General features: G+C 46.0%; 4 protein-coding genes across 5 annotated transcripts; 3 read left to right on the top strand and 1 right to left on the bottom strand.

Moving 5' to 3' along the window:
- The first annotated feature begins 1,812 nt into the window (after positions 1-1,812).
- GMCL1 (germ cell-less 1, spermatogenesis associated) lies at positions 1,813-33,335 on the top strand. The gene is made up of 14 exons (XM_040993275.1): positions 1,813-2,309; positions 7,282-7,405; positions 9,411-9,507; positions 10,719-10,816; positions 12,774-12,886; positions 13,494-13,559; positions 14,907-14,991; positions 16,964-17,054; positions 18,508-18,645; positions 22,182-22,251; positions 23,765-23,840; positions 25,175-25,320; positions 27,607-27,694; positions 31,313-33,335. The coding sequence occupies exons 1-14, from the start codon at positions 2,053-2,055 to the stop codon at positions 31,439-31,441; spliced, it is 1,578 nt and encodes a 525-aa protein (XP_040849209.1). The 5' UTR covers positions 1,813-2,052; the 3' UTR covers positions 31,442-33,335.
- A 4,112-nt stretch (positions 33,336-37,447) lies between these two features.
- Positions 37,448-50,331, top strand: SNRNP27 (small nuclear ribonucleoprotein U4/U6.U5 subunit 27). Its single transcript, XM_040993274.1, has 6 exons — positions 37,448-37,545; positions 38,290-38,410; positions 39,996-40,108; positions 41,383-41,462; positions 48,849-48,913; positions 49,926-50,331. The coding sequence occupies exons 1-6, from the start codon at positions 37,512-37,514 to the stop codon at positions 49,978-49,980; spliced, it is 468 nt and encodes a 155-aa protein (XP_040849208.1). The 5' UTR covers positions 37,448-37,511; the 3' UTR covers positions 49,981-50,331.
- A 9,622-nt stretch (positions 50,332-59,953) lies between these two features.
- Positions 59,954-85,582, top strand: MXD1 (MAX dimerization protein 1). 2 transcript variants are annotated; one of them, XM_040993272.1, is made up of 6 exons: positions 59,954-60,231; positions 60,955-61,054; positions 66,022-66,051; positions 80,386-80,500; positions 82,067-82,226; positions 82,495-85,582. In XM_040993272.1, exons 1-6 carry the CDS (start codon positions 60,159-60,161, stop codon positions 82,680-82,682), a joined length of 666 nt encoding a protein of 221 aa, XP_040849206.1. In that variant the 5' UTR covers positions 59,954-60,158; the 3' UTR covers positions 82,683-85,582. The 2 variants fall into 2 exon arrangements, with proteins under 2 accessions (XP_040849206.1, XP_040849207.1); XM_040993273.1 differs by lacking the exon at positions 66,022-66,051.
- A 17,292-nt stretch (positions 85,583-102,874) lies between these two features.
- Positions 102,875-104,514, bottom strand: ASPRV1 (aspartic peptidase retroviral like 1). Its single transcript, XM_040994029.1, has one exon. It carries the CDS (start codon positions 104,223-104,225, stop codon positions 103,455-103,457), a length of 771 nt encoding a protein of 256 aa, XP_040849963.1. The 5' UTR covers positions 104,226-104,514; the 3' UTR covers positions 102,875-103,454.
- Positions 104,515-123,189: the final 18,675 nt, after the last annotated feature.

The following is a 123,189-nucleotide window of genomic DNA, read 5'->3' as shown; positions in this document are numbered from 1 at the left end:
CTGTCTACTATACATGGTGGAAATATTGGTGAATCTATGTATGTGAGTGCTTGGTTGTTGAAGTTAATTATAGAAGATAACACTACCACTGTGCTATCTACACAGAACACCATGAAGCCTCCAAATCAGCCTTGTCCTTGGAAGTACGATGAATTTTTTGGAAGGAGTTTTACTTTTAAATGACGTATGTCTTAGCCAAATTTTAAATGTTTTAATTATTATTACTATTATTTTATTATACAGTTTCATAGGCTCTGGGATTTCCCCCACCCCATGGCCAAAGTCCCCTCCTCCCCCACTGATTTCCTGTCTAGTATTACAATGAGTAGTCCTTCATAAACAGCCGTAAGTCCATCATTCTGCTTTTGAAGTGTTTCCTGACATTGTATTAACCAAACTTTCTTTTTAAAAGATGAATGTGTTGGCCAGAAGCTTTATAAAAAGTGGAATGAACACACCCTGAAAGAATGTTGGTTTTACTGAATAAGCATGTGAAGCTGATTGCTGAGGACATTCCCCTGGGTTCCTCTGCCAACCCATCACCAGGGAACAGGGACAGTCACTTAGCAGGGTTCCCTCAGCAAGGTAAACTCAATTCTTTCTCCACCCTAGAAATCAAACTGGTGATGCCTGCAGGTTCTCACTGCTGGCCCGTTTGCCCCTTCCACCCAAAGCTCTGCATCGAAGCTTAGATAATCTCATGCCAGTTATCAAATCACACATGGGAAACACCTACATATCCTTGGTGCTGATGAGCTGTGTGTGTGTGCACGCTGATCCCTGCGTAATTCTCCATCCCTGCTTCCCACCTCCACTCCAAGCTGATCCAACCAGCCTTTTTCAGGACAGATTTTGCAAGCATGAATCAGGCACTCATCCACTGGGATCCCCAAATTCCGTATATTGCCAAGGACAGCATAAATCGACACATTGATGTAATCAACTCGGGGAGGATTCAGCAATAGCAGATTAAGTTAAAAACTTTTGGGGATTTGGTGAGATCCTTAGGCATGATGTTCCCCTTTTCTTTATTCTTTGAAGGAACATTAAAGTAGAAACTTGCGGGTCAAAGAATGAGCAGCAAAAACGAGCAAGCGCTTTATCTCCAAAGGATAATTTTGAGAGGAGAATGGAGTAATTTGATAGATTTGGTATGATTCTATCTTGTAGGTCTAAATATGTGAAGGGAAATCTGTGGGTGTGCAGGTAAGGACGTGTGCAGTAATAACAATACACACACTGCTGGGGACGGTGACACAGCGGACGGAAGATCTTTGTATCTTCTTTTCTCTGTAAATCTGTCTTTCCAACAAATGCGTCGGGTAGTGAAAACTGGCGCTCTGGAGGATCTAGGGCGGCCCTCTACGTATACAGCTGTCAGCTAGGCTAAGTCCTTCTCAATGCAGTGAGCAGATGGTTCGGTTCCAGGCCCTATCCAGAGCGAGCACTGGAGCGGGGAGGGGAAAGGGCTGAGTTCCGGGAACAGGCGCGGTAACTCGCGGGTTCTTTTCACGTGCACAGCGTTGGTGTTGGATTAACCTGGGCGTCCCTCACACCTGCGCCTTCCAGGTCCTCCCCAGCGCGCTCCAACCCCGCAGGGCAGGTGGGGCCTCATCAGTCGCTCGGTAGGAGTCCAAGAAGCTTTGTGAACGAACGACTTGGAGTCTCGAGAATTGCCAACGCCAAGGCGTGTGTGAACTTCCCCTAAAAGCGACGTTCACCCCAAGCCTGTGGTTAGCCATCCGCCGGCCGCAGAAAAAGCGCCACCCCTGCGCACTCTGCCCGCCCCTTCCGGAGGCTCGCCGCGCGCACGCGCCGCCAGGCCCGCGCTTTGTTGAGAAGGCGAGGGGGCGAGGCCCTACGGTCCCGGCGCACCGCGCGAGGCGGGGATGGAGGTAGGAGCGTCCGCTGCAACGGTTGGGGCTGCGCGTGAGAAGGTGGCTGTGTAGGCACCGGAGCTGCGGGGAAGCCGGCGGCGGCCGGCCATGGCGGGAGACCCTCTCCTCCGGGATCCCTGAGTGCGCTCCCTCCAGTCCCGGGGAGCCGTGGCTCATGGGCTCGCTGAGCAGCCGAGTTCTGCGCCACCCGGTACGAGCCCGAGCTCAGCAGGAGCCGGGGCCCGGGGCCGGGGGCTCAGCCCGAAGGCCGGAGCCTGGAGGCGATGCGTCCGGCCACGGCTTCTTTTACTACCCGGTCAGCCGCAAGCGCAAGCAGAGCAGCGGGGCCTTCTACTATAGCCCCGACTCTGAGACCGACGAGGATGAGGAAGAAGGAGACGAGCAGCAGCGGCTCCTCAACACCCCTCGGAGGTGAGTGACAGGGCAGAGGGGCGAAGGGGAACGTCCGTGCCCGGCTGACCCGCACCTGCACCTGTTGGGCCTGGGGACGAGAGGGCGCCCCGGCCTGGGCAAAGCAGATGTGCCCTTGACACACAGAGGAGGTGGCAGCTGGCGTTGGAACGGATCGGTTTGGGGAGCGCCCTGGGAGGCGCCGGAGACTGTGCGTTTGCAAACCACAGACGCGCAGTTGGGGTACTGATGGAGCTCCACAATGAAGCAGAAATGCCAAGCCGAGGCCTGCGTCGCTGTTACCGCAGAGACCGCCGGCTGCCCGCTCTGAGCGAGTAGCCGCAGGCTGAGTTGCTTTGCGTCCGGTTGCCGTAAATAGTACAAAGAGGTGTAGTTGTCTCTGAGTTGGGCACTCCTGTTGTCGCCCACGCGGGTCGGGGGTGGGGGGTGGTGATCATTGTACACAGATGTGTTCCTTAACTGTGAAAGGTCGCCAGCAGTGTACTTCTGTAGCTACTTGGGAGCAAACTTTCAGAGCCTCTGGGAGTTGAGTTTTCCTGGAAAAGTTGAAAAGCAAAGTCATCACTTGTAAACTAGAATGTAGTGAATAAGGAGGTTATATTGTCTTATAAACAATGTGGCTGCCTTTCCTGTTTTTATTGATTTTTGCGTCTTGGGAAGGCAGAAAGATACAGATTCCCCATCTGTTGGTCAGCTACCCAAAGGCTCACGGCACCACCTTGGAGCCTTGAGCCTACAACTCATTCTAGCCTTCCCATGTGAGTGGCAGTGAACCAAGGACTTGGGCCGTCACCTGCAGGCTGTCCTGCACTAGCAAGGAGGCTGGATTGCAAGCAGAGGAGCCAGGCATCCCAGTATGGGATGTGTATGTCCACTATACCAAATGCCCACCTCTTTTGTTTTTGTTTTTTAGAGAGTCACAGGTGTGGGCCAGCATAGTTCAAAGTGAGTCAAGCCAGGGCCTACAACACTGGCAGTCCAGATGGTCACAGGCTTGGGTGCTGGCTGCTCCACTTGACGCCCAGCTCCCTGATATTGAGCCTGGAAAACCAGAAGGTGGCCCAAGTGCTTGCCCCACGTGGGAGACCAGCGGGCAGCTCCTGCTTTCATATAGGCTCAGCTCTGAGTAGCCACTTGGTGGAGTGCACCAGCAGATGGAAGGTCTCTCTGTCTCTTTTCTCTCAGTTGTAATTCTTTCACAAAAAATAAAAAATTTTTAAAAGGGTCATTCATGAGATTACATAAATGTAGTTATTTGTTTACTTAAAAATCTTGTTTCTTGTGAAATGCAGAGAGAAAGATGGTCTAGTTTCTGCTTCACTCCCAAATATTCCCAATGAGCTAGCACTTCAGCACTTTAATTAATAGTCTTATTTCCCTCCTCAGTAAAATAGACACATTCACACCTCCTTTGGTAAGGTTTGACCAATAGGAGAGTGAATATATAACACATAGTACTTGGCTTGTGAGCGCCCAGTAAGTATTGTATTTTCTTGATGATTGAGGCCCCTTCCTCATTACAAAATGTGTGTTCCACTATATCACTGAAAATACAGCCAATACCACTGTCTTTTGAGATTGTTTGGACGGTATTTTTCTTCTATTTGTTCCTGTTTTACACATCTGTATTCATCTTTAAAAGTATTATGTAGACAGCAGATCTCCTATATTTTTTAATTTAGTGGGATGAGCTCTACCTTTAATTAGCATTTAGGTTACTTATATTTAGTGTAATTATTTAGTATAAATATATGTCAGGCTCCATTTGATAAAGATACAACACAATAATTTGAACAGGAAATTACCATTTAAACATTGAAAGGTACATAGAACTAACTGGCAGAATACTAGGTAAAGTCTGAAAAACATAGGAATAGAAAATACAGGGAATGGTCACTGTTTCTCAGGCTGAAGCAAAATACCCAAGCAAGGAACAAATCTGGGACCACTATTCCCAAGCTAAGATTAAGGAGGTATGATTGTAACTGACCAGGTCGTGGAAAAGTTTGCTGAAGTGTGGTAAACTTAAACTGGCAAGCAGGAAAGTCTCCACTGAGTTTCCATCAAAACTGTGTGGAGGCTATGTGGCTCACGAAGTACGTGAGGAGACCAGAATGGAAAGCTTTACAGAAAAGTTTCTTCTGAAAATGCATATCAGAATTTAGTGTGTGCCTGTGCGTGGGAGAGGCCTGGTCACTCAGACCAGCATGAATAGAGTTTAAGGAAAGATGTCCTCAGATTTTATGTGTTGGCACTAATAGACCTCCTGAGGTTGCCTGGTATACTCTCCCATCATCTCAGTGAAGTGCTGCATGAAGCATCAGCTCCCGGAGCAGGTGTGTTCAGTGTGCAGTGATGAAGACACCTGTGGTACCCTTGTATCGTGGGTTTGCAGCTTTCTGCCGTGGGCACCCTGAGAGGCAGGGGGATGCCTCAGCCTGGCCCAGCGCCTAAGCAGAGGATGAGCAACAGATGGAAGATCTCTTCCTACCTCCCCCTACCTTTCAAAGAAAAAGTGAAAGAAAAAAAATCACCTACTAGAAGATGTTAGCTTCTAGACTTATCTTCCACCTCAGACCATTTGTCAACTCATGTTTTATTTTTATATTAACAAGACTATTAAAACACAGCAGTCTGTTTCGTAACCAGATCTTGAGTATTTCACCCATTTTAAAAATAATATTTGTTTTATTTTTATTGGAAAGTCAGATATTCAGAGAGGAGGACAGAGAGGAAGATCTTCCATCTGTTGATTTACTCACTCCCCAGGTGACTGCAATGGCCGGTGCTGCACCAATCTGAAACCGGGAGCCAGGAACTTCCTCCAGGTCTCCCATGTGGGTGCAGGGTCCCAAGGCTTTGGGCCGTCCTCAGACTGCTTTCCCAGGCCACAAGCAGGGAGCTGGATGGGAAGTGGAGCTTCCGGGATTAGAACCGGTGTCCATATGGGATCCTGGCTCATTCAAGGCGAGGACTTTAGCCGCTAGGCCACGCCGCCATGCCCCATAATAGCATTATTACAACAGCTAATTGGCTTCTGCTGGGGTGGTAATTTTTTCTTTTTTCTTTTTATACTGATAGGATGATCTTGAGCAGTAAATTGCAAGCTTTGCTTTTTTTCTGCAATAATTTGTTTAAGTTTTATGGTGACATTTAACCAAGAGGTTGACTCTAGTTAAGATGTCCAGATGCCCCCAACCAAATCCTTTTTTTTTTTTTAAATAATAAATCTATTTGATTTTTGATGATGTTAACATAGTTGAGAGGGAAGTATACCTGTTGGACCACCAATTAGTGTGGGGCAAACTCTTTCAATTAAAAGAAAAATTGGTGGTGAGGGGGCAGCTGGGCAACATTAATTAGCAGGCTGATTCTCCGCAAGTGGGGCCTGCATTGTAGGTAGACACTATGTGGTATCCTGGCTGTTCTACTGTTTCTTCTTCTACTTTTTTTTTTTTTAAGTTTTGTTTGTTTTTTAGTCAGATATACAGAGAGGAGGAGAGACAGAGAGGAAGATCTTCCTTCTGATGATTCACTCCCCAAGTGACAGCAATGGTCGGAGCTGAGCTGATTGAAAGCCAGGAGCCAGGAACTTTCTCCAGGTCTCCCATGTGGGTGCAGGGTCCCAAGGCCTTGGGCCGTCCCCGACTGCTTTCCCAGGCCACAAGCAGGGAGCTGGATGGAAAACGGGGCCGCCGGGATTAGAACTGGCACCCAAATGGAATCTGAGTGCATTCAAGGTGAGGATTTCATCCAATAGGCTACCGTGCCGGGCCCCTGCTGTTCGCTTCTGATCAGCTCTCTGCAGATGGCCTGGGAGGGCAGCAGAGGATGGCCTGGGGTCTCGGGCTCCTGCACCCACCTGGAAGATGCAGATAAAACCCCTAACTTCAAACCAGCCCAGCTCTTGCTTTTGTAGCCATCTGGGGAATGAACTAGCAGTGGAAGGTCTCTGTCTCTTCTCTCTGTAACTCAAGTAAAATAAATAAATCTTTTTATAAAATGTTACACAGATTGAAGCTAGGTGGGATGTTCAGCATTCCTTGGTGCTCCCTAAGGTGGTGCTCCTTGGAACATAGTTTTGAAACCTTCCACCGTAGACCATGTCTTTAGTGTTTAGTGAGGGCTGGTGGAGGATTTTGATTTGCTGAAAAACAGTCTTAGTTAGTTAATTATAGTACCTAGATAAGATTAAATGCAAGTTATTTTAAAATTATCTGGGTAGGTAAAATTTTTACTCATGTCTATTTTCTAGTTGCATTGAAAATTAATTGTTATACAGAGAATCTCCATAGTACTATTTTCTAAATAAGCACAACAAATCTCATGCTGACGGAACTTCTTAATCTGTTGAAATGTAACTAAATGCAAAAAACAACAAAACGTGGGCCTGGTGGACAGTCTAGTGGTTAAATCCTCAAACTCTCACCTACCCTGTATCCACAGGGATCCTAGGTAGGGGCCGCTTCATATCCCAACTGCTCCACTTCCATTCAGCTCCCTATTTGTGGCCTTGGAAAGCCGTTTAGGATGACCCAAAGCCTTGGGACCCTCACCTACTCAGGAGACCCCGGGGAGGCTCCTGGTTTCGGATCAGCTCAGCTCCAGCTGAGCCACCTGGGGAGTGAACCAGCAGATGGAAAATCTTTCTGTTTATCCTCTCTGTATATCTGCCTTTCCAATTAAAAAAATATATAGATTTTATTTATTTATTCTTTAAAAATAACAATAACAAAAGACTGAAAGGTGAGAGATCTGCCTCCCGTGCTGCCCCATCTGTCGACTTGGTACTACAGGAAACATTAGCTCTGGTAATAAACTCTTTAGTACTTTCAGATCTAAGCGAATTTGAGTTTATATTGTTCTTTTTCATTAAAGTCTCTTTAACAGAAATTGAACAAAAGAATTTTGAAATATGCAAAATCAGTAAAACATTCCATAATATGGGTAACTTTTACATTTCTTTCAACAGGAAAAAATTAAAGAGTACGTCCAAATATATTTATCAAACTTTATTTTTGAATGGTGAAAATAGTGATATTAAGATTTGTGCTCTAGGAGAAGAATGGAGCTTGCATAAAATATATTTATGTCAAGTAAGTATTTTATTTTTCTGGTTAAATAACTGGTGGTAACAAAAATGCAACCTCTGAATTCATAGTCTTATTGCATTCTACAGCAATCTACATGGACAATTGTTGTATAAATTATCTAATAAAAAGACTGTTTTATTAGAGAAATGCTTATCAGTGCAGTGAAAACTTAGGTTTGCTTAGAAACATTTTGAAATTTCTTTTCATATGAGCTCACATTACTACTTTGCCATTACTTCAAAGAGATGCTTATTTTGATACCTTTTGTTGCTGAAGTAGAAAAAGTGAAGAGAAAATGTTTAACATTACAGCGAAGACTGGTGAGTTCCTTTGTATAGGACAGATTCAGATAAAATGTTGGCTTTCCAGTTTAGGTTGAATGTGAATGGAAAGTTCTTGACACTTTTCCTTCCCTGTTATGTTCACAACAAGATCAGAAAAAGTCTGTAGACTATGACCATTATCCAATATTGCTGTTTCGTTTTATTTAGTTAGTTAATATTTGCCACTTCATTTTAAAGATTCAGTGCATTTCAGAGTAGAATAAAATGTTCTGATGGCTCAGCTATTTCATATAGATGAATATTTTTAATCGCATTTATGTGTTAGGCCTTGGGAATACTGCAAGAAGCTGTTCTTGTGGAGGCTATGTTTCTCCTCGCTGCTTTACCAGTTGAAGATAATGATGCTACTAAGGTGCCCTAGTATAGCATTTTCCATTAAAAGCATTAGATCAGCAGTTTTTTCTCATGTGTAATAATCGCTTTTTTTTTTTAGTTTAGCAAATTTACTTTGATTTAATTGAATTATGTGGCCCATATGATACATTAGGTTATCAAGCTTACCTTAAGGATATGATCCATGTCTTTCTAATATAAAAGCAAATTTCTTTTGTGAGCATGGAGATTTCCTCTGTTAAAACCTTCTCTCTTGTGAAAGCTGGATTGGTACTCGAGCCACAAGCTCAAATATTAACTCTTTTGGGGACAAAAATGCCTGTCTTGTTTGCTGCTCCGTTCACAGTGCCTGCTTCATTCAGCTGCGCCTCTCTAGAGGCAGATTTGGAGCGGGTGGATTCAGCCAACCACAGATCACAAATATTCAGAGAATTTGTGTCTCTAACCTTGCACACACTTTTTCTTGCCACTATGCCATGAACAATACGATATAACAACTGTTTGTATAGCATTTATGTTGTATTAAATATTATAATCACCTAGAGGTGATGGAAAGAGTATAGGAAATTATATGTTGATTATATGTAAGTAATGTGAACATCCATGGTGTTAGTACCTGTAGTGGGTCCTGGAACCAATAGCGCTCAGTAAAATTTTGAAATACTGAATATTTGATCCATCCCAAAATACAGATTCTAATTATGAAGGGTACTTCATATGTCTGGAAGGCATATAAAGACTATATCTTTTCTAGTACTTTTTCAAGGCTCCACGTTTGCCCTGGAATTTTCCAATGAGATGTTCCCTATTTCCTTTGGGGATCATCCAGTTGGTGCTGACTTTGGCCTGGTCTGGGCCTTCCTCCAGCTAGAGAAGCAGACTAAACTCAAGCCTTGGAGAAGTTTGGTTTAGGTTTCATCACATTAGTATGTCTTCACTTGACATGATTGTGAGAGCCACTTAAATCTATCATAGTTTCTGATGTTGAATTTTTAATCTGATTGTGAAGGAAAATATGTATTGATGAACTCAGAAATTGATATAATCGGCTAACCAGGTTCAAATAATAGCATAAATTCAGTTCAGATAGTAATGTAAGAATTTGGTTTGGTTTTTGTTAAATTAGCAGTAAGCAAGATATGCTTTGATATACCTTTTTTTGGTATAATGTCCTTGATTTCTTATTTAGATGTATTTAGCAGTTTTTTGTTTTAACTGAAATAGTATAATGGGTCAATTTTGATAGAATATTTACTTGGAGGTAGAATGGGAGCGTAATTTGGAAAACAAAGTGTTGGATAATCATTGTTATTTTTTGTTTGTTTTTTAAGTCTGGCTACTTCTCTAGTATGTTCAGTGGTTCTTGGAAAGAATCCAGCATGAGTATTATTGAATTGGAGATTCCTGACCAGAATATTGATATAGAAGGTAACCACTACTGTAATTGTGATTATGCAAAGATCATAAACTCATAACCCTTTATTACTTTTTCTGTCTTTTTCTATTTTATATTTTTCTGTTAAGAAAACATTTTCCTTTAACCTTGTAGACCAGAACTCTGCTTAAAACCAAAGGCAATCGTTCGTATTGATTTTAATCCATAGTTTCTCAGTTCTGCTCTTCCTCTCGTAATCTGTTTCGTCACAACGACCTTGGCAGTCTGTTTATTATCCGTGGGAATATACCTGCCTGGCTTATGGAGGATGTAGGGAGAGGAAGGAAAAATGACTTTAAAAATGCATAGAAAATCTGGTAAATAAAGCTCATTGATTGTTACTTGTATGAATGATGGATGTCTTTCCGGGGAGCAATAACGATATGAATCATATAGTCAACTTTAAATTTTTAGTAATTGCAGAAGAAGAGTGACAGTTCTTCAGTCTTCTGGTTTACCTTCCTTCCTTCTCTTCACCATGCTCCCCCCCATGCCTTCAACAGCCAGTGCTGGACCTAGGCCAAAACCACAAGCCCAGGACTCAGTGGAAGTGTCAGAGACACTTGGATACTGTTCCTCCCAGGGTCTGCACTAGCAGGATCTGAAGTCAGCAGTGGAACAAGGACTCACAAGTACTCTGACGCAGACTGCAGTCATCCCAGCTAGAATCCACCTGCCTCATCAATGGTGTTTTAGAACTGTCCATAGCAGGGCCTGGTGCCACAGCCTAGTGGCTAAATTCTTGCTTCGCATCTGCCGGAATCCCTTATGGGTGCCACTTTGTGTCCTAGCTGCTCTGCTTCCCACCCAGATCCCTCTTTGTGGCCTTGAAAAGCAGTTGAGGACGGCCCAAAGACTTGGGACCTTGTACAGGCATGGGAGACCCAGAGGAAACTTCTGGCTCCTAGCATCTGATCAGCTCAGCTCTGGCCTTTGTGGCTACTTGGGGAGTAAATCAGTGGATAGAAGATCTTTCTCTCCAATAAAAATTTAAATAAATAAATAAAGCCTGTCCTTAGCTAAGAAAACTAAGGTACAGGGAATAAGTAGAAATTTACATCATTTCTAAATTCAACACTAGCCTTTTACGTATGTATGTACCATTTTGGACAAATGTCTTTGTGAAGACAGTCATTATGCTTGTAATTCTGTTAATTGCCCTAATTACTGTTATTTCATTCCACATGTGAACTTTTGCTTTCAGCACTGCAGGTTGCTTTCGGGTCCCTGTATCGAGATGACGTCTTAATAAAGCCCAGTCGAGTTATTGCCATTTTGGCAGCAGCTTGTATGCTGCAGCTGGTAAGTGTGCACCTTGTTTAAAGGAAGGGTCATAGCAATAGCTCTGTATCTATTCCAAAAACCAAATAAAACATAGCTTTTCATAATTGTCAATTAGATGAACAAGTGTGCCTTTGTTAGAAATTATTTGAAAACACTGAACCATAAACAGTCTGTCACAGCTGAGGTCAAGATGTGTGTGTAAAATGAACGCACGCTGCTTCTGTGCAGATTCTTGCTATGACTGCCACGGGGGAAGCTCTCACTTAATTGTAGATTTCTAGTCATTAGTAATCTGTCTTGAACTCAAAAACAGATGGCTTATGAGTACTAATTGGTTCATGGGTTCAAAGTTATTGAGTACCACTCTTAGACTTTTTTCTTCATTAAGAAGGAAATCTTAATCGCATATATATTTTAGTGCATCGGTAGAATGGCAGATTCTTTCCTTCCACAGAAGTATGTTGAACAGTGTGTCAGACGAGGCATAGAGGTGCACAAATAAGAGGTGGACTCTGCTTGCAGGGAACTCACAGTACAGGTGTGTGTTGCGCAGGAGGGAAGGTTGAAAACATAAGCCAGAATATAAAGTAAGAGCTGTCCACTCTTTGAGATATAAAAATAAATATCCAGCCGGATGTAATGGGAGCATAAAGAGGGGAATGGTCAGTTCTCCTGGCAGAGGTCATAGATGAAAGTTACATCTTCAGATTGAGTCTTCAAAACAGAAAATCTGTATTTTAGAAAATAAGAAGAAAAAAGGAAGAACATTTCAGAATCTTGGGGGAGGGGTTGGAAAGGAGAGACAATGGCTCTAGCATAAATGCGAGAAGGATTAGAGCCACATCTCAAAGACCCCTTGTACGTTGCTAAGGACATTTCGAGTACTGGACAGTTTTAATTAGAAGACAAAGTTGTATTTTATGAAGACTACTTCAGAAACAATATAAAGACTGTATTGAAGGAAAGATAAATACATTAGAGACAAAACCCTATCGCAGTAGTCCAGGTGGGGATCTGAATTAGGGAAATGGTGGGAGGCATGGCGTGAAACCGTGGATAGCGAAGATGTTAAGCAGGAGAGAGCCACTGGGCTTAGTGATAGATGAGATGCTAAGAGGAAGGGAGGAATCTGGAATGATTTTCAAGTAAGTATACAATCCTCATAGTCAACATTTTAATCCATTTTTAAAGTTTCCTTTAGTATGGCATTGTTTACTGATTTATTTGAGCTAACAGCTTGAGAAGTATCATTTGTTGAAATTGTTTGAGTTCTAAAATGTTTTGAAACTTTCAGTACTTATTTCCAATAAGTATGCTTATCTTCTAACTTGGTCCTTTTGGTTTTGTTCTAAATCCACTTTATGCATTGTTTTTATGACTTACTAACTTTAATATACTTGCATGACGAATGCATTTCAGCAGTTTGTATGAAAAGTGACAGTCTTACTGTCTGCTGAAGTTCAAGTGTGTTCATTTAAAGCCTCTAAAAGCATTTTAGATTAAAATTTTAATTTAACTTCAAAGCAGTTGCATTTGTTTTAGGTGCAACTCTTAGATTTGACAAGTGTTTTAAACTTTAATAAATATTTTCTGATCATTTATACTGTTTACTGATCTAGCCCATCACATGGTTACCTAAGTAGAGTTCTTAATTTAAAGAGAACAAGTGAAACAGACTGGTGCCAGACAAGAGGGAAAAATAAAACAAAGAGAATAGCAATGTTCATTTCTATTTTACTGCTTTCCTCCTTACCATTTTTCAATTCCAAGTATTTAGTTAAATACTTGCTGGATTTTTTTTCAGTGTTTTTATTGGACTTAAAAAAACTTAGGCTTGCTGCACTTAATGAGTTTTCTTTCTTTTCTTTCTTTCTTCCTTTTTTTTTTTTTTTACTTTTTAATATGTAAAAGCACATGTCAGAGCTAATATTTCCCATGTGAAATGGGCCTTTCCAGTGCTTATTTATATTTACAGGATGGTTTAATACAGCAGTGTGGTGAGACAATGAAGGAAACAATTAATGTGAAAACTGTGTGTGGCTATTACACATCAGCAGGGACCTATGGATTAGATTCTGTAAAGAAAAAGTGAGTGACCTTTTCTTGTTTCTCCCAGCCCACTTTTGGGGATTTGGTTGCTTTTGTTTCTTAAGAGAATGCATCAAGGGAAAAAAGGGGTAGTGGCATAAAATTTTGTTGTAATTTTAAAACATACTCTTTTTGCTTTTCAACTGTTAGTAAATGCCTCAGGTGTTGTATTTGTTACTGGCCATGCGCAGATAAAGACTGTGGTCACTCTTTACAGTGCATTTTTCTCATGAGCTTATTTAAGGAGCAAGCATAGTAGACATCACATCTTGTATCGATCCAATTGCAGGCAGTCTTTTTAACTCTAAATCATGATAGCCATGTCCAGATGTTAAAGAAGTTTATAGAACTAAGCAAGCTCGTTTGTAAACCACTTAACAAAAACTGCAATTATCTGGGTTAGAAATGCCCTTGTTAATATCAAGAGAATGCTCTCCTAATAACTAATGGCCAAAACAATACTAAATTTGCAAGTATTAAGCCAAAAAGTTTGAGCTGATTCCAGCAAGATTAACACTCTGTTTTTGTCCTAATTGTAAGTTCTACTCAGTAGGTGACAAATATGTAATAAATGCATAAATATAATAATTACATGCTTTAATTTCAGGTGCCTTGAATGGCTTTTAAATAACTTAATGACTCATCAGAATGTTGAACTTTTTAAAGAACTAAGGTATTTACATTTTAAATCACTTTATACTTACTCATTGTAAAATAATGTTTTTCTTCTTTTGTAAGATTCATTTATTTTAAAAGCGGTCTGTCAGAGAGGAGAGACAGAGAGATCGATCTTCTGTCTGCTGGCTCACTTCCTAGATGGCCATAACAGCCAGGGCTGGGCCAGACTGAAGCCAGGATCTAGAAACTCCATCCTGGTCTCCCACATGGGTAGCAGGGGTTCCAGTACTTAGGCCAACCTCTGTCTTCGTAGGCCCATTAGCAGTAAGCTGGAGTGGAAGCACAATAGCCGGAGTTCAAACCAGCACTCCAATGTGGGGTGGGTGTTTTTTTGTTTGTTTGTTTTGATTGTTGTTGTTTACGAGCAGTGACATGTTGTGTCAGCTAGAAGTTGCATGTATGTATGTACCCATAAATATCTATATCTATATGTGTGTGTGTATTTAAGTTTACTGAAAGAGTGACACGGAGGGAAGGAACTGGACCAGACCTAAGTCAGGGACTCAGAAGTTCATCTAGATGTCGCATTTGGTTGGAAAGGACCCAAGAACTTAAGCCATTATCTGCTGCCTTCCCAGGTACATCAGCAGGAAGCTGGATTTGAAGGGAAGGATCTGGGATTTAAATTTGTAATCCAATATGGGATGGAGATATGCTAAGTAGCAAAAAGAAAGGCTGCCGTTTTTAACATAGTGTATTAAAAATTACCTTGGGACCTGTCTTTGACTTGATCATTCAGATCTCAGGTCTTTGTTTCTGGATCACTCTGAAAGCAGAACAACCCCCCGACACCCCGCACTGTCTGAGTTCAAAGTCTAAGGGTAGGTGTTTGGCAAAGAGTGAAGACATTCTTCCTCATCCCCCATTGGAGTGCTTGGGTTCAGTACCCTCTAGCTCCATACCACTGCAGAGGCTATGGTGCAGCAGTCACAGTTCGCATAGTTGGGTTCTTGCCATCCACATAGAAGACCTGCATTGAGGGCCCAGCTCCTGACTTCAGTCCCTGGGCAGCCACAGCCACTGCAGGCGTTTGAGGAGTGAACCAGTAGATGGCAGCTCTTTTCTCTCTGTCCCCCACCCCCCTCTCTCTGGCTTTCTTACTCTCAGATGCTTCAAGATAAAAATAATCATTGTATTCAAATAGGTTGTTTTCTAAGATTTTTTTTTTTTTGTCTTGGGCAAAAAAAGAAAACCAGTATTTAATTCCACTTTTATTTATTTATTTAATTCCACTTTTATTTATTTATTTATTTAATGAAAACTTAAAAGTGATAAGTTTTATCAGGTCTTTCATTACCTGTGTGTGAAAATAAGCTCACTATCTTTATTTTATCTTTCCCAGTATAAATGTCATGAAACAGCTCATTAGTTCATCTAACTTATTTGTGATGCAAGTGGAGATGGATGTATATACAGCTCTAAAAAAGGTATTGATGTATATAAGATATTGCCTCAGTATTGCTTATAATGATGAGAAATTGCACACAAAGCTAGTGTCTAGTGATAAAAGGATAGATACAAACTAAGGGAAAGGAAATACAAATGCACCATAAGCCACAGTGGGCTTACATGTCAGTAAACACATACGTTGAAATTGTTTAAGTCAGAAATGCACGTACCACAGGCAGGGAGCTGGATGGGAAGCAGGGCTGCCAGAATTGGAACCGGCGCCCATATGGAATCCTGGGCGTGCAAGGCGAGAACCTTAACCACTGCGCCATCGCGCCGGGCCCTGTCTTACAGTTTTAATGTTTCATCAAAGTTTAACTTGATGCAAGTTAAAAATGATTTCATGATGAAATTTTCACACACCCATCTTCTAGAAAATGCTGAAAATTCTTTTAAAGGCCTGTTTGTACTGTTGGTCATTTGTTTTGCTTCTTTTTAAAATATTTCAACATAATTTATTACTATGTTCTTCCAAAGCAAACACTCAACACAGCACATCCTAATATAGTTTTATCTTCTCAACTCTCTGAATAGATAAATAGTTCCTAAAGCCACTAAATCTTTAGATAGAGTCTCAACATTATGAGTCCTGATCCATTGCTCTCTTTCCCACTATCTAAATTTGCTTTTAGCCTTTTATCTCCAACAAGAAATATGGTCTTGCCCGGCAGTGATACACCATTGGGATTGTTGGTTTAAATGGGAGACATGACATTTAATATTTGGGTTTTTCAACCTTGAAAGGAATGAGTGTTAGTGTGTCTCTGAGCCACTGTATCATTCACTCGTTCCCATTGTTATAACTGCTTTGATGCAAGTAATGATAAATGCTAATACTTGCATGATGTCTACCATGTGCCACACACCATTTTAAATATGTTAGATAATAATTCTTTACATTTTGTCATGCTCATTTTATAAATAAATTAGTCCCAGAGGAAGTAGATTTACTTGCCCAACTATTAAGTGGTAGAACCAGATATCTTTTTTTCATAGGCACAGTGATAGAGAAGGACAATCAGAGAGAGGTCTTCTATTTTTGGTTCATTCCTTGGATGGCTGCAACAGCTCTAGATGGGCCAGGCTGAAGCCACATGGGAGGCAGGGACCCAAATACTTGCGCCTCTTCCACAGTTTTCCTAGGCACATCAACAGGGATCAGAAGTGGAGTACCTGGGATTTGAGCCAGCATACTTAATGCCAGAATGGGGGCTAAGCATGATAGCGGCTAATGTCCTCGCCTTGAACACGCCAGGATCCCATATGGGTGCCGGCTCTAATCCCAGCAGCTCCACTTCCCATCAAGCTCCCTACTTGTGGCCCGGGAAAGCATTTGAGGATGGCCCAAAGCTTTGGGACCCTGCACTCGCATGGGAGACCCAGAAGAGGATCCTGGCTTTGGATTGGCTCAGCTCCAGCCATTGCAGCCACTTGGGGAATGAACCATTGGACGGAAGATCTTTCTCTCTGTCTCTCCTCCTCTCTGTGTATCTGCCTTTCCAAAAAAAAAAGCCAGAATGCAGCAGCTCTTTAGCTTGTGGTGCCACAGTGCTGTCCCCTCTCCCACCCCAATCCAGAATTTAAACCTTTGTTTTAACTCTTCTATATATAGAGCCAATAGCAATAAGACAAATTCCATTTTCCATTATTATAATTTTTATAATCTCACAGAGTAATGGAACTTTAATTAGTAAGTAGAATAAAATAATATAAAATTACTCGATAATAGATACTTGCTTTTCCTTTTACACAGTTATTTAAGATAGACTTGTGACCTAAGCACTTTTCATGAATCAGCTTGCTTCTTCCCAGACATGGGTAACCTGGCTTCTATCAACAAACCATAGTGCTGTGATGAGTTTAAAGCTTCCATTGGAAGCAGTTTGAAAATGTAATCCTAAAATGATCAAGTTTTATGATTTTGGGTTTTTTTGTGTGTTTTTATCTTAGTGGATGTTTCTTCAACTTGTGCCTTCATGGAATGGGACTCTAAAACAACTTTTAACTGAAACAGATGTCTGGTTTTCTAAGCGAAAAAAAGGTACCCTGAAATTTTATTGACGTCTTGCCTTTATTTTTTAATGTAGTCCCCTTGCTCATTATATTTTTGTGTATTTCTCTTAAGTTTCCTTTATCTTTTTCAGATATATATGGATCAAGACACTAAAAAATAGTAGAAAATTTTACACAGTCATAATTAGGCATTACAGTTGATTTTGGCTGATACAATTATTATTGCCTAGTTAGCCTGTAAGACATTTGAAATATTTTTTTGGATTCCATGAATTCTGAGGGAAAGAAAATGAGCCAGTGTGTTCCTCAGCCCTGAATAAAAGGTTTCATGGGTAATTTTCAGATTTCCAAAAGACATTCAAGAATTCGATTTTAATTTTGCTTGTATGACAGAAACCTGCAGGAACAAAATGGTATCCCCAGTACACTTCATGAACTCGGCACATTTAATTCAGCCTGTGAACCGAAGCTAGTATTGTCATTGTTAAATGGCAAGATATAAATGTCTAGAGTCAAAGCAAAGTTAACTATTAATTTTTAAACTCACTTTACTTGTTTGCTTTGGCAGGCATCAACTGTATGAGTTAAAAATTTGAAAATTCTTTCTATTAATTTGCCTATTTTTTCACAATTTGCAAGAAAAAGTTATGTTATTGAGGATCCCTTCTCTAGTTTATCAAAACTCTTTCCTCTGTGTGAAGCGTGGTGTGAGCCTTAACGGGCTTCTGTAATGCACCACTGACACTCTTCCTTTTCCTTAATGACTAGACTAGGTGTACTCCTCGGAGCGTGCCTTGGACCTGTGCTCATGCATGAGCTTGATGCTAGTAGCCGGACATTGCCCTCCCACTCATGAGAGCACATCGGAGTATAGTCGAGAATTTCCTTTAGGAGTAACCTGAAATCCTTCTTAAAAGGTGGACATTACCCAGACACTTCATAAACTTGAATTATTTGATATCCATATTTTGCAAATCTGTATCTACAATGTTTTTCTGATTCTGTATTTTAATACAGAATTAACATATTAACTGGTGTTTCCACCTGTAGCTGAAGCATGAGTTTGAGGCATCCCGAGATGTTCCACGTGCTGTATGCCTTGGGAGGACTCTGGAGCGAGAGACCTGAGGTCTTGAGCTGCTCAGTCCTTGGAGAGAAAGCCCATTTGGATCTCACCCCAGGCTTTCTTCTCCACCTTGCTGCACCATACGCACTCCATACCAGAAAGCTTACGTAGAGCTGAATTCCCAGCCCAAGAAACTCATTAGGACCGAAATTAGTTTCCTGAGGCTTTTTTCTAAATCTGAGTTTTTATCTATACAACTTTAGGTTTATAAAGTCAAAACATTTCTAAGTGGTCTTCTGTGTATTCTAATGGGGTGTGTGTGTTATATGTATTTCTCCCCACCCTAAAAACATTCAGGAATTAAATGAAGCAATAGGTTTGAAAATAATCGCTATTTCCACTTTTCTTTTAATAGATTTTGAAGGCATGACCTTCCTTGAAACTGAGCAAGGAAAACCATTTGTGTCAGTGTTCAGACATTTAAGGTTACAGTATATTATTAGTGATCTGGCATCTGCAAAAATTATTGAACAAGATTCTCTAGTACCTTCAGGTAAGAGAGTATGAATTTATTATTTTTAAGTAACACTTTTCTGATTATAACAGTAGCATGCATCATAGTAATGTTGGGAGCGAGCATGAAGTACAGTGGTTAGGATGTTCCTTGGGAAGTCTGCATACTGTGTCAGAGTGCCTGGGTTTGAGTCCTGGCTCCCCTCCTGATTCTAGCTTCCTGCTTACTCACACCAAGGGGAAGCAGCAGGTGATGGCTCAAGTGCTTGGATTCCTGCCACCCATGTAAGAAACACACTGAGATCCTGATTGGTACAGGCACTAGGGGATTGAACCAAGAAAGGGCAGCACTCTCTCCCTGGCTCCTGGCTCCCTGGCTCCCCGGCTCTCAGCTTAAATGATTGAAAAAAAAAGTTTTTAAAATATAATGAAGGGGCAGGTGTTGTGCAGGAGAAGGCTAAGTCTCCACTTGGGATGTCCACATCACACATCGAAGTGCTGTTTCAAGTCCCAGCTGTTCTGCTTCCAGTCCGGCTTCCTGCCGATGAAATCTGGGAAACCCCAGCCACCCACATGGAAGACTCGGATGAAGTGAGGGGCTCCTGGCTTGGAACTGGTCCTGGCCCTTACGAGCATTTGGGAAATGAACCAGTGTGTGGAGGATGGCTTTCCCTTGCTGTGTTTCTTTCATTTCTCTGTTGCTGTGCCTTTCAAATAGATGAGAATAAGCAAATAAACGTTAACCGCATGTGAACTACCTTATGTTTTTTAAAAAAAGATAATAAAAATGAAAATTATCCTAATCCCAAAAAGGTAATTTTCTGTGCTCATATTATATAGTGTGTGTATTTTTTACATATCCCATTAAATATTCTCCAGAATGTTATATTCTTTAATTTGAATTTTTTTTTCAAGATTTATTTATTTGACAGGCTGAGTGACTGAGCCTCCTTTTGCTAGTTCGCTCCTCACATGTCCACAACATCCCAGGAGTGACTCAGGCCAGAGCTGTGAGCCAGAAATGCCACCCAGGGCTTCCGGGTGAGCGGCAGGGTCTCGGCTTGGACCAGTATCTGCTGCCTGCCCAGAAACAGAGGAGTTTCATGTCCCCTGGGATGCAGGTGTCCCCTGGCAAATGGCTTAACCCACTGGTACAACATTGCTGCCCCATGTTTTTAGTTGTAAAAATTATACAAAAGTTGTTGGGATTTAAAATTTAAAACAGGTCCACTGCTGTGGCACAGTGGTTAAGCCTCCACTTGCGATTCCAGACCAAGTCCTGGCTGCTCCACTTCTGATTCAGCTCCCTGCTGATGTGCCTGCAAAAAGCAGCAGAGAATGGTTCAAATGCTTCGACCCTTGTCAACTAGGTGGGAGACCTGGGTGAAGTTCCTGGCTTCTGGCTCCGCCCTGACTACTGTAGCCAACTGGGGAGTGAACCAGCAGATAAAAGATCTTTTCTTATTTATCTTTCAAATTAATCTTTAAAAAGTAAATTTTAAAACATTTCATAGAATCATGAAAATCTGTATCAATGAATTTGGAAATCCAGGCATAACTTACTAGTGGGTTGAAAAACCACTTTATCCGTAGGGATTAGCTTTTTAAATTTTTACTATAGTATGTAGAACAAAATTTTTAGAAGTTCAGCTGCACTCCAAATAAGATACAAAAGCATATATGCAATATTGACTTATGTAAAATTTACTACAGGTTTACCTGTGAAGACAAATTATCTGTGATTTAGACATTTAGTAGCTATTCCTATAATGCCAAAAATGTAATTTAGAGGTTTCTGAAAGAAACATTCAAAAGTGTATTTAATAGGGTGTTTTAAGCATTGGAGGCCATCTGATGTCTTCATGAAGTAGAGGCTGCAGAGTGAACTATCAGCAGTTAAGATGCCACTCGGGGTGTTTATCAACCCTTGGCTTTGCTCCATCTTACAGCTTCCTGCTAATGTGCACCCTGAGGGGCAGCAGGTTAGGTCCCACGTGTTCCGGTCCCTGCCATCCGTGGGAGAGACCAAGATTGAGTTTTCAGCTTCTGGTTCAGCCTGGCCTCGTCCCAGCTGTTGAGGGCATTTGAGGAGCGAACCTGTAGATAGAAGATCTCTCTCATTCTGCGTCTCTTTCAAATAAATTTTCAACAAGGCAATTCATACTTTAATCACAGTTTTATCTTACCCCCCTTCTTTATTTAGAGGTTAAGAACTCATTTAACAACAGAAAAGCCATCCTTTCTGGTTGGGAATACAGTAGAGCACAAGGATAAATACGGTGCTAAGTAAGCTGCTACCATTTATTTTTATTAAATAAAAAATTAATAATTTTTTATTTTTTGTTATTTTTGTTTTGCTTATTGTTTGTTTTAAATTTTTAAAAATTTGAACAGCAGAGTTACATAGAGAGGGAGAGAGAAGAGATCTTCCGTCCACTGGTTCACTCCCCAGATAACTGCAATGGCTGGGCTAACGGCAGGAGCCATGTGGGTACAGGGGCCCAGGGCACATACAGCGTCCTCTGCTGCCCTTTTGGGCACAATAGCAGGGAACTGTGTCAGGCGAAGAGCAGCTGGGACCCAAGCCATGTGCTCAAACAGGAAATGCGCTGCAAACAGCAATTTAATTATTAACTGCACCACAACACCAGCTCCTATAAATATGTTTTAGTAAAAAATAAAATTGCATCTTGTACAAACTCATAAAGTAGGTAAATATGTAATTATTGAAAGGAAAATATCTTATTCTGTTTAGTGTTATTTAAATCTTTTTCATGATTATTTAATATTGCACAATTTTGGGGGGTTTTGGTTTTAAAAATTTTTACTTACTTGAATAGCAAAGACAGATCTTCCATTCGCTAGTTTACCCTTCAGATGTCCTGATCAGCCAGGTCTGAGCCAAGCCAAAGCCAGAAGCCTGAAACACTCCCAGGTGTCACGAGTGACCAGGACCCAACCACCTGCAGCCATCCCTCGGCTGCCTCCCAGAACACGTCCTAGTCGAAAAGCAGAGCAAGGAATTGAACCAAGGCCCTCTGATATGGGTGCAGGTTTCCTAGATGGCATCTTAACCACGCCCTAGTGCTAATCCCTGAGTGTACATGCCTCATCTGCTGATTTAGACAAGACTTATCTCCCCCAGAGTAAGTTCAATGCTACCTTTAGAAAAATCAATGAAGGAAAACCCACTATTCAGTTTTCTGGAAGAATGTTTGTAAAAATTATGTATATTGTGAAGAAAAAAATTAGTGCTTAGGTATGATTTTCACAAAAGAAAATTAACATGAGCTGTGAAAAGGAAACAATTAATACGTGAGTATATTTTTAACTAAGGATTTAGACCCTAAGTTTATGTAATCTAAGTAGATTCTATCCTAAGACAAAGCTAGATACCACTTTGAAGATCAGTAAACATACTGTCACAGCATGTTTGCAAAATATAAGCTGTCTGCTTTTTTAGTTGCTATTAAACTTTTGAGTTTAGAAGTGGTAGCAATTTTACCAATTGCTTGGAATGTTTAAATTCTTTGTTTTTCCGTTTTAATTAGAAGTTAATAAACGTTCACATTTCAGAATGGCTGTCTTGTGTATATAAACAGCAGTGGCTTGCTATGCTCCGAGCAGAACAAGACAGTGAAGTGGGGTAGGTATATATCACATCATTGTTCATTTAAAAAGTAAGTTTTGATAGGTTTTTAAATACATTCATTATAATGAATAATCAGTAATTGTTGAAAATGCAAGCTGTTGAAAGAGGAAAAAAATGCACAGTCAACTTTTATTATATTTTATGAGATCTATTTTGCAAACATTTTTCTGGTCAGATAGTATAATGTAGAGTGAAGTATAGAGGAGGACAGGGCAGTCCCTGGGCACTGGGTTACAGTCTAGTGAGGGTACCTCCAGTGTTCCCATCACCCAAACACTCCTGCACATCACCCCTTTCCAAAACAGAAATCAGTGACACTTGCTGTGACGGTTAAAAGATATTACTAACAATGATTATTGAAGCTGAATAAAAATTTTAGCTCCTTAATGCTTTTTACTGTAATATATTTGTAATTTTTCAAAATAAAAAGTTTAAAAGTAACGGAACGAGTGTCTGGCAGCCCTCTATTACCTATAGAAACAAACATTTTAAGCATGGCCTGTGGGGGATCTTGAGTTGTATATGTCCTCAGATGCTTTTGGTTCCTTGCCTCTCTTGTTTGTCTTAGGCCCCAGCTGTGTGGAATTCTTCATGCATTTCATACTCTCACCATTCACTTATCCCTGTTCAGCTACGGTTCCTTCTCAGCGAATACTCTTCCTCCTGCCCACAATTCCCCACCTAGCTGCACTCTGGCAAGCTCCTGTGGCAACATAAATTAACACTTGCTTGGGAGTGCTACCCAGTTGCACCACAGGCTACAAATTTGTGCCTTCTTCAGGTTTTTAACATCACAGCCACGTCCTCATTAGCATAGTCATTAATGCATCCAGTTCCCTGCTGGACAGAGCTCTGGACTGTTCTGTTGCTTTCACTCACACTGACCATTTGTTTCATTGTTTATTATTTTCTTCAGTTTTTAGGCACTTCCTATTGTAAATAAATGATTATATTTTATCATCTGGGATTATTGGGAAGCTAGTGTCATTAATTGTTTTAAGTTGAAATACGTTTTTCTTAGTTGATTAAGCCTTTTAAAATAAGGAATCAAGCAGGCTAATGAAATTCTGTAATTGTTTTTATCAAATATTAATTTAAGAGTTATACTTCATAAAAATGGTTTGCATGTGAAATTAGTAATACCAAGTGATGGGAGTTATCAAGTAACATCTTAGAGAAATAATAGATTTTAATTACTTTTACATAGTAGGTTTGTAAATATAGCACTGTCCTGATACACAGGATTTCCCATTTTTCCTACCCCTTCTCTAGTTTGAGCCTTAAAGCTAACTAGAAGTCATGATGATAAAATGAAACCTTGAAGATTTAAAATCATTTTTATTTAGCAAAGGTAGTGAGATAGGTTTAGCCAATACAGTGATTTTTTTTTTTATCTATACCTAAATGTATTTCTAGATCTAGTAGCAAAATTTTCTATTCTTTTTAACTCAGTTCTCTCGCCATTGTAAGTTGCCTATTTGAGAGTCTGTCTTATGTATACGTTTAGGCCTCAAGAAATCAATAAAGAAGAACTTGAGGGAAACAGCATGAGATGCGGTAGAAAGCTTGCCAAAGATGGTGAAGTAAGTATGGGCTGCAGTTGTTAATATGTGAGTTGTTGTAGGAGTATTGTCAATGATAACGCACTTGAATAACAATCATGATGCCTGCGATGCCTCTGGAGAGTTTGTTTGCTATTCTGTATCTGTGACGTGATCTCCTGGGTAGGGAATTGGTCACCAAAACGCAGTGGCAATGGATTACTTGGCCTTGCATGAGACTATTGAACTTAAGATATTTTTATCCACTGATTCACTCCAAGATGGCTGCAATGTCCTAAGCTGAGCTGATCCAAAGTCAGGAACAAGGAGCCTCCTCTGGGTTTTCCACATGGATGGAGGGGTCCAAGGACTTGAGCCATACTCCACTGCTTTCCCAGGCAATGAGCAGGCAACTGGATTGGAAGTGGAATGATCAGGGCTACAACGGGCACCCATGTGGGATGCTGGTACTGCAAGTGGAGGACTAGCCTGACACACCACTATGCTAACCCCAAAAGTGATTATCTTTTACACACACCCTAAGACATTAAACCTTTGATTGCTACCCACATTAAGAGCCACTTTTTTTGTTAGCACTCAATCCAAATGTATGTAAGTGGAAGAAAAATATTTAAAATAATTCTGCAGCCGTGTCCCAAAAGCTTACTTTCTATTTTATTTTTTTATGTTTATTATGACCCATTACATTGATTTTTACAACCCATTAATGGGACATTAATTACATTTACAGTTACTCCACCCTAACATTTTCATTAAAAATTTTTTCAGTCTATTTTAAATAGTTACTTTTATCCAAATTTTCCTTCATTTTATTTTGATTTTTAAAAATTATTAACTGTATGTTTATATTCATAATTGTAGTGGGTATTCAGAGTATGAAAGAGAAAACCTCCTTGTTCCCCATTCCTTATTGCTACTTCCAGATCTTGGTCTGCCTTAGTCCCTCAATGCACATAACTCCTTAGAAGCATCTGCTATACCACCTAGCACGGGCATCATGCACTCATGAGCTCACTTCATTGTCACTCTGGTCAGCAGTCTTGGTGACTCCAGAATCCCGTTCCGCCCATGACCTTGTGTTCCACTCTACGTCAGTCATCCACAAGAGGGCTGGGCCAGGTTGCAGGCAGCAGCTTCTTCAGGGTTTCTCTGTGGGCCCAGGAGATAGGCTGCTTTCCCAGACGTATTGGCAAGGAGCTGGATCAGAAATGGAACAGCCTGGGACTGGCACTACGGCTCAATACCTAAATCCTCACATTGCCCACACCAGGATCCCATATAGGCACCATTTCATGACTTCCTTTCTGTGACTTGTGATACTAAACTGGAGTGAGTCTCTCTCTCTTATTTCTTAGTACTGCTGGCGGTGGACAGGTTTTAACTTTGGCTTTGACTTGCTTGTGACGTATACCAATCGATACATCATTTTCAAACGCAACACGCTGAACCAACCATGCAGTGGATCTGTCAGTTTACAGCCTCGAAGGAGCATTGCATTTAGGTAGGATGAAATCTCTCCACCCCATTTCTCGCTCCACAGGAAATGTAAGAAATAAAGCTGCTCATTTATACCACCAGGTGGTGTCTGTGAAAGTGTTAGGAACTGATAAGGCTGCATTCCTATAAGATGTATTGTTAACATAAATCATAAGATCTGGTATGTCAGAATGAATAGAATATAAATGATATTGGATTGTTAACTGGGCTTGATGTTGTCAACTTATTATAAAAAGTCCAAATTAGAATATGGCAAGGTGTTTTTCTAGGAAAATATGTCTGATATCATGCTTAACTGTCTATAGGATTTGACATGTCCAACTTTGCCAAGCAACTGAACAGCCAATTTTTTTTTTTCTGGAGAGGATGCTAGAGGCTTGCAAATTCAACAATAACCGAATAAACAGATTATGTACAAATCACGTAGTTTTGTTATGCCACATACAAAAACTATCTCAATGTGTACAAAAGATCCAAGCCTGAGAGCTGACGCTGTGGGGCACTCACTGGAAGACAGAAGAGCTGCATCCCATTTGTCAGTGTTTGCTTTGCTGGGCTCTGGAGGCACAGGCCACCAAAGGAAACACAGAGCAATGGGAGTTCATCAGGGCTGAAGACACCAGTCATCGAAGGATACTGTCAGGCAGTCCAAAGGCAAGCCATGGAACAGGAGGACATACAAACTGTGCATCTGCTGAGGAGCTGACATCCACAACGTACACAGAGCTTCCAAAACTCCGTAATTTAAATAAATGATTGAAAATGGGCATAAGGTTTACACAAACATATTCCCGTATGTAAACAGCTAAAAAGCACATGAAAAGCCACTTAATATCACTAAGTGTTAGGGAAATGGAAACAAAACCTACAACAAAATACAACTTAATATTTACTGAAATGGCAATTATTAAAAACAATGTGGAAAACTGTTTGTGAGGATGTGGAATAATTGTGTAGCCATGCCAAGTGGAATAGTCATTGTTGAAAATGGTAAGGGTTATTTACTGTGGGGGAAAAAATGAGCCATATGTTACCTATGAATCAGTGGTTCTTCTGAGTCTTTACTCAAAAGAAGTGAACGCGCGGACTGTGTTTACAGCTTCATTATTGTCAGTAGCCAGAAGAAAGAAGCAACTTGTACATGAATTAGAAAAATACATAAAACCAAGACATCGTTCAGTCTTTAAAAAGGAAGAAAATTTTGAAAACAATATGCAGAGTAAAATAAGATAGTCACACATTTCAGTCATGTGATATAACTCAAGCAAACAAATTCATAACAACAGAAATTGGACTGGTGGTTGCCAGGGCCGGGGAAAGGGGAGTTGGTGTTTAATGCTTAGAATTTCATTTGAAGAAGATGAAGATGCTCTGGAGAAAGGGTGCTGGTGATTGTTGCAGAGCAGTGTGAATGTATTTAGTGCTACAGAACTCTGAACTTAAAAATGATTGGAGGCACACAGTTGGTCTAATGGTTAGGATACCAGTGTTTCCTGTTAGGGTCTCTAGGATCAGTTCTGAGCTGTGACTCCTCTGACTCCAGGTTCCTGCTAATGTGCGCCCTGGAAAACAACAGTGATGGCTCAAGTAATTGGGTCCCTCCCACTCATGTGAAGATATAGATTGGGTTCCCAGTTCCCAGCCTTGACCCAGCACAACCCCAGGAGTTGTAGACATGTGGACTGTGAACCTGCGGGTGGCAGCTCTCCTGCAAATATTGCTTTCTCTTTCAGCCTCTCAAGTTTTTTGAACAATTATAGTAGCAAATTTTATTTATGTACATTTTACCGTAATAAAAAAGGCATTTATAATTTTTTTACATTTATTGCATATATTTATTTGAAAAGTCAGGGAGGGAGAGAGAAAGAGATAAACATCTTGCAAATGGCCACAGTTTTACCCAGAGCTGGGCCAGGATCCAAGAGCTCCTCCAAATCTCCCATATGAGTGCAGGGACCCAAGGACTTAGGGCCATCCTCTGCTGCTTTCCCAGGCACATTTGTAGGGAGCTGGATCAGAAGTGGAGCAGCCAGAACTCAAATTGGCTCCCATATGGGATGCTCGCACCACAAGCAGTGGTTTTAGATGCTGTGTCACAGTGCCAGCCCCTTGTAAGTTATTTTTATATCAGTTAAGTATAATATGACAGGTCTGTAAATGTAAGTGGAATCAGTTTAAAAGGCTTATCAAGTAATACAAAAGAATACACAAGAGAAAAAATATTAAAGGAGAGCATGTCTTAAATTTCATGTGTGATTTAATTAGTGTTTATTTTTTTATTAAATCCTAGATTACGTTTGGCTTCTTTTGACAGTAGTGGAAAATTAGTATGTAGTAGAACGACTGGCTATCAAATACTTACTCTTGAAAAGGATCAGGTATGTTTGCTTACTGTTGTATCATTTTTTCTTTTCGTCTTTTGAATACTCCTGAAAATTCTTAAGAGATGCTATTTGAATTGAAAGATTTTTGCAGATAAAGCTAAAACCACTGACCCTGCCCACACATATGCCTGTGGGTGCTGCAGCCCTGCCTGGTCTGGCCTGGCTTGGCCTGCCCTATCCGTAGCCCCAACTTTTGTGTTCCCCAGCGGGTACTGCACCCTAATAGGGAAGTTCCTCAAGATCCCCCCACCAGGCCTGCTCCAAACCCCAGATCCCTCTCATGCTAGCAAGGGCAGTAGCCCTGCTTGGCATGATCTGCCCTCAGTCCCAGCTTTTGCATGTGCCGGCGTGTGCTGCAGCTTGGCCCCACCTGGCCTCTCAGCCCCACTCCCAGGGTGTCAGGTAGATTCCTGTTAGGTGAGTTCTGAGGTTCAGGCTGGCTCGGACTGTCACTTTCCCCAGTTTTCCATGTAAACTGGTGGATGCTGCAGTCCCACAGAAGTGACTCCACAATTCCCCTACAGAATCTGTCCACAGATCTGGTTCTTTTGCATTCTGGTGGGTGCTGTGGCCCAGCCTGATGTGGCCTACCCCTGCTGCAGCATTCTTGGGCCAGTACTACAGCCTAGCCCATCAGGGGTGCTCTCAGCCTAGGTCTCCCACATGGGTGGGTGCCTTGGTCTTACCCATACACATGCCCTCCAGTTTCCTTCCTCTAAACCACTCCATCTCAGCTCCCTCACCACCTGCAAGTGCAGCAGTCCAATCTGTAGGCGATCCTAAAAGTCTTTTTTTTTTTTAAAGATTTATTTTATTTTTATTGGAAAGGCAGATATACAGAGAGGAGAGACAGAGAGGAAGATCTTCCGTCCGATGATTCACTCCCTAAGTGAGCGCAATGGCCGATGCTATGCTGATCCGAAGCCAGGAGCCTCTTCTGGGTCTCCCACGTGGGTCCAGGGTCCCAAAGCTTTGGGGCATCCTCAGCTGCTTTCCTGGGCCACAGGCAGGGAGCTGGATGGGAAGCGGGGCTGCCAGAATTAGAACCGGTGTGCAAGGCGAGGACCTTAACCACTGTGCCATCGCGCCGGGTCCAGGAAAATTTTTTTTTAAGTTTTTTTTTTTTTTTTTTGGAAAGGCAGATATACATAGAGAAAGATCTTGCTTCCACTGGTTCACTCCCCATAGAAGTTCAATAGTCAGAGCTGAACAGATCCAAAGCCAGGAGCCTCCTCTAGGTCTCTCATGCAGTGCAGGGTCCCGAGGCCTTGGACCATCCTCAACTGCTTTTCCAGGCCACAAGCAGGGAACTGGAAGGGAAGTGGAGCAGCTGGGACACAAACTGGCACCCATATGGGATCCTGGAGGATGTAAGATGAAGATTTAGCCACTAGGCTATCATGCCAGGTCCTAGAAGTCATTCTACCTTTGACATTTTCTGTTGCTCCTGCAGTGATATGTCCCCAGACTCCCTTCATGGGCAATTTGCAGCAACACCCCCTGCCCCTGCTACCTGGGGGAGGGGGGCTGGAGTGGCGTGTTCCCGCCCAGCATTCCCTGCCTCCCTTACATAGCCTTAAAAAAATAAATAAATGAATAAGCAGCTTTGCTGACATACAGGTATAGTTAACACAAATTTAGCATTAACCAGACCCAGACTGTCTACCAGCTACTGGCTGCTCTTCTCTCAGCAGGGTAACACTTACTTATGTACAAGATGAGGACCAAGTCTGTGGCAAATTAACTGGGCTTGTCTGGGCCACAGCACCTGTTCATTCACATGAGGTTTAGGGCTGAGGCAGAACTGACCAGGGAGCTTCATCTACCAGTATATGCATCGGCTGGTACAGCTAACAAAATCGGACTTTGCACAGGCTGGCACACGTAAAAGTCAAGTCTGAGGTCACCCCAGGCAGAGTTTCTTAGGGGACTACCCAACTGATGGCTGGACTTAGACCCCAGCCATAGGAGAAAAAGAAATCACAAAACGTGTGGTCTGACCTTGGAGTACATGTGTTGGGACTGAGCCTCCTCATTTACTGATGCATGTGCAGTGGACAGCATACCCGGATGCACACAGAGGACATGATGGCCAGCTCATCCAGGGCAGCAGGGGATGTCAAGTACCTTGTCAGAGGATGGAAAGCAGAACAGATTGTACAGTTCTTCTGGCCAAGCTTTGCAGCATGTTCCTGTTCTGTGGATGCACTAAGGTGGACTTTATCAACCCTAGAAAATATTTTCTCAGTGCTGGAGCAATGAAACCAACAACATCTCAGAACTATCAAATCCACTCAAGTAACACCCTTGGAATACTCTTCCCCTCATCAGGATCTCAATAAGGTGTCATCAAATGGCCGTCCCCAATGCCCCATGCTGACATAGTTTGACAGCAAGGAGTGCTCTCCCCTCCCGGATTCGGACACAGGAGAAATTCAAACATTTGTCCCATCCACTTTACTCTGTACCTAACCCTCCCCACCCTAATCAGAGGCCCACATGGGTGTACATCCCTCTTGATTATGTAAACAATATTAAAAATAAGATTTTACTAAAAAGTCAGCAGTGCTTAACCATCCTTCCTCTCAATGCCAGTGCCATCACCTTGACACCAACAATCCAAGTAGTGGCTTCACCTAATTATGTTCACTGGTGTTTCCTTTGATACCACCTGCCCTCTTGGTGGGCGAGGGGAGGGCAGATTGAGGCTGTTTGGGTCCCATCTGTATTTCCTACTCTTTTTATACAAATTTCTCGTGTTGCTGCCTTAACTCAGAAGCTGTGTCTAATTGAGCCTGATTCAGCCACACAACTATTAGGTGTTAGTCTTTCTTCATTATTGAAATACATGCCTTAGGTTAAAAAAGAAAAATTTAAACTCTGGATTTAGACAGTAGCTAATAGTATTGTCTCCAAAATGTGTAAAACTAAGCAAAAATGATACTTATGCTTGCACAAAGAGTATCACAGATGTTTCAGGCTAATTGTCTAAGGACTACTGGCAAAGGGTATGTGTAGCATTGGTGCTGCTTGTACTTGGGGTTCTTCGGTACTTGGTGGAAACTCTTGGCTGTGTGTCTGGAACATTCTCACAGGTGTTAATGTAACCGAAGTTGAAATTGCTTTTCATGATAATGCATGTTATGTTCCAGGAGACCTAATAACATGTCTGTTATATGGACAGGGAGAAATTGGAAAGAACCTTGAGTATGGAGCCCACTTGTTGATGACAGTCATGACTCCCCTCCAATCCCCAAACCCAATGATTTTGCTATCCCTAAGGGCCATCAGAAACTGAAGCCATGTGAGATTGTGGTTTTTTGGACACCACGTTTGTTCATAAACATGTAGATACTTGAGGAAATACTGTCCAGCTGGTTTTACGGCACCTTGCTTCTGTAAGGTGGCCCTTGTAGTGTCCACACTTTTGAGGAGGCTGCAGCTGACAAGGTCATGCAACTGGTGGGTGGGAGTTGCAAGTTCTGAGCTGTGACCCTGAACTAACTCCCACATTATCTCCTTCAGGTCACTCAGTTTAGCAATTGGTTTATTTATATTCGTGTTGTAATATTCTTACCTACTTGTCATTTAATCTTCCAATCTGTCTTACAGGAACAGGTGGTGATGAACTTAGACAGCAGGCTTCTGATGTTCCCATTGTACATCTGCTGTAACTTCTTGTATATATCATCAGAGAAAAGAACTGAAAATAATCTTCACCCAGAAAATCCAGAAAACTGAGGATCTCGTCAGAGAGAAACAATAGCACTTTGAAAACTTTTGCAGGCCAGCTTAATTTAATGGCCCTACTGATATCCACACCTAAGGTGACTAACAATGACAAAGGCCTTACGAACTGTACAGACAATACAGGAGATTATCCCTATCCTCATTACATCTCTATGCATAGATGAAAAAAACATTTTAAAACGAAGAAAGTATGTCAAACCGTTTATGTTATAAAGATGTCAGGTCATAATTTAGCATCAGCACAAAACTGCTTATAGGTGAATTTCCCATTTCTCTGCAAAGAAGTAAAGATTTCGTTTTTCGCTTAAGCTTTGAACCTGCTTAATGTTGGTGAATCTCATTTACACATCTGTAAGTTTGTTGTTATTTGGCTAAAAGAAAGCTGCAGGGATAATTTGAATAGCAAGTTAGAAATACACTTTGAAATGATGTGTTAGAGCGCTCCTTTCATTATTTCCATTGCGCATTATGATTTTTTCATTTTAGTCTATTTCCAGGATGTTGTTTTTATTTGTTAAGTACTTTTTTTCATGGTTTTGAACTTGAGGAACTTTTTTTTTTTTTAATGTAAGCATTTCCATGCAGTTTTTGAAAAAGCTTTCTTAGGATTTCAACCATCAATATCAGCTTCAGGCCTTTGAATGAACTTGAATAAGGGAAAAATCAGTTTGGCTCATAGGATAGTCCTTTGCCTTACATGGTCTTTTCTTTGACATTCTGTATGCCTTTCTTAGGTTATGACTTACTTATGTAGCAAATATCATACTTTTTAACATTTTCATCATCTGTGATACTTAGACTTATTTATGCTCAAGTTTTAGTTGGGAACCCCATTTCCTACTTAAGCTCAGGACTTTATAACTTCTGAATTGAGTGCCTTTGAGTTCTACATGCTAACAGAAATTTCACAGTAAATGTAAATAAGGTCAGAGGATCTAATGTAGAGGCTGATAATAAAGCATTAATGTAAAAATAGAGTTTATTTTTGTCAAAAATGGCATGTACACATGTCCTGATTTATATATGTTGGTTTCTTGTGTTTATTACTGTTTGAAAATAGCCATGCTCATTTTCTTTCCAGTCAGAGTAAGTACTTTTATGTATATTTTTAGTATGTTTTTAAAAATGGGAATCATTTTTATGTATCTGTGCAAATAATAAATGTTCATTTGGAAAAAAATAAATAAGCTCTTATATAAAATGGACCGAAAGAAACTTAATTGAAACCAGAATGTTTTTCCTTTCTAATTAAGTTATTTTTCCCAACTAGTTTTTAAGTTTAGAATACACTGATAATTTTTCTTTCCCAGGAATATGTCAGTAGATTCAGACATTGCTTTTAGTCTCTCAGAATTCACCCAGTTGGTTTAACTCAAAGGAAACTTAGATGCCATCCACGCTACCCCCAGAACTGCAATTGAAATATTCCCAGTATAAAGATTTGGTTGTATCAGAAGGCCACAGTTGTTATTTTTATATATGGCTATAATTTTATCTTTTTCGTGAGATGTTTCTTTTTTCTCTCTCTCTCATTATGGTATAACAGATGAAATTATCAAGTTTATAAATCTTGAAAATAATGAAAGCTTGATTCATATTGAGTAAAATTAACCATTTGATTTCACTTATATAAATCAGCTGGCCAGAGTGGAATTATATATAGTTTCGGTTGGTTCTTTTCTGGTCAAGTTGCTTATGTCATCCATGCGCAGAAAGTTATTTCTTCAGCTGCAAGTAGGTGAAGTTCTTGTTGAGAAATCAGTCATTGTGAGCACAGTGAGAGTAAAGATCTGCTTTTGTTTTCTTGCCAGATCCTTTTATGTGTTTTGCATACTGCTTGTTTTTTTGAATAGGAATATTTTCAATAAAGTCTTACAGTGCCTGTGTAAGTATCTTGTCAACTATTGGATATGAAAGATTCTGTCTTACAAGCTCTACAAGCCATTCTTTTGTTTTTAACCTCTAGGGTTAGAAAATAATATTTGCCTGTTAATTATTTTTGCTTATCTCTAAGTATAATGATATTCTTGAAAGAATGTTCTAGAATTTCATGCTAAGGTGTTTTCTTTTTATGATTTTATTTTTATTTGAAAGGCAAAATTACAGAAAGGAGACACACAGAGAGAAACCCTCCATTTTCTGGTTCATTCCCTAATGGTCTCAATGGTCAGAGCAGAGCCAATCCAAAGGCTGGATCCAGAAACTTCCTCCAGTTCATCCACTGGTGTAAAGGTCCAAGGATTTGGGCCACCCTCCACTGCTTTCAAAGGCCTTAAATGGAACAACTAGGACATAAATCTGCATCCATATGGGGATACTGGTTCCTCTGGAGGAGGCTTAGCCTACTATGCCATGGTGCTGGCCCTGTGCTAAATTATTAACAAAGAATATAACACACTCCTCACCTCCACCTTTTGTTTGTTTGTTTGTTTGTTTGTTTTAAGGATTTTGCTTGAAACAGCAAGATAGACAAGTAAAAGACAGTGGTAGCCACTGGTTTTCTACCCAAGGTGTTTAGCAGTTAACATTCTATCTCATTTTGGGCCTGGCACCGTGGCCTAGTGTCTAAAGTCTTTGCATTGAACATCCTGGGATCCCATATGGGCGCCAGTTCTAATCCCAGCAGCTCCACTTCCCATCCAGCTCCCTGCTTGTGGCCTGGGAAAGCAGTTGAAGACAGCCCAAAGCCTTAGGACCCTATACCCACATGGGAGACCTGGAGAAACTTCCTGGCTCCTGGCTTTGGATTGGCACAGCACTGGCCATTGCAGTCACTTGGGGAGTGAATCATTGGAAGGAAAATCTTTCTGTCTCTCTTCCTCTCTGTATATCTGACTTTGTAATAAAAATAATAAATTAAAAAAATTTTTTTATCTCATTTCAAGTGGGCTCAAAAGGGTTACAGTGAACAGTTATATGTGAACAGTTTTAGACACCAAGGCAAAATAGAGCAACTAGGGCACCACTATGCCCACTGAACTTAAGTTAATAAAAATTTTCAATTTTAAAAAAGAGCTTTCATCTGCTAGTTCACTTGCCAAATGCCTGCAGTGGCTGGGACTGGGCCTGCCTAGAGCTGGGGACTCAATCTAGGTCTCCATGCAAGTGGCACAACCCTAATTCCTTTAGTCCTAAGTGCTGCCTCCCAGGGCCTGCACTAGCAGGAGCCTGGAGTCAGGAGCCTGAGCTGGGCATCATATCCCAGCATTTTATAATTGGACACAGGTGTTTTGATCACTAGACTAAATGCCTGCCCCAATTAATAGTTTTCAAAATTTATTATTGGGGGCGGGGGGGAATTATTCTTGAGACCAGCATGGTGACTCAACCACCTGCAAGTGCCAGCATCCCATATAGTATCCCATATGGGCATCAGTTTTTGTCCTAGCTGTGCCATTTCCCAACCAGCTCCCTGTTTGTGGCCTGGGAAAGTAGAAGATAGTCTAAAGCCTTGGGACCCTGCATCCGCATGGGAGACCCAAATGAAGTTCCTGGCTTTAGCTTGATCAAACCTTGGTCATGGCGGCCGTGTGGGGAGTGAACCAGCAAATGGAAGATTCTCATTCTGTCATACTGAAGGTAGTTGGACATTATTTCTCTGGAAACTTGAGGACACTCCCCGACACACTCAGATAATCATCAGTTGTGCTCGGCATGCCCTTGACTTGTGTGTAAACCTCGTGGGCCTGCAAGCCACTCCAGAGCAGAACTGTGTCTTCCTCCTCCTCTAGTCCTCGTGTGCAGTAAGTAAGGTGGGGGGATAACGACTCAACATACTTGCTGTTTTTCTTTTCTGTTTTGACAAATGCCTCTGCTGGGACTGCCCCCTCTGAGAATTAGTGAATTCCAAGAGGATAGTAAAAGACTCCTGACAGCATGTTCCCTTCATAATCCCGCCAACTCCGAATTCACATCTTCAGTCCACCTCTCTCCATAGATCTAACTGCAGAAACCGACATCGAGACACAGGTAGTTGTGAAGTGCGACACCCTGCTTCCTGATGCAGCGATGGCCATGGCCAGTTGCTGTGATCTCATGTGGTAGGGGAGGAACTCTCAGCCAAATCCACCACACCATTCAGGAAGGCATCACCATCATGGCAAAATCACTTCCAAACCACACTGCCCATGTCCCCCAATAATAGAAATTGATTTGGTTTCAACATAAGTGGTATGATGTGGTAGGGGGTTCTATAGCAGGTTCCTTAGCTGTGACATTTCTAGAGAGGAATCCATTCATTGCCTCTTTCGGTTCTGGTGGCTATCACCAATATTTGACACCATTTTTTTGGCTGCATTACTCACATCACTGCATCCTCCTCTTTTAAAAACTTTTAATTATTTGAAGTTACATTAGGAAGCCAGAGACAAGGATATCCGTGGTGGCGCTTATGGCTCACCACCTGTACAGTCCAGGATAATCTCCCTATCTCACCATCCTTAACATTTCCACGAGCTTTCCCACATAAGGTAACATTCACAAGGCCCAGGCATCCGCAGGGAGGAAGGGGAGCATTACTGCACCTGGCACACTGACCATTCTCAGTCCTCCGCAAGATAGCACACCCGTGAATTCTGACACTGTTCACCGGCATGTGGGAATCTGACAAATAGCTTGGTTTTCTCTCCTGTGGAAGCCCACCTGTCCCCAACCCTCTGTCATTGGCTTGCCTCTCCTTTCTCCCCCCCACCTCTCTCCTCAATTTCAGGCCCAGGCTTCCAATAATCACGTACCTGCCAGCAACCTCCACCTGGCTGTTCACCAAGTACTTCAAGCTTCATGCTCTTCCTTTCCTGGAAGCAGAAGTGTGATTAGGTTCTTATTATATGTATTATATATAACATTTTGTATTATATATATAAGAGCGCCTCTTAATTGATGATACAGGGCTAGCAAAGGGCTCACATACCATTCCTGACAGGAGCTGTCACCTCAATATGGTGTCCCCCCTTTCACAGACCTCTCCATAAGGACTTCAAACCACAGGATTTCAGGGTGGTGGCAGCTGACAATGGTGCCATGCAGGGGTCCCTTGTAAAGGCAGGTCCCTGTGCCATGTGCACAGGTCGCACTCCCGGAGAACTAGACATACCTTGGAACTCACTTCTCTTGCTTCCTGATGCCAGCTGCTAAAACCTGCCAGGCCAACCCTTAAATGTCTTGTGATAGAATAGTTCTGAAGGAACCTGTTGAGGGTAGGGGGTGTTCCAGCAGGTTCTTCTGCAAGAAGCTGGGTTGGGACATCAGAATGGATGACTCTAATGAAAAAGTTGGGACTGGGGCCTGCTCCCTCCAATGTATTCCTGGTTCTGTATATGTTAGAAGCCAGGTCCTTAGACTTGGCAACCCTGGAGAGAGCTAGCAGAGAATTGGTTTAACTGAAAATAGAGTTTGTTATGTTTTCTGATGGAGTGTATGTATGTTCAGCTAGGGAGGGTTTGGCCCTTGTGGGGGGTCAGACAACCTTCCCCCCCCTTCGGCAGTGGACACTCAGGTCTGTCATTCTCAGGCTGTGGCAGCTGTAGGTATTTTGAGAAAGGAAAAACAAAACAAAACAAACCCAACAGCTCATACCTGTCTGTTCAAAGCCGTCATCTGAGAAACTAGAAAGCAGACAGCAAACTTGATTCTTTTCTCTCCTTACAAGAGAATGTTATGTGAAAAAGCTGAAAAGCATAAACTGCTCATGCTATTTTTAGATAGAATGCATTTTATGCATGAGGACAAAGACAAGAAATACGGGGTGAAGCCGGAGAGTTGGGTGTACGATCTAATTTTCCAGACACCTCCTATCGTAGCATCAAGCAGAACTATTTTAAAGCCCACCGGGGACCCAGAAGAAGAGGGAGCACTCTGAAAGCCCTCCTGCAGAATCTCTGGGCTCAGAGCCGGCCGCATCCGGGGCGGAACCGCGTGGATCAAGCTGGGTTCCGCGCAGCCTCCCTTTTTTTAGCAAACCGGAACTTTCCTAACTCGTTTCGACGGTTTCTAGTCGGCTACCCGTCCCGGAAGTTGTTACACAGCCGCTTCCGGGGCGGTGTGAGGAGGAGCCGGACTTCCAATGGGTCGCAGCCGCAGCCGCTCCCCGCGAAGGGGTGAGTCCAGAAGAAAATCAGAGAGCCTGGAACCCCTATCGTACGCGTGACGCTAATTTTTTCCCCCACTATCAGGACTGCAGAGAGGGGCTCCCTTTTCTCCTAAGGATGAGAGCGAGGGGTGGGTGCGTGAACGAAGACACGGGCCCCACACCCCTCAGCCCGGGCTCGACAGTTGGAGTTTTTTTGTTTGTTTCCTGTGTCTTGGGGTGCCGCCCGCTCGTTGTGAGCCGCGGACAGTAATTTTTGTTAGTATCGGAGCACAGTTCCTTCCCTTTCTTTGTGGGTGACCGCGGGCAGGTGCCCAGGCCTTTCTCGCTGGAATTCCTTACCCTCACGCTCAGTAGCTGGTATTGCCTGGTCCACAGATGCTCCGGGAACGTAGGCTTCTTGCCCGTTTCCCGAGAGGGAGACCGAGGTGGAGCAGTTTGAGCCCCGGTACCCCACAAGGCAGACGCTGAGATGTCCCCCGAGCCCTCGGTATTCAGAGTTAACCGGGGAGGCCAATTTCTTGGGTCGGGACAGACCCGCGCGTGAGCAGTGCTTGGCCCTCGAATACACGTCGGGTTTCCACTAGGGGGCCGGGGGAAGGACCTGTCTTACGGGAGACATTGGGTTTTGTTTCCATGTTCCCTTGCTCCCAGGCCGGCCTCCCTCGTTAGGGTTCACACCACCCGTCTCTGTTTACCAATGGCCACGGCTTGGCTTTCTCTGCCCGAGGTCATTCCTGTGTGTTTGTGTTAGAACGCAGGCGGTCCCGCTCCACGTCCCGCGAGAGGGAACGCAGGCGCCGGGAAAGGTCACGCTCGCGGGATAGAGATCGGAGAAGGAGCCGCTCGCGATCCCCGCACCGAAGGCGATCCAGGTACCTGAAGCACTGCCCCTTAACATGTTGGTTGGTGGTTCTCAGTAACAGAATTTTCTGGCCATGAAATGGGGGGCACTTAATCCCACTTCATGCCCAAGCCAGCATTACCCTCGGTACAACGGGGTTAATGACACTGCATCACAGAGTTAAACTGGAAGAGAATGCATGGAACCTTCTTTGCCTGACACTTGGCACAGGTGACACATACACATTTCGCTGGGTGGGTGTTGTCACACAGGGGGCTAAGCCACTAGGAGGAATGCCCGTGTCTTACGTGGGGAACCTTGCTGAGAAGCCCAGCCTCCTACTCATGATGGCCCAAGTGCTTGGGTGCCTGCCAGCCACTGTGAAACCCACACTGAATCCTGCTGCCTGACTTTGCCCTTGTCTGACCCTGGCCGTGGCGAGCAATGGGAACAGAACTAGTCAAAGGAAGATCTCTCTGTGTGTCTTTCAAATAGTTCAAACAAACAAAAATTTTAGTATTTTATTCTTTGGTACTTTTTAAACTAACTTTTGGTGGTAACAATTTGTTCAGGGTGAATAATATGGAACTGAAGATCTTGGGAGAATCATAGAAACAGATTCTTCTTGCTTTCTGTTTATTTATTTGAAAGACAAAACAACTCTTTCCTGGGTGAGCTTAATCACTCCCCAAATGTCTGCAACAGTCAGGGCTTAACTAGACCAAAACCAGGAACCAAGAACTCCATCTGGGTCTCTTAAGTGGGCGGCAAGTACCCAAGTGCTTGGGCAGTTATCCTCTGTCTCCAAGCACATTAACAGGAGGATGAATCTGAAATGGAAGTGAGAATTGATCCTAGGCACTCCGATATGGATCGTGAGAGTGCCACACTGTGGTGTGACCCACTGTGCCCTAGTGGGTCTTAATTCTTCATAGGCACCAATTGCTGCTTCAATTAGAAGTTTTTAAGTTATGTGACTTTTTTAAAGTTTTTTTTATTGTTGTTTTTGTTTTTTAATTTGAAAAACAGAGTTACAAAAAGAGGAGACAAGACAGAGAGAGAGCGAGCTCTCCTGTCTGCTGGTTTCCTCCGCAAATGGCTGCAGTGGCCTGCGCTGGGTTGTACCAATCCAAAGCCAGGAGCCAGGAGCTTCAACTGTGAATTGCACATAGGTGCAGGGGCCCAAACACTTGGGCCATCTTTTGTTGCTTTCCTCAAGCCATCAGCAGGGAACTGGATCAGAAGTTGAACATCTGGGACATGAACCAGTGCCCAAAAGGGATGCTGATACCACATACAGAGGGCCAGCCTACTAGAGCATAGCACTGGGCCCTTAAGTTATATTTTTCTGTGTCACAAAAAGCGTTCTAGCACCACCTATTATGAGTACAACTGATGATGCAGTTAATATGTAGTAGGCTGTACTGTTGATTTTTGTTAATAGCCAGGCCCTGGCCAGAAGCTTCTTCCTCACGCTGAGCTGGGAATGGAGTACAGCCTCTCTGGAGCCTGGCTCATACATAGTTTCCCCTTGCAGACACTCTGGTGTGTGGGTGCTGATCAATACTAAGCCTGTGTGTGTGTCTGTTTCTGTCACTGCTGCCTGTCCATCATAGATCTCCCAGAAGACACAGGTCCACATCACCGTCCCCCTCCCGGTTGAAAGAGAGGAGAGATGATGAGAAGAAGGACAGCAAAGACTCAAAGAACAAAGAGCGTCAGATTACTGGTAATGTCATTATAAAATCAACCAGAAAAGGTGCAGTCTTTTTTTTTTCCTCAAAGATTTATTTATTTTTATTGGAAAGGCAGAGTTACGGAGAGAGAAGGAAAACAAACAGAAAGATATTTCATCTGCTGGTTCACTCCTCAGGTGGCTACAATGGCTGGAGCTGAGCTGATCAGAAGCTAGAGCCGGGAACCTGTTCAGGGTCTCCCACGCAGGTGCAGGCTCCCAAAGCTTTGGGCTGTTCTCTACTGCTTTCACCGGTCACAAGCAGGGAACTGGATGGGAAGTGAAGCAGCCAGGACATGAACCAGTGACCATATAAGATCCCAGTGCTTGCAAGGGAAGGATTAACCAATTGAGCCATAGCACCAGAAGAAAAGGTGCAGCCTTGTTTAAGTACCCTCAGCCTTGATACAATTGTGAAAGTCTGATTTGTAGAAATTTGTTTATATTTTATTTGAAAGGCAGACAGGCACAGATCTGCCGTCTGCAAGTTCTCTAAGTATCTGCAGTTGCCAGGAGTGGGCCAGGCTGAAGCTGGGAACCCAGGACTCACTCGGTTTGGATTGTCCATTTGGATAGTGGAGATTCAACACGGAAGCCATCATCTGTTGCTTCCCAGGGTATGCATTAGCAGGAAGTTGCATTCAGGACTTGAACCCAGAATCCTCTGATGCAGGAGGTGAACATCCCAAGCAACATCTTAAATTTTACATCAAGCACCTGCCCCTAGAAGTATAGACTTTGGGATATTTAAATGTTGAGTTTTGGGGCCAGCATACTGTAGGCTAATCCTTTATCCGTGGTGCTGGCATCTCATATGGGCACCAGTTCATGTCCTGGCTCTCCACTTCAGATCCAGCTCTCTGCTTACAGCCTGGAAAAGCAGGATAGTGGCTTAAGTCCTTGGTCCCCTGCACCCACTTGGGAGACCCAGAAGAAGCTCCTGGCTTCCAACCTTGGACTGGCCCAGCTCTGGCCATTGCAGCCATTTAGGGAATGAAGCAGTGGATGGAAGCTCTCTCTTTGTCTCTTCCTTTTTCTCTCTCAGTAATTCTAACTTTCAAGTAAAATAAATCTTAAAAAAAAATGCTTTCACTAGCGAATGCTGGCACTGACCCTGGACGTTTTTTATATTGGATTTATCTTTAGTTTTATGAGTTCTTTAGTGATGTGGTAGAATGAGTGTTAATATGTTGCCACCAATTCTTTTTTCTTTTTTAATATGCATGTAGACATGATAGGAGAGTCTTATGGCTTATTTATTTCTGCAGAGGAAGACTTGGAAGGCAAAACAGAAGAAGAAATAGAAATGATGAAGTTAATGGGGTTTGCGTCCTTTGACTCCACAAAAGTAAGTCAAGTATGAAACCAGCTAATTGTTCTGATTTTAATGACTCCACTGTAACTGTCATTTTCATATTCTTTTCGTATCATTTGCCATTGGTATCCTTTGATCAAACTTTCTGGTTGTAAGACAATAGCTGAAAACCGAGGAGGGAGCAGTGAACTGCCCCCCTGGGACCCAGAGTGCTTGGCAGGGATGACAAGTGAGTAACGTCCCAAAGGCAAGTTCTTATGTGCTTCGAGCACTTCAGGAAAAATTATAATTGGAAGTTGAGTTTAGGGGTGAGCTTTTGGCCTAGTGATTAAGATGCTTGTTAAGATGCCCACCTCCCACACTGGAGTAAATGGGATTCAGTCCCCAGCCCTGCCCCCTGACTCCAGCTTCTTCCTACTGCCACCACCGCCAGGCAGTGGTGAGGATCCATTGCCCATCACCTGCATGGGAGAGGTGGATTGAGTTTCTAGCTCCCAGACTCAGCCCTGGCCCAGCCTCACCCCACCGCAGTGCAAATAAACCAGTAGTAGGAAGGGCCCCTCTCTTTTTCTCTCTCCTGTGCTGGCACCCTCTGCCTCTCAAATAAAAATTATTTAAAAGAAAAAGTTTATTTTGCTGCAAAAAAATCTAACGTTCATGCATTTTTTCTTCCATAGTGTACATTTTCCACAGACTTTTTGAATGCTCTACTTAGAAATGATCAGAGGGAAGGGGCAAACATGTGGCCTAAGAAATTAAACATCACTTGGGGTTGTTGCCGTCTGCTGCTGGAATAACTGAGGTTTAGCCCCAGTTCTCCTCCTACTCTCAGCTTCCTATTACTGCGTACCTGAGACGAATTAGTGCCATCTCTAGCAACCAGGTCCCTGCCACCTGTGTGGGAGTCCTGGATTCAGCTCACCCCATTCTAGCTAGTTGGGTGTTCAGAGAGTAAACCTGTGAATGGGAGGTTGTTTCTTTGTTTCTCTGCCTTCCAAATAAGTAAAATACATTTTAAAACATGTTTTTAAATTTGAGGGTAGAGCTTACACAAATGCCATGCAGGTGTGAACTAACAGTGTTATGGAAATTATAAATCAGTGACTGACAGAGGGTGCTGATGTGCCAGTGAGTAGGACTGAGGCCAGAAATACAGGTAGGAGTGAGGTCAGGCAGACTTCGTGTGCCCTTATTATGCCAGAGAATGTGCTAGGGAATGCTCTTAGTGTGTAGAAGAGGAGCAGTGGTTTTAAGCAAGATTGCACGTATGTTTTAGGAAGGTGACTTTGGGGAGAAGAGATGGGAGGTGGATTCCATCTGAACTTGAGTCCCGCAAAAAAAGGTCATGGAAGCTCCACCTGAATTGAGGACCACTCAGGAGCCAGGCCAAGTGGGAAGGGCAGTGAGAAGACCCTGTGCCTCCCAGGTGCGGGAGTGGGATCACAGGATGGCAGCTGCTGGGAAGCAGCAGGAAGGAAGTTAACTGTCAGATAAAGATGACACTGGGAGCTGGCCTCGGCTTTCCAGCCCTGTGCTGGACTGTAGTCAGTGCTGCTTGGCTTTCTTCATGATGCTGAGGAGACGGGAGGAGAGGGGGACAAAGGAGGGAGAGAGGGGTGGTAGATTGGGGGTGGAAGAGAAAGTACAGAACAACAGAGCAGATAGAAGAAATCAGTTTAGAGAGGAGGAGAGAGTGAGACTGTTTTGGGAAAGAATATATATAAGTATATATATACACACATACATATATATATACACACACACTTTTTTTTTAAGAATTTTTTTTTAATAGGAAAGTCAGATTTACAGAGAGGAAGGTCTTCCATCCTATGGTTCACTCCCCAAGCGGCTAAACAGCCAGAGCTGTGCTGATCCAAAGCCAGGGACCTCTTCCGGGTCTCTCACAGGAGTGCAGGGTCCCAAAGCTTTGGATTATACTCCACCGCTTTCCCAGGCCACAAGCAGGGAGTTTGATGGAAAACGAGGCCGCTGGGATTAGAATTAGTGCTCGTATGGGATCTCAGTGCATATCAAGGAGAGGACTTTAGCTGCTATGTTAGTGTGGGGCCCCCAATATATTTTTTTTTAACAAAAGATTTATATATTTATTATTGGAAAGGCAGATATACAGACAGAAGGAGAGACAGAGAACCAGATCATCTGTCCACTGATTCACTCTCTAAGTGGCTGCAACGATTGGAGCTGACACAATCCAAAGCCAGAAGCCAGAAACTTCTTTTGGGTGTCCCATGTGTGTGCAGGGTCCCAAGGCTTTGGGCTGTCCTCCTCTGCTTTCCCAGGCCAGTAGCAGGAAGCTGGCTGGGGAACGGGACAGCCTGGACATGAGCTTGTGCCTGTATGGGATCCTAGTACATGCAAGGCAAGGATTTAGCTACTAGGTTATCGTGCCAGGCCTGGGAGAGACTGTACTTTCTAGACTGTCTTTTTCTAGATTTTTAAGGCTTTACAATTAATTTTGCAAATGCAAATTGAGATTTTAAAGAAAAATTATCACTTCCCCTGGTCTTACATTTCATTGGGTTAGTCCATGAGGGCAATAGTGTTAGATCTTTAAGCATTTCTTGCTGGCTGATGTATTCCTGTAGGGTTCACATAATTTAAAATGTCAGCGGAGCATTGAGACATGACTGTTTTGAGGTAAGAAAGTTAAAAACAAACTCTTGTTCTCAAAATGGTTTTATAAACGCTATTTTAGGGTTGAATGTGGTTTATGTGTCAGCTTTTTTTTCCCCTTGAATATGCCAAAGTCTTACTTGTTTTTCCAAGGAGTGTTTTGTAAGTGAAAACAAGGAAGAATAGGGAGGAACTTGTTGGAATTATTTATTTGTTTGGTTTGGTTTCACTATTGCCTCATTTATAGATGTCTGGGCTCTTGTTTTGTTTTCTTCTTTTAGATTTATTCATTTATTTGAAAGGCAGAATGGAGAAAAATTTATTTTGACTTATTTATTTATTTGAAAGGCAGGTGGAGAGGGATCAAGATTGGGACTGAAAGATCTTCCATTCACTGGTTTTCTCCCCAAATTGCTGCAACAACCAGGGCTGGCCTGGGCCAGTGGCAGCAGCTGAGAACTCCATCCTAGTCTCCCACATGGATGGCAGGGACCCAAGCACTTGGACCATCACCTGTTGCCTTCCTAAGTGCATTCGTGGGAAACTGGATCAGAAGTATAGTAAGTAGGCGACTGGTATGGTGGCACAGCAAGCTAAGCCTCTGACTGTAAGCACAGACATACCATATGGGCACCTGTTTGTGTCCAAGCTGCTTTGCTTCCCATCCAGCTCCCTGCTTATGGTCTAAGAGAATAATGGAGGATGGTCCAAGTCTTTGGGACCTTGTATCCACATGGAAGACCCAGAAGAAGCTCCTGACTTTGAATCAGCTCAGGTCCAGCCATTACGGCCATTTAGGGAGTGAACCAGTTGATAGAAGAGCTTACTCTGGGTCTCTGCTTCTCTGTAAATATGCCATTTCAGTGAAAATAAATAAATCTTGGGCCTGGCGCTTTGGCCTAGCAGCTAAAGTCCTCACCTTGATGCCAGCATTCCTTATGGGCACCAGTTCTAATCCCAGGAGCTCTACTTCCCATCCAATTCCCTGCTTGTGGCCTGGGAAACAGTCAAGAATGACCCAAAGCCTTGGAACCCTGCACCCGTGTGGGAGACCTGGAGGAAGTTCCTGGCTCCTGGCTTCGGATTGGCACAGCACTGGCTGTTGCGCTCACTTGGGGAGTGAACCATCGGATGGAAGATCTTGTTTTCTATCACTCCTTCTGTCTGTATATCTGACTTTGCAATAAAAAATAAATAAATAAATAAATTATTAAAAAAAAATAAATCTGCGCGCACACACACACACACACACATACACTAGAGTGCCGCTTCTGCTTCCAGCTATTTACTATACTTTTTTTTTTTTTTAAAAGAATGGTTTATTTTTGCTGGAAAAGCAAATTTACAAAACGAAGGAAAGACACAGAGAAAGATCTGTTCACTGGTTCACTCCTCAAGTAGCCACAATGGCTGGAGCCGAGCAGATTCGAAGCCAGGAGTCAGGAGCATCTTCTTTTCTCCCACACAGGTGCAGGATCCCAGGCGGTAAGAAAGGAGCTGGATGGGAAGTGGAGCAGCTGGGACACAAACTGGTGCCCATATGGATCTCATTGCTTATATAGGGAGGATTAGACAGTTGAACCACTCACACTGGGCCTGATACTTTGCCTTAATATGGGATTTTGATGTTGCAAATGAAAACTTACCCTGTGCCACTTTATGCATCCCAGTTTATGTGTGAAGTTCCTGAGAATCAAGTAGAACCTGATTCACTTGAATATAAATATATATTCAGGAGACATAGTGCTGTCTCACAGGGTCATCTGTAGCAAGAAGCTGGAGTCGAGAGCCAGAACTGAGCGTCAAACTCAAGCACTCGGCTAAGGGACCACCAGCATGTTAGCTAACCACTGAACCACATGATCTGTGCCCACCTTGTACCTTTAAATGTAGTCAGTGCGAGGATGTTTGTTTGCAAAGGAAAAACCAGTGAAAATCCATTAAAAAAAAAAGATTATGAGATGAAATGTCAGTTTTTTAGCATTTTCTATGGAGGCAACACAGGCACTTGGCTTCCTGACTATGTTAGACAGTCTCTGGGTGAGGCTGGCATCGTGTTAACAGGTTAAGCCGATGCTTGCAGTGCTGGCAATACATACTTTAAGTATCAGCTCCCTGCTCATGTGCCTGGGAAAGCAGCAGAAGATGTCTCAACAACTTGGATCCCTGTCTCACCCACGTGGTAGACCAGGAAGGAATTCCTGATGCCTGGCTTCAGCCTGGCTCATTGTGGGGAGTAAAGCAGTGGATGGAAGACCTTATCCTCTTTCTGTCACTTTATCTTTCAAATAAATAAGTAAATATTTTAAAAATTTTTAGAAAAATCTCTGGACTCATTTGTGTTTTTCAGTGATGTATTTTGTGATATTTCATTGTTAATCTGTGAAACCTTTTCATTCATATTCTAGTGTAGTCACTTATTTTCCCTTCTGTTTTAATTTTCTTCTAGCAAGTTCCATCATTTCATTGTATTTATTAATGGATAATTTTCTGTTCTAGCATATATGTGAGTGAAACTAGAGCTAATAATTTGAAATTCTATGAAAAGTTTCCAAATATCCACCAGCCTTTAGGAATCTTACTTGGAAAAAAATAGTAAATGATGTTAACCTTTTTTACTAAAGCCAGTTTGTTCCAAGTCTTGCCTGTGTCTTTTTAGAAAGTCACAGTCATATATCTCAGATAATTTTTCCAGTATCAGCCCCACCTTCACAGAGAATGGAAAACAAGGGAAGTGTAGGGAAATATAGGGAAGTAAGTCCAGATAGATTTATTTTTGCTCAATCTCAAGTGCATAGCTTGCCTGTGTAACCTTTAGATCAGTGGGTTAGAATTCTTTTTTGACATTAACAATAGCTATCTAATATACAAAGACAGGCTTTGCTCCCATGAGTACTAATGGAGAGAAGTCAGGGGTGTATGTCTGAGTGTGAGAGAGAGATGGTGTTAGCCATTGATGATCATCTGGATAGCAGTCCTTTTCTAAACAGCTGCATGAGTACAGTGATCTGGGATGTGAGAATACAAGGCTGACTCTCAGATATCTTCCTCTGTCAAGCTTACAGGGGCCAGCGCTGTGGCATGACATGCTAAGCCACTGCCTGCAACCCCAGCATCCCATGTAGGCTCTGGTTTGATTCCCGGCTGCTCCACTTTGGATCCAGTTCCCCACCAATGCACCTAAGAAGGCATTGATAGATGACCCAAGAACTTGAACCCTGTACCCATGTGGGAAACCCAGCTGAAGCTTCTGGCTTCGGTCTGGCCCACCTCTGGCTGTTGTAGCCACTTTGGGGAATGAAGCAATGAATAGAAAGTCTCTTTCTCTCTCTGTCTCTGTAACTCTGCCTCTTTCCAATAAAAATAAATAAATCGAGAGAAGGACAAAGATCTTCCATATGCTGGTTCACAAGTGGCCACAATGGCCAAAGCTGAGCTAATCAGGATCTAGGAGCCAGGAACTTCTTCCAGGTATGTCATGTGCATGCAGTCCCAAGGCTTTGAGCTGTCCTCTACTGCTTTCCTAGGCCACAAGCCAGGAGCTAGAAGGGAAGTAGAGCAGCCTGGACATGAACTGGCACCATATGGGACCCAGATACATACAACGTGAGGATTCAGCCACTAAGCCATGGTGCCAGGCCCAGAAATAAGTAATCTAAAAGAATAAAAAGGCAGTCTCATAGGGGTAATAACACCATGACATACACTGTGATGATACAGGGTAGAAAATGGAGGCTCCTGTCTTCAGGCGTGCTTTGCATAAAATACATATACCATGTACATGTGACTGTTAAAATGAGTGGCGAGAGTGGCCGGCCCGATGGCTCAAGTGGCCAATCCTCTACCTGCAAGTGCCGGATTCCCATATGGGTGCTTGTTTGTGTCTCGACTGCTCCAGTTCCCATTCAGTTTCCTGCTTGAGTCCTGGGAAAGTAGTGGAGAACAGCCCAAAGCCTTGGGATCCTGCACCCCCATTGGAGACCCAGAAGAAGCTTCTGGCTCTTGGCTTCAGATTGGCTCTGTTCCAGCCATTGTGGCCATTTTGGGATAGTGAACCAGCAGATGGGAGATCTTTCTGTCTGTCTGTCCTCTATAGAAAGCCTTTCCAATAAAAATAAATTAAAAAAAAAATTTTTTTATGAGTGGAGAGTTGTAATGCTTAGGAACTCATGAGATGTCATAGGAATTTGAAAATTGTCTTGCTCTGCTTGGGTGCTTTTTCATGAGCAGATGTATTTGTTTTTAATTCATAGACTTTTTTTTTAAAGATTTATTTTTATTATTTTTTCATTGGAAAGGCAGATATACAGAGAGGAGAGACAGAGAGGAAGATCTTCCGTCCAATGATTCACTCCCCAAGTGAGTGCAACGGGCCGATACTATGCCGATCCGAAGCCAGGAGCCTCTTCCGGGTCTCCCACGCGGGTGCAGGTTCCCAAAGCTTTGGGCCGTCCTGGACTGCTTTCCCAGGCCACAGGCAGGGAGCTGGAAGGGAAGCGGGGCTGCCGGGATTAGAACCAGCGCCCATATGGGATCCCGGGCGTGCAAGGCGAGGACCTTTAACCACTTGCGCCACCGCGCCAGGCCCGAATTCATAGACTTTTAAAAAAGATTTATTTATTTGAAAAACAGAGGACACACATACATACATACACACAGAGCTCTGCTGTCTGGTGATTCACGGCCTAAATGACCACTTGTCCTATAAGTGCGTGTGCGTCATCCAAATCTTTGATCCAGCCATATAATGTGTCCTTCCTGTTTTATGTTTATTGTGCTTTCCAGGGAAAGAAGGTGGATGGTTCTGTAAATGCTTATGCCATAAATGTGTCTCAGAAGAGGAAGTACAGGTATGTATAGTATAGTCCCCCGTAATATGTTGGAACTGAAGAAATCTGTTTTATCCTTGGAAAATATGTTGTATGATAATCATGTTCATTGGAAATGCCCCGTCCTTTGATGGAGTACTGTTTTGCTTGCTTTTATTCTAGTCTATTAAAATGGTTTTCCAGCTTACCTATTTGGTATAAGTTTGGAGAGGGAGTAGCAGGCCAACACATTCTAAAAAGCATATTCTCAAGTCTTTGGGCTTTAGTGTCATTGTAACTACAGGTATAAAAGAGATCGCTCCTGAGCAATGTATCTGGATTGACTGCCAATATTTCAGCAGTAAATACATTCTTCCATTAAGTATGGGCAGATTTTATTTGTACCACAGATTTGGAGCAAACCCACTTATACTTGGAATCTTACAAAATTCCTAATGAATGAAAAAGTGAAGACCTAGTCAGGCTTTGCCTTTTACTTCAGCTTTACCACTGATGAAAGACTAGTTTTCCAATTAATTTGAACAATAATGTGATTTGAGAATTCTGTGTGCTCTAGTACTAGCACCATCATGGACAGTGTTTTGTGAGATTACCTGAATTCATCTAGGGTCTTACAGGGAAGACCATTACAGTGTGCCATTGAATCTGTTTGATGCATACCCATCTGGTACTGCCCTCTGTGTCCTTAAACTGTTTAGAATTCTCTGAAATATATACATATGTGTGCATACACACACACATATATATATCCAGTACTTTCACAGGTCTGTAGAATCTCACCAAATAATTTGAAACTGTATATCCATAATGTTACTTGAAATTTCCAAAAAAAAAAAAAATTTGAAAGGGTTTGGTTATTTTGAAAGTAATTGCTTCTTAATGTATGTGAAGTAATCTTGAATATTTTCTGCCCTGAACTTTACCATTTTAAAGATGGCCTGTAAATGTCTTTTCTGAAGCATGTTGTTATGCTTTTTTATGAAAGGTCTAGAATATTTCCTTTAATAAACACTCGACTTTCTTTTCATCGTAGGCAGTACATGAACCGAAAAGGTGGATTCAACAGACCTTTGGATTTCATTGCTTGAGAAGTGGAAAAGTTGAAGGCTGATTTTTTTTTTCATCATGATCAGAGTGGATTTTATACATATATTTAATATGCATCAAAAAGAAGATCTCAGTTCTTCCTCCTTATAAAGTAAGAAAACCTAATTTATAGTGTGTATAGCTCAGTTACCTTTTGCCTCAAGAGAAGGAAAGTGGAACATTGCATTTTTTCTCTTAGGTAGTAACATTTGGGGCAGTCATCGGCCCATTTTGTTTGTGCTTATTCCTGTGGAAACTGTATGTGCTTTTTTTTGAATGCTCATTAGGACCTTTTTTTTAAATGACAGTAATTTGGATGTAAGTTTCTCCAATAAAGCAATATTTCTAATCTTTATAGTTCCTAAGTATTTTTATTGCTAGATTCGAAAACAACTTCCTCAGACCTTTTTTTTCATATGTTGATTGGGATATCTTAATTCTTAGCATTTGAAAAATTAGCATGAAGGGCCCAGCATGATGGCCCAATTGGCTAATTCGCTTGCAAACACCGGCATCCTATATGGGCACAGGTTCATATGCCAGTTGCTCCACTTCCCACACTTGCTTGTGGCCTGGGAAAGCAATAAAGGATGGCCCACAGCCTTGAGACCCGGCACCCATGTGGGAGATGCAGACGAAACTCTGGCCATTGCAGTTATTTTGGGAAGTGAACCAGCAGAAGGAAGGTCTTTTTCTTTGTCTCTCTTTCTCTCCATAACTCTGCCTTTCCAATAAAAATAATTAAGTCTTAAAAAGAAAAAATAGAATGAAAACACTTTTTCCTCAACTCCTTAGATGAAAGACATACATGCTCATTATTTAAAAACAAAAATGAGAGGAGAAACCAAAGAAGTAAAAAGAAAAGCCAAAGCCTTCTTTAATCAACCTGAAGAAATAATCAGTGTTAACATTTTGGTATATGTTTGTATATGTTTCCAGTGGGTATATTTTTCACCTATAAGATAAGAATGTATAAATACTTCAGTTTTTTTAAAAAGATTTACTTAAATTTTTATTTGAAAAGTCACACAGAAAGATATTCTATCCTCTGATTCACTCCCCAAATAGTTGTAACACCTTGAGCTAGGCTAGTCAGAAGCTAGAAGCCGGGGGTTTCTTCTGGCTCTCCCGTGTGGGTGCCCAAGGCGTTGGACCATACTCCTCTGCTTTCCCAGGCCAGTAATAGTGAGCTGGATTGGAAGTAAACCAGGCTGGATATGAACCAGTGCCCCTGTGGGATGCTGGCACCACTAATAGAGGTTAGCATTCTATGCTACCACACCAGCCCCACAAGCATCTTTTCTACACTCGTAAGTATTTGGAAATTGACATTTTAGTAGGTATGTGGTTGTTGTACTAGTTTATTAGCTAATCTATTAATGGTAAACATTGGGTTGTCTCCCTTATGACTACTCTGTGTCTACCCATGTATGTAGGTTTTATATATACACATGTGAGAAGAGACATGTAGATATATACATGTCATATTGTCCATTGTTCCTTCAGACTCAGTTCTTAAATGTAGCATTGCTGGATAAGATAAAGGTGTTTGTGTGCATTTTTTTTTTCAAGATTTATTTACTTTTATTGGAAAAGCAGATTACAGAGAAGAGAGAGAGAAAGATCTTGTGTTCCACTGGTTCACTCCCCAGGTGACTGCAATGGCCAGAGCTGAGCTGATCCAAAGCAAAAGCCTGGAGCTTCTTCTGGGTCTCCCATGTGGATTCAGGGTTCCAAGGCTTTGGAGTATCCTCTTACTGTTTTTCCAGAACACAGGTAGGGAGAAGTGCAGCAGCCAGGACACAATCTGGCTCCCATATGGGATCCTGTGGTACCAGACAAAGATTTAGCCAATAGGCCATAGCGCCGAGCTCCTCTGTGTGTTTTTTTTAAAGCTTTGACATGCAAAACTAGAGGGTAGCAGATGACTCTTAGTAAAGTGTAAGCGTTCGCATGTCGTATTCACAAATACTGGGTATCATAATTTTTTTTTAATTTTCCTTTCAAATGGATAAAATATTGGTATTGGCTTTATTTTTGCTTAGATCCTATAGAGAAAAGTAAGATTTTAAAATATGCATATTTTTTGTGAACTCCTAATTGCAGATTTTAAGTAACATTTGTTTTTTGGCAAGCTTTGTTTTTTCATTTGAAAAAACTTATTTGTGTATTGAAGCTAATAGCCATCGTCCATTTTATTTCATATCTTGTCAGTATTAAAGCTCTGATTATAGTCTAAAGTTTTGGGGGTTTTTTGTTTGTTTGTTCTGTCTTGTTTTGAGTAAATTCTACAAAAGAGTGAAACATAAATCAGATGATAAAAAGAATGTCTAATGCTGAGTTAGTTTTGTATCTTTTTTTCATGTGCATACAAACACACCTATTTATGTGTATCTTATTATTCAAATGGAAGCAAACTGTATACCATGGTCTGCATTTGGCCTAGTTTCACTGACCGGAACATCTGAAGATGTGTCCTATCAGTGTATGTAGGATTATCTCTTTTGTGTGTGCTGCATTATGGCCCAGTGTAAGAGGGACTATAATTTGTTTAATTGATATGTAAGGACATTCAAATTATTTGTAATCTTTTACTATTTAAATAATCTTGTAATGATTTTCCTTATGTTCGTATAATTTATACAAGTCTTAAGCTAGATTTTAAAATCCTTATGGCACTGAAATTTGACCACTTATTGTACATCTTTAAAATCTTACCTGGCTAGTTAGTTCCCTGTAAAAAATAATATCAACAGTGCCTGCTACAATATACAGAGCACCTTACTTTACTTCATCATTAATAGATGAAATGGATACTGTTCTATTTTCAAGAGGAGCATGCTGAGGCTATTCAGACTAGAAAGTTATCAATGTTTATACCACCTTCTGCTTTCACTATTTAAATAGATGAGTTTCACAACTTGAGGTGCTCATTGCACAATTGCTGCGACCCTAGGCAGTTTGATTATTTTGCTTAGACTTCTTGCCCACTGAGTTAAATAATCCCTTAAGACTCTATCCACCACAAATCTGTGTAGCTCTCGATTACTCATGATGACAAGGACTGTTTCTGGCCATATTTGTGCAGACCTAATTATTATTGTATTAATAGGGAAGCCAGATCTTCTAGGATCAAATATTATGCCCCAAACTAAATTAGTTTTGGGATTGTCATTTTTCTGGTGTGATATTAGTAGAGGTTTGACTTATGATTCTTAAAAGATAAATAAAGAACCCAGTACATCAGTAGCTTTGTTGCCCATGAGCTGGCACCAAAGAAATAGGAGATTTTAAAAAATTTGTAGAGAAGAAACCTGTCATCTTATGAGAAGCCTTAATTTAAAAAAAAAAAAAACTTAAAAGATTTATTTATTTTTATTTTGAAAGGCAGAAATACAAGGAGGAAGAAACAGAGGGAAAAAATCTCCCAGCCACGGATATTCTCCCCAAATGGCCACAGCAGCCAGGTTTTAGTCAGGCAGAAGCCAGGAACCAGAAGCTTCATTCTGGTTTCTCAGGGAAGTGGCAGGGGCCCAAGTAGTCGAGCCATCCTCTGCTGCTTTTTTAGACCATCACAGGGAACTAGATTGGAAATGGAGCAGCTGAGACTTGACCAGATTGCAGGCAATGGCTTTATCCAACATGCCTCAGTGCTGACCCCTTGAAGGAACTTTCAGCCAACAGATCACTTAATTCTGGAAGAATAACATGAAGCATACTATATGTAGTATTGTTGTGAACCTTTTTTCCAAACAGCTAAATGCTAGAGTGCTCCAAAGCTCAGTGCTTAGACTTTCTAGTTTCTCTTGTCACAGACTTCAAACTTCTGTGCCTCTCAGATGTGCACTTCTAGCCTGACCACTTTCCTGACTCAGTCTTGCACTCATGTCTGCTCACATTGTTAGGCAGCTCACATTGAAAATGAACTGAGCTGAACTATGGTTTGTGTGCCAAAACTCCTTCTCTCAGGCTTTCTCTTATTAAATGACCCTTACATCTACTCCTCCACACAGACCAAAATCCTTGAGTTCATCCTTCATTCCTCTCTCTAATTCCATTTGATTCATTAGCAGATTTTATTGACTCTAACCTCAGTATGTTGTTGTTGTTGTGTGTGTGTGTGTTTTAAAGATTTTTATTGGAAAAGCAGATCAGATTTATAAAGAGGAGAGACAGAGAAAGATCTCCCATCTGATGGTTAAGTACCCAAGTGGCCACTATGACCAGAGCTGAGCTGAGCTGAAGACAGGAGCCAGGGTCTGAGTCTTCTACATAGGTGCAGGGTCCCAAGGCTTTGGGCTGTCCTTGGCTGCTCTCCCAGGCCACAAGCAGGGAGCTGGAAGGGAAAGGGAGCAGCCAGGACACAACCCAACCCCATATGGAATCCTGGCACTTGCAAGGTGAGGATTTAGCCACTGAGTTATCATGCTTAGTTCCTCAGCAGGTTTTAAACTGATCACTTGTCTTTTTTGGACATTGCAGTGGTTTTGTAATGTAGATCTCTCTCTTTCTACTGTTGCTGCTTGTTCATCCTCCACCTAGCAGGAAAGAAGACCCTCTCATCATGTGTCTCAGGTCACATTGCCTCTGGCAGCTGTGGTTTTCTGCCATGAAGGGGTAAAGTCCAGTGTTTCCTGTGATTTACAGGCTTCTACACATCCTGGACCCTGGCTTCCCACAGGCTTTCCTCTTGTTCAATGCATCTAGTCACTCTGGCTGGTCTTATTGGTGTTCTTTGAAAGTAGGCACATGTCTATGTTTTCATTCCTTCAGGAATGTTCTGTCTCCCTCCACACTATCCGTATTTGCATGGATAACTTCTTTACATTGTACAGGTCTCTGCTCAAGCTAAGGTTTATTCGTGACCACTCTGTCCAAAAGAGCAAACCCTTTCCTTTCTGTTCCTTTATCTCACTTGACAATTTTTTTTCAGATATTTAAACATTTGAGATAAAATGCATACTGTAAAATTTATCCTCTTTAACATTTATAATTTAGTGATTTTTAGAAGATTCCCAGGGTTGTAAGCTATCGTTACTCTTTAATTCCAGAATGTTTGCATCACCTGGAAAGAAACCTTGTATACCCTTCCTCCACTCTGGAAACCATTATGTTGTGGAGTTTCATATATATGGAATCATAAAAAATGTAGCCTTTTGCAGCGTCTGACTTCTTCCACGTAACATGCAGTTTTCAAGGTTCATCCATGCTGTAACAGCTATCAGTGTATCTACAATTTCTTGTGACTAAATGATATTCTCCTGTATAGATATCATCACATTTTTGTTAATTTATCCATTGAGCTCTCATTTTTCCTTTTTAACTGTTTCATGAGTATCTGTATAAAAGTTTTTGTATGGATATATGTTTTCAGTTTTCTTGGTTGTATACCTGGGGGTGAGATTGCTGGATCATTATTGTCACACGTTGTGTTTAACGACGTTTCAGGCATTTGTCACACATTGTCTGCCAAAGCAGCTACACTGTTTTATGTATTCACCAGCAATATGTGAGAGTCCTGTTTCCTCATATAGTCCCCAGGTCCTCCTTTTCTTTCTCTCACACCATTTACTGCTGCCTGACAAGCATGCTCTGTAGTCAATTGTTCCTGTGTGCTTTTTTCAGTAGACAGTGAGCTGGGACAGCCCAGCATCACACAGGTGCCTGACATGGGTTTAAAACACTTAGTAGGTATCAGTTGAATTCATGAATATAGACTTTCACCTTTTTTTCTTCAGCTGCTTCTCTTGGTTTTTATCTTGACCTTTCGTTACCCAAGAAATACATGAATACATTTTTTTTTCAAGTTCAAACCCAGACAAAGCTAATCAGAACAGTACCCATGGTCTGATTGTGGTTTCTTCACCCCAGATCCCCTCAAGCATCCTTCCTTTGTTTATGCATGGATGGATGTCATGGTTGCAAATGAAGACAGTGCACAGCTTTGGCTTTTTTCTTTTACACAAATGTCAAGTATGAATCATTTTACAACTCATTTACTAACACTATACCTTAGAGATCTTTCCATGCCAGTATGAATACATTTACCTTTTGAAAATCTGGTGGTGTTTTCTGTAATGTATATACCACAGTTTGTCAGCTATTGTTCGGTTTTTAAAACCACAAATATTTGTTGAGTGAAAAATTATTGTAAAGCAGTATCTTTATAAAGATTTTGCAGCTCAATATAGCACACTGAGTGTGCAAAGCAGACACAAGAGAAAAGGGTTGATATTACTGAAACAAAAATGCTCAGTCCAGATTTTTTACACTTCAAAGAACAAAGTCAATTTCTAAGAAAATGTTAAGTACATTTTACAGAGTGTAGCACTATGGCATTTAAAGTTAGGCTGCTGCCTGTAACGCCTGTGTCCCATATGGATGTCTGTTAGAGGGCTGGCTGCTCTACTTCTGATCCAGCTCCTTGCTTGTGTCCTGAGGAAAGCCTTGGAAGCTCACCCAAGTGACTGGGCCTATATAGCCAATGTGAGAGACCTGGAAGAAGTTCCTGGTTTTGACCTGGCCCAGTACTGCCAATTGTGACCATCAGGAAATTGAATGGGCAGATGCAAGATCTCTCTCCCTCTCTAACTCTTTCAAGTAGATCTTTTTTTTTAAAAAATAGCCATTGCTCTTTTTAAAAATTTTAATGTCATAGTAGTTAGATGTCAAATTCATTATAAATAGGGTTATTTTTATTAAAATCTTTGTTTAAAAGGTAGCGAGGGAGAGAGATCTTGCACCAAAAATGTTCCCCTACAACTAGTGCTGGGCCTAACTGACAGTATGATCCTGGAATTCATTCTGGGTCTCCCAGGTGTATAGTAAGGACCCAGGCACCTGGCTATCACCCCTGGTAAGAAGCGGGAATCAGAAATAGAGCTGGGGACGCTAGGCCAGGTGCTGTGATATGGGATGAGGCAGTACAGGCAGCATGCTAACAGCTGAGCCAAAGGCTCACCCTTAACGAGCAACTTTTATGGACACTTAAAGGATTTATGACCTTCTTCTCTGCTGACTGTGAGGTGCTGAAGACCCACCTCTTCACCCATCACCCATCGTGAAGGCGGCATCTAGCATGCTGGTAACCTTTGAGTACCCTACCTGTGCCTGCAGGGAAGAGGAGGCCCTCAGAGGAGGCCTCAGCTTCCTCAGAGACCTGGGAAAGATGAACTGTTCAATACATGCATGTCTTTGTTCTTCCTCATCTTCAACTGTAGTTCCATTGGTTTATCTTGCAGTATGCACCAAATTACATAAATGGCTGTCATCCCATGTTTGTGCTGTCCTACAGAGATTTTTACTCAAAATTCAGGTTCAAGCCTTCTAGAATTCTCCATTCTTTGGTTGGCAGTATGTGGCTGTAGCTATCAATTTGTTAACACTTATTAAATGCTATTGAGGTAGAAGGCATTTGAGCTTGCCGGCAACTTCTCCCTTGGCTTAGCATTTTCACTCTTCAAAACTTGTCATTTGCGATTGCCTTGTTAGTCACTGTGGATGTGTAAGATAATTTCCAGGAGAAAAACAAAACCCCAGAATCTGCTCTCTGCCTACTGCTTGCTTTCCAGTAGATGGCACCAACCACCCTTTGAAGTTGGCCATGGGGAATCCATGGTTGGTGTTGCTGGCCAGTTGATCATTCCTTCCACCACCAGGGAACAGAAACAGCACATTCTGTTGTCTAATCCTTTTGTTAAATGTAACTCAGTACTTTTTGTTTGGAGTTTACGCCACCACCACCGCCACGTTTTCCTTAAGTGATTTTCAATCAGTGATTCTAGGGGAGGAGTTATGATATAGAATTAGAACTGGGATTAAAAAAAAAAAAGGATTGAGATTAAAAATAAAAGGTATACATCATGTATATAGCAAAAATTGAAATATAATGGCATAGAAAATCCAAAATGTTAACTATAAGGAAGCATTTGGAGTGTAATCAGCAGGGCACTTCAATATTTCATTATGGTGTTCAAAATTACTTTGCAAGCAACATACAAGCTGTTTATATCTCTGTAATCTTTTCCAACTTTTTTTTTTGCATTTTTATTTTATTTATTTATTTTGCCATTTTAAGGCCTTTACCTTCAATGTGTTTAATTGGTATGCTCAGGAAAAACCAGCCTTTAGATTGAATTAGCCATTAAAGCCAAAAGATGTATTTTCTATATGTCGAGCATGGTTTACTACAGACTTTCTACTTAAGACTGTTAAGTTTAATTAACAGATTTATAAACCATTTAAAAAGCCATGTTTAAACTTTCCCACCTTAATTATAGTTACATATTTGTCTTTCCCTTAACCAGTGTTTAGTCAGTATTTTGTGACTTAATCTTGAAATCTGTTTAACTGTAATGTACCACCACACACACACACACACACACACACACACACACACACACACACACACACACACACACACACACACACACACACACACACACACACACACACACACACACACACGTGCACGCTCTGGGTGAGGCAAACCTAGGTTCAAGTTCCCATCTGGGCAGGTGAATTGGTGACCAGGAAAGGCATTCCACCTTTGAGGCCTGTTCCTTCACGTGAAAACGTGGACAATCAACACAGCCTACTTGGTGAGGGGATACGTGGGAGTGGCTTTAACTCCGGTGCATTCCCTGACACACAGCACGCCTCTGTTCTGTCATATCGACAAGGGCAGATTTTAGAAAAACAAACATCTTCCTGTTTTACTTGTTTCATGGCTTCGCTGTCAAGAGGCTACTGAGTGGGAGACATCAGTAACAAAGTAACTTGGATCTCATTTCAGAACTCTTGATGGGTTAATGGAGAGATCCTTAAGATTTTTAGTTTTTTGTGAGTAACAGTCTGTTTAAGCATTTATATTTTGCCACCGCCCCACACGCAAACACCATTTGCAGCCATCTTGAAAAGGCAGCATATTTTTTTCTTTCTTTTTAAAATCTAGAATGGAAAAAGACGGACCCTAAAAGAGATGTGGGCCAAGGAATCTTGAGGCTTCTACGTGATCTGTTCAGGAAATTTCTGAGCTTTCTGAAACCCGCTCGCGTGACACACTAACTACACGTTTCCAGGGAAGGAGAGGGCAAAGCGCCGGTTACCGCTGCCGGGTCCCTGCGCGGCGGCGCGTGTGACAAGGGCCAGGCAAGGGCCAGGCGTCCCCCGAGTCCCACGGCCACGTGGCGCCGCAAGGGCCCCTGCCCCACCGGCCGCTCGCCAGGCTGCCGGCGCCGCAAATCAGGAGGATTTGCGCAGGGGGACTCGATCGCAGGAGCCCTCTGGGTCAGGGCACCCGAACCCCAAAGGGCAGGAGGGCCTTGGGCGGACGCGAGGTGCCAGCCTTCCATTCGAGGGACGCCTGGCAGGTCCCCGGAAGTTTTCCCCGGAGACAGGTCTTGGCAACAGGTCCGAGGCGGGGCCGGGCAGAGCCGAGCGCGGCGGCGGCAGCCGGTGAATCAGGGCCGCCCAGTTCCCGGCCGGCCGGCCCAGCCAATGCTGGACCCGGGGAGGTGCCACCGGGCTGCTGACCAGCGGCCACTCAGGACTCGGCGGGCCTGGAGAAAGGTGACATCATCGTAGCTGGGAGGTGTCCGAAGGCTTCACCAATGGGAGACAGGCGAAGGGGCTCGCTGTCTACAGCTCTTGGCCAATACTAACAAAGCAAAAGGGGGCCCGGTTGTCGGTATGAAACCAATGGAAAACAAGGAAGGGGCACGAGGCGGAGTTGCGAATCCTGTCACCAATTGGAGAGAGGGGGTGGTGCCCGGTTCTTGTCAAGAGTGACCAACCAACGAGAGGAGCGGACTTTAGGGGGCGGGGCCCCGAAGCCCTTCCCCAATCGCACAAGTCCAGGGGCGGGGCGGTCTTTGGAGGGCCCAATGAGGAATGCAGCCGAAGCGGGCCTGTCAAGAGAAGGGGCTGGGGGCGGGGGGATGGTGAGTCGGGGATAAACACTCCGCGGCGGTGGCGGCTGCTGCTCTGTCAGGGTTCTGTCACGGTGTCGGTGGTGCCCGGCTCCCTGGTCCCCTCCCCCTCCCGGCGAGCGTGGTAGCCAGAGAGGCTCCCTCAGCCCTGCTCCGCGGGGTCCACGGCGGGGCGCGGGTGTCCGGCGGCGGCAGCGGCGAGCCCGTGGGCAGTGGGGGTTGGTCCCGTGGCTCCGGCCCCCGGGTGCAGAATGGCGGCGGCGGTTCGGATGAACATCCAGATGCTGCTGGAGGCGGCCGACTATCTGGAGCGGCGAGAGAGAGGTGCACGGGGACCGGGAGGGGTCCAGCCTGAGCCGGGGCCGGGGCCCCTGAGGAGCTTGGCCGCGGGGTCGGGCACCCGGCCGCTCCGGGGGTGGTTGGAGGAGCGGAGAGCGTGACCGCGAGCGCTCCCAACCCCTCTGGCTCTCCCGGCTCTCGACCCCGAGGGAGGTCTCGACTGTTCCCCAAAGCAATGAATGGGGGCGGGAAAGGGGCTGCCGTCGTCCCGGGGCCCCGAGCGCCGTCCCTCAGCGCGAGTGGGATGTCCGCGGCTCTCCCCCACCCCCCGCCGGTCTCCTCGGGTTGACTTCACCTGGGCTGGTCCCGGGAGGCACCCCCACCGTCCCCCAAGAGGGTTGGCGCCCCATCTCCCTGTCCCCGGGCTCAGTGTGCTGGTCCCGCACCTTCGCCCGAGGCCGGTCCCGCGGAGAGCCCACGCCAACCTGCTGGTCGCTGCCCATGGGAATCCCCGGCTCCGGGAGCTGGGCCACTTGCTGTGGCTTTCTCAACAATGAGCAGCTGGAATCCTCCTCTACACCTGCTCCGAACTGAGGGCACTCAATTAAAAAAAAAAAAATCATTGTTCTCAGAATTCCACCTTGCTCCGTTGAATTAGCCCTACAATATTCTTTGAAAGCTAAATCGGTGGACGAGGCAACACTGTGGAGGGGAGCGAGTGTTCAGTGTTGTGGGCTCATTCATTAACTGGATCCTCCGGTTTTCTAGAAGCTGAACATGGTTATGCCTCCATGTTACCATACAATAACAAGGACAGAGATGCCTTGAAACGGAGGAACAAATCCAAGAAGAACAACAGCAGTAGCAGGTAATTTGGTAAATATTTCTCTTTCTTTTAGATTGTACTGTAGGTGGCACAGACTGCAGAATGTAACTTATGTGTTGTATCTAACCCTGTGAATACATTCTGGGGTGTTGGGGATCTCGTAACACACACATGGTCAGAAGCTGCTGAAGGAAGCAGCTCTCCTGTTCAAGTGGAGAGAACTGAAAAGAAAAAAAAATAGAAATTCCTTTATGTTTCTTTATGAACTTAAAAAAAATTTTTTTTTTTTTTGCTTTTCTTTGGGAACAAAACACTGTTGGAAACCTCAAGTGGTATTTGCCATAGGTTCACTATTTTACCTCCAGAAGTTATAGATTGTGGGTTTGCTTTCTGTAATTCAGAATGCTGAACATGATCAATTCTTTTACTTTTGTTGGTGATGATTTTATCAACAGAATGACTTGATAGAGGTGGTGGGATTTTACATTTAATGTTTAAATTCATTACAAGGGTTGGGTAATTAATTTGTCATGTATATCTATAATGTGGCAAAAAGGAATTCTTGTGGTTAAAACCTACCTCTAAAGATGGAGGAACATGTAATATTACACTGATAATATGCTGCCAACCTTTTCTGTTAGCCTTCTGGCTTGTCTTATAGTTCTTAAAAGCTAGGAGTATTGCAGGAGAGTATTTGGTTCATGGTCAGTGAAATCGCCTGTTAAAGTCCCAAGCCTACATATAAATATTCCATCAATGTTATTGCCTTTTTCCCCCTTCTTTACCTTTAAAATATTAGTTGGCTAGGAAACCTGTTTTATTAGGGCCATTCAATTATACCTTGCAGTCCAATAAATTGAAATCATTGACATTTCATCACTGATCTAGATTCCTTACCCATCTCTCCTCATGCACAGCTTCCTACAGCTAACCAGTTGAGTGGCCCCTGTACCTTCCATACAGGCCCCCAGCACTAGGCTGTGCTCACTTACACTTCAGCCTGCTCCTGTTCTTGCTGCCTCCTCTGTCCTTTGTTCACCCCATTGTTGTTAGAGCTGGTGGTGGAAGCCCAGGATGTGAGCAGCACACTTGTACCATGCTCTTGACTAACAAGACTCATGAAGGATGAGCCTGGTAATTACCTGGTGGGTTGTCCTTGTCCTCTGGCGTCACAGTTCCTACAAGGGGTAACCAGTAGTCATGTACGCAGGTACTATGGCCCTTTAAGAAGGATGCTAATACCAGCCATTGATTCTGTGCAGTGGGATAAAAGCTTAGTTAAGCTGTGTTACATTTTGTCACAGTATTTACTTGAAAAAATTTGGAAGAACTCTGAAGCCTTTCGGTTAATTTTCCTGAAAAAGTAGGCTTCATTTTTGCTTTTATTGTTCTTGTATGATTTAAGAGGAGTTGTCTGCATTGTCTGTTAAAGCTTATTTTCTTCCAAGTTTCACAAGGAAGGTTGGGAGGGGGCAATGCTGAGTGGTAAGGAGAAGAAAAAGAGAGGTTATTAAAGAGAAATGGCTTAATCCCAAAAGGTAATTAAGGGGAAAAAACAATAGTTCAGAATTTCAGGCCAAGAAATGAATTCTTTCTCTTTTCTTCTCTTTAATAACCAGACATTATTCCAGGGGAAAAAATAGCTGCAAATCCCAAGTTCTGTCCATGAACATGATCAGACAGGAGGCTATCCGTACTGATTGATCACAAATGGTGTAACATGCTGAGTGGTGTTGGGGTTCCTGAGAGGCCATGATTAAGCCTGGAGATGGCCCCCAAGCAAATGTTATGAAGTAAGAACAGGTAGTAGCAGGCAGTTTGATTTAAATATGATCACTTCCTGGATGACCTATCAGAAACACCCCTTGTCTGAGGAGTAAACAATCTCCACAGAGAAAGCATTTTGACCTCTTGACTTGACTCAGCCTATGTTCAAGGCCATGTGTGGTCAGGATTTTGACTTGAGGAGAGGTCTGAGATAGATTATTGCTGGTTCACATTCGTTCAGGTTGAAGCGTTGTGATGGTTACTTGTAGAGTCTATACGAGTACTACTCCTAAAATAAAAAAAAGAAAAGAAAAAACAGAAAGAATATGACTTAGCCACACATCAAACATCTTAGGAAAGGAAAATGCAGTTTATTTAAAAGTTGTTTGTTTAAAACAAGAGCAAAAGAAGAAATTGTGAATATTGATTGTTTTTAGAATCATCCAGAAATTTACTAGGTAGCACAGTAAGATGGAGTCATGTTATCTTTCCTACTGTTCTTTGAAATCAGTTACTGATTATTTAGATCTGAAATTGGGAGCTTTGAAAGGTGTGTTTTGTTGTACTAGTGAGGTCGGCCTTGCCATTCCTGTGAAAGAGGAAGTTGAGGATTTGCCACCTCATTCTTCCACTGTCTGTGTAGCTGACCTGCCATGGGATCCTCGTGAGCCCGACTTCTCCCGTTTCTCACATACTGCAGTGTGGCTTTGTTGCCTTTTATTTTTAATCAGAATATATTTTAACTATTGAAATTTGAAATCTATTCGTGATTACAGAGCTAGCAAATCTTCAATAATATGGAAAATAGTTTTGATGTATCCATGCATTCTTATAATGCTTTAATTACATTTATAAGTGTTTCCCCATCAGTGGAGGTGAACTGTGAACTAGTTATTTTGAATGACTTTACTTTCTTTTTTAAAAAAATTAATGACTAGCTAGTCTCCGTAAGCTTAATACACTTCAACATCACCCTAGTTCCTAGTTATTATGTATAAGCTCTGTTTTAAACAGGCATGTGTTCAACCTTGTAAGTAATCAAGCGAAATGTATCTAAAACTGTTTAAAGTTTGGAAGGAATTGTGTTTCTTATTAACAAGTGTGTCTTGGGGATTTCAAATTTTACACAAATATATGTAACTGTATCTGCCAACCTAGCTATAACTCTTCAGAGATTCAAGAAACTCTCACTTAAAGTAGCCTGTGTATTATTTCTCTACTGCTTTCTCAGCCTTTTTACCTTCTCCTCTTTCACCTACTTGTCTACACTTAAACAGGGAAATCTTAACCAGCTGTGGCCATATACTTTCATCCATTTAAAAAATCTCTCAGACTTTGACCTTACTATTTCCAGTTAAAATGAAAATGCCAAGTGCTATAAAACCAAAAGTGTTCAGTTCTTGTTAATTATGGTATCTGCTTGCCATGGAAGGAAAACAAGTCTGAAGAACATATACTTGGTGTAAACAAGCAAATCAATTTAAAACTTTTTTTGAAAAATGATTTTATTTTTATTTGAAAGGCAGAATTACAGAGAAAGAGAAACATAGACAAAGAGAGAGCCTCCATCTGCTGGTTCATTCCCCAGATGGCTGCAATATTTGGGCCTTGGTGAGTCTGAATCCAGGAGCTAGGAGCATCTTCCAGGTCTCCCACGTGGGTAAGGGACCCTAGGACTTGGGCCATCCTCCCCTGCTTTCTCAGGCCACAAGCAGGGAGCTGGATGGCAAGTGGAACAGCTGGGACTTGAACCAGTGCCCATATTGGATGCCAGTGTTGCAGGTAAAAATTTGTCCTGCTAGCTAGCCATGGTGGCAGCTCCAATTTAAAGCTTTTATGTTATCCAACTTTAAATGATATCTACATATCATTTACCTAGAAAACAGATTGTCATACACTATTATTATTTTGTCGTTTGTTAGTCCCTGTAAGTGAAAATTGATTTCCCCAGAGATTTATGGAGGTTCTCATTTCTAGACAACCTTTTGCATACACATATATGTACACGTGTGTATGCACAAGCGCATGCCTCATCCCCAGCCTTGGGTGTGAGTGAACTTGGTGATGGTGTGCCCTGATGTAGAAGAGATAGTGGTATCCTGTGACTGCTGTGCACATGTATTTCCTAGGTCCAGTAAGGTACCAATTATGGACTGTAGAATTCGTGTCCTGAGTCAGAGAGTAAATTCCTGAGCTGGTTAGATTCCACAGCATTTCCATTAGAAAGGTCAAGATTCAACTCCATTATATGCAACTGGGAGATTCCTTACATTTATAACTGGTTAGGGAAGAGTTGTTTTAAGGCAGTTACTAAAGAGGCCACACTGACTGACTTCAGGTGACTTTGTGCAAACCTGTCCATAAAATCTTAGACCAGACCTTATCTTCAAGGTTAGCTATAAACATACTAATGATGTGACTTCATGTCTACCACACCTTTCATTCTAGGCTCTCTAATGACTTTTCTGGTTGCAACCTCACTGATCCAGGGTTGTTCAGTAGATTATTGTCAATTTTTACTCCCATTTTCCAGAGAGGTTAACCAAGCAGAGGATGGTAAAATGTATCGATTTCCTCAGTATCAAACAGTGGCAAAGCTGGACTTCAGATTTCTCCTAACTTCTCCTTTAACCAGCCTTTTCTCCTTCTGCTGAGCTCAGCTTGGGAAACCCGCTCCTAAACTCATGTGTTAGCTGTTCAACAGTAGAATCACTCAGGAGGTTATACATGATAAGATGGTTACTTCAGAGTTAAAAGACTGGAGGAGGGTCGTTTCATTTAAAATGATATCCTTATAGAAAAACCACATCAAATCCTGGCATACGCTACACCTAGGAAAAACTGCAGGGGTTGGTTGGATAGGGGTGCCACCTCTACTGTTCTACCACCCTGAGCCTCAAGAAGGATTTGTGGTATTATATAACCCAAATTCACATCGTGTTGTACAACTGTTTCTTCGTATAAATAGACCTTTTATTTCTTTTGTTAAAAAGGATTACTTTCTTTCCCCACTAGGAAATGCATGTCTCTTAGTTTGTCACTTCTCCCCAAACTCTAAGATATTTATATTTATTTCATTATCAAATGAACTAATTTCTTTAATGGAGCCAAATGAATTTTTCTCACTTTCTTAATCTTCTCTCCTACCAATTTAGGAGAGAATGAAGTTAAAAATAATTATGTTGGTGTTGAAATAGACTTTCAAAAAAATCTTACGTTTTCTTATTGTTCTCTCTTTTCAGGTCAACTCACAATGAAATGGAGAAGAACAGGTGAGTAATGGGGTTTTGGAGGCATACCATATAGGGAATTTCAGTGCATTCTGTGTTTAGTAAGTGGACCCTTGGTCGTTCTTTTGGATCCTTCCTGCTGGCTACATCTGATGTTAGAGTCTGCCCAGGGCCCTCTAAGCAACATTGCCCTGAATTTGCTTAGGTAGATGGAGAATTCATCAGTTCCAGAAGTCACATGCTCCATCCTCCAGGCCATGCTTGAGGAATGTTTTTGACGGATTGTTCCACAGACTGTGGCATTATAGGTCATAGGCAATGTTTCCAGAAATAGGATCTGAAAAAGTTACATGCTACTGAATACAAGTTCTAATGCTGTCTTAAATCATGTATACACATACAGAGGTTTGAATATAGATGTGTTATATGTGTGTGAAAGAGAGGGAGGGAGGGAGAGAGAGAATTTGCAGTTTGCCTTCTTTTTTTTTTTAGATTTATTTTTTGGAACAGTCAGATATACATAGAGGAGGAGAGACAGAGAGGAAGGTCTTTTGTCTGCTGATTCAATCCCCAAGTGGCCACAACGGCTGGAGCTGAGCCAATCCAAAGCCAGGAGCCAGGAGCCTCTTCTGGGTCTCCCATGCGTGTGCAAGGTCCCAAAGCTTTGCCATCCTCAACTGCTTTCCCAGGCCACAAGCAGGGAGCTGGATGGGAAGCGGGGCTGCCGGGATTAGAACCAGTGCCCACATGGGATCCCAGTGCATGCAAGGCAAGGACTTTAGCCATGGCGCCGGGCCCTGCAGTTTGCTTTTGAATGAGGATTCTCAAAGCTTGGGTAGATATAAGGATGACAGAAATTGGAGATGGTGACTGAACAGAGGATGCCAGCAGCCCTCATTGGGATTCATCTGGCCACAAGCCTGAATTGAATCTCTCTTCCCTGGATTGTCTCTTGTTACTTATTTGTCTCCAAATCAGATTGCCCTTCCCTCAGTGGTCTAGCTCAGTGGTTCTCAATTCTGGTTGCACATTAGAATCACTTGCTGAGCTTTTACTTTATGAGTTTTTGTCACCTTTTTATGTTAAATATGTTACATATGTACTTGGATATAATTTGATATACAAAGAACAATTTTTTATTTCTACTGATTTTGTAAAATAACATAAAATTTTAAATATGTGAAAGGCAAATAATATAATTAAGACCTTTGTATCCATCAGCCAGCATTCATAATTATTGGCATTTTGCAGTTTTCTATAATAGCAACCACTCTTTTCTAAGGTGTATATATTTATTTATTTATTTTAAAGATTTTGTTTTTTATTGGAAAGTTGGGTTTACAGAGAGAAGAAGAGACAAAGAGAAAGATCTTCCATTTGCTGGCTCTCTCCCCAAGTGGCCACCAACAGCCAGAGCAGAGCTGATCCAAAGCCAGGAGCCAGGAGTTTCCTCTGGGTCTCCCATGTGGGTGAGGGTCCCAAAGCTTTGGGCAGTCCTCCACTGCTTTCCCAGGCCACAAGCAAGGAGCTGAAAGGGAAGTGGAGCAAACCGAACATGGGCTATCACCCACATGGGATTCTGGTGGATGCAAGGCAAGGCAACCACTAGGCTACCATACCAGGCCCCCTCTAAATCGTATTTGAAAGTAAATCTATCTATAGAAAATATCTTTTCTAAAACAAACAAACAAACAAACAGAAAAACCCAGAATCACCTGTTTTTATCATGCTGAAAATTAATTAATAACAATTCTTTGTGAAGCTTAAAAAAGAAAAAAAAGAGTGTGCAAATCTCAGCCTTAGCGACTCTGACTTAATTGCTCTGGATTGAGACTCTGCACAAGTCAGTTTTCGAAGCTCTCCAGGTGCTGCTCACATGCAGCCAGGCCTGAGGCCCACTGAACAAGCCTCGCTGTGATCGCTGGGCGCCCAGCAGTGTGAAATACAGGCTGCCTCTCCGAACTGAGTGGCTTTCCCAGGGCACTGAGTGAAGATGAGTAATGATGGCTCTGTAAATAATATGTGGGTATTTCCTGCAAGCCCTCTTTGATCAAGGAGCCTCACTGTGTAAGACAAGATCTGAATAATGTGTTTTTATGAGTGAAAGGACAGAGCAGACCCTTGCCCAGTAGGTGGGGTTTTGGGAAGAGGGTGAATGGGTGTTGAGTTTGGCCCCCCTGTGGCACGGCAGGAGCGTGTGCAATGGCAATACCTCCCTGCACGTGTGCGTCTCCCCCTTCCTCCGCCTGCTGTGATAATCACGCTGCGATTGTAACCAATCACATTTTAATTCACCACATTTAATTTAGGGCTTTGCATACCACAAACTAGAAAACTCATTGAGTGTCGGCTCTTAAGGGAATCGGTAGTCCAGTGTGACCTCTCTTTCTCGTCTTTAGATTCTCCCTTCTTCCTGCTTCTGCAGTGAACTGGGGGGACCTGGAGTCTCCAATTGCTAATTCTCCTTCTCTCCTCTAACCTTTCACTAGGTGTTTATTTATTGTAAAAGTTACATCCCTTCTAGTAAAAACTCTCAGCCTTCTGACAGTTTTGTATCTTTTACCTCTGCAAGAATCCTACGCAGTGGCGAGTATGTCATTTATGTCAGCAAGTTGAACGTGTACATTTTCTGTCTGCTGTTGCCTAAGAACTTGTGATTTTTCCTAGGTCTTATGTGAATTGCTAAGAGGAAAGGCATTTGGCCCAGCAGTTGGGATGCCTGCGTTTCATGTGAGAGGGCCAGAGTTTGGCTCCCTGCTCTGGTTCCCGATTCCAGGTTCCTGCTGATGTACCGCCTGGGAGGCAGCAGGTGGTGGCTCAAGCAGTTGCATCCCTGCCAGCCTGTGGGAGACCTGGATGGCGCTCTCGGCTCCCAGCTCCAGCCCAGTCCAGTCCTGGTTGCTACAGTTTTTGAAGGGCAAACCAGCACATGGGAACTCTGTCTTTGCCTCTCAAAGAAATCGTGAACTTTAAAAAAAAAAAGTCAAACAGGAGTATTAGATCAACAAGGTTTCCTTCTCATAGAAATTTCCAGTCTGTCTTTACTGAGGAAATTGTAGGCAGTTTCAGGTAACACATTAAATAGTAAGAATATGCATAGGACTCTTTGGAGCCAAAAACTCTAGAAAAATGAATTTGAAGTCACCACTTGGCAAACTGCTTATCATTCAGATAGCTTCTGTATGACCAGTCAGTCAGCTTTGGCTTGTTGAAGGATAAGTTATTTAGTTTCTTTTTATTATGTGTATGGAATTTGGCCTCTTAAAGTCTTAATAATTCTGTCTCTAATCTAATGAAAGAGAAAGGAGAATTCTGGGCCCGGCGTGATAGCGTAGTGGATAAAGTCCTCACCTTGCACACGCTGGGATCCCATGTGGGCACTGGTTCTAATCCCGGCAGCCCCGCTTCCCATCCAGCTCCCTGCTTGTGGCCCGGGAAAGCAGTGGAGGAGGGCCCAAAGCCTTGGGACCCTGCACCCGGGTGGGAGACACGAAGAGCTCAAAGCTCTGGGCTCCTGGCTTCGGATTGGCTCAGCTCTGACCATTGCACCCACTTGGGGAGTGAACCTTTGGACGGAGGATCTTCCTCTCTCTTTCTCCTCCTTTCTTTTCACCTTTTCAATAAAAATAAGTCCAATAAAAAAAATAGAAAGGAGAACTCAACTTTCTTAAATTAACCAAGCACTAGTTACTTCAGTTTAGGGGAGAAGTTTAAATTGCCACTCTTATATTCCTTACTGTTGTGGATACTTAAGAATTTTAGGGTTTGAAGACCAGCTCAGTGCCACCCTGTGGTCTCTCTGGTTTGGGTTGTTGAGTCCTAAAAAAGAATATCACTCTTATGTATGCTAATGCATGTACATGATTTTTTTAAAACCTGAAGGGGTCACATAAATATTGCCATGGCTCTCAGAAAAATAAAAAAGGCAACTCAGGAAAAACACTCTTAGTAATGAGACTTTTCTCCTCTTTGATACTGCAGAGTTGATTTTGAGTTGATTGAGTAGGCTTTTTAAAACAGAAACTTTGGCTGTGGCATATTAGAGAATCTAAATAATGAATGTTAACTGTTAGCCCTGGGATATTAAGGCTTTGTGCCAGGATATTATACTCAACATTTTCACTTTCAAGTATTAGAATTGGTGTGTTAGAATTAAGGATTAGAATTGATGGGAAGAGGAAAGAAAAGATGTCCAGAATGATGATGATAGTATGTTCCACTCCGCGGAACAGGTGTCTGTTGAGCACCTGAGAAGCTGTGTAGTTGGAGCTGAGAGTCCCAGGCCTGAGACACCTGCCATGGAGGAACCCGGGTTATTATCACTCCAGAGTCGTCTGACATTTGGTACACAGTGCTGCTCCGGATTGTAACCAGTTTTCGCAGTTTAACCTCCCAAGGAAACATCTTGATATATGCACATGGTTTTCCTTTCCTTTTAAAATATTAAATTATTTGTTAGAAAGGCAGAGAGACAGAAATAGGCAAAGAGAGACGAAGGGCCCCTAAATCTTTGTTCATTCCCCTAATGCTTGCAGTGTTGGGTCTAGAATACAACCCAGGTCTTCCATGTGATTGGCAAGAACCCAATTACTAGAATCACCATTGCTTCCTCCCCAGGCCTGCACTGACAAGAGCCAGAAGTGGGGACTGAACCCCCCCAAGCATTTCATCTGGGTATCCTAAGTAGGTGGCAGGGCCCTCTTCTGCTGCTTTCCAAGGTGTATTAGCAGAAAAGTAATTGAAAATAGAACAGCTAGGACTAGGACACAAGCCAGTATTCAATTGGGATGCCAGAATAATGGGTGGCGGCTTAACTCGCAATGCCAGTCCCACAATTGCTCCTCTTTATGGTACAGAGTTGTCCAATTTTATCATTTGCCTTTATGAAGTCAGCCTTTTCTCAGTGACTGAAGTTGCTGCCTGTGGTGTTTATTTAACTCTTGTAGTCCATTGATTCATGTGTCCGTCCTGTGCCAGTATACAACAGATTTGTTGAATAAGCTTCCCTTTTAATTCATTTTTTTGTATATGTGAATTTTAAAAAACTTTTTCGTTTTGAAAGGCTGCATGACAAGTGGAGAACAGAGATCGAGGATGGAGGAGAAAACACTTTCATCAGCTAGATCACTCCCCAAATGCCTAAAACATCAAGGACTGGGCCCGGCCCAAGGCAGATATTAAGAATTCCATGTGGGTGGCAGGGGACTAAGTGCTTGAAATGCTGCTCCTGGGGAAATTAGTAGTAAGCTGATTTGGAAACAGGGTGGCTAGGTCTCAAGCCAGGCACTGCGAAATGGGACACAAATACCACAATACCCACTCGTACAGGGTTTTAATCATTGAGTGTTCTTTGTTGTTGGTCTATATTTTTGTGAAAATTTATATAATTTACTTAAAATAGTTACAGCAGGAAAGGAGGAGAGACAGAGAAAGAGGTCTTTTATCTGCTAGTTCATTCCTCAAATGGCCACAACTATGGGAGCAAAGCCAATCCAAAACCAGGAGCAAGGAGCTTCTTCTGGGTCCAAATATTTGAGACATCCTCTGCTGCCTTCCCAAGCCATAAGCAGGAAACTGGATCAAAAGTGAAGCAGCTAGGCCTCAAACCAGCACCTATGTGGGATGGCAATGCATATCACAAACTTAGCCTTATACATCATGGCACTGGCCCCAAATCACTGAGTTTTCCCATTCTAGTAAAGCAGATCTCTCCTCTTCCCTCAGTTCACCTCCCTTTTTTATTCTCTCATGCTATGCCCGTTTTCATTAATGTATTTTTCCAGACAGATTTTATAATCAATATGTCAAGTCCTTGTCCTCCACTCTGTTTTATGATTTGAATAATTGAAAGTACAAGCCAGCATTTGGTGCAACAATGAAGGCACTTCTTGGGCCACCTGTATCCCACATCAGAGTGCCTAGATCAAGTCCTGGCCTGACTGCCAATCCAGTTTCCTACTATCCAGCTGATTCCAATCCAGCTTCCACATCCTGGGAAGGTAAAGGATGACGGTGCAAGTACCTGGGTCCCTGCCATTAACATGGGAGACCCCATGTTGAGCTGCTGAATCCTGGTTTCAACCTCGCTTAGCCGTGCCTGTCGCAGGCATTTGGGGAGTGAAGCAGCAAATGAAAGATCTCTGTTTTCCTTTCAAAAGAAAAATCAAAATTTCTACAAATTGAAATAGAATAATTAAACATAAATCAACTTTAAAAATGCTCACAATAAGTTGTCTTTACAACCAGGATTTGATGTTTCTTAATTTATTCAGCTCTCTTTTCTGTCTCAAAGTGTTTTGTAGGTCTTGCACTTTTGTTGTAAAAGGCATTGATAATCATATAGATTTTCAGATTGCTATCAGTTTCCTGTTGTAGCTTGCTAATTGTTTATCGATGGGATATAGGAAAGATTTTCGTTGTTTTAATATGCCCTTTATTGATGAAAATTCCATGGTTTCTTTTCACTGGAGATTCCTCTGGCTTAGATGCCTTTCGATAAGTCCTTCAGCAGGTGGAGGCTGAGTGAACGCCTGGAAATAGCAGCTGATAGGTCAGGGGGTCAGGTGCTCCGGTGAGCTGATTCTCAGAAGGCTCTGGCATCTTTAACAGAGGACACCCATTTTTCCTGCAGTGGTGTACGTGAGTCCTTGCTGTAGTTCAGCAGCTGGTCTAGGATAGGTGAGCTCTGCCAGAGTCTTCTGACAACAGATTGATATGCATGCTCAGTGGGGAAGACTCAGCATCCTGATCCAAGATGTTGATTTCACATGGTCAAATAAGATGTCAGGGACATCAGGTCCTACAGGAGGAACCGCGTCAATCAGGGCTCTTATAGCAGAATATTCTCATTGATTGGAGGTCCCTAGAACTCTTTCTTTTGGGGTTTTGACTTTTCCAATGACCAAAGTCCTTATATCAGAAGAAATGGGGCCTGACTTTGGCCTGGGGCCTGAGTTGCGGTCTGCATTGCACCACTGCTACTACGCCCTCTTGACCACAGTCAGGTTTCACTCTAGGATGTCGTAACAAGTCCACCTTTGTTGCCTCATTAAGTAAGGACACAGCCTGCTTATTACAAAGGTGGGATGGAAGGATTGGTGCACAAATCCGGTCTATGCTGATGATTTGCTGATGTATTTATTTGTGCAAACACACATATATTATATTTTCAAACATTAGGGTTAGGGATGGAAATATTAATGAGATTATACTTTGTATCTTATTCTTTGTAAGGAAATGGTCTTAAATCTTCAAAACATTACCACTACAAATTGATATTTATGCATTATTCATAGAGTACATTACTACCTTATATTGTCTAAAAGTATTTATCAGCATAATCATGAGAAACCTTCCAAGTCTTCTGGGGTCCTAGTTAATTTAGTAATGATGATGTATTTGGCAATTGCTTGTGCAACAGTCATTTTAGGGAGAAAAAAAAAAGAGGAAAGTGCTTCTTAATTTTACCCCGTCAAAACATGACTTTTAGTTTTTACCTGGATTTTTTGTTTAACCAAGTAAGTTTTATTTTGTTCTCAACTCAGAATCTCTTGTGACCCTTAATCACTGCTAGGAAGTAATTTCTGATCCTTTAATAAGATTTGTTTCAGCCTACTCTATACTAAATGCCCCTTTTTTTCTTACTCTGCAGCTTACTCATACCCATATCTGAAATTATTTTTGTTCTACCTCTAATTATTCTGTAGGATTTATGATCCTATTAATTAGCAAAGTCTGTGCCCACACCAATGTAGGAGTCAAAATGGTGAAACTTCAGAGTTGAATAGGCAGCTGTCCTTTGGGTAATAGTCTCAGATCTAGTTTTAAAGAAAACACTGGTACTCAATAAGAACAAATGTATTGCTTGAGTAGCTCTTAGTTCTAAGAGAAGAGACACAAGCAACCAAAGACCCAAATTCTAAAGTCAGTGCCTATAAATGTCTTATTTCTCAGCTTCAATGGGCTATAAAGAAGTAGAAGATTTGATCCCTCCCATTACTTCATAATGAATGAAACAGAAGAGTTAAAACAAAATTAAAAAAAGAAACAGAAGAGTTGATAGATAGGAAGTGCACAATATGTGAATGAAAGAATAAGTGAATGTGTCCCATTAGGGAAGGAAAAGGGGGTTATGGTCAGTCGTGAAAGTCTGAAAAGCTCTGTGGAGAAGCAAAATATTTGTGGTGAGAAGAAAAATGATGTTTTGTAGAAGGAAAGCCTATTGTAGAACTTTAGGTATGAACTGATAATTATTAGTTTGAAGTTAGCACAGATAAATCATCTGTAATTATTCATTCCACATTTAAACACTACTACAAAAATTGAAGTATCCCAAAGACACAAAAGATATTTTTTCACCCAAGAAAGTAGCAGCACATAGAACTCCTTTGAGAAATGCAAGTGAAATCAATGAGTAAATGAAGCAAGTGTGTGGTTGGTCTCCACCTGTGACCTCATTGCTTCCGACCATCCTGTGTACTCTGCCTTGACCCCATAATTATTTTGTTGTGTCTCATACATTTTGCTGTCAAAGTCTGAGGAAAGAATAATTTCAGTTACACCTTCAATAAAAAAAGAACTCAAACACACAAACACACCCAGAGGCACACACACTCACACCTCACTTGCTGTCACTCTCAGTGTTGACTATTTCCAAGTCCAGAAGAACTTTGGGGAGAAGAAAAGCAATCCAGAAGCAGCTGTCTACACATGGTGCCATCTTACCCAACTTCCTGTTCTCTGTGCCACCATTTACAAATCTTGCAGCCTGAGAAAGAAACCTGGGTGGGATGAAGGCAGCTTGAGCCTGGAGATAGAAATAAGAAGAGCTGCACTCAGAGTTATCTAAGGACTTTCTGGTTAGCCCCAGCGCCTGCTGGTGGTGCCAAAGCTCTGGTGGGAGGTGGTGCCTCGGAAAACCCAGAGCCTTCTCCATTAATAACTTCCTCCAGCTGGATATCCAGTTTTCGTAATTCATGAAGAGTTTGTGAAAACTAATAACAGAACTCTCTCAATATATTTTTATTTAAACTTTTAATCTATTTGGGATTTATTTTGACGTTAACTTCCTTACTCCCTTGCCATTCTCTGAATAATCTAGTCTTTCCCCAGAGCTTTGTAGTGTTATCTCCATTATGTGCTAAATTCATATCTATTCTGAGGTCTGTTTCTGGGGATTTTTATTCTGCTCACTTGATTTGTCTGCCTCCTTCATTAATGCCACACTTGTTTTTAATTATTGAGGCTTTATAATACAATTTAGTATCTGGTACAATGCAGTCCTCCTCATTATTCTTCTTCAAGAATTTTGGCAGCATCTCACACATTTATTCTTCTAGATGAAATTTAGACTAATTTCCCAGCATTAAAAAGAATAATGCTGGTATTTTTTTTCTTGGAATTGTGTTAAATTTGTAGACAAACATAGGAAACATTGACGTTTTTCCTTTGAAGATTCCTGACCAGGAATGTGCTCTATTTTTCCATTTATTCAGATTTTCAGCAATGTTTTATAGTTTTCTTCACATAGATCTTTCCCCAACTGTTTTAAGTTTGCTCTTAAATATGCTGTTCTTTCTTCTTACTATTGCGCCTCAGATAGTAAGTTCTCTGGATATGCTTGAATTTCCCACAACAATTTTATACATTTCTATCTCTAGTTTTATTTCCCTTCAGCCCCTGTAGCAGAGCTGGAGGAGGGAGACCTGGGCCCTTCTGAACACTTGCTGCTGAAGTGAGTCTGAAGGGAGGCAGGTGCTACTCCTGCAGCTTGGGAACCCTTCTGCCCCTGCCTCTTCATGATGTGACTGTAGCCATGAGGGAGTCTCCCTGTGCATCCATGAGTTTTATAAAATCCTTGCTAACTTTTTTAATGTAAAGGGGAAAAATACCATTAGCATCAGTGATGTGTGTTTCCATAGAAAATTGAATAGATTTTCCATTAATAATTTTAATGACAGAAGATGTCCATTTTTTTTAAAGGAAGATTTCAGTGAGCTGAATTTTAGCAGATAATCCCTATCACATGAGATACTTTTGAGTTTCCTATTGACTGTGAGAGGAATATTACAGTAGTAGAATCGCCTACATTTACTCATAGTTATTGTTCTTCTGAAAAAAAAAAAAAAAAACAAACCCTAGGACTGAAAGAAGAGCAGTTACCGCCCTAAGTGTGTTACTCCATGTCATACCCTGCAGCAGCTTCCCTGCCTTGTCTCGGGCAATACACACAATGACCCTCCAAGGTGGGAATTGTCATCCCCACTCTACTGATGAGGAAACTGATGATTCACCAAGTTATTTGCTCAGACTCACCCAGAAAGTAAGCAGGATTCCAAATCTTTAGCTGGGAAAAAAAAAGGACTTATTTCTTGGAGAGATCTACAGAGAGAGCACCTGTCCACTGACTCGCTGCCCAGATGCTCAAGTGGCTGGAGCTGGGCCAGAGCAAAGCTAGAAACTCAGTGCAACTCTCTCTCTCATGGGTGACAGAAACTCAGCTCCGTGAGCTGTCACTGGTTGCCTTCCAGGGTGTGCATTAGCAGGAAGCTGGAGTCAGGAGTTGGAGCCAGGGATTGGACCCAAGTACCACAATGTGGTATATGAGTATCTTAACTGCTAGATTAAACACCCAGCCACCCCCTGCCAAATGTTTACTTTTAATCACTACATTGGTATTTGGATGTATCATGACTGATAGGTTCAGATATTAAAAATACATAAAATGTGAGACAGTTAAAAAGGAAACTAAAGAGAATCTATAGCTTCTACTAAATTAGTTATCACTACTTATAGGCCATCATTGGTTCTAATAATACTAAAGGCAAGCATTGGTTTCCTTATGCCACTGTAGACCAGAGGTACATGAGCCTATTCAGAGTAATTAAAGTTACCTTTCAAGAGAGTCAGCAGATTGTCAAAGTTCATCACCTAGGTTAAAAAGGAAAAGAAAAAAGTAGTATGGCTCGGCATTAAAAGAAGTGGTGGAAACTGGGTGGGGCCAGGGTTTGGCATACTCATTTTGTGCAGGAGGCAAGAAGCTGGGAAGTAGCTTTTAGCAACAGGACAGAGGTCTGACAAAAAATGTTCTGGTAAAAGGTCAAGTGACGGGGTCAGATTGAGATATTGTGTGACTTTCTATTGAGAATATGTGGCAAAACCCTAGCTAGTTCCCCCAGCAGGAGATAGACCTGGTCCACCGTGGGCCAACCTGAGACGGGAAAGCCGAGACAAGAGGCCCGTTCTCTTTGTTTTGAATCTGGAGCTCCACGGTTGTTCAGAGCCAGCTGAAGGATTCCAAATTGTGTGTGTGTGTGTGTGTGAGAGAGAGAGAGAGAGAGAGACAGAGAGACAGAGAGAGAGAGACAGAGACAGACAAACAGACAAAGTTTGGGGTCTTTTGTAGAAGCTATGCAGAAGATTCTGTTTGGTTTTGTGTCTGGCTTAGGGATTGCATATTCTTCTTCTTGGGTGGTACTGAGCCTGCATCCCTTCTCTGCAGTTGGCAGAGCCCTGGTGTGGGCTTGGTCTGCAGGTGGTGGCATGTGGGCTAAGCAACCATCAAGCTAGAGCAGTCACACACTGAAGAAGGCCAAGGCAAATACTGCCAAAGACAAGAATTGGCTTTGCATCTCTCCAAAATTCCAGAAAGCACTCTGGTCCTGCTTTTAAAAGAGCAGGCTGGAGAACGTGGCTGAGCAGGTCTTAGCATAAGCTTTAAGAGTCAAATGGTTTATTTCTAGTTTCACAACTAGGAGCACTCTTTGGAAACCCACATTCAGGTAGTGAAAATCACACTTTCTGGACTGGTTCCGTGGATAACTAGAAATGACGTTGCATCATGCCATGACTTTATTATTATTATCAGCAGACAAACTTCCTAAAAAATGTGCGTACTCATCTCTGTATATAATCCTGTGTCATAAAAGGACTAATATGACACTGTTGAATCATGCGATATTTCAAAATCATGAGCTTTTTCCTCCTAATTTGAAAATTAGTCTGTAAACTTGACAGTGAGCATAAGTTGGATAACTATATATAAGAGATTGATTCTGCTTTCTCAGTGTTTCTATTAACAAGGTCTATTTTCATGGCTTTTCTGGAAGAATGTTACCCAAGGTGAATTCTTAGGAAATAGTAAAGCATCTGTAGCTTGCATCCTCCTTGTTCAAACATGGCTGCTGTTCCCCGCCAGCTTGCCACGGTGTCAAGGGCCCTCGGAGCATCTCACATCCTACTGGCCCAGAAGGACGGCAAAGCCATTGCAACTGCCTTTGGGGAGCATCCCAAAGTCTTGGTGGAGAGTGTGAATTTTAATTCCACAACATGTGCATACACCTATCCTAGAGTTTTCAGAAGCAAGTTTCTTGTTTGGCTCTCATTCCCAATGTTTGCTAATTCAGAAAAACCCTTAAGAAGTAAAAAGAGCACAGTACAAGGCCTGGCCTGCTTCTCACGGCTCATCCGGAGAGCAGCCTCCCGGGCTGCAGGGAGCTGTGCTCGGTGGCTGTGCAGCAGCATTGGGCATTCAGCTGAAATCCCAAAGTGCAGAGATGTGGTAGAGAAGGACTCTGCCCTCTGGAAGCTTCGCGTCTGGTTGCATGGATGACACAGTCTGTTCAGCAAGCAGTTACTGAGCATGTGTGTGCTGGAGGCACGTGGCACTGCAGCTGCAGCACCAGCCTTCTAAGAAGTTTGTGAGGAATGACTAGGCAACAGATAACTCAGGAGGAAACACTCAGAAAATGAAGGCGGTGCTATGGCCTGCCCCAGGCTCTAAGAGGTGATGGGCTTAAAGCAAAACTCTAAATCTTAACTGTTCTTTCATTCATGGAATCCTCCAGATCTAGATTAAAGCCCAAACTAAAGTTGCAGTGAGGTGTGAATTCCCCAAATCAGGGAAACTTGCATGTGCCTGATCGGTCTGTGACGGAAGGCGCTGTGTTCAGTGGGCAGCTGTGCCTAGCTCTTCATCCAGTCTTCCTGCATTCCCTTTCTGCTCCTCTGCACGTGTGCCAGGGGAGAAGTGGCTTTTGTCATCTGCAGCTCAGCATGGATGTTGGTACAGCAGTACAGAAGTGCCACTAATGTACTTCCCTCTATTTTTTTCCATTATGTAACTTTTTAAATAGCAGGTTATGTGTATGATTGAAAAACCAAAAAAATACTTTAAAAATTACTTCAAGACAAGTGATGTTGTGAAGCAGATTAAGCCACCTCTTGGGATGCCCACAACCCTTGATGGAGTAGCAGTTTGAATCCTGGCTGCTCAGTTTCTGATCCTCCTGTTAATGCATCTTGGGGGACAGCGCCCAATGTCTGTAGTGCTCAGGCCCCTGGCACCCACGCAGGAGACATGAATGGAGTTTGAGGCTCCTGGCTTCCCACTGGAGCTGGCTTGCCCTGCTCTTCCTGTTGTGGACAATTAAGGAATGAATCAGTAGATCGAAGATGTATCTATTTCTCTGTCTCTCTATCATTCTCTGTCTCTCTCCCCCTCTTGTTCTGCCTCTCAAGTATCAAAATAAATGATTTAGCAATAAATATAGAAGAAAAAGTTACCGAATAAAATTTCCCTCCCTCTAGCTCCTTTTCTCTGATTGCCTCTGCCTTCTGCCTGTTCAGGTTCAGTCAGTAGTTCCTACATGATATCTCAGAGTTGGTGCACATACAAAAGAACATGGACATAGTCTTGTTTTCCTTCCAGTGTTACACAGATAATGTGTTATTCATGATTTGATATCTTGCATTTCTTCACTTAACAGTGTTTATCCAGCAAAGCTTTCCTAGCAGAACATAGAATACAGCTCCGTTCTTTTCTATAGCTGTATAATACTCCATAGTATTGTTGTACCATACTTTACTTAACCAGTTTGCTACTGTTGAGCATTTGGGCTGGTTTGGTCTTTGTGAATGACCCTGTACATGTGTAATTCACATTTGTAAATATTCATTTGCAACAGTGATACAGTTACAGTGACTTTGTGGTTTTAAATGGAGTCTCTTAAAAAGGGAAGTATGGGTTCAAAGCAGTTTCACCCTGGCATGTCATTTCCTGGCTGAAATGTCCTGTGGACCACATGGCAGCCCCCAAACCCAGAGGGAGCCTCATCCTGCCCTCACTGGTAGCAGAGGTGACACCCTTCCCCGGTACCTGTGTCAGGCGGGCATATCTTAGAGTGTCACTAGACTCCCGGCGTCCCTGGTTTGCACCAGGGTTATCTGGACTCAGAGAGTGTTTACTCGGCAGGTGCTCCTGCTAGTGTTTGCCCTTGCTGCCCGTGAGCCGCACCTTCATTCGGAGCCCCTCCTTCCTGGAGTGCCTGCCGCCTCACTGTGGGATTCTTAGGTGTTGCTGTGCTCTTGTTTTTGTAGACGGGCTCATCTTCGCTTGTGCCTGGAGAAGCTCAAGGGGCTGGTACCACTTGGGCCCGAATCGAATCGACATACTACTTTGAGTTTATTAACAAAAGCCAAATTGCACATAAAGGTAAGCACCTCTGTCCTAGGATGATGCCACGTTATCTTTCCCTCTCCAATGGAACAAACCAGAACGGTGTCTAGAACAGTCCTCTCTTCTGAACTCCAGCCTGCTTCTTAGATGAATCACACAGCTCACACACAACATGTCCCAAACAGACTGCATGTCTCTCAGCCCCATGCTCCAGAAGTGAAGGGCTCCATCCAACTTGCCATCTACTTGTACAGCCAAGAAGCCAGGAGCTCTCCACAGCCCCTGTTCCCAGTCATCCACATCTAAGCCACCTCTAGGCTTCCGGGTTTCTCACCCTGACCTACTTCGGCCTTCAACCCATCTCCAACCTCTGCGTTCAGCTCCTCAGGTATCTCCCTGCCTGCCGCTCCCCTATCTGCTCTCCTTGCTTCCTGAGACCAGCCCCTTGCTCTAGCAGGACAGACTGTCACCAGGCTTGCTCCAGGCTCTACCTGACCTGGCCCTCACCTACAGCAGCATCTTGTAGCCCACACCCCCTCTCCTCAGATCTTCCTCTGACTCTTGCACTCTACATGGTCATCTACCACAGGGCACCATATGTGTGGCACGCTTGGGTCCTTATGCTTCCCCCTGTCTTTTCCACCTAGCCCCGCTGCAAGATCCCAACACGGGTCTCCCATGCTCAAAGCCTTCCCAACTCGGTCCCATGCCCCCCGGCAGGTGGTTGTACCTCTGGATATCTCTGGTCTGATGCTTGTCCCAGTTGACATTTGACATTGGTTTGTGGGACGGGTTGTCACTATCAGCGTTCAGCTGTAGGGTCCATGAGGGCAGGGCCCACGAGGGCAGGGCATGCAGGTTCTATGCTCTGCAGTGTCTAGCTCAGGGCGCAGCTGGTGGTGGTGAGGCGAGCTGTGTTCACACCCTGAGAGCCGCAGCCACGCTGCTCTGCGGCACCAGGATCACTTTAATTGTGGTTAGTAGCCCACACGCAGGACAATTTAGGGAGAAAAGGAGATTCTATTTAAAGCAAAACAACTACAATTAAATGATCTTAATTATCCAAAGAATATGAGAAGCTAGGGGGCTGACAGGGAAGCAGGCAGTGGACCAAGCTCTTTGGTGGAACATTTCGGAATTGGTGCTTCAAAGGGGACTCTTGGCTCCTGCTCACAAACAGGAGTTAATTGAGGTTTGGAATGACCTGAAAAAGTGCATATGTGATTGGGACATGGACTTGAATAAACATCTTTTCAGATGGAAGTGTGTTTCCCAAGTTTCCATCACGTGCAGCTTTCAAATTCCCTGTGCTTGGGTGTTTAGGGGATGGCTGCGGACAAGACCAGGCTGGGAACTCCTGTCTGTGGTCTTTTTGATATTAAAACCAAGGGGTGGCAGGAGGCCAGCGTGTCACCCACAGTCATGGCAGTGTAGTAGAGGTGAGGCCAGCCAGCTCCCCATCCCAGGGACAAGCTTGACAAGGGACACAGCAAATGGCATCTGAGGACAGCCAGCATATTTCACCGCGGAGAGGAAGATGCAGGCCCATTGGCCATTTAGCAATCTGCCTGTGGGCTCAACGCTGCCCCCTTTGAATTGCAGAAACTTGAAGATTGCGATAGAAAAGCTGTTCACCAAATAGACCAGCTGCAGCGGGAGCAGCGGCACCTGAAGAGACAGCTGGAGAAGCTGGGCATCGAGAGGATCCGCATGGACAGCATTGGTTCCACCGTCTCTTCCGAGCGCTCTGACTCCGACCGGGGTGAGCCTGCCCTCTGCCCTCGCCTCCCTTGCCAGCCCCCTGCAGTGAGGAGCCAGCACTGCCGGAGGGAGGCAGAGTCCAGACCATCAGAGCCAGCTCTGGACCACAGCAAGTCCCTGGGTTCTACTGATGTTAGTCTGCTGTGGCCAAAGGGTTTGCTTTGGGAAAATCTGATCGTCAACCCACATTTGCGCTCGGTCACCTTCACTTACAGTCTGTATTTCTCCCTCTTCTCTTTCTCTCTCTCCCTCTTGCCCCCTGTCCACAGAGGAAATTGATGTGGATGTGGAAAGCACAGACTATCTCACAGGTGACCTGGACTGGAGCAGCAGCAGTGTGAGTGATTCCGACGAGCGGGGCAGCATGCAGAGCCTCGGCAGTGACGAGGGCTACTCCAGCTCCAGCGTCAAGAGGATAAAGCTGCAGGACAGCCGCGACGTGTGTCTTGGGCTATGAGAGAGAGTGGTCGCTGCAGCTGCCCCCCTCAGGGGTTCTCCCTGCCAGCTCTGATTAGGTAGTGTATTGGACCTGCCCGCCTCGCCCTTGCACATCACCATCCGGGTACCCCACCTTTATCCAAATCAGCTGGGTCACAGTTCCCAAGGAAGGGCATAGGCCTGCAGGCATCAGAGGACACCTACTAGCTTCTCTTTCTCTCCATCAAAATTCGTCTCCGAGAGACTGTACATTCCAACCCGCCTGAAGCACTCAAGCCTCTTTAGACCAAGGAAGCAGTTTTCACATCTCAGCAACCTCCCTGCTCTCCTTTCCTCTCCTCGTGTAGTCTACCGGACTTTTCTGGAAAGCTTCCTGGCTTGCTATGTTACCTGCTTAAGAGAAACGTCTCAGTGTGTCTTGTGCTTAGGGAACTGAAGAAAGCCAACTTTTCAAGTGGAGATCCTGCTCTCAGAACTCCAATCGGCAGCGGCATTCAAGAGCACCTGCCTGCGGACCTCGCCCCGCTGAGGCAGCCAGGAATACCTCCAGCAAACAGTCCCTTCTCATACCACCCAGGCCCACGGCGCCCACGCGTACCGCGCCCACGCGCACCCTGCCTCGCTCTGCGTGGATGGGAGCAGTATTTCTTGCTTGACAGCGTATCTCTGGGCTTGCACAGCCAATGGAAGCGCCACCGCTGTTTGTTCTCCCGAGCGGAACGGTACAGTCTGTGTGCGGTGTCCGTGGGGCCGCACCGGGTACTGCTGTCTCGAGGCACATTTTCCCCTCAAAGTTTGTCAATGCTACTTGTCTCTGGAACATTTTTTTTTCCTACCTCAGAGATAAATGAGATCTCCATTTCCCACTTAACACAAAGTGATTATGCCTCTTTTTTTTTTTTTTTTCCTCTCCTCACCTCTCCCCCGCCAAATAAATGACATTTGGTCCAGGCCTAATCTATTTTCCTATTTAACTTTCAGCAATAACTGAGTTTTGGCACTAGCTGAGCTGGTGGCCATCATCAGTGAAGGAAAAAAAGTCACATTTCTACTCTGTGTGCTGCAGGTGAACAGAAGGGGAGGTACAGTGTTACTAGCCTCCCACTCCTTATTTTTGGATACACCCAGAAACTTCTTTATGGAGGCTTTTGGGCTGATAGTTTAAAGGCTGAATTTTCTTTTTAGTTATGATTTTTCCCTGAAAGTGGGCTCCCACTTTGTAGCATTTTTATTTAAGCTAAAACAGAGCACATGTATATGTACATAAGACATTAAATCTATAAATACTATTTATTCATTTTATATAAACTAATGTAATGGAAAATAAATTCTTATGACTTTGTGCTTTTATAGATGTTCTAGAAACTTTGTATGTAGGTATCTACAAAATTGGTTCATTCCCCTCGATATTTTTGCATTCATATTTTTGAGGTCTTGATGCTTTCAGCCTCTGGCAAATCTTTTTCATTGAATTTGAACCATTTGTAAAACCGGTGATGGTGAAACCGTATGTGTATAGTGTCACAAAGGATGGAACATTCTGAAAATCCACAGATGCACTGCGACCCAAGGGCTCAGGGGCTGACTCAGCAGTGGGCCCTCGCCGGGCTTGCCCTTGCTGGCCTGCAGTCACTGGCACAGCACAGCCTCACGGCTCAGCCAGCGCCCCACCTGCCACACCACTGAAGTCAGAGTTAAATGCACTCTCCGTGGAAGCCCATTCAATCCAAACAAAACAAGATTGCTTTTGTGGGACTTTTCAAAAAAAATAATTCTTTAATGTTTTACATTTTTCTTTAATTAGAAGTAGCATATTTCTAAATGATTCCAATCTGTAACTTTTTTTTTTTTTTTTTGCTTTTGTTTTGTTCTGATTTTTCTTCCTTTTGGCTTTGGGTGGGGGGAGGGACAAGGGACACAAAAGATTTTTGTTGTTGTTGTTGGAATCTTTTTTGATTACCAGCTGAAGATTTGCACTGAAATACAACTTGTATGCCTTTTGCATTTTGAAAGCCTGCTTCCTTGAGTTTAAGCAGAGTGATAGTGTTCACAAGCCAGCTCCACCTGTAACACATTGGGAAAACAAGTATCTGCACTTTGAGGTCCCTTTCGAATGCCATTCGCAAGACCTCTCCATTTTGTTGACTTGCTACATTCAAGCACCTCACAAGTCCATGATGCTCGATGTTGGATGGCATCGAAGACTCAAGACTTTGGGGGGGGGAGGGGAAAAAAAGCTTGTGGACTTGCACTGGGGGAGGGAAGGGAACAAAATTTGTATACTGGTTCGTTTCATTTAGAAAGAAGGCATCTGAGGGATGCCATTATTTTCTGGGTTTTACTTGTTGTGCCTTTGAGTTACACTGCATTTTTGTCTTTTGGTTGAAATATGAAATGTACTGTCCCAATATAAAGCAGACATGATTTGACCTTTGCACTGTTTGTCTGGTCCTTTTCCATTGGATTGCATAGACATATGGAACTCAATAGATGTCTATATATTTGATGCACTTGTGATAAGCCGCCACCAGGGTTAAATGCGCCTTTCAAAGCCCCAGGTGGACTAAGTCAGCAAGCCAGACTGGCTTTTCTCCAACCAAAATTGTAAGCTTGCAAACTCGCCCATGGCAGCTACTCCATTTTCCTCCTCGAGGCTGGCTCCCGGCTGCCCCGGCCCACCAGCCCGCTCTCATTCACTGATTCACCAGCACCACCGCTAACAGTACAGAGCCTTTTTGGTTGTTTTGTTTCAAGCAAAATAAAAAACCTTTCTATGAGGGTTATGTGGGGGTAGAGTGGGGAAAGAGGGCAAAATGATAGACCCCAGCCTTTAAGACTTTGACAATTGTATGTAAATAGAGATGTGTCTATACGTAGGCACATGCATATTTTTGTGTGGAAGTTGACTTTTCGGGGGGGGGGGGGAAGGAAGAAGAAACCCCAGCTGCACTCACGGACACCAGCACAACACAAACGGAAAGCTGAGAGTGTGCTGTCTGCTGTCCCACTGAATTCCATGTCATGAGAAAAGACTTCTGTCCCTCAAATGCAGCTCCCAGCTGTCAGTGTCAGGCCCAGCAGCCCAGGGATCTTTCTTTTGATTTTGTTTGGCTGAGCAGAGATGTTGGATTCTTCAAGGTGCTACTAATGACTGCTGGCTCCTTCCGCTGGTCACAGATCAAACGTTAGGTCGGCAGTTCAAAGAACAACGCCATTTGTGACCAGGGCCTAGATTCACCCTGATGAGCCCCGACTCAGGTGGTCCCCGATTCAGAATGGTGAAGGAGGCATACCCCCAGCCCCAGCTGCAATCAGCTGTTCTCAATGCTTGTGCTTACTCTTTTGTGTGTTTATTTTTTTTTTTTAAGGTGGGCATTTCCTCATTATTTCTACTTATTTCCAGAAGAAATACAGAGTCCTCACCTGGGCAGGCGAGAGCAAATCCTGGGGTGAGAGAAATGAGTGTAAGGGAGAACGGTGATGCTCAAAATCCACGTCCCGCCACAGCTCGGGCTCCGTCATGGACTCTGTGGACCTTCTTCTCCTGGCTCGCTTCCCTGTCCATTAAAGAGAAAGTTTAATTTTGAAACTAGGTTTGTAAGACCATGTTCATCATGCTCTTTACTCATCCCCGCCCCCACCAGCTCTTGGTCTCCTCTGGGTCTTTCTGCAAATCTCTCTGCCTTTCCCCCCTCGCCTTCCCCGTGCATTGACCACCAAGGTGGCGACAGGCACAAGGTGATGTCCTGCATAGCTGTGTTTGATGTTTTGTCTTTACATCTGACTCAGCGTTCAGGTCACTGGCTACTCCTGAAAGGACTTCTGGAAGAAGACCACCCAAAGACCCGTTTGGATAAGGGCGGGTAGGAGGGCCGGTGACTTGCCCCTTGCTCAGACCTCAGTAGACGGCAGGGTGTTTTGTTCTTGAAGATTCTGAGTGGGAGGGCAGGGTGCAAATACATGATGTATCATGATTCTCTTATTACCAGTATTTCTTACGTGGCTGATTTTCTTTGAAAAGAGGAAATGATGGGCACTGCTAGATTCCACCAGGTCATGGCTGAAGAAATTGAATATCTCTGTCTTCTCTCAAAATCATACAAACAGAATAAGTAAGGCTCCCAGCTCTAACATTTATCCAAGTTTTGGATTTTTTTTTAAGTTTTGGATTTTGATTTCATATTCTGTCTGCAGGGGAGGGAAAGGGGGCAGGTCAAGGGGCATCTTCCTTTCTGCTCTTACCTGAGACCCAAACTTGCCTTTGGTCCCCTTGTCCGTTTAGTTGGAGTTCCTGGAATAACTGCTGTTAACCATCAGCTTGGGGGCTACACACAGCCTGAAACCCAGGAGAAAATATGAAATGCTGATGTTTATTTCATTATGTAAATACAATGCCAATGTAAATCCTATGTGAAAATGGTGCTTTTTACTACAGTTATTAGCACATGCATTTTTAGAAACTATTACATGTTTTAGAGAATTTTTGCTGTGTATATGTAAACTTCTGTGTTGTTCAACCATTAACAAATAATAAATTATTTCATTATGAAAGGAATGTTGGTCTTGCTGGTGTTTTGCATCCCAGATTACCCCTTTCAGGAATTTTAGAAATGAGTTAACTGTCTTTGTGATTTCCTTAAAAGAATTTTTTTTTCATTTATTCAAAAAGCAGAGAGAAACAGCGCTCTCTCATTCACTGGTTCAACTCTACAAATGCCTATAATAGCCAGGACTGGGCCAGACCAAAGTCCCGAGCTGGAAACTCCATCTGCATCTCCTGTATGGGTGAGGGACCCAAATGCTTGAACCTGCTGCCTCGCAGGGAGCTGGAGTGAGGAGTAGCAGCTGCACTCAGACCCCAGACACAGGCATCTTACTCCTTGTGCCCATTGATAATTTCAAGAAGAATTTCTCTGGCTCAGCATTTCCTACCCTTGGGTTCTGTGATGAGGATTTAGTTGTGAGGCTTCATGAGAGCCCCCATCACCCATGCCCCTCTCATCTGCTCACCCACTTGCTCTTGGCCAACTTGCTGTTGAGGTGCACATGCCTCTGGGACAGCAGTGATGGCCATGAAGTCCCCAGAGTCGAGTTGGGAAGACATAGCCCAGCTTCATACTGTAGACTTGACTGAGGAAACACACAGTACAGGGCATCTGTGAGCCATCTCAGAAGGGGTACATTGGATCAGGGCCCTAGAGCAAGAGTGGGTGTATGCTGAGAAAGGTGCATGATTGGGCACCAATATTGTGAGCCATGGCGAAGTCACAGGGCACACAGGGTTAGGTCAGGAGGAGACCTGGTGGGCCACAACACCCACTGAGCAGAGCATGACATCTGGTGTAGGACATTAGTTCTCTACATGCTAATCCCTTTGGGCTGATAGCATTCACGTTTATGACATGTAAATAAGACCATACTTAAAATAGTCTCATAATACTTTCATTCATCCATTTGCCAATATGGGTGGAGTGTCAGGCTCTGTCATGAAGCCAAAGTCTCATCACCCAACAAAGCTCACTGCCCCTGTCCTGCTGGATCTGCCTTTTGAGTGTGGAGCCCGAGCCCATGACGTGGCACCTGTGCTGAGCACCTGTGTCCTGGCTCGCTCAGGAAAGCACCTGTTTAGATTCAGGGAAGAAAAATAGCATCTTTTTTTTTTTTTCTGTGACTTCTCATTCTCAGAACCTTAAAAGTTTTGAAAGGCTCCCTTGGTACCCACAGTGGCAGGCAGCCTGTGGGTCTGATTATGAAAAGGGACCTTTCCAGAACTTCAACTTTGCAAAAGTGGCTTGAGTCATCTGCTTTCCCCTAAAGAGGAGCGGAACGTGTTCCGGGCCCTGCTAGGAGTGTGAGTCCTGCAGCCATCGCTGTAAATGGGCCCCCTGGAGGACCCACCCAGCGTCCACTGCTAGTGATGACCACCATAGGGGCTCCCCCAGAAGCATTAGGCTCCCTTGCTTGCCATGCTGGCAGAGGACGTCCTGAACTGTAGATAATTGTTAAGAGAGCCGCCCTTAGAGATAAGGCCCCCACAGGATGACAAATCTTATTCCCAAGTTTCCTGACTTTGCTCTCAGCAGTCGGATGACCTGGTTGGCCCGCACTCACTCCATGCTACAGGTTCCAACTCGGTATCCTGGGGAACAAGGGCTGTTTTTACAGATGAGGAAAACTCGAGCACAGCCAGGCAGGACTGGACACCCCAGGTTTTGCAAGACATGTGTTGTGTCTTTCCCCTATAGAGTGAGACTCCCACTTAGAGGAGCAGACACACCTGTGTCCTGGTGGCCTGGCACATCCTCTGCTTGCCTGCCTGCTTTGGGTGTCTGTAGTGTAAGTGCCACCTGCTGCCATCAATCCTTCTCGGGGTTTGGGGCAGTGACCAGCCAGCACCAAGGACACATGCTGCAGAAAAGATGACAAGGATGTCTTCTCTCACTGGGGGCCCAGAAGCACAGGCAATTGATCCGGTCAGTGTGTATACAACTCATCCCAACTTGGTGTGGTCTTAGGCAGCTAGTTTACACACCTTCCCCATCTCTGTGGTTCTTTCTGCCCACCTGTGATGCTCACCTATCATCACCTAGAACATGAGATGGGGTAGTATTGTGTTGTTGCGTAACCACTCCCTTCGCAAGCCCCCGTAAAGGCCCACAGTAGGGAAGGGCTCACTCACTTGGCTGCATACTTCTGTCGCTCTCATACTGCAACTTTTGGCCTCCCCAGGCATCCCAGTACCTGGCTTCCCTCGGACAGACTCCAAGGACAGGTAGCCCCTGAGCATGGCCCCTGAATGTCTGTATTCCTCACCCTCTATTTACTGCTTTCGCAGGACAGTGAAGATGCGAATGCTAAAATGCTTTGTATTTCTAATTTGTGTGTGTTTAAGAGTTCCAGGAGAGGTAAGGCCTGGCAGTAATGGAATGTGGGCAGAGAAGCCAAGAAGAGGTGAATGTTGGCAGCTTTGTAAGTGTATCCAAGTTGTTTGCTGCATGTCTGTTAGGGCATTTATATTGTTGGGAAAGCTGGGACATAGGTCTTCAGTTTAATGGATCGGTTTCATGGTAATGACCATTTGTCCCTCTCAGGGTTCGATTCAGACTGGATTGTCACGCAGACTTGTCATTTGTTAATTTCTAGTGGGCCCTGCCATCACCAAGGTTGGTTAATGAAGACTTCTTAATACATCCTAGACATATCCGGCATGATCTATATCCCACAACAGACCCTGGCAACCTTGGCTGTCTTTAGTGGCAAGCCTTTGAGGGACACACCCAGGCCCTTGTCAAGACCCTCTTGTTCTTTCCCATTAGCAAGGGTCACCTAGCTCCCGGTGGCCAAAGATCAGTCCCACAGGTGGGGTCTCTGCAAGCAGCTGCATACAGGTCAGCTTGCTGCCCACAGTCCTCTGCAGGGCTCCCTGCAGGACGCTGTGGTGGAGGTGAGAGGAGAGGCCACCACTTGCTCAGCAGACAAGGCAACTTTCTGTAGGGTCAGGAGGGAATGGGGGCCTCCCCAGTGACAGTGAGTGCAACCTCAGGACTTGAGGGGCTCAGCAGGCCTGTCCTGTCCATAAGGTGACCAAGGCCAGCACCAGCACACACACAAAGGTCACGGGCCCCACGCCGGATGGGAGTGGCTATGCCAGGGTTGCAGATGCCTGCCAGGTGCAGGAGGCCCTGGAGGCAGTGAGAGGAGGCTGGTGGGGCCTCCCTGGGCCCCAGGTGAGAGTGGCAGGGCAAGCAGGAAACTTGCTGTCTGGTCACCATCAGGGAAACCAAGGCCCTGTGGGGCGACTCACAGGAAAGGAGAACATGGAACGGGAGAAGGGGGCTGCCCATCCACCCTGCCTCCACTCCACCCCTGCTCTGGTCACCCCCAAGATGGCCAGACTGGGCAATACCACCTGCACAAGGGCCCGTGGACACGGGAGCCCCAGAATCCTTCTGTTCTGCCGTGCATGGTGCTGCCAGGAAGCATCAGGGCAGGCTCCTGCCGACCAGGTGGACAGGCGTGCCCGGCGCTGGCTGACAGGCCAGGTGCACCTGCTGGCCGCTGGTGAGCTGGCCTGCTCCACCCTTTCAACTCTGGGCAACCCAGGCTGCTGTCCTGAGCCCCATTTCTCCTGAGCTCTAAGATGAGGATAATAATAGCAGCTGTTTCTCTGGGCTGCTGGGGGGATTAGGTGAGATGCAGAACGCCCAGTGCTTATCTGGGGCCCCAGCACATGCACAGCAGCCCCTCCTCCAGCACTGGCAGCCAGGCCATTGTGGGCATCTTCAGAATGCACAATTCCAGCTCTCAGAGGTGACAAGAGCCAGGCAGGGGCAGGAGTTGGGGGTGGGACGGGTGTTCCTGTGTGTCATTCTGACTGTGCAAATAGCGGGCAGGAAGTGGTTAAACGGAACAAGTGAGCAGAGGGTGACTCAGGGACACTGACAGTGGGGGAGGGGAGCAGGTCTCAGGTGCCACCTCCCCTGGGTGCTGTACGGAAAGTCAGAACCAAGTTGGAAGTTCACCGAGGGGGCACAGACAAGGCTGGCCTCTAGGGGTGGGGACACTCCAGCCAGACCCTCAGGGAACACTCCACTGTGTGGAGGGTCGGTTTGGCTGGGTCCTGGCATGGCACAGGGCCAGGTGCCCGGTGGGGGCATTGGCAGAAAAAGACCTCTTGGTTGGAACTTGGATAAGGTCACTGTAATGTTGGGCAAAGCAGTTCTCTGAGAACTCATGGCAGGAATTCCATAGCTTCCCGCTGAAGAGCGGGTGTGTGTTTATGTCAGGGAACTAGTGAATCATGAAATGGATCATCTTTCTCTTTTTGCTTTGGCTACCAGGAAGCTCAGAGTTAAAGTCACACCTTACCTTTGGTCATTTCGTAAGACTGATTTCCTGCACTTGCATGTCAGTTTCTCTTTTGTCTGTCTTTTCTTGAGCTGGATAATTAAAGTTTTCGTAGTTTTTAAAAGATATATTTTATCTTTATTTGAAAGTCAGATTTACACAGAGGAAAGTCACAGAAAAAGATCTCTCATCCTCTGATTTTCTCCCCAAATGGCTGCAACTGCTGGAGCTGAGATGATTCAAAGCCAGGAACCAGGAGCATCTTCCGCTTCTCCCACACAGGTGCAGAGTCCCAAGGCCTTGGGCCATGCTCTGCTGCTTTCCCAGGCCACAAGCATGGAGCTGGATGGGAAGTGGAGCACCCAGGACACGAAGTGGCGCCCATACATGATACTGACTACACAGGTAGAAACTTAGCTTACTATACCACAACGCCAGCCCCAACTTTTCAGATTTAATCTACCTAACTTCTGAAGTCATTTAAGATCCACCTTGGGTAGGGAACAGAGGGACATTAACTGTCATGGAAGATCACTGTGTGCAATTACTAGATAGAGGCTGACTAAGCAAGACTGAGCTCCCTGGGGTCAGCAGCGTGGACCAGGAAGGTGTGTGTGGAGTTCTGAGGGAAAACAGCAGAGCTGGCCGTGGCTCAGAGCTCCCGCCAGGGCAGGGTGGGGGCTGTGTCCCACAGAGGCTGCAGGCAGCAGCCGAGCTGACCTGGGCAGACTCGCTCATCGGAGCGGGAAGCCAGCGCCACTCAGGAAAACTCACTGGGGATGGGACGGGGAGCATGTCTGTCACAGCAGCCAATGTCACCCCACGCTCAGCTCCTTGGCTTCCTGCCACCCATGTGGGAGATCCAGGGAGGGGAGAGCTGCAGGCTCCCTGTCCCATCCTAAAGTGCTTTTGGGGCATTTGGGCATTGGACCGACAAATGGATGCTCCCACTCTGTCTCCTTGCCCTTTTTTTTCTTTAAATATTTATGTGTTTTTATTGGAAAGTCAGATTTACAGACAAAAGGAGAGACAGAGAAAAAGATCCGTCCATTGGTTCACTCCCCAAGTGACTGCAATAGCCAGAGCTGAGCCAATCTGAAGCTAGGAGCCAGGAGTTTCTTCCTGGTCTCCCACGTGACTGCAGGGTCTCAGGGCTTTAGGTCATATTTTACTGTTTTCCCAAACCACAAGCAAGGAGCTGGATGGGAATAGAGCAACCGAGACACAAACTGGTGTGGGATAGTGGTGTGGTATGGGATTCCTCACACTTGCAAGCTGAGGATTTAACCGTTGACTCATCATGCTGGGCCCTGTTCTCTTTGCCTTTCAAATCAATTAATTAAAAAGAATAAGACCAAGAACTGCACAGGGCTCCTGCCTGGCAGGCCCGAAGGAAAAGGGTGCCATGACTGGAGAACTTCAGTGCAGGCTCCCCAGGGCAGGGAACACCACTCTGGCAGGAAGCCCTAAGCCTCAGGGAGAGGCAAGACCATCAAACCAGAGCCACGGAGGCCCTCGTGCCTGGGCCGCTGGGCCGCGGCAGTTGGCTCTATGCTCTTGGCCTGCTGGGCACCTCCACGCTGGTCTCCAGCCTCCCCCTGCTCGCCTGCCACACACCAACAGGGTCCTGCTCAAGCAGGAGCCAGAGGCCAGCCCTCCTGCCCAGCATGGCAGCCAGGTCTCTGTAGCCCCAAGCCCAGCCTGCCCTGGCCCTGGCCACCCTCCTGGCCTCCTCTCCTAGCACCCGTCTCCCTCCCTCTGGCTGGGACCTCATCCCCTCCCATGCCTAACCCGCTGCTCGCTGTGTGCCCGGAAAGGACCCCCTTTCCCTTGCTTCATTCGGGTCTCTGGACAAAGTTCTCATCCTCAGTCCGACTGACTGCCCCCATTCTGTCTTTCTTCTCGACATGACTCTCAGCGTTTATTGGGCTCAGATCTGAACGGAGTTCTGTCAGGGCACAGAATGAACTGTCCAGGACCCTCTGATGGAGGGATGCCCAGATGGGGCTCAGCAACACTCACCTGTGAGTGGGTGGGAGGAGGGACAGACTGATAGATGGATGGATATTCTTTAAGAGAGACAGAGGTTAGGCCTAGTGGCTAAAGTCCTTGCCTTGCATGAGCCGGGATTCTATATGGGTGCCGGTTCAAGTCCCAGCTGCTCCACTTCCTGTACTTCCCTGCTTGTGACATGAGAAAGCAGTCGAGTATAGCCCAAGGCCTTGGGACCCTGTACCCCCGTGGGAGACCCAGAGGAGGCTCCTGGCTTTGGAATGACTCAGCTCTGGCTTTTGGACTACCTGGGGAGTGAACCAGTGGATGGAAGATCTTTCTGTCTTTCCTTCTGTCTGTGAATCTGACTTTCCAATAAAATAAATAAATATTTTTTTTTAAAGTTTAAAAAACAGAGAGGGAGAGAGAGAGGCAAACTGAAGGCTTGGAGCTAAAGCAGGAAAATTATCTCCAATGCCACATGGCCCCCAAGGCAGATGCCACCTGCTGGGTGTGATTTTCATAAGTTAAGGACTCTGCACAGAAAAGCCTTGGCAGTAAGACAGCGCTTGTGAAACTCGCATCGGTGTCAGTCCATGTCAATTGCCAAGTTTGAACCCCAGCTCCTCAACTTCAGATGCAGCTTCCTGCTAGCGCACACCCTGGGAGGCACAGAGGCGGCTCAAATGCTCAGACCCCTGCCAGTCGCCTGGGAACCCTGGGTGGGTGCAGCTCCAGGCTCTGACTCTGCCCAGATGTGGAGGCTGTGAGCATACAAGGCATGAAGCAATGCATAGACGCTCTGTCTGCTTCACTGTCTCTCTGCCTTTTGGATAAAATGAAAACAAGTAACAACAACAATTTAGAGTGAAAGTCTCCAGACTGGCAGAGCTGTGCAGCCCGGTGTGGGCCACGGAAAATGCCAGGCTTTAGAATAAGACAAACGGCTCGCTCAAGAGCGAGAGCTCCTTGCTAGAAAACAACATGGTTGGCCCAAAATTGGGGGCATGGTTCAAGCCACGGGAGGCCGGGTCTCAGCATCCTGGGCAGTGTTTTCTGAGAGTGCTGGTGCTGTGGGCATGGATGACTACCATAAGCTCGCGGCATTGCTTCTCGTTACTGCCGCAGGAGCTCGTAACTGCGCACGGTCAGAAACCTTCTATGTGTCCAAAACTAGCAGTGCATTAGACACAGTGTGGGTCTTTACAAAACCATGGAATCTCCTCTTTGCCCAAAGGAACGAAGGCAAAACAAGAGCTGGAGAGGGTAAGAGAAAGAAAACAGATCCACGAGTGTTGGTAGAGAAAGGTCTGGAAAAATGTATTGGGCTTGACTTAAGCGGGGTGAGTGGATGTGTGGTTCTTTGATGAAGATTTTCTACATGTATTTTTTTTAGTATCTATTTTTATTGGAAAGGCAGATTCATGGAGCGAAGGAGAGACACAGAGAGAGACATCTTCTGCTGGTTCACTCCCCAAATGGCTGCAACAATCAGACCTTCTTCCATGTCTCCCATGCAGGTGCAAGGCACAGCACCTGGGCCTTCCTCCACTGCTAGCTTAGGCTTTCAGCAGGGAGCTAGGTCAGAGAAGGAGCAGCCAGGACTTAAACAGATGCTCAGATGGGATACAGGAGTCGCAGGTGGCGGCTTAAACTGGTGCATCATGATATTGGCCTCATATGTATTTTTTACTGATATTAAATTTTGCCATTTTCCTGTAACAAGCCCTCATTTTGTTTTGTTTTGTTTTGTTTAAAGGCAGTAAGTAAAAAAGAAAAAAGTATCTGGGCCCTCTTGGTTTATTTTGAGCTAATTATGTCTCCTCCTATACTTGTTGGTTATTTTTTTGGTAAATTTCTTACCTTCCTAAGTTGATGAAAAAGGACCGTCTCCAGCCACCGCTAACATGTTTTGGGGTTTACGAACAGAATAGTCGCTGCTGAGTTAGCCAGCACGCCTGGGCTTCTTCTCTGAGGCTGTTCCCCGCATTGGTCTTACTTGCTCTATTTGTAACAGATGAAAACACCTGAAATTCATTCCATTCTCTGTCCACAGGGCTGCGCCCCCCTGCCCCACCCCCGTGTTAACATTCCACAGTCAAGCTGCCACTCACCCGCAAGCGACACCGAGCAGAGCAACCTCTCCCGATCTCAACCACCCTCCGTTAGATGGGGAGAAAACCGCCAGGGGAGGTGGTTTTGTGAGAATGAAGACCAAGCAGCCATGTGGGCCACCCAGGAGGTGCCTGCTGCGAGGAGGAGCTCCCGGTGGGGGAGGGACTTGTGTGCCACGGTGCTTGGCACAGCCCCAGCCTCTGCTGAATACCACCAAGGTCAGCAACCACCATGTGTATCCTGGGCTTGTGCCCCTCTCACCTCCATAGTACACAGTCAGCCCCACCCTGTTGGCTCCTCCATGCCATGCCTCCTCCCGTTGGCTGGCTCAGCCCCTTCCAGCCACCCTTCCCACCCCAATACATATGGACCTCCGTCCCTTTGGTCTGGGTCCCCTGGCCCCTACCCTGTCCCAGGGCTGCTGGAAGGCATGGCAGGAACAGGCATCGGATGAGCCACACCTGCTTCCGTGGATTGGTCCTGCCTGGGCAAACAGCCAGGCCTCTCAGCGAAGCGCCAGCAGTGCCAATTCCTGGCCTTCTCACTTGGCCAACCCCGAGAATGAGCATGTATCCCATGGCCTGGACGGGGCAGGGTCCTAGGATGGCCTTGGAATGAGGTGGGTAGAGCTGCTTGACAGGCACTGGGCAGGCAGCCTACGACCTTGAGGAAGTGGCAGTCCTTGTGGTGGGGGCCGGTTGCAGTGGGGGCAGGGATTGCCGACTGCCTCGTGCCCCTGGGAGGGTGGGACCTGGGATTCAGGGCTCCTAATGCCCCAGGCCTGGTACAGGGAGCAGCACAGACATGTGGCTTGCCAGCATGGTAGGCAGCTGCAGCATGGAGCAGCTGCCCCACAGCTGCCCCTGCTGCATGGGATGCTGGGATTGTCCCCAGTCCAGAGCGAAAAGTGACCCAGAATGTCTTTCTCAGCAGCTGGGTGAACTGAGAACGCAGCACTGGGCTCAGTTAGCTTTCATTACAGAAAACACCTTTAAAAACAACAGCTTGCTCACACTGACATCTTCAGGGGCCTGAGGTTCAGACCATGAAGAAGGCAGATGTCATAGCATCCCTGTATTGCCTACAGCCCTGCCACACACGGCTCCCATTTCCTGAAGGACCCCGGGGGCAGGGGCGTCCACTTACCACCTTCCCTCCCGGGGCAGACATCACTAATCAATCATAGTGTCTTCCTAGCTCTCTCCAGACACAATCCCAGCATCCCCTGTGGCACTGCCCCCAGGCAGCACGTGGATCTGAGCTGTACCTGAGGTGAGGTCAGGTGTTTCTCATATCCCTCACGCCCGCACTGCCCCACACACGTCACTGCTTCTCAGAGAGGGGTATAGTCTGTTGGCATGTCCGCTCATGCTCCAGGGTTTGGCTTTGCTTCCTCTCTAAGTGTCCTAACTCACTTTTGGATCCATCTTAGAGCCATCGTTGCCTTCCTGGCCTCCTGGAGTTTTCTTAAAGGTTCCCTGGGCCCTACCACCGTCTGCCTTCCTGTCTGGTCACCCTGCCAGCTATCCCGGCCTGGCTACCCTGCTTCTCTCCCTCTGTCTCCTGACTTCCCTCCAGACCCCCACTCTTGGGGCTTTGAATGCTCAGCTTGGCCATCTCTTCCAGGGAGCCCTCCTGATGTCCTTGCCCTTCCCTGGTAGAGGACAGCAGCTCTCCTGTCCCCTGTCCCCTGCCCAGCTCAGGTACAGAGAAGGAAGAGAGGGTTTCCCTAGGACCTGGCTGTCTTGGCCCTCCCCACCCTCCCGCCAAGAGGGCAGGGCTGCTGGTATGAGATGAGGCTCAGAGAGGAGGGGAGCCTGGGAGATAAGGGGTGCCGAACCTGACAGGTTGTGGGATGCTGTGTCTGGCTGGTAGGATGTTGGAACCAACGGACTCCTCTGCAATGGGGAGCAGCCTCGGCCAGGGGATCACAGTGGCCTGAGCCAAGTCAGCCCTCCTTTCCACCTGGCCAGAAAGCTCCACACCCCGGGGCTGCTCAGCTGTGGAGAATCTGAGACCCAAGCAGTGACTGATGGCACCAGAACGTGGGGTGGTATCAGTTCTGACAGCTGCCGCTGTGGCCGACAACCAAGTGGGCTTGCCAGCTCACCTGTCTAGGGCGTGGGGCCAGCCAGAGAAGTCCTGTGGCCTTTGGCCTCTGAGTCCAGCTGCACTCCAGGTGACACATCGTGCCTGCCGATGATGTCACTCCTCTGACTGGTACACAGCTGGGCGACCTCTCTCCGATGACGGCTTCCTGCTATCATCGTTTTGCTCATTGGCTGCCAGAGGCCACCCACACCTGACACCAAGCAGGTGACATTGGGAGCTGGTCACCTCTAGGCTTGTTTTTTGTTGGCATATGGGTAAGCAAGTCCGAAAGTACTTCCCAGCAAAAATTAAGTAACCCAGAGCCAAGTTTCTCATTATTGGAGAAAGAAATTGTAAATGCAGAAAAGGAGGTTAGGATAAGCCATCTGCTGCTGGGATGGAACTGGAGCAATGGGAATGAACTCACAGCTCGTTTCTGAAAGGCAGAGAGCCACAGAGAGCCACAGAGTTCCTGTCCATTTGTTCACTTCACAAATACCCGGAACAGCCAGGGCTGGACCCATCCAAAACCCAGACCTCCATCTGGGCCTCCCACACGGGTAGCAGGGACCCGTGTGGACCTTCTGACCCCATGGTGAGCATTAGCAGGAAGCTGAAACTGCAAGCAGAGCCAGGATTGAATCCAGGCACTCCGATGGAGGATGCAGGTGGCCCAAGTGGCATCTGAACCGCATGCCAAATGCCCACTTTCATGAGGTCACACTTTAGGTGTATATGTGAGACACACACACACACAGAGATGGCAGCAGGCAGCCGACATTTTGCACGTGCTTTCTTAGCTCTGATAACTGAGCAGGAGGGAAGAACCCCCATGGGCTGGTTTGCAAAACTGGAATCCACTCACAGGCACCCGGACTCCTGGTAGAAACAGTGGCTCCCAGGGCTGGCTCAGGGAAGGGAGGAGGTGAACCTGCAACTTCTCGTGCAAGAAAATACAGCTGGGATCTGCTTCCAATAGAGACGCATGTGCAAGAAAATATTCCCAGGCTCTGCCTACCATAGAAACATGTTGCAAGAAGATGGGAGCCAGCCTGAAGAGGCTCCCACGGCCCAATCTAAAACAATGTGTGCCTTAAGATAAATAGCCACAGTAACTGAGGGATGACTCATTGACTAAAATAAGACTCTCCGAGTCCACGATGCTGTCAGTCAGTCAGTCAGTCAGTCAACAAGTCTGGAAAGCGTGAGGGTTGGGCGTCAACTAACACACAGAGCGGGGAAGCCAGCACTGACTGACCGTCCCAGTGATAAGTAACTTATAGATGGGTGTTGATCCAGTGGGTGGCCCTCTGATGAGAGACTGCCCCCAGAGCGTTGCCTCATTCGGCACGTACTCATCACATGGGGAGAACAGCTGAGGAGACTTTGACCCTGTGACTATAGTGGACCTCAGCATCCATGGCATGCAGGGGCATCCTGGGGCGCAGGACAGGACGGTTGAGGGCACCACCCCTGCCTTTCTGAGTGTTTGTATCCAGAACAAGAAAACCTGAAACTGATCACAAGTTTGGGCGCCTGGGATTTACCCGAAGTTAAAGACAGTCTACAAAGAACCCAGAAATGGCACGGGCAGGCTTGGGGAGGGCTGCCATTTGGCACAGCAGTTAGGTCGCCCCTTGGGACAAACATGTTCCATATGGAACATCTGGAGTCAAGCTGCAGTTTCTGCTGCCATCCCCAGGATCCCCTAGGAGGGGGCAGCAGGTGATGCCTTGAGCACCTACAGCTCTAGCACCTGCGGGGGAGACCTGGACTGAGTGCCTGACTCTGGGCTTCACTCTGCTCAGGTCAGTGGAAGAGAGCACTCTTTGGGTGCCTCATATTAAAAAAACAACCAAACAGTTTAAATGTCAAGCTCATGAGAACAGAGACTGATAAACTGCTCAAATTGTAGAATAGGAGACATGACAGCTGAATGCAACCTGCAGTTGAATTGGACCCTGGAGTAGAAAATATTATTTTTTCCTTTCAGTCATAAATAACTGGGGATAACTGGGAAATTTTTAATAAGCTCTGCTGATTACAGTTATATCATCAGGGTGAATTTCCTGATTTCAATAACTTTATTGTAGCTACAGAGTGAATGTTCTTTTGAAAATTAGAATTGAAGGGCTGGCATTATGGTGTAGTGGGTTAAGCCACCACCTGTAATGCTGGCATCCCATACATGTCCTGGTTCTAGTTCCCACTGCTCCATTTCCAATCCAGCTCCTTGCAAATGTGCTTGGGAAAGCAATGGAAGATGGTCCAAATGCTTGTGCCTCTGCACCCACGTGGAAGACCTGGAGAAGATTCCTGGCTCCTGGCTTCAGCCTAACCCAGCCTGGCCATTGTGTCAATTTAGGGAGTGAATCAACAGATAGGCCATTTCTATCTGTCTCTCAACTCTGCTTTTCAAATAGGTAAAATTAAAAAAGTAAAATGGACCTATTTAAAGGTAAATATGCATCACATTTGAGATTATCAAGTAGCTCATGTACATACAGAAAGGATGAGGGTGACAGAATGATTGGTAATCAGTAAACAGTGAATATTTGCAGGAACTGGGTGAGGCATTTGGGAAATTCTTTGAACCACTCCTGTAACTTTGCTGTGGCTCTGAAACTGTTTCAAAACAAAGTGTTTTTTAAAAAAATCAGTGCTAGATGAAAGCCTGAGAATTACTTAGCACAGGCTGGCGAGTTCTTCGGCATTTAGTGTGTCGTGGTCATGGGTGGAGAGGGTGAGTCAGAGGAGGTAGATGATGCGCCTTGGCAGGAGGTGCTAGAAGGTTCCAGGCCAGGGCATCTTTGCCTAGGAGCTCTGTCAGACTCGAAGCTGGTGCAGACTGAGTGAGGACAAAGATTTCATGTTTCTAATAAGCTCCCAGGGGAGGCTAATATGGCCTTCCTGTCAGAGGCTCAACTCCGGAGCAGGCTGGGGCCAGCATCGCTGGCACTGAGACCCGAGGTCCTATGCCTGGATGCACTCCGGGACCCCAAGGAGAGCTGAATTGTAACTGGTCTTTCATGGGATTCACACATACTACCAGGATTAAACCTTCACCATTGGGTAGTACATTGGGTGGAAAGCTGGGCTGAGATGGCCACATACAAAATTGGAGTTCCTGGATTCAAGACTGCAGCTCCCAATTCCAGCTTCCCACTAAGGCACACTCTGGGAGGCAGCGCAGACAGCTCAAGTCGTTGGATCCCTGTCTTCCACATGGAACACCTGGATTTCATTCCTAGGCCCCACCTTCAGCCGGCCGCCCAAGCCCTGGTTGTTGCAGGTATGTAAGGAATGAACCAGGCAATAGGAGTCTCTGCCTTCTTTTCAGTTCTCCCAAGAAACAAGCTCCTTCATCCAGCACCCTCTTTTCCACTGGCCAGCTGGCCAGCTTCATGCTCCACTGCTCCATCCTCCAGCCAGAGGCTTCTCTCCTGCAAGGCAGCTGCGAACTCCTCACCCGGCTGTAAGCCCTCTGTGATGTGGCCACGACCCACTTTTTCTGGCTTCTCTCCCGGGCTCCCCCTTTGATACCAGCTTTGGGAGAGCAGGCCCTGCCTACCCACGGCTGCATTTGTAATCATTCTCACGCCTACACGGCCTTGCCCTGGTCTCACATTGTCTCCAGGCCACAGACCCACCTTTCCCTGGGTCCTCCCGGGGTGGCCTGCTCCCAAAGAGGTGGCTGCCTGGGAGTGGGGGGGTGTCTAGAGAATGGGAGACACTCAGCACAGGCCCCAGTCCCTTGGTGTGCATATACACACACACACAGCATGCAGGGGATTTAGCTGGTGCCCTGGATTTATGCGTGGCCACTCAGCTCTCCAGCCCTCTCCCACTTGCCACCCTCCTTCCTGCAGCCCAGCACATGGCCAGGATCAGAAGGACCCACAGGAAAATAGGTCACAGGGAGGTGCCACCAGGTGGTTTCTCAGGGTGGCACCAGCAGAAGAGGGCGGAAAAACAGACTTAAGATGGGGATGCTGGAGTAGAGGACACTCAAGACTACCCCTGACTCTCCAGTTCCTGGCTGGGCTTCTTCCTGGTCCTGCACCTATCCTCTGCCCCATGTGTCCACGAGGCTGTCCAGGGAGGTCTGAGCCTTGCCTCAGTTTCCAGCAGAGCTGCAGGGCGAGCTTCAGGAGGAAGTGGTTGTTACGGGCTCCAGTGGGCTTCGAGAGGCAACCTGCCTTCAGGCTCCTGCCCAGGCAGCTTGCCTCTCCCTCGGGAGTGGTCCAAGTGGAAACTTCTAGAAGAGACACACCCCACCCTCAGGAAGGGAAAATGGCCCTCATGTCCCCCCACTCCTCCTTCAAGAGGCTGTCCAAACACTAGGCCCCCAGGCACCCTGCAGAGGCAAGGTGCCAGCATGTCCCAGCCTCAAGCCTCCAAGGTCAGAGTGGAGGGTGTGGGCAGTCGGCTCTCTTGATGCACCTGGCAACGGGGCCTGCTTCCCGGTGGAAATTTCCATCCCCCTTTGCAGCCTCCCAGCTCTGCCAAGTCCCAGCGGAAGAAGCAAGTGCTGGTTAGCAAACCTGCATTGGACTCCTCAGAGAGGCGCACCACTGCCCAGGTCTGGTGGTGTCCTTCCTACTGTGTGCTCTCTCCAGGTCGGGGCCCCACTGCCGGTTCCTCCAGGAAGAAGCTGCTGGAACCCCCCCTCCCCCCACACACACACCGTTTCCACCAGAGTGCCCACTGCCATCACCTCCCCTGGCCCCCAGAGTCCCCTTGGACCGCCCCACACAGGTCAGTGCTTGGCCCACAGCCTTGCTCTCTACCCTAGTTCAAGCTTGGAGATGGCCATAAGAAACTATCTACCCAGCAGCACCTTCCCATTTGTCTACAATAACCACTCCCCAATGGAGACATCTCACAAATAACTTTAGAGTCACTTTTGGGCGTTAGGGGTAATTTGGATGCCAAACTATTACAGGCTGAAAAATTAGAGATGAAGATTAGATAAGAACTGATGGGAGAGCTTGTGGAAGGAGTGAAGCCAGCTGGACTAAGGCCATCTCAGGAATCCACCACCCATGCTCCTGTGAGCCCGCACACCTCCCTAGTCTTTGACATTTGTTCCCTATTCCCCCGCTACCCCATATTTGTGCCATTTACCCCCAAGCAACATACTGCATGCTGTCTCCATGAATTGGTCTTTATTGAGTTTTGAGGTAATCAGATTATCGGCACAGGGCTCAGTGGGGTTCAAAGCAAATGACGGAAGGTTGGAACGTACCATTGCACGGATGGGAAGAGTCACCAGGAAGGCATCCCTCAGCACCTGCCACCTGCCAGCTGGGCCCAGCTCAAACCATCTGGCAGCCAAGACCAAGCCCTGCTGAGCAGGCTCCATGGGCCGGCAGGTTACCCGGCTGCACCTCAGACGAATCGAAGGGGTCCTCCAGTTCCCACTCAAAGCCCAGCATTCCTAGTCCTCCCACCCCCAGAAGCTTCTCCAGCCTTCGCATCTTTGCTGAGCATGGAGACCTTCTTTCCCTGTGTAAGCCACAGCTCCCCCTGTCCCTGGCCTATCCCTTGGAAGTCTCCCCCAACCCAGGAGTAGAGGAAGGTCCCTACAGGGAAAAGGGGAAGGGAGGAGAGTCATTCTCAGAGGACTGGCTAAGTGCAGGGATACTCCTGAAGACGGGGCTCGCCCCACTCCCCACCCCGCCACACAGCATGGCAGGTCTCCCTGGTGGTGCTGGGGTGGAGACAGGGCTGGGGACAAGGGTTCTCAGTAGGACAGCTCCTGCTCTGCCGAGGGCTCCTCCTCGATGAGCTCCAGGTCGAACTCATCCTCCAGAGAGCCCCCGACAGGAAGCAGGCGGAACTTCTTGCCCTTCAGGGTACAGGTGCGATGCTCGAAGTCCAGGACGGCGTTGTGGTCCTGCAGTACGTCAGTGCCAATGATGGCTTCTTCAGCGCTGGCATTGGCCACCAGGAACTCAGCCTTTAGCTTCAGCTTGCCCAGGGACACCACCGTGTCCCACACGCCCAGGATCTTCATCTCAGCCCCATTGGCCACCTTCACCACGTTCTCAAAGGGCCTCAGAGTGTCCAGATCGCCGTCAGTGACTTCTTCCCAGAGGCTGGGGTGGACCACGGACACTTGGGCCCCGGAATCCACCAGGAACCTCACGGGCACCTTGCCAATCTTGCCCTTGAGGTAGTAGCCCTTACCCATGCTGTTGGCGAACAGGATCTCCTTGGGCTGGGAGCTGCGGGTGGTCCCTGGGCCCCCGAAGGCCTGCAGAAGGGTCTCTCTCACAACCCCGTAATCTCCTTGAGCCTGAGGGTCCAGTCCACTGTAGACTCCCCGGGCAGCTCCCCTGAGGGATTCCTTCAGGGACCTGAGCTTGGTGGCCTGGTCCCAGCCGTTGAGGTTGCTGATGACCTCCAAGCGGTGCAGCCAGAGGCTGGGGGCCACATTGGCTCCGTCGAAAGGCTCTGGGACAAAGGTGCGTCCCTGGCGCCCCACCTGGTTTCTGGCTCCACTGGCGGCCATCCCTCTGCTTGCTTCTAGAACGTCAGCCGCGACCCACGCCAGGTAGAGAAAGCCACAGAGCAGTGTGGGAGCAATCACGCTGGAGAACAGGGCTTCTGGCAGCAGCTGGTGTGTGCTTGCCCGGCCGAGGGCAAGTGGGAGGCACAGGAGGCAGTGGGTGAGGGCTGGCTGGCTGGCTGGCTGGCTGGCTGGCTGCAGGGCACAGAGGCAGGCACTGTGTGGTCTGCTCGCTCTGCACAGCCTTTTTGATGCCTAGCCTGGGCCCCCAGGGCTCCCCGTTCTCCTTTGTTCTGGAAGCCCCGCCTCTCCTGGTCCCGCCCTCTCCCCAATATCCTGCCGGACTAGCAGGATGGGTGCCTCACCCAGCCCTTCTGCAGCCATCCCGGGATGGACAGGCCGGCCCACAGTGCAAGAAAGGCCAGTTTCAGGGAGGTGGGCAGGGGGTTGCCCCGGGACCCTCCTCTGTCAGATGAGGACTGAGGAAGAGGATGTTAGGACACTGGGGTGTTTGTCATCAACCAGTGTAGGAGAGAAGAGGCAGAGAGCAGAGGCCGGCAGCTTTGGGGCTGTGGAAGCCCCTCTGGCCTCACCCCAAAGGACCACCGTGGCCAGGGGAAAGGTGCTGCACCCACAGGCAGGTGTCTCACATGCTAACCCTAACCCACCAGCTGTTGGGTTCTCTGACTCCTGTGAGAGGGAGACCCAGGAAGACCCCAGACTTTCTCAACAGTGCACGGAAATAGATCTCTGAGAGAGGACTCATATTCATGCACACTCAAGCACATGCATACACATACAAAAACAAGCATACAGAAATGCACACACACAGATACACATTCATACACACTCAAGCACATACATATACAAACATACAGAAGTGCACACAACATACACAGACACACCCACATACACAAACACAGAAATGCACACATTTACACAAACACACATACACTTGGAATCTTCTCATAGGAGCTCAGTTGCTGAGATCTTTTCCCCTCATTGATCACTCCTGACCCAGTCAGCCCTGTCTGGAGCGAGGCTGCAGCCCATGGGCTCTCATCAAGGCCCAGAAGTGGGCTACTATGGTTTCGAACTTCCAGGAATACAGGCAGGAATCCAGGGTCCATCTTCAACTTTGAGCATGTCCAGCTATGCTGGTTGTCCCCTGCCAGTCTGGCCCCTTCCAATACCATTCCCTGTCACAAACACACATACACACACACACACACCTGGGCATTTATGAAAACAGCAGGTGGGGGGATAGGGTGCTTCTGTGTTTCGTTCTGAAGATTCTGCCATGGTTGTGATGCTGCTGTGAGAACCCAGAAGGCTTTGGCTGCAGAGTCTGCTGGCATGGCCCCCTGGCTGCCAGGGTGAGGGGGCAGTCCTGGAGCAGGCAGAAGCCCACAGAGCAGATCTATAAACACAACTGCAGGCCTGCCTTGGCCTGTGCAGGCAGATGGGGCCAGTGAAGTGACCCACTTTAATGACCCCATTGAAATATCACCTCCTCCACGAAGCCTTCTCCCCGACCCCAGCCCATGTGCCCACCCCTGGCTAACCACATGCCACTGGCTGCTCTCTAGGCCCACTTCTATGATTCTGTAGTCTGAGGCTTGCAGGCTTGTGGGGTTAGCATAGGCAGCCCCCAACGAGACTTCTTCTAGGGCCTAGGGGCATTCCTGCTTGCCCCTGAACTGTCACCAAACAGCAGGGATTAAGGACAGGAGAGGAAGAGGACTCAGTGGCACACCTGGAACCTGTCCCACATCTGCTTTCAGTGTCATTTATCATCCAGTGTCTGGCGAAATCCCACGTGTACCCCAGTACCAGCCCTGCCTTTAGACTCCCTGGGGTCCTGTCCATGCCGGAAGAGGGTCCCCTCCCTGCTGCGGTCTCCATCACCTTCCACCCTACACAGTGAGCCACAGGACAAGCAGTTGGCTCCACACCTCTCGGCACAGCTGCCTGGCTAAGGTGGGGCTGTGGTGGCATTCCAGGAGCCCAGAGCAAGGGGAAGTGGAGTCACAGGCAAGGTGTCAAGAACAGGTGGGTGTCCGAGGAGATTGCATAACAGTTACACCTGTGTCCAGAGAAATGGTCCAGCTGCCCACAAAACCAGGAAACCCCTTCTGTGAATGAAGTTTGCCAAGACTCCCAGACCCCTGGGAGTCATCCTGTGACACAGGGTGTAGGCTTAGTGGCTCTCTGGCTCCCAGGTGCTCATCACATCAGACACCTGGTCCCCAGAAGTGACAAGAAGTGAGGAGGCTAGCATGTGACCCAGGGAGGGGGACCTGTCAGCTTGTATACTCAGTTGTCACCAAGTGGCTTTTTGAACTGTGATATTACCCCATGGCTCTTGAGCTACAAATAGGTAGTCCTTCAGGACTTCACCTGATTTGGTGTGATGTTACTTTGGCAAAGTCATTTCATACCTACCACCTGAGTGATCATCCTAATAGCCCGTGAGGAAGACCAGCCGGTACTCCAGGATCCTGGAGAGCAGGGGGCCCTGAGCTAGCCAGGGGCTGCAGAAGAGCACATTGCAAGGCCAAGGACATGGAGTGCTGGGCTCCAGGAACAGCTTTTAGGTCTGGGGTAGGGGTGGGGGCTTCTGATTAGCACTCACTGCGCAGTAAATCAAGAGCTGACTGTCAACTGGTCAGGGGTCTTGTGAGCATTTTATCAAGCCAAGTGGCAGTTTGAAAGTGGACTTGCTGGCAGTATTTACACCACAGACATCAACAAACGATGGGGCCAGTGCTTTGGCCCAGCAGACCAGGTTGTCACCTGCCATGCTGCCATCCCATATGAGTGCTGGTTACAGTCCTGGCAGCTCCCTAGTGCATCTGGGAGGGCATGGAAGATGACCTAAAGTACTTAAGCTCTTGTGCCCACATGGGAGACCCGGATGAACCTCCTGGCTTTGACTTGGTCTAGCCCCAGCCATTGTGGCCATTTGAGAATGGAAGATCTCTCCTTCTCCCACCATCTGATGCTGTTGGGCTGCTATGAATCGAGGCAGGCTATGCCTCCTCCAGGGGAACCCCCAGGTCGATTTTATACAGTTGCACACAGGAGTCTTGCATTGCAAGCTACAACAGGCCAAGGGCCAATCTTTGGCTGAATTTAAGGGCCCATCTCTGGCTAGAATTAGACACATACTGGAAGGAAGGTCTCATGTTCCTTTAACTCCTGGAAAATGCCCAAACCCGGAACATCCCGGAAACACCCAAAGACCTTGGAGTGGCTATACTGGTGGTACACGAATGAACTAAACCAGCTGGGCTGGGCCAGGCCAGGTGCTATTGCCTCCTCCCAGCACCTAGGAAATCACAGCTAATTATTGACAATATTGGTATTGAGGCAGAACACCCTCATTAGTCCCCATTAGCATCTCCTGAGTGAGCTCGGAAGCAGGCACACTGCACTTGACCCGAGAAGAAGCACATCAGGACGGGCAACAGGAAGGATTTGGGAGTCTCCGCCCTTACACGCCTGCCTGGGGCTGTCACAGTCCAATTCTGCCCCAGCTTCCCGGCTCCACTGCTGTCTCCCCACTGGCAGTGTGCAAGCCCAAAACAAGGACCCTTCAGGGTCCCTGAAATGCAGCTCTTGTTTCCGCAGGGACAGCCTGTGCTCCCGGGACATATCCTGATGACTTCCAGAGCACACAGTCAGGGCTTACAGAGGAGCTTGCAGCTCTGGGGTTCCTGGGAGGCTGAAGGCAGGGTCCCCCAGGGCAGGAGGGCAATGGGGGACTGACCTTCTAAGGAGATGGCTCTTGAGCGAGAAGCATGAGAGACATCTCATGGGGGCCCAGGAGGAACTCTGAGACATTTCTGCAGTCCCTCTCCAGCCTGTCACAGCCTCCTCCCCATGCTGCGGAGGCCAAAGTCACCCCAGGATGGCGGGTTGGGGAAGAGCACACAGCGCTCCAGGTCTTGTCAAGGAGCAGGGAAGAGGAAGGGTAACAAGGAAGTGCCCTACCTGCTATCAGGGCTGGCAATGTGGGCAGATACCTTTCCTAAGCTCCAAGAAGCCCCTGGCTTCATGTCCTGCTCTGTCTATCCGGACGCTCAAGCCCCACAGAAGATGCAACTGGTTTGATTGCCAACCCATCTGGAAGGGGAGTCTTTCATTTGAAGGAGATAAAGATCTCTCATCTGCTGGTTCACCTACAACAGTCAGAATCAGGCCAGGCGAAAGCTGGGAGCCAGGAACTCCATCTGGGTCTCCCACATGTGTGGCAAGGGCCTAACAGCCAACCTTCTGTCAGTTGTGTGCTAGTGGGAGACCTGGAGTCAGCAGAGGAGCTGGGGCTGGAACCCAGGCACCCCGATGTGGGATGTGGGCCTCCCAACCACTGTACAGGCACCTGCCCTTGACACCTGTGTTCCATCTCTCCTCCTCTCTCATACACACAGCATCCTCCATACCACACACACATATGCACTGTCACAAAAGCACATCCTCCCATCCCCTCACGCTGTGTACACTCCCTGTAGCTTTGATGCAGAGATCGTATACAGCCACGCTCCTGCTTCAAAACAGCTCAGAAATTGTGTAACTTGCTTGTCCAACTCAACTCCCACCTTTCATTTCCACCTTTTATTTGCACCCACATTTACAGTGAGTATTAAAGTCCTATTTATTGGAAGCACCTGCTGTTTATTAGCCCCTAGGCACACTTGCTGCTCAAGGAAAGCAGGCGAGGCCTCATCACCTTGGCTCACAAGCTAATGAACACAGGATGTGGACGGTTAATGGGTGAGTTTTTGAAGAGTTTAAGATCAACGCATATATTCAGGCTGACCCACTTCAAGCAGCCCCCAGTCACAGCCACGCGGCTTTGAAAGGAGCCAGTTCGTAACTGGGTCAGCCTGCCTTCTGCTCCCTCTCACCCTGCGAGGGCAAGGACAGAAGGTCTCCTTCTGCCCTCCTCTGGGCACACACCCCAGGAGCCAAGCCCCCCACCCCACTGGCCTGCCCCCGTCTGGCACAACGTTCCACCACAGCCCCTCCCACTGCCCCTGTGCCTAGGTTGCTGAGTGTGCACACGTAGGGGCTAGTGCACACCTGCACTTGGCATGCTGGTGCACAGTGCCAGGTCTCCAAGCTGACCAGGGACATGAAGAGGTGAAGCTGGCACAAACGTCTGCCTGGAGATTCCCTTCAGGGGCCCAAAGGTGCGGGCTAAGTGGGGACCCAAGGTAGCAGCAGGCACCTTCTTCCCAGACCATTTGCCATCACATTCCCCATGCCTGCAGTCCTTGATGCTCTAGTCACAGCCATGGTCATGTGGGCAGGACACCTGACCTCTTTTCTGTTCCCTGCCAGACCTCCCCGGGAGGTGTCTCTGCTATGAACACTGCTCCACCATGGGATAAGGGGCTCCTGGCCACTTGCCTGACTCTCCACTGTTCCCATGGCCAAGGGATCCCCTTACTGCCAAGCACAGGCTTAGCCCACCCCCACCAGTAGGTATTGTTTGGAGTGCCCACCACCGAAACCAGTGTCAGCAGGCAGCAAGATGCCCAGTGCAAGCATTGACCTTGGAAACATTCACCCTGGGCTCCAGTGTCCTCCAGAACCCTCCAGGCTCGGGGTCAGGTCCGAGGTCAACCGACAGTAGGTGGGAACAGGGTGCTGACTAACTCTTCGAAATCCAATTTTGCCAAAACAGGTTTTTATCTTTCAATCAAATATTAAGATTACGAAGATGTCCTGAAGGCCCTCCCAATTGGGTTCCCACCTTTTTTTTTTTCCAGTTCCTGGTGCCTGCACCCTGAACCAAGCCCTCATCCCTTCCTGTCCCAGTTCCTGCCACTCTCCTCGGCCCACAGAGGCCCAGGGCTTCAAGGGAAGAGCCAGGCAGATGTCTTCCCTCTCCTCTCTCCCCTCTCTGCACCCCTGACCCCGCCTTCAGGGTCTCTGGCATGCTGCTGCACTTGGGAGTGGGATTTGTAAGATAGGTCCCGACAGTCTTGGGGACAGTAAAGCACTCTTTTTTTTTTTTTAAAGATTTATTTTTATTATTTTTTCATTGGAAAGGCGGATATACAGAGAGGAGAGACAGAGAGGAAGATCTTCCATCCGATGATTCACTCCCCAAGTGAGCGCAACGGGCCGATACTATGCCGTAGTATAGAAGCCAGGAGCCTCTTCCTGGTCTCCCACGCGGGTGCAGGTTCCCAAAGCAGTCCTCAACTGCTTTCCCAGGCCACAGGCAGGGAGCTGGAAGGGAAGCGGGGCTGCCGGGATTAGAACCGGCGCCCATATGGGATCCCGGGTGTGCAAGGCAAGGACCTTTAACCACTTGCGCCACCGCGCCAGGCCCGAGTAAAGCACTCTTGACAAATGTTCCTGTAGTGTGTGAGACATGGACTGGGTACTCTCCAGGTCCAAGTGGTTTCTAATGCCACCAGAAAACTCGGTTCAGAGCTGCACCCATGTGGCACCTGTGTCCAGCTTTGAGTACCTCCAAGCAGCTCAGAGGCGATCCTGCTGCGCAAGAAACCAGGACTGAGAGCGAGGGAACCGGGAATTAGCCTTGGCTTAGCACCTGCTTGGGTGCCCTCCACTGCCTGCCCTGCCATGCAGAGGTTGGTTAGAGACAGCAGGCACAGAGTGGAACCTTCCCTTGGGCTTGAGAGGGAGTGGGAAGTGAAGAAGGCAGGCCTGGCAGAGTCCTGACAAGCAGGGACATCTCCGGCTCACTTCCTGGCGGTGGCATCAGCGCTCAGCAAGCTGCTGCCACATGCCAGGCACCATACTGCTGGCTGCAGGTTGGCATCAGGCACTCAGCCTGTGGCATGCATGGGGGCAGATGGTGCCAAACAAGTGGGCTGAGAGAATTCCATACATGCCTATTGAGGCCAGTGCTGCCTCACTTTGTGAGGTGAATCAGACCTAGCCCTACCCTCCTGAATCCATAGAGCAGTGGGGGAGGAGGCTTACTGCAAATCCTTGGAGTCCAGAGAGGTGAGTGTGAGAGACGCTGCACATGTGCACAGGCACACAGGGAGGCTTCTGGACAAGATGGTGGCCCAAGGAGCATCAGGTAACACCTCCCACCAAGAATCCACCAACCCAACTGGAGACAGAGAAAAATAAAAGCAGTGCTCCTGGGGAAGCTTGCCTGAGCGCCAAGACTGGAAATCCAGGGACTCCATCCACCAATCCATGGCTTGGATGACTTTCTTTTAAAATTTAATTCAGTTTAATTTTTGATGCTGTTTCCGTAGTTGACAAGAATTGCACATGCCCATGAGGATCACTGAGTAGGATGGAGAGGGTTGAGGTATGGGGGGAGGTGGGAGGAACAAATGCTTTGGATAACTTTTGTGGCTGACCATCTGAGGAGGGATCTAGAAAGCAAAGCCCTGTCCCCTGCCACCACCATCTTCCTCCCTAGCCCATGCAAGTGGATGGGCAGGCAGGAGGGCTCTGGGGGTGGGTCAGTCTCTGAACCAATGGTCTGTTGTTTGTGAGGTTGGCATTGTGGCGCCACTGGGTAAGCCTACTGGGCCCCTACCACCCACATGGGAGACCCACATGGAGGTCCTGGATCCTGACATCAGCCTGGCCGTGCCCTGACTCTTGGGGCCATTTGGAGAGTAAAGATACCTCTCTCAGTCTCTCTTTTTCTGTTACTCTCTCTGCCCTTTAAGTAATCTTTTAAGAGAAAAAAAATAACTCACTGTTTTAAGTGTATTTTATATATAAAAGACAAACAAATAAACATGCCAAAGCAGTGGCGGCAGACAGTTTGGCATATGGCTCGTGATCTTAATTTTTCATTTTCTAATAAGAAAGCTACTAAAACATAAACGTGAGTCCGATGTCTGGCCTGGTGGTAGGATGTAGGTTGGGACACCCTCATCCCATATCCCCGTATCCGAGAGCCTGGGTTTGAGTCCTGGAACCACTTTCAATTCCAGCTCCCTGCTAACACGCATTCCGGAAAACAGAAGGTGGTGGCTCAAGTACTCAGGTCCCTGTCACTCGTGTGGGAAACCCAGACTGAGCTGTGAGCATTTGGGGAGTGAACCAGCAGGTGGCAACTCTCTGTTAGCGCCCCCACATCCACCTCACCACCCTGTTAAATGGCATTGCCCTAAAACAAAATGCATGTGGAGGCAGGTACTCCTTCCTTGGAGGTCTTCATCCCTTATCACAATGCTAGCATATGTACACTTCCAACTCAACTTCTGAAGCACCCTGGAGGCAACAGGTGCCAGCCCAGGCACTTGAGTTCATGCCACACCTGTGGGAGACCGGCTGGAGGTCCCAGCTCCTGGCTTCAACCTGGCCTAGTAGCTCTGGCTAGCCTAGGAGCCTGGGGCAGTGAACCAGGAAATAGAAGACTCTCTCTCCCTCTCTCTCCTCCCCTCCCTCTCTCCTTCTTTCTCTGCCACTTTGCCTTTCAAATAAATAAAACTTTTTCAAAATGACACTTTCCTTTAAAAACTAAAATTAAATAAAAAATAAACATGTTCTTGTAATTTTTGTAAACTATAAATTATTTCCAATTAAAAAAAATTGTTGATGGAAGTAGATAGGAAATCTCTGTTCCTGCTGCTTAGTTTTGCAGGAACCGTCACACTGCTGTGCAACAGAAGGGCTGTTAAAGGCCCTTAGAAGGAAGGGCCGGCAAAATGGGAAGACAATAGTCCTCACTGTTGGAGCTAAATGATAGGCCTACCAGGGCTTCCTCACCGGGAGCTGCTGGGAGCTTTCCACTGCTTTGGGGCCCATTGGCAGGATTTCCATAGTAAAATGGAAACAAGAACCCTGAGCCAGGACCCTCCCCAGATTGGCCAGCCCAGTTCTTGGCTCACACCCAGGTAAGTCTCCTGCACTGGACGTCCTGGTCCCCAGGCACAGGCAGCCAGCCTGGCGCGCCTCTCGGTGTCCCTGTCCAGTACGGCCAATGCTGAGCGAAGCCTAACCTGGGTCCCGATGGTGCTGTCTCATGTGGATCAGTCTTGCACCCAAGTCCCTGTCTCCCCTTCCTGCATCCACTTCTCCCAATTCTCCAGACAGTCCTTCTCCACAAGCTCCCTCATCTTGATTGCCATCAACATGGCCTTTCTCTTCCTGAAAGAGGAAGGCCCCTGTGCAGCCTACGGCCCCTTCCTGCCAAGGCAGCATCCGCAAGGTTGTCCCACAGCTGCCCACCATGTGCACAGAGACGTTAGCCCATACTCCCCTTGCTAGACCAACCCCAGGGCAAGGGGCTGGATGTGCCCTGAGAGGGAAGCCCTGCTGTCTGAATCTTAGAAGGCAGGTGGGGTCTGGGTGCACTCTCACAGCCTTATCTGCGACACCCTGGCTTCTAGCACCCCACTGCACACCCCATCCAGGGCCATCCGCTGGGCCCCCTCAGCCCTGGGGGAACCTTGCCAAATGGCTTTTTCTCCTGAGTTCCCTCCCCTCAATGGGCCTACAGTACAGTTTCCAAGGTCGCCCCTGTCGGTGCCCTGTGGACGTGTCTTGACGTGGCATCCATAGGCTTGCCAGACACTGGCCAATGCCTCGCCCTCTACAAACCTCCCCGGCCACAGGGCTCCTGGCCTGTCTTGCCTCTTCCTGCTGCCCACTCAGCATGCCCACCCACAAGTGTCCTTTTAACATCACAAGTATAACCTTGCCAACACCTCCAGTCTTTCTTTGCCTGGCACTCTTACTCCATCCAGCCGGTTGGTGTGGGGGTGTGGGTCAGTGACACCTCCCTTTTCCACTCACCGCCCCATCAGGAGTCTCTCTGTCCACCCCACGCACCCTCACCCATCTTCACTCCCACCACCCTGCCTGGTTCAGGTGGTCCAAGTGCAATTTGCCAACCTACTAGTCTCCCTGCCCGACAGGCATGAAGTCTCCTTCCAAAGACCCAAGCTCAGGTCTTTCTTCTGCTCAGAATTCCTCCATGGTCCCTGGTGCCAAAATAAAATCCCACCTCCCACATGACATGGAAGAGCCCCTTGCCAGCTCTAGCTCCAGTACACTCAAGGATTGTAGAGCCCCGGACAGGACAGGCCTTTTCACAGGACACCCACCAGCTGGACCTTTCCCTCAGCCCTGTTCTCCTGACAAACTTGAGTGCTTCCATCAGGAAATTAGCTGATGCATTGCCACCACCAGGAAGTCCTTCTTGATTTCCCTGGTCAACTTAGAGCAGTTCTTGGGTTCCCATCATAGGCTCTACACCCTCAGGCCAACCAAGAGCTCTGAGGGCTGGCCTCCAACCTCTGCTGGGCTGTTGCACTGGATCAAGTCACACAGAACTCGGGATGTTTTTTGGCACTTGCTCACACACAACCCTGGATGCCCAAGTCCAGCTCATTCTCATTTGCTACCCACACACCATTGCCTGCTTGTCATCAGTAGCTGCTTTTGCCTTGGTGGGTTTGAATGTCGGCAGGCCAGTGGAACCAGAGTTGCTTTATTATTTTTATTGCTGTTATTATTATTTTACTATGGTCCTAGTAAGAAAGGCGTTTTTTTTTTTTTTTCCTTTTAATTCCCTACACAGATGCATTAATTTGTATGAAATACAATGTGTTCGGGCAGGTGTGTGGTGCTATGATTAGGCCATTCGTGGAGCCTGCAGCCCACACTGGAGTGCCTGGGGTGAAGTCATGGCTGCTCAGCCTCCAGCTCCCACTTCCTGCTACTGTGCATCTTAAAGGTAATGACTCAGTGCTTGGGCCCTGGCCACCCGTGCAGGGAGACCCTAATGAAGTTTTGGTCTCCTCTCTGTCCTGGCCTAACCCAAGCTGTAAGCCTTCTTAGCCTTTTGAATACAATGAAAATAAATAAATAATCAATAATTAAATTCTCCTGTTGTTGCAGTTGTATGTGTACAAAAACGTGTCCTTGAGACGCCTGGCTTCTGGTGTCTCCTGCGTCCAGCAGCCTTCTGAGTCTCTGAGTCTCCGTCCCACGCTGCCCTCTGCGGCCCAGCCCTTCCCCACACATCCGTTCTCTGCCTCACGTCCTGCCTAGGGGAGCCGCAGCTGCCCATGCTACACTGAGCCAGGCCATGGCTGCTCTGGCCTCTTCTCTCTGTCCACTCTGCGGGCCCGGGCCAGTCTTCCACCCAAGCAAGTGCCCCACTGCAAGAGCCTCTCTCCATCGGGGACTCCCCCCTCTTCTGGGAAGCCTTCCAGAAAGTCACAGCCCTGGCCCTCCTCACCTTAGAGCCACCTGTCAGGCGAGGGGCTGGCAGACAGTTGACAACAGGCTCCCTGGAGGAAGTGTGTACATATACATGCAAAGACAATTTTATTATGAATCTTAGGGAAAAAAAAATGGTTATAGGGTCAGTGCTGTTACATAGTAAATTAAGCCTTGACCTATAGTGCCAGTAACCAATATGGGCACTGGTTCATATCCCAGTTGTTCCACTTCCAATCCAGCTCCCTGCTAATGGCTTGGGAAAATGAGGATGGCCTGTGTCCTTGGCCCTCTGCAGGTGTATGGGAAGCCCACAAAGGCCTCTGGCTCCTGGCTTCAAACCAGGCCATCTTAGGCCATTGAGGCCATTTGAGGAGTGAATCAGCAGAGGGAAGAGCTCTCTGTCTTCTCTCTGTAACTCTACCTTTCAAATAAAAACATAAATCTTTAAAAAAATTTTTTTAAATGAAATAAAATTTGTTTTCAGTTATTTGAAAGATAGAGAAAGAATGAAATCCACCTACAGGCTTACTCTTGCAGTGCCCCCAAACAGCTGGGCCTGAGACAGCCTGAAACTCTGTTTCTCTCACATGGTGGCAGGGAACCATTCGCAAGAGTCATCCCTGCGGCCTTCCAGGGTGCACACCGGCAAGAGACTGGAATTGGAAGCAATGACACACACTCCTGCGTGGAACACAGGTGTCCCCAGGGGCATCTTTTTTGTTTAAATTATTTTTTATTTTTGATGATTTTTACTTAGTTGATTAGGGTGATAAAGGTCAATGGCTACAGGAAGCTGGGTTAGGCCATTATTTCCACATTCTTTTTTTTTCCTTCCTGTATCTGGGGGGAGGAGGAAGAAAAGGGGAGAAGCCACACCCACCATCCCAACTGCCTCAATACCCTGGGATGGTGGACAGCCACCCAACAGCATCCCAGGGTCCCCAATGTGGGACATGCTCCAAGGGTCCTGCTCAAGTGGGTTTTTTCTTTTTTAGATTTTATTTATTTTTATTACAAAGTCAGATATACATAGAGGAGGAGAGACAGAGAGGAAGATCTTCCATCTGATGATTCACTCCCCAAGTGAGCGCAACGGCCGGTGCTGCGCTGATCCAAAGCCAGGAATCCGGAACCTCTTTCAGGTCTCCCACGCGGGTGCAGGTTCCCAAAGCTTTGGGCCGTCCTTGACTGCCTTCCCAGGCCACAAGCAGGGAGCTGGATGGGAAGTGAAGCTGCCGGGATTAGAACTGGCACCCATATGGGATCCCGGTGTGTTCAAGGCGAGGAGTTTAGCCGCTAGGCTACGCCGCTGGGCCCTCAAGTGGTTTTGATAGTCCAACAGTTCTGAATTACTGCCTCTCTTGCCACTCCAAGCACGAAGAAATCTCTCCAGAATCTACTGGTTGACATAATCCACTTTAGAGTCTCCATTTGTCCATGTATTCATTGCCAACTCTGTGCTGGGGTAGTTGATCCATTTGTTCGGTCTTCCATCCTCTGTTATGGTACCAGGCGTCCTCTGCAGGCTCCAGTTGTACTGCCGTATCCTCCACGTGCATCTGGATGTGCTGGTCACCGCTGTGTCTAAGCCACTGAGGAGGCCAGTTCTAATGTTCACATTCCATGATCAGACCATGGAACCCATAATTCTCTCCATGATTAGGATTCTGAGTCCAGCAATTCAGTTGAGGAAATTCCAAAAGAAACTTCATCTGAGGTAGTCCCAGACCTGATTTTTGTGTGTACTTGCCAATACAGGGTCCAGCGCAGCCCATCACCCCAATCAGCTTATGCACATGCTGGTGGTTGCAATTGCTGGGTCAGTTCTGTCTCCAACCTTGTCTTTTATACAAACCAATGGGTGTTTCAGCCCAGCCTGATCGTGCCACCACACACTCAGTCCTTGGGACCCTGCATCCACACGCAAGACCCAGAAGAGGCTTCTTGTTCCTGGCGGACATCAGCTCAGCTCTGGCCGTTATGGCCACGTGGGGAGTGAGGCAGCAGATAGAGGATCTCTATCTATCCGTCTCTCTGTGAGCCTGACTATGCAAGGAAAATGACTAAATCTTAAAAATAAATAAATAAATAAAATAAAGAGAGAGAGAGACAGAAAGAGACTTTTTTCCATCTGCTGATTCACTCTCCAAATGGCTGCAACAGCTGAGGTTGGGCTAGGAGCCCGGAGTTTCTTCTAGGTCTCACGCATGGGTTATAGAGGCACAAGTAACTGGGCCATCCTTTGTTGCTTTCCCAGAAACATCTGCAGGGAGCTGGAGCAGAAGTGGAGCAACTAGGATTGAAACTGGCATTCATATGGGATGTTGACATTGTAGGTAAAACCAGCCCCTTTCTGTAATTTTCTTAAGTCTAGACATGAACCAAGCAATAAATCAAGCCCCAATCTGTGTGTTTTTTTGCTTATCTTCATGATGTTGAATATTCCTCCCAGGGGCACCCTTGAGCTACCGCTCCATCTAGGGCTCCCATGTAGGCGGCAGGGACTGAGTTCCATGACTGTCACCACTGCCCCTTGGGGTCTGCATCAGCACAGAGCTGCAGCCTGGAGCTGGGGCCAGGGTCCAGGCACCTGCATATGTGCCAGGGGCATCTGAACTGCCAGACTAGACAACCACTCCCAAAGGGGCTTCCACTGGCCCCTGAAGAGAGCTGTATACACTATGAAGAGTGAGAGTGATGATGCATAGCCATGGAGGCCCTGGACAGACTCACAAGCCATCCAGCAAGATGGATTTGGGCAGCACAAAAGGAAGGACCGGGCGGGAGTTTAGAAGTGGGCTGAGAGTCAGGCAATGTGGAAGGCCCATAGGTGGTTGCGGAGCTGTGAGGAGAGGGGCTGGCAGGGACAGGCAGAGGATACCCAGGACAGCTGAGGGGCACCTCCCTGGCTTGTGCTCTGGGTGACTCAACAGAGGGCAGGAACACTGGAAGAGCAGCCTTGTAGCTCATCTTGGGACACACCTGGCTTGAGGAACACATGGTGTAGCCCAATGGAGGACTGGACTCAGGTCTGGGGGCAGAAAGATGGCATTTCAGAGTCATCTCCTCCACAAAGGAAAGGAGTCCACCAAGAGGAGAAGCAAAGAGACCAAGAACAACACTGGGTTTTACAGCTCCCCATTATGAAGGGCTGCCAATGGGGCTCCCAGAGAGGCCTCACTGTCCTGGCAGAAGCCCAGCCTGCACACTGCCCCTTGCTTCATGGTTAGCACCCAGCTGAGCTGCCTTTCCTTGGCCTCCTCACAATCCCTTAGCCCACACTGACCCCCAGGCACACGCCTTAGGGAACTGTGAAGTCTGGAAAGCACCCAGAATCTCCAGAGGGAAAGATTGTAGCAGGTGTATCTGGATTAGCCAAGAGATGACACTTCTGCACTCCTTCATGGGCCTGTGGTCCTCCGGCTTCACCGGGCACACCTTGCTGAGTAGAACAGGTAAGTAAGGCAGGGTAAAGAAGCCTATCACTCCTCAGCACACACTGCACACAGCAGGTGGTCTCACTGTGCAGGATGGCTAGCCAGTGCAGGGAAGGGAGGGTGGCGACCGAATGGCCTTCACATGCTCCCCAGCGGTCAGGGGATCTGCTCATGGCTGTGGATTTGCTCTGACTGAGCTGGGAGTCAATTTCTGTACAGCTGCAGGACCACAGCAGCTGTTAGCCACAATAAACCTCAGAGCATGAGGGTTACACCTGTGCTTGCTCGGAACTCACAGGAAGTTGCTAAACAGCACAAAAGAAGAAGCTGTGTGCCTCCTGCTCACTCGGCCCCTGCCCCCTGCCTGTTGCCTCACGAGGGACGAGCACCAGATGCCATCTATCCAACTCACAGTTCCAGAGGTCAGGAGGTGGGCACGTGGCCTCACCCTATCCGCCCCAACAGCTCAGGCCCTGCCCCCCCCACCGCCCCCGTGCCAGCTTCCTCGCCTTGACCTTGATGAGGCAGTCATGAGAACCCTGTACACCCCAGCCAAAGAGGCTCAGGATCCAGTCCCTGCAGGAGTCAACTCCAGCGTCCCAGAGGCTAAATGGGAGTCTTTGGTCAGGCCCTGGGCCACGGAGGGGCTCAACTCCCTCCTGCGTAGGAGGGACTATGACTATATAGTGGGCTGAGTAATGAAACAAGCCCTTGCTTGCCCTGACACAGAACCTTTGCCCAGAAGCGATTGTAAGTTTCTGTTTGTTTCTTTATTTAAATTGGAGACACATCTTGTATCTATGGGTACACTCCCCAAATGCTTGCAACAGCCATCGCCGGGCCAGGCTGAAGTCAGGAGCCTAGATCCATCCAGGTCTCCCACATGAGTATCAGAGACCCAAGTACTTGAGAATCATCATGGGCTGCCTCCCAGGGTGCACATTAGCGGGAAGCTGGAATTAGAAATTTGAACTTGAGAACTACAGTTTGGGAAACAAATGTTTGCAGCAGTATCAACTTCTGTGCCAAAGCCCACCCACAAAAGGTATTTTTTTTTTCAAATTTATTTCATTTTTTTGTTTGTTTCTGAAGGGCAGATTTACAGAGAGAACGATAAACAGAGAAAGATCTTCCAACCTCTGGTTCACTCCTCAAATAGCTGCAATGGCCTGAACTGAGGAGGAGCTGAGCTGGAGCCAGGAGCCAGGAGCTTCCTCCAGGTTTCCCACAAGGGTACAGGGGCCCAAGGACTTGGACCATCTTACACTGTTTTCCCAGACCATAAGCAGGGAGGTAGCACCAGAACTGACATTCATACGGGATGCTGGTGCCATAGGTAGAGGATTAGTTTGCTACACCACCATGCTGGCCCCTAGATAAGCATTTCTGTATTGCTCTCCAGAATTTCTGAGTAGTGAATGCCTGGACACTGACACTGGTGGACAATGACATTGACCTTAAATCTGAAGACTTCATTACCTGTATGTGTGCTTATGAAAGCCCTTTCCTGGGCCCGGCGCGATGGCGCAGTGGTTGGGGTCCTCGCCTTGCACGCCCGGGATCCCATATGGGCACTGGTTCTAGTCCCAGTGCCCCACTTCCCATCCAGCTCCCTGCCTGTGGCCCGGGAATCAGCACAGCATTAGCCGTTGCGCTCACTTGGGAAGTGAATCATTGGATGGAAGATCTTCCTCTCTGTCTCCTCTCTGTATATCTGCCTTTCCAATAAAAATAAAATAAATCTTTAAAAAAATGAAAGCCCTTTCCTGGTCTCCTTCCTTTCACCCAGAGACCCTACCCCATCAGAGAACAAGCAGGGCAGACCCCCTCGTCTCCAGGCAAAGAGTGGCCCTGGTCAGTAAGACAGCCTGTTGTGACCTAGCCACTTGGACAGAGAGCCACCCTCCCTCTACCATCCCCCATCCTTCTATGTCATCGTACCCCCTTCAAAACACACACACACACACACACACACACACACACACACAGAGAAAAGAAACACAAACTAGGGAAAAATAGGTAAGAAGTCAATTTTACTTTTCTTTTTTATGATGGGAATTCCCAGTTTCTCAAAAGAAAATGGCAACTCCCACGAAGCTTTCAGAAGTAAACAATGTGAAGACACTGACAAGAGGCCAGTGTGGGTGGGAAAGCACCCGGCCAGGGAACTCAGCCCCTGACCCAGCAAGTGCTACCGTCCTCTCAGAGGCGTGACTCCGGCCTCGTCAACCACACAGTCAGTTGTGCAAGAGGCTGAGAAAGAGTGCACAGCAAAGAGGCAGGAACCTCGGCCCTGAAGTCCAGGCTGTGTGACCCTGGGCGGGGTCCTCTGTGCCTCTGGGCTGTCCTGTTATCGCCTGTAACACAAACATTTCTGCTCTTTTCTCACAGTACCCTGAGTAGGCCTTAACATATCAGAGGAAAAGAAACTGCTGCTGCCTGCGGCATGTGGTGCAACAGGTTAAGTCCCTGCCATGCAGTGCCCAGCGATCCACTTCCCACCCTCAGCTGCCTGCTAAAGCACCTGGGAGAGCCTGGGGTGCTTGGGCCCCTGAGACCCAAAACAAGCTCCCGGCTTCAGCCAGGTCCAGCCCTGGCCATTGTGGCCAATAGCAGAGTTGAATCAGAACATCAAAAATCTGTCTCTCTGTCCCCCAAGTAAAAAATTTAAAACAAATTGGGGTTTGTTTTTCCCATGGGTGACTCTGAGCTCATGGAAGGAAGTAGAGAGGTGGGGTCAGCAGGAACCACTCTGTTGAGGAGTATGGGGGAAGGCAGTGGCAAGAACCCCAAGGTGCACCTTGCAGAGTTGCCCTGAGTTACACCATCACAGGCTGTGTTGACCTGACTGCTAGATGTGGGCCCGGAAGTGTCTGTGTGTCCTCGGGTGGTGTGTGGTGAGTGTGGGCATGCATCCTCTTGCAGATTGGAACCAAACTCAGGCACCTCCATCCAGGCTCAGTGAGGCTGCATGCTTGGTGCGTGAACACAACTGACCTCTGCAGGACTGTGCACCTGCAAGGCCCCAGGCCTCTCAACCAGATGGCAACTCCAGCATGCGGTGAATCAGTGAAGCCAGGTCTCTGGGGACCTCTATGATCCCTTAATTCTTTCTCCATCGCTCTAGCTTCAGGGACACAAGAACTACAGGAGCTCCTTAGGGAAGGTTTTCCATGCTTGTCTCAAGACAACTGTCTTCCAGTAGGACGGACCCAAAGAGCTGGTGAGCTTGGCTTGAGAGTCTGGCCCACCCCAGTGCCCCGACACCCCAGCAGGCAGGCAGGAGAGTAGCTGGGCCTCTCCTTCCTTGGCAGACCTGCAAATGACAGGCCATACTGAGGGCATCCAAGAGAGGGCAAGGACCAGGAACAGCAGGTCCGACCTCTGGTCTCCGAGGAGGTGGCGACATCAGGACTGCTTTACTTACAGGTTCTGGAGGTCTGCACACTTGTGGCTCAACATGGTCAAGCCCGGAGCCAGGGGCTATTTTCGCATTTCTTCTCCCTGTGGCCTGATGGCTTCCTCAGATACTCACTGGTATCTAGTCTAGACTGTTCCCTGCATTTTTCCTTCTCCCTCCCAGCAAGGTCAAGGGTCTGTCCTCTTTGGAACCCCCTTGCCTCAAGGGGATATTTGGGTCTCTAGGCAAACAGAGCCTGGCCCCAGGCCCTGCCTGCCCTTGCACCTCTTTTCCTGAGTCTGAGCCACAGACTCCTGTGAGGAACAAGGGGAGCAGAGGGTTAAGAGAGGGGGGAGAAGTAAGAGGAAGATGAAGAGGGGCCCAGGAAGCCGGAGGAGGAGCTCTGGGGAGACTGGCCTCAGAGGTGGAAGGCTGGCCCTGGGCCCAGGGTTCCCCAGGCTGGACACAAAGGCCTCAGAGGTGGCCCAGGATAGGGCCTCAGTGTCACAGGCCCATGAGGGTCAACCTCCCACAGATGTTCCATGTCCCCAGGCCCTTCTGGCCCTGACTTCTGGTTAGTATCACCAACCTGCGTGATGCTAACAGCTCCCTCCCTGGAGGAGCAGGGATTTTCCCCCCTTCATCCAGCAAGGCAAGAGCTGGAACTAGAGCTGGGTGGATTTCAGGAGCATGTGTGGCCACGGCCAGTCTACGCATGTGTTCCAATGCCACGCTCCCCAAGTAAGGTGCTCGCTGCCCTCTTCACCATGTGGGGAGCACTAGCGTGCACAGTCCTTCATGAAGTAATTTCCCAGGGGGCTACCCAATCCCACCACAGGTCTGAGGGTACACCCATTTCACAGGAGGCAAGCTGGGAGCTTGAAAAGTGGATGGATATGCTCAATCACACCTATGGAGGAAAACAGGAGAAAACCCGTCT

Source organism: Ochotona curzoniae, unplaced genomic scaffold (assembly GCF_017591425.1).
Source record: "Ochotona curzoniae isolate NIBS_2020 unplaced genomic scaffold, NIBS_Ocur_1.0 contig_883, whole genome shotgun sequence".
NCBI lineage: Eukaryota > Metazoa > Chordata > Mammalia > Lagomorpha > Ochotonidae > Ochotona > Ochotona curzoniae.
This window is presented reverse-complemented; position numbering and strand designations above follow the sequence as displayed.

Bases quoted from the DNA above. Each gene is read 5' to 3' on its own strand.
- SNRNP27 (XM_040993274.1), top strand. From the start codon at position 37,512: ATGGGTCGCAGCCGCAGCCGCTCCCCGCGAAGGG. The intron at 37,546-38,289 runs GTGAGTCCAGAA...TGTTTGTGTTAG, and splicing joins CAGCCGCTCCCCGCGAAGGG to AACGCAGGCGGTCCCGCTCC. The intron at 40,109-41,382 runs GTAATGTCATTA...TTATTTCTGCAG, and splicing joins CAAAGAGCGTCAGATTACTG to AGGAAGACTTGGAAGGCAAA.
- GMCL1 (XM_040993275.1), top strand. From the start codon at position 2,053: ATGGGCTCGCTGAGCAGCCGAGTTCTGCGCCACCCGGTACGAGCCCGA. The intron at 12,887-13,493 runs GTGAGTGACCTT...CTTTAATTTCAG, and splicing joins TTAGATTCTGTAAAGAAAAA to GTGCCTTGAATGGCTTTTAA. The intron at 25,321-27,606 runs GTAGGATGAAAT...ATTAAATCCTAG, and splicing joins CGAAGGAGCATTGCATTTAG to ATTACGTTTGGCTTCTTTTG.
- ASPRV1 (XM_040994029.1), bottom strand. From the start codon at position 104,225: ATGGCCGCCAGTGGAGCCAGAAACCAGGTGGGGCGCCAGGGACGCACC.
- MXD1 (XM_040993272.1), top strand. From the start codon at position 60,159: ATGGCGGCGGCGGTTCGGATGAACATCCAGATGCTGCTGGAGGCGGCC. The intron at 61,055-66,021 runs GTAATTTGGTAA...CTCTCTTTTCAG, and splicing joins AAGAACAACAGCAGTAGCAG to GTCAACTCACAATGAAATGG. The intron at 66,052-80,385 runs GTGAGTAATGGG...TTGTTTTTGTAG, and splicing joins AATGAAATGGAGAAGAACAG to ACGGGCTCATCTTCGCTTGT.